At 34.2% G+C, this 144,179-nt stretch overlaps 1 protein-coding gene across 1 annotated transcript; it reads right to left on the bottom strand.

Moving 5' to 3' along the window:
- Positions 1 to 58,051: 58,051 nt before the first annotated feature.
- Positions 58,052 to 138,054, bottom strand: LOC129220735 (formin-2-like). Its single transcript, XM_054855165.1, has 21 exons — positions 136,161 to 138,054; positions 118,585 to 118,760; positions 98,428 to 98,572; positions 97,647 to 97,708; positions 97,036 to 97,546; positions 96,265 to 96,819; positions 95,348 to 95,438; positions 92,314 to 92,452; positions 90,477 to 90,564; positions 90,340 to 90,401; positions 89,019 to 89,098; positions 82,789 to 82,918; positions 78,195 to 78,267; positions 77,389 to 77,462; positions 77,231 to 77,290; positions 74,876 to 74,996; positions 74,177 to 74,269; positions 67,112 to 67,163; positions 60,295 to 60,444; positions 59,246 to 59,333; positions 58,052 to 58,189 (listed from the first exon to the last, which is right to left on the bottom strand). Exons 1-21 carry the CDS (start codon positions 137,587 to 137,589, stop codon positions 58,133 to 58,135), a joined length of 4,236 nt encoding a protein of 1,411 aa, XP_054711140.1. The 5' UTR covers positions 137,590 to 138,054; the 3' UTR covers positions 58,052 to 58,132.
- Positions 138,055 to 144,179: the final 6,125 nt, after the last annotated feature.

Below are 144,179 nucleotides of genomic sequence, written 5' to 3'. Positions count from 1 at the left end.
CTTGGCGCATGTACACAACATTTTTTGCCATAACCTGGTGGGATGTAAACAGCGTTGCACCCGCGCAGGCTACGCTTTTGCCCGCCTGTTTCAAGTTTCACGCGTTCAATGGCGGCCATTGGCTTTAGCCACGGAGTTGTGTATTTAGTCATGATTTAATATTGAATGGTTTTGTATATTTTTTTTTCTTAATTTTTGATAACACTGCAGTACGCTAGGAGTTTTTCTTCAGTTTTATGCCAAAAGGTACAATAACGCAATCAAAATATGAGTAAAACAATAAAAAAAGGGTAAACTGTGGATGTGAATCAAAATAACCCTCATTGTTAAAAAAAATCCGTGCCAACGAACCAATATTTCACGGGTTCCTGTGAAAAAACAAGAAACTTTGCGAAAATTTCCGGAATCACGCTACACGTTCTCACTATTGTACTTCTCACTAGTGGTGTGACATCGCTGATAAAACATCGATGTTTCAAAACAGCAATGCTCAAAATTAAAACATCAATTGTATCAATACATCGTCACAAAAACATCGATGTTTTGAAATATCGATGTTCTAAAACATCGAACCGTTTTAATGTACCGCGTGGCTATAAAATAAGTATCCCTATTCGGAGCAGTCTGTAGCTTACAGGAATGATCCGATTGCAACCAAAATTGGAACACTGACTAAACTTGAAGGGGGAAGAAGGATGGTGCAATAAAAAATTTAGTTGTTACAATCATCGATAGATGGCGCTGCAACCTGTAAAAAAGCGCTAACAGTACAAACATTGTAGTAATCATGAGCAAATTAAAGAAGCAGTCATTTCTGCTAGTAACGTAGATGCCTCTCAGTTTGCCGGATCGCGCTTTGATTTTAAAGCTATTTTACAGCTGCTGTTGAAAACGTCGCGCATCGCCTGGATTGTGTCGTCCAGCTCAATGGTCAAATCGTGCAACCCGAACTTGATCGACATCGCCATGCGCAAGCGTAATATGACTGTAAAACTTTCAAATAAACCATCCCAGCTTTACTTGCTAATTCTTTCTTCCTGTATTACTCATTGCAAATTCAAAAGCGCCACCTGTTGGCAATTTTTTCAACTAAAACTTTTATTACACCATCCTTCTTCCTCCGTCAAAATTAGTAAGTGTTCCAAATTTGGTTGCAATCGGATGATTCCTTCAAGCTACAGACTGCTCCAAATAGAGATACTTATTTTATAACCACCCGGAATATTTCAGCCCAATAAACTCTCAAATATATTTTCAAAAAAAAAAAAAATCACAGTACTCATTATTAATTATGAATATTTTCGGATTGTCAATGAAAAGCCAAGGATAATAATGAAAATTAATCATTAAAATTCCAAATTAAGTAATGCAAAGGGTTAAATAGTTAATACATTTAAAATAAAAAAAATTGAAACACCAATACAATTTAGGGTTGATTGAGGGAAGTGGGGCACTAGGATAAGAGGGGCACCCCTCCAAAACTGAAAGATGGAAAGGGTTTTTTTTTAAATTGATAAAGTCATATTTCATCACAGTGTATGGTTTTGCATATATCTGGATTTCGTGAGATATTTTAAGTCGGAGAACATTGTCAAAAAAAAGTTCTGATTTTTTTTTTTTTTTTTTTTTTTTTTTTTTTGCGACTTCAGGCAACATTTTTCAAAGAAGTGTTTCCAGATCAGTTTTTATTATTTTCTTATGATCAGAAACTTTCGTGCCTAGTTTAAGTGCATATTGCAACAAGAATTTTTGTATAAAATTTTCTTAATAAATGTTTAAGAGGAGCTGCCCCACTGATCCCATATATTTTTGCTATAAGGGGCAAGTGGTCCCCTTAAATAATAAGGGTCCCCTTTCTATGTGGTAAGTGGGTCCCCCATGATAGTGATTATTTTAAAATCCTGATGAAATATTTGTATAAGTGAAATGTAAGACAACTATGATGACCTAGTAGGAATTGATAGTTCAGCTACACAACTACTAAAACTGGTGATTATGTATAAGTGAAAGTTGCATCAAAGAAAACTATTCAGTACAATGTATGTCTAATGTTGGAAGTTGATGATGCAAATTACAAAATAATACTGCTGAATTTGCAAGAGCGAGTAGAAATAGTGACAATTTTTACTGTCCCGTTGCATTGGATTGCAACGATTCCCGTTGATTTTGGAATTGATACTGAGGATGAAGTGATAATAGTATTTCCTTAGCCAACTTTAAACGGACGCAGCCATTTAGTGTTTCCAATTCCTTTTTCAGTTTATAGTTTTGGTTAATTTACCAAAATTGATCTTAATCAACTGTATTACGTTTATTCAACACCCCTTCAGATGTAAAAGTAAAACATGTACTTATAGGCTTTCAATAAATTTTATAAATGTAATGTTTTTATTTTCAAAATTTTCTGTCATGCAGATTTAAGAGGCAGTAAATATCTCATAACTGGATGCATTTACAAAAAAATAATTCATACTAAAAAGTTTCATACTTTATGAAATAAAACCCCCTTACTCCTTTTATAGATATGCTTGATTAAAATTTAAATGAAAGGGGGACGACACACATACCCCTTATTATGGAGTAAGTGGGACACCCATGTGTATTTTTTTTAATATAATCGTTAGGAATATTTAAAGCATTATTTTAGGAAATAATGATAAACTTTTGTTTATTAATAATGTTCAAGTTAGATTTTTTGTTTCAATACTTTTGTATAAGCTTTCAAAAATGAACTGCTCTTAAAAGGGGTCTTACTTACCTCAACCAACCGTAGTTGAAATAATTTCATAATATCTTTTAAATTTTTCCCTGAATAATGCAAAAACTGAAAGTAAGTTATTTAATATTGGGTGAGTGCAAAAGTTCGTGCGGAGTTTGTGAAAGAAAGTCATACAGTGATTAGGCAAGCAAAACTTTTTATTCAATCAATGATATATTCTCCATCGTTGTCTATAATCTTCTTCCAACGTTCTGGCAGCATACGGATGCCCCGATCATAAAAACTGCGTGGTTTAGATTCGAAGAACGAAGACACGACGTTTTGTAAGGCATTCAAAGAGTCAAGTTTTTTTCCATTTAAATGATTTTGCAATGACCGGAATAAGTGATAATCCGATGGTGCGATATCAGGAGAATACGGTGGATGAGTTAGGACACCCCATTTCAGGCTGTTCAGTTTGCGTAGCGTCTGTCTTGAAACGTGTGGTCTAGCGTTATCTTGATGAAAGACTACGCCTTTGCGATTTGACAAACTCGGACGTTTCTGTTTGATTTCTCGGTTCAGATTAGTTAATTGACGACAGTACTTGTCCGAATCAATCGTTTGGCCGGCGGGGAGAAACTCAAAATATATTATACCCTTGCAATCCCACCAAACACAGAGCATCACCTTCATCGGGTGCAAACTGGCCTTTGACATTGCGTCACCATGTTCACCTGCCTGTTTCCATGTGCGTTTGCGCTGAACGTTGTTGTACAGGACCCATTTTTCATCGCCCGTCACTAATCGATCCAAAAACGGCTCGTTTTTGAGCCGCTCGAGTGAAGAGACGGCAGCAGAAATTCGCTGGATTTTGTTGCTCTCGGTCAACAAATGGGGCACCCATATATCGAGCTTTAAATCAAATCCAATTTTTTTTAACGCCGAAAAGCGGTTGATCGGTCAACGTTAAGTGCTGTAGCAACTTCCTCTGTTGAAATTCGCGGAGCATTCTAAACTAAAGAACGCAAAACGTCGTCATCAATGTCGGAAGGTCGACCTGAGCGTGGCTCGTCTTCTAGCTTAAAATCTCCGCTACGAAATTTTGCGAACCATTTTTCCACAGTTCGTTTAGCTGGTGCTTGATCTTGATAAACGTCTTGAATGTTTTTTACGGCTGCTGCAACGTTTATTCCCTTCCGAAACTCGTAAAGCATAACATGCCGTAAATGCACTTTATCAACACTCATTTTAAAAGTAATCTTTCTCGAAGCAGTTTGTATCTGCACAAATTATTTTGATTGGAATGAAAGCTGCACATATCACCTTTCCAACGATCTGACTTACGTAGATAGTGGTATTAATGACAACACGTTACGCCCGTTCTAACGCCATCTATTGCAACTCCGCACAAACTTTTGCATTCACCCAATAATTAATGAAATCAGTTAGAGAACTTCGAAAACTTTTCAAAGTTGATAACATGCAACTACAAAAAAAAAAAAAAAAAAAAGAGAGAGAGAGTGAGAAAAGAGAAGAAGAGAAAAAAGAAATTCGATCCATAATAAATTAGTGTTGTATAATTGTACTAATTACATTCAAAACACAAATTATATTCAAAGATTTTAAATACTTACTAGCTGCGTGTGCCGGCATCGCACGGGCTACTTAAAAATGAAAGAGATGTCCAATTGATGTTTTTGTATTACTCTGACATCAGTTTCTAAAACGCTAAGGAGTAAATAAATACGCATAATGCAAGGTTTGTAAAACACCAGTAGAGCATATTTTTAGGAAAAATCTCTTTAACGTTAATCATAGTTATCAATGATACAAGTTATGAGTATTTTCAGTTAGCACAAAAGATGAAAATATATACATTATCAACTATAATCTGTGCTCACGTTAAAATGAATTACATCTGATAGACTATATCTGAAATATTTATGTACAATTACAATCAGCTTTTTACATAAAATGACACACACTTTTTGGTTGATTACGTGAAATTAAAGCACCAAGACTAAATAAATACCAATAAGCATTAACTTCATGCCAAGTCATCAGATTCCAATTTAGCTTTAGTTAAAATCCTTAAAAACAATCTTTTTTGTTCAACTCTGTTTCACTTAAAGAAATCCAAACAATCTTAATTTATCATGTTCTTTTAACGATACAAAACGTATTTCGAAAATAGAAACAGGAAGGAAAAAGAGAGTTATTACAATTCGAAAACTCATCCATGTGACGGGAAAAAAATCAACAAAATAAACATAATTAGTTGCACATCCTAAATGTACCAAAATATATGAGGCCGGTGAATGATAAACTTACACTACAATCAATAAACAAGCTAAAGAAACAACTTTCATATGCTGAAAAGAGTTACGAACGTTGAATGTAAAAATAAAAAAAAGGACAGACGATAAAATAAAGGCTATGTTCGAATAGAGCAACCAATTTTAAACTAATTTAAAATGAAATTCTAGATGGAAACGTTGTTTTAAAATTTGGACAGCAGCTAAAAAATATCTTTTAAAACAACTATTAGAATTTTACTTGCTCACCCATATGCAAAATGGCAACAGGAAAGAAATAAAAATTCATGTATAACGTTATGTTAATTAACGTTTTAATTAATATCTCCGCTAATTGAAGTCGCACAATTACGAGATGGGTCCTATTGTTTTCTTTGGAAAATTTCAAATTGATCGGTATCTCGTTTGACTCCCGATTCGCAGCGGTTCTCGAGAAGATCGATCTTCAGACAGACAGACGCGAACAGATTTTAATATTATAGTGGATAGCAACTTGAAATTCATACTAAATATATATTTAAGGAAAAAGTATTGTTTTTAAATGAAAGACTTATTTAAAGAGAGGGACAATAACATAGTCTCATATATATCTTAGAGGAAAACTATAATCAAAAAGAAAAACTGATATTTATACGTTTGAGGAAAACTTAAGAAATACTCAATAATCTTTTTAACAGTGCGCTGGAGAAAAAGATTGTTAAACTTTTCTGCGATGTGTCTATTTCTGTAGAAAATCAACAACAGAAAAACTCTCAAATGTAATAAATCTCGAAATAACTAATTAAGAATAATGCTTTCATCCTAACAGTAAACTGTAAACGTATTCACATTTTGAAAATATATTTTTAACTCAAATATACAACATCTACATCGAAAAAACATCGAAAACAAAACATCGATTAAAGAAAAAACATCGATTCTCGGACATCAATGGTAAAAACATCGATGTTTGGAAAGCACCGATGTCGATGTCACCACACTGTAAAGGAAAACATGTTCAGTTACCAGTGTGGAGATATGCCCAGCTTCTAGATTAGATGTTTCTCCTACGGCCCAGACACGACTCTCTCCAGATTGATTGAGCCCCTTGTGAGAGCGAAACGCAATCTCTGTATATTGCAGCTTTGCAAGAAATGCTCCCTGAGCTCCCTGGACTTTGCTTGCAATTCTGCCTGAGCTTCGGTCCTATTTGCTTAAGGAGTTTGCCTGGTAAGTTAGTAAGGTAGGTATGCTAAGTTATATCTATAAAAATTTCTAAATATTTTTGGAATGTTCCTGATATAGAATTTCAGAAACATAACTGCCTTTTATTGGGAATGTTTCTGAATTCTTCAGAAAAAAATCCAGATTAATTTCAGCAAGGTTACTGACTTTTAGCAAGAAAATGTCCAGTTTTTACCAGTGATGTTGCTGTTAGAAATTAGACGCACTAGTTGCCCATTATTTTCCATTACAATTCCTGACTTTATTATTATTATTATTTTTATTTATTTAAAGAGCTGAATGACTGTGAACCGTTGCTAAAAAGACGAATGGACGTATCTCACTTTTAAGCATTTTGCAAGAAACCAATTTAAAGATTTTTACTTTTACTGTATCGCTTGAGAACCACCACCAGTGTGAGGGACTGTAACTTTTTTACTATTTATTGTAGAGATACACCCATTGGTCAAATAATAAAATCGACTTCGGACACTTTATATACACACGTCATAACTTATTTTCGATTTTTTGAGATACGCCCATTCATCTTTTTAGTAACGAAATGTTCTAAAAATTGTAGATTCCTCAAACATCGAAAGTGAGGTTAAGAACCTCAAAAAGCTTCACATTTTCATAGATAGAACTTTTCTTCAACTAAAAATACATCTTTCTCGGAATGAGTTTTTAGTAGGAAATTTCTTCGGCTTAATCAGCTTCATTATCACCTAACTATCAATGCAGTTGCGGAATAGTATCGTAAACTCTGACACCCCTTAAGTCTAGAGTTTATTGAGAACTACAATGCCTGCCGAGATCTTAATCAAAAGAAAATAAATGCGACAATCTTCCGTCTTTGGTCCAAAAGCTTTGTTCTAATCATAATCGTTTGAGATACGAAGAGGCGATAAAATTAGCTGATCGTTTGTGTCTACACTTTGATAGGAACTCAAGGATCATTACGATTAGAAACCCCAGTTAAAATAATGAAAAAGTAGAGAGAAAAACAGGTAACACGTGTCCGGAAACACGCTGTTATTTTTACTAGAATACTCGGATCTGATATTGGATCGACAGGGCCCCATTTTGACTTCAGAGGGCCTGAGGCAAAAAAAAGTGGGGCCCGGTGACATTTTACATGGTAATATTGCCCCCTCCCTTTATACCACTACAACATTTTACACTTTAGTTTAAGAAAGGATATTTTCCTCTTATTAATGAAACGTTGGTAACTTGTACTGATAAGTACACCCTTGTGCGAATGAATGGAATCAAGTTGGGAATTTTTAATTTTCGAATTTTTTAGGTTGTTCAATCTTTGTTCATGACAGCTATTTAGTCTACCAGTTGATTAGGCGCTCAAACGTCACTTTTTTTTTTTCTGTCATAAATATTGTGTTTTGTGTAAGTGTTATAAATTTCTACATATTTTTGCTGTTTTTCTCAATCCGGTCACTTTTTATCTTTTTGTTAGCCATGGATATTTGCCCAGAGAAGAGGCAGGACATTGTGACATTGAATGAAAATCTGATTTCACAACAAAAGAAAAATGATTTATGCTTTGCTAAAAACATGGTTTAGAGATCAAGAATTAATAGAAAAGTGTAAAACTCTAGTTGGCTCTATGCCCAGTAGAGTAAAAATGGTACTGGACAAAAAAAAGGGGGGGGGGGGGAGGGGGTATACTTAGTGCTGATTTTGATTTAATAATTAAATGATTATAAATAAATTTGATTTTGTAAAAAAAATCGTTTGATTCCATTATTTTCACAAGGGTGTAATTGCATTGAAACCAAGTGGTACTACTCGAGGAAGAAACTCAGAGGATTTTAGCACCTTCTAAAGCCAGCGGTCGAATCCATCGATCGCGACCGGCCGGTCTATCTCGAGCCCATTTTCAGTCGGTCATGGCAACATTTTGATTTTTTTTTTGCCAGAGTAGCATTAATAAACTTCATTTTCTGACAAAAAAAGTAAGGCCATCTTCTAAATTTATTTGCAAAAAATTTAAAACTCTCTATAATCGCTAGAAGTACCACAATCTTAATGTTTTCAAAAATATCCCTTTCAGAATAGATTGCAAAATTATAATGAATTTACAGAAAAACTTTGATCTCAATAAACCATGAACGTTTGGTTAAAACATTGTTTTGGTTCGGTTTTTACATTTTTTATTGTTTCAATTATAAAAAAAACTCCACATTTACATTAACGCTAAAAAAGGCTGTCTGAAAAATACTAAAAACTGTATGCCTAGTATCAATTTAAAAATGTTTATTGAAACTTAATTGAAAGCATAATGTCAAAAAAAAAAAAAAATCATACAGGTTTGAATTAGGAACACAAATTTCCTCTCTCTCCTCCCTTCCCCAAGAAATTGAGTATTTACTCTTGGGGAGAGTGTCGTACCTTGGGACGTTTGTACCTCTGGACACTGCTAATTTCTAAGAACCTTCACTACTAAATGGTACCATAGTAAAAATCAGCATCAAATGAGTAAAACTGACGATTTTGTGTGAGAAAAAAAAATTTAATGACTCTTAAGTAAATATTTTCTTCATTTTTAATTCATTTTCTGTCTTTGTATTTGTAAATTTAATCAACTGAATTTTATTTTGTTATAAAAGAGTAGTACTTTAAATATTCTGCTTATGAGAAAATAATGATAGTGCATTCTGTTTGACCATCATTTTGGTTTTTCTTAAACAACGTGGTGATTATACCTTAGGACAACCAAACATTTTTACCTTAAGACACGTTCCAAGGAAAACATATGCATGGTTCTTATTAATGAAGATATGATTAGGATCATGGAACAATGTTCTAATCTTATGTAGTCTTTTAAACACATTTAATGTTGGATCATAATTCATAATTCATAATTAATTATTCATAATTTAATTCATTACCATGGATTTTTTTTTCTGGTGCAAAAGTGGTTCAAGTATACAGTTGTTTCCTGAATCATGAAGACTTTCCCATATTACAACAGGATGTGTCTCAAGATACAATCGGATGTTGTACCTTGGGACAACATCCTTGGAACAGCTTGGAACTTTTTTCTTAAAATGGCTGACAATATTTTATTTTCAAACTGTCTTTAAATTTGATTCAAATAATTGACGTTAAAAATTAAAATATGAAAAGTGTCCCAAGGTACAACACTCTCCCCTACTGTCAAATGGAACAAAAACCATCTTGTATACCATTGTAGTTATCAATATTGAATTACCTACAAACTTTTTTTTTCTTTTGCTAATCAATGAAGATTTTTAAGGCCTATAAAAGTTTTGGGTCGTGTTGGTGGGATTTCAAGTTGCGACCCTAGATTTCGCATTGGCTCTAAATTTCGTTACTCGTGTAAAATTCGCGTTGTAGCCATTTCGCATAAGTCAAATCGTATTCTAACGCGAATCCACTGTTTTTTTTTTCGTAGAAAGAAAAAGTTGCAATTCATAAATAGTCTAAATGACAGAAAAAAGATATAGTAGTAATTACTTTTAACATTTTGATACTTAAATTTCAATTCTCTATTTTGCCTATTACGATGAATATTTTGATAAAAACTCTTTTTATTCAACGAAAAGAAAATTGCGAAATTGGTAGCTAAATATTTTCCTCTTTTTCGCAGAGTAAAGCTTATGATTATAGTTTTACATGTGATCCAGTAAAATAAAAATATAGGTTTAGGTTTCTTTCATTTGTCACCAAACACTTAAAAATCATTTCCACATTTCTTAATTAACTTAATTATGCATTTATTTTGGTAGCAAATCATTTTTGTAAAGCTTTTAGGTTAAAAAAAGCTAAGTGACACATAGAAACCTAGAAGAAGAATAAAAGACATAAGAAGCGATAGCTTTTCTTCTTCATATTCCACAATATGTTTAAAGTAAGAATAATCAAAGGGGCATGTTATACAAATTTGAGACAATAGTTTGAAAACATGCTTCAATTAATTCATTTATTTAAAACTCTTTTTCATGGATATTAGGGGCTACGGGGGAAAATTGCTTTGCCCATAAAAGCGAATTATAGAAAAAGAGTAAGATTTTTAGGATCTTGCACGCATTACTTTGCCAGATTCTAAGTTTATCATTTCAAGATAAGTATTTAACAAACAACGCTTCAGGATAAACATTTCGTGCAAACAAGAAAACAATGTTTCGCGATAAGTGTTTTATGAAAACAACAAATAAATATCATTGAAGACTATGGAGCAATTTTCTGACAGATCAATCACCTTCTTGACCTCACCCATTTCTGATTTCAATAAAGTTTGGCATGGAGGACCTAAAGCTGGGCATTTTGCGGAGGTGTGGCATAACTATTTTCTCTTTAAGATTACATAGAGGGCAAAGAGAGTCCAATGCGGCATTGATGCAGTGAAGGCTTTTTTTTGAAGGCAATCATGTCTAGTAATAAGACAGAAAACTGCCACAGATCGCTTTCTGGGCCTACATGGGCAACATAAGTAATCCTGCCAATTTTTAACTTTCTACTTTAAAAAATCTTTCAAAATATAAACAAAAAAACCCTCAAAATGTGCGGGAAAAAATAAAAAGTGTGTTCTTACAAATGATTAATTTCTCCCCTAGTTCTAGTAGAATAATATATCCAAAACCATTGTAAAGATAAGGAATAGAGTTTATATTTATATATTACAGTAAACACCCGGTTATCCGTGGAATAGGGTGGCACGGTAGCCGCAGCTAAGCGAAAACTACGGATAATCCGAACAATTGGTAAAAAGCGATACTAATGTATACAATAGCTAAAAAATGAGAACAATACTCACACATATATTTAAATTATAACTAAAAACATTGCTATATTTCATCTACTAATATTAAATGTAAAAAGTATATGTAAAAGCTAAAAACGAACAATGATACAATCAGAAGTTTACAAAATATTTAATGGAAGTTAAACAAAAAACAATGTGAAAAGACCGGCGAATAATTCGAACCGCGGATAATCCGACCGCCGATAATCGGGAGCTTAGTGTACAAGGTTTTCTTACGACAAATTCAAGTATCAAGGTCATTCACCGTGCATTTTGGCCTTGAATATCTTAATACACACCCCCACAGAATTTTTTTTTAAAGAAAATATTTCATTGCTCTAGCACTAATTATAGGAAGAACTGTACAATTATTACAGTTACAGCTTTCTCCCACACCAAAAGTTTACAGCTGACTAAGTAAAAAAAAACTACGACCACACACAAACTGAACCTTCTCATACAGTCAATTAACATTTGCATACAATTCTTCCTATGATTGTTTGATTCTGAAAAATTCAAATGGAAGTTCCTTTGGTAAGTCTTGAAATCATTTCTTCGAACTGAGAGTTTAAAAAAGCTTTTAAAAAAAATTCCAAGGTTCAAAACAAGGTTGAAAAACAATGATGAATTAAACAATAATTTAGTGGCTAAAAATACAAATGAAACCATCCTACATTACAAAACATCAATTCTACCGCAGTACAATACCTGGGTGAGACAACTTAGAATGCAAATTCAACCACTTAGAATGATGAATTACGATACGAGAACGAAAAGATGGATGGGCAACAAAGATTAAAGCGATGAAACCGCATTTCAACACACATAGCAATTAGAACTGGAATAACCAAGATCTTTGCAAAGTTCATTTTGTGTGTAGACTTTAAAGAAACTTCAGAAATTGTATGAATTTAAATAATAATTGGCAAAGAACATTATAGCATAATAAAAATCTCATGATTTCTTCACAACCTGAAATATTAATAGTTAAATGCATGTGAAGATTTTAAATGCACAACGTCTCCTATTTGTTGTTTATTGTTTGCTGCAGCCTAAACTATTGCTTAAAATGAAAATGATTTGAAATGCAAAATTACAGTATAAAACTGCTCCTTCGAGTGGAACTTTCACCAACAATGAGCCAATTATGTCGTCAACGATAAAGAAAAAATATATGTGTGTTGAATTCAACTTTTCATACTTATTGTTAGCAACTTGGTTTCTTCTTTTGTGTTCTGCTGTTTCTCTCTCTCTCTCTCTTTTGTGTGTGTGTACTTCATAGGTTTTAGTGGTTTGAGTAGTGAGTTTTTTTTAACTACGAAAATCCCTTCTCAAAGGAAGAATTAACTGTCTTCCCAAAGAAATTCAAAAGGTGCTGCACCAATGAAGTTTTTCTAAGACCAGGACACTCGAAAGAAAGCAACCCTCCTAAAAGATGTCTAAAGGTGCTACACTTGTCGAAATCATTCTTGCACGGAACAGCAGGGAAAATGCCGCCTGCTTGAAGGATTTCAAAAGGTGATCCACCAGTTGAAGTTCTATTTGGGACAGGACACCCAAGGGAAAGCTGTAATCTTAAAGGACTTCAAAAGGTGCTGCAACTAGTCTAACTTAATTTTAGCGCAGAACTTTCCTACCAAAAGGATCTCAATCTCAAAAGGAGCTTTTCGGGTCAGGACATTCGGAGGAAAGCTGCTTTGTTAAAGGACTTCAAAAAGTTCTGAAAGTCGAAAATCATTTTGGGGCAGAACACATAAGGGAAAAATTCCTTCTTAACTACATTAAAAGATGTGTGCCTGTCGAAGTTATATTTGAGGAAACATATCCGAGGGAAAGCTGCCTTTCAAAAGGAGGGCATTTCCACGAAAAAGTGGACATGAGGATAAACATTTCAAAATTGTCCTTCTGCATTAAATAATATGTCAAATTAAAGGTAATAATATGAGGATTATGAAACTATAAAGAATATTTTCATTATAACTACTGTTTTTCGTTTTTTGGGGCTTAAAGTTAGTGCAACATAAAAAACTTTCAGTTTGAAAAAATAGGGTATTTTCATTCTCTCTGAAACAATACTTCAAACAGTAGCATTTTTATTTTGTGTACATTTAGTGTCATTTCTGACCTTTGACTATCTTTTAAAGTACTTAATATTTGCTAAAAATACATTAAAGAACATTTGTAATACAAATATACTTATAAGGTCTGTCTGTCACACCCGTCACAGAAAAGATGCTTAATATAGCATAGCAAATGCAGTATTCCATGAAAAAGCATGAAACTTCATAGAAGTCTAATTATTGTGTATCTGATTAAGTATGACACAAAAAAAATTTGATTAAAAAAAATTAATATGAAAATTTTGGCGTGACCGGTGTGACAAAAGTTTGTGACGGGTGTGATAACACTTGAAACACTTTCTAAATTTCAAAATAATTCCTAAATTTAATAGAACAGTTTACATACTTCTGTTTCACAAAAAATTTAAAGATTAAAAAATAGTAATAAATCCTGAAATTCAAAACATTTGAATTTGGCAAGAATTGTAATTATTTAGTATTTAATTTTTCTTTCATTCTTCATAAATTTTCTGATAAATACAAATTATAAGATTAATTTTATATAGACATAACTGTGCCATAGAATTAAATGTGGTTTACATTTTTAAACTGTAACTTTATCTCATATAACTCTATCTCTTTGTGAGAGTTCTTTTGTGATTCTGATGGTGAAGAGATCAAAGTTTCTTTCCTACAACAGAAGCTGTTTATCTTCAATATTACATCTTTTTACGTCACAGCTCATCAAATACTACAGTCAAAGGCAATGTTGTCATCAAGATGGGACAAATCTATCGCAATAGCAGGCATAAAATCGTTTCACCACTTTCAGGTGTGCGATTCTGCAAATCTTTTCATTGGAAAGACTGCTAAGTCTACATTGAAAAAAGTAGCTGTCACTTCAACTCAAACAGTAGATCTTCCTCCTAGCAGGATCCTACAACCACCTGAGCTTACAATTGGTGATTTTGTTTTGGTTTCACTTACCACTACAGGCAGCAGTACGAAGCACTGCATAAATAAATTTTATTATGCTACTGTTTTGGACATTGACATCACGAAAGAAGAAGTAAGTTTAAAATATATGCAGGCTAGTGGACCCCATTGGATTTGGCCAGAAAAAGAAGATATTTCATCTGAAAAATTTCGGTAATTATTAAAAAAGTTGCTCCACTAGCCTTTGTAACAAGTAGAGGCCATTATAAGTTCTAAAACAATGGTACATATAGGTATAGGATTTAATTTCTTATAAAATGTAAGTATATATTAACTATTGTCAAGCTCACTATTTGTATGTACTCTTCTGTTTGTCTGTACTCTTCTTTAAAAAGTTGCTCCACAAGCCCTTGTAACAAGTACAGGCTACTGAAAGTTCTAAACAGTTGTATGTGTGTTTATATAGGTGTTATTTCCAATAAAATGTAAGTATATGTTAAGTATTGTCCAGTTTAAAAGTTGTGCTGATCACTGTTCTTCAAAAATTTGCTTCTCAAATTCACAACTTGGCACACTATCACAGCCGTCACAAATTCTGTCACACCCGTCACGCCAGAAAAAAAATTCCTATGAGGTAAAAAAGTTTAATTGTGCTATAAATTTTGTGTTTTAAGTTTCATCTGAATCTGATTCAATAGAAAAAAAATGCTACAGAAATGAAACATTAAAAAATTTACAGGAAATTGTACAAATGCAAAGGTAAGTGAAAACTCATGTCCCGAAAACGTCACACCCCGTCACAAAATTTAAATTTTTTTTTTTAAAAATTGAAAACTTCCAAAGTTTCATTTTAGCTTAATTATTTAAGCAAATGCATAGGTTAACATCATTTAAAACTTTGTTGGTGTTTACTAAGTTATTAACTGGGTAAAACTCAGATACAACTCTCAAAAATAGCGTTTCAACGTCACACCCGTCACAATGGAATTGCCCAGGACTGAAAAAAAAAGTGATCAGGCAACTGCGTTAGAATTGACGATTTGTTTGCAACAATCAGGGATACCTATACCCCCAAGATAAATGTCGCACCCCCCTCAAAAAAAATGTACAGTTGAATGATCAGTTAGTTGATTACAGTACAGTTGAAAACCCTCTAAAAAGTTTTATGAAGCAGTCTACGCCATGAATCCTCCCACGCCTGGTAAGCACCCCAGCAACAATCATCTGCACATTAAGTTGTTGAAATTAAAAAAGAAAAACATTTCGCACTACTTTCGAACATTTTGCTGTTGGCAAGTAAAAGGCAGTAACTGCGAATTGTTTTTGCATTTTTGCAATCTATTGTACGTTCATTTTATTAATTGTATAAGTTTGATTATATGGTTTCCGCTGAAAATAAGTATGGAAAAAGCGTCTAGTTACAACATTTTCCTATTGTTGGTATTGAATCCAAAACGCGTTTCTTCAAGTATCTCGAAAACTCATTTCAGCAGATACTGTCGTTTCGTGCTCACGGCGGCACAGTATAAGGTACTTTTAATGATGCTGCACCAGTCGAATGGTGCAGCATCTATCCATTTCTTCACTACGATAAAAGCAAATGTATAGCACACATTGAAAAGATTTGGGGGTTAAATAAGGTTTCAGAGTTCAGAGATTGATGTTTTTCCCTCATGCGGGTATTTCTCACCTGGTAGGTAAAAAAGAAACGGAAGTAGTGTTTTCTTACTACTATTTTCATTTTTCCGCAATCCATAGTGAATTCAAATTTTCAATGAATTAAGTTTATTTGAACGAGCTCTAGGTTTATCTGAATATGATAACTTTAATTATAACCATGTCATGTAGGGGAAAGGTGGCCACATGTGAACATTTTTTTTCTTTTCCAAATTTCTCAAAAAATATTATCAATTTCGCAGAGCAAAAGTGTCCCCATGATTGAATAGTCTTTTCTTTGTTCTCTGGAATTCTTTCAGATTTCTTTTAAGTATTTCTTTACTTTATGGAGTTTCTAAAAATTGTCGCCAATTGTTTACATGTGCCCCATAGTGGTGCACATGTGAACAATCTTGAGGCACATATAAACAAGGTTGAAAACTGCCGTACAAGCATCATATTTTAACAAAAAAACTCTTTAATATAAAGCATATGCGTATATACTAATGAAATTAGACTATTGGTTTGTAACCTATAGTCCCTGTAATTACAATCTGTGTCAGCTTAAATTGTACAGAAACTGTCAATAAGCAAATATTTTTCCGAATTATATAACTCTGCTCACTTTCAAGTTTCGTAGCATGTTTTAATCATTGGATCGACAAAGAAAAAAAAAACTTATAAACTGAACAATAAAAAGAACATTTTATTTTGATTTATTTTGTAAAGTTTATTCTTGTTTTATAGCACGTTTATGCTTCATACAGAATATGATTATGAGTTTTGAAATTTTAAACTTCAAATTTTAGTTAAAGAAAAATATTTTGTCCTTTTTTTTCCTTGTAAGTATTATATAACACTAAATTTTTGGCCAACTATTTAGTAAGAAAACAATTTAAAAAATTTAAAAAATGATGAAATAAATAAATGAATAATTAGTATTAATGTAATAATAAGTAACAATATATTTACAAACGGAAAGCAGCAAAATCATAATTATAAACCATTACACCATTTTTTAACACTTATAATAACTCTACACTAATTTATGTTGCGGAGAGGATATGGGAACTGCTCATATAAGCCCCTACATGTTGTGTTCACAAGTGTCCCGTCATCTACCTTAGAACTAATTTTAAAATAAATCTTAATTTAATTAAAAATCAAACATAGCCATAAATTTACTTGAATGTTCATATAATGGTTTCCAATAATTAAGTTTAGCTTTTGAGTTAGTTTAAATTACGTTTTCACGTGAAAAAGACAGCAATAAAATTGCATATAATACTTGCTAAAACAAAGAAGTTATTACCACAGAAACATGAACCGGCTCATTGCTCTGAAAGTTTGGTCAAGAAATAGAAATGGTACTGCCACTACTTTTCAAGATTTTTCTCTTATCGCTGTCCTAGTAAAATATGCAATGTTCAAGTGTACCCCGTGCTCACATGTGCCCCCTTTCCTTTATATATTTAATGCAGGGTCGTAACCAGGCTTTTGTTTTAAGGAGGTTTTTACTTTTTTGAAATCTATCGGATTAACTAAATTTAATTTCATTTGTGTATTTTATTGTTTTTTGTTTCAATAGGTCAAAAAATAATAAGGAGGTACTGATTTAAGAGCATTAGCAGGAGCAAAGAAAGTAAAAATGACGTATTTAATGAAGGGAAAAATGCGTATGTGTGTACCTTACATAATTTTATCCCTGTTAAATATTCGATGTTTTCTTTTCGACAACTCAAAGGAATAGATGAGCATACTCATATATATGCATTCAAAGTAAAACTTAAACTCATGACATTTATGAGATAGGTTAAATACGGTTTGAAATTTTCAAATTAAAAGAATTTTAATGTTTTCGTTAGCTTAAGGTATTCAAAAATTGAAGAAAACCGCTGTAATGTTTTGTAAAAAAGGATATTCACGATATCCACGATACACATAAATGCTGCTGATAAAGCACTGAGTTTGTTCAATTCTTCAATAGCAGTAATTTCATTTTTCAAATGAAATTCACAAACAATTTAAAAATAAAATAGTGAACACAAGTTTTCCAGCGAAACGTAATACTAATAACAACAAGCACTTTGTAGAAGAGTCTAAAAAAATTCGGAGGGGCTTTGAATCCTAAAAACTCATCCCTGAAATACGGCCCTGATTTAACAATATAAAAAGGAGTGTTGTGAGTCGACATTCCCCCAGTTTATGCTTGCGCTTCTGGACATTTATGCTTGCATCAAGATCTTTACTAATAATAAAGCTGAAAGTCTGGATCTCTGTCTGTGACGAGCATAGCGCCGTTCAGCCGATTTTCATGAAATTTGGCACAAAATTAGTTTGTAGCATGGAGATGTGCACCTCGCAGCGATTTTTCGAAAATTCGATTTTATCCTTTTTCTATTCCAATTTTAAGAACATTTTACCGAGAAATTTATCATAACATGGACGAGCAAATTACCATAATGTGGACAAATTACCATAGACCGTTTATGAACACTGTTTACAGTACAAATTACCCAGAACGTTCAGCCGATTTTCATGAAATTTGGCAAAAAATTAGTTTGTAGCATGGGGATGTGCGTTTTTTCGAAAATTCGATTTCGTTATTTTTCTATTCCCATTTCAAGAACATTTTACCGAGCCAATTACCATAACATGGACGAGCAAACTACCACAATATGACCGAGCAAATTAATATAACAAATTGGCGAGAAATTCATCATCCATATTTGTAAATATTCAGGCGAACCAAATGACGTTTTAATTTTCTATTACGGGCAAAGCCGTGCGAGTACCGCAAGAAATAAATAAATCTGTTGTAGCAAAGATATGAACTATGAAGAATTAGCTAAGTTTATGAATATAAACTAAAATTAATTATTATAAAAATTGAAGGTTTTCTTATGATTTCTTTATATTGTGACTACTTTTACGCAATTCTTATGATGATTTGTTCTTAACACTTTCGAATTTCAAAATATAACCTCCTCTCCTTTTCTTACCTTTAGCTCTATAAAAATATTTTTTCACTTCTCTATTATTCTTCCGTTGAACGCAGTTTTTCTCATCGCTAAGGGGGGGGGGGGAGAGAACATTACGATCTATAAGCTATTCTTTATCTTTATCGGCTATTAAAGCAGTCAGCTATACGCTTATGCAATATTTATAAGAGAATTTTATATTAAAACAAAGCGCTCGATCTAAGGAGAAAAAAAAAAGAACAATCGGTTTTCGGCAAACGCCCTCTAACGGAAAGTGTATTAACAACCTTCTCACAATCACTTATATGGATGGAAACGTTATCGCTCCATCTTAATGCCTATATTATCAGAGCCTGGCACACAATGATTGTTTTCAAACGGAGCCATGCGACCGATAATATCGATACTGTGGAAAGCAAATTACAAGCCGCGGCTCACGTCCATTTGCATAATGTCCCGATGATATCGGGACTGAAAGCTCCTAATCCGGAATTGACGTTGTTTGACAAGCATTAATTACACAAATGCTGGCGCCGCTGGGGTCAAAGGTGAGCAGTCTGATGTTGAGGAGGGAAATTAGGAGGGGAGAAGTTTCCTTTTTTTTTAACTGGAGGCAGCCTCCTAGATCCTGAAACCGAGCTAAGTTTCCGATGGAACAAGGGATCCTCCTTGAGCCGAGATGCAGGAACTCTTCCTCGGTTCCGAAAACGAAATTTTAGACGATCTTTCAAAAATGTCACGAAAAAGAGGGCTCTTCCTTGGAATTTTTTCAAAGTTGTAGTCTTGAAAACGCAGTTGTAGCACATCTCTTAACATTTTTAGTGATAGGGATTGGAACTTTGCTTAAGATGCTTTTCAAAGTTCCAAAAACTCATTTTCAGACGATCTTAGATGATTTATTATGGGGTAAGGGGACTCTTTCCTAGAAAGTTTTTGAAATTGAAGTTCAAAAAAAAAAGAAAAATTAATTTGAACTCTGAAATTTTGAATTCAAATTATGTTTTTCGCAATCACAAGTTGCGACAGGACCCTACTCATTGGTTACAACTCTACTCACTTGTTTCTAGAACACGGCTCCTGTCTCTCCAAGCCTACCTCTCCTCTTGAACGGAGACGTGTGTACTAGTTGTGTATGTGTAGGCTTTTGTGTGTGCGTAGACCTGTGTGTATGAACGTTGGCGTGTGTATGTGTGCAAAGGCGCATGTGTGTATGTGTGTGAGTGCGTATGTGTATGAGCGTGCATGTGTGTGGGACATGGACGCTACAGACCAGGAGCAGCTACCGGAGGACCGAGTCGCGCCTGCAGGTGACGGTGGGGGGGGGGGAAGGCACGGACACCAAAGACGGTCAAATGAGAACAATAAGCAATCGTGATTGCTCAAAAAACAATCATAAGACATTTTTGATGACGTTAAGAAGAGGGATGGGGGTCAGTAAACTCCTCCGAATTTTTTTCCAAAAAATATAATTAATTGTAATAATTTGTACTTATCTTTCGTGATGTTAGGGGACGGAGGTTTGGGAATTTATAAAAGAGTAAGTATCTAAAGTCAATCGCCCCTCCTTGAATATTTTCTGAATCCGCCCATGCTATGGAATTGTTCCAGTATCAAGAGTTATTCGTCAAGTAATAAATTGACTGAGTGGAACGCGATGCAATAGAACGTCAGATGTCAGAAAGATCTATGTGTTTATGGAGTAAATTTGAAATAAAAATGTTTGACACGTGTTTCGAAGTTTCAGGGAGCCCCGTTTTCAGTGCATAGGAGTACAACTACGAAGCAAAAGCAGATCAACGAACATACTGTCCAACTACGGATTGTATGGAATTTTCAAACGCCCAGATAAGACGAATATATCTGAATGAGGGGGAAAAAGTAAAAATGTGATGCGGTTATTCCGCTCATTGGAATGAGAATCTGCATCTGCAAAAGCTGGTATCGCTAAAAAAAAATAGATTCGTCCATTTCGGCTGTAAAACGGATGTTTGTCTTTCCATACAATCCGTGGTCAGACAGTAGACCTCATCCAAATGGATGTTGCTTGCTTGAGTGGAAACAGATAGATTAATTATCGTAGTCCTATTAGACACGTTGAAAATTGCTATTAAAGAAACAAATATTCAAAAATTGATTTTATGCATTAATAATTAAGGAATTTTGCCAGCGTAAATAAAATAAGAGAGTGAATAAACTGGAATTTAACGTGTTTCAGTATGGAGCTAGATAAAGCAAGTATACCTACCTGCGTATAAATTTCAAAAACACTTTTTTAAAATCTCATAATGTCATAATTTCATGGATTTTTTTTTTTTTTTGGTACAAAAGAAGAAGTAAAGATGTCCGTTAAATTTAGTCACCCCTCGACATTTCTGCAAAACATCTGGCTAGTATGTACTGTAAACAAATTTTTTCAAGCACTTCTTCTCATGAACGCGCAGTAGCAAGGAACACTTAAAGCTACACCGAACTTATTTCGAATCCGAAACATGCACATTTTGTACTTGTCTGAGATTTTCATTGTTTTGACTGAACGCTATACAAGAGAAAAATGCTACGTTTATTCGTGCATTTCCCCCAGCACTTAAATTTTTTGAAGTGAAATTGCGCAACTTCCTTGCTTAGGTTAGAGATCTAAACAAGTGGCCAAAGTCTATTGGCTGAAAAATTTGGAATGATAATCATAGTTTAATTCAAATAAATAAGAAGGAAGCGCTTCACTTAGTTTTAACAACAGACATTTTTTTATACCCTTATTCTAAAACAAAAACGCAAAGATTTTTGTTACCAAAACACAGTTATAAATTAACAAAAAGATAAATCATGTGCAAAGTTGACAAACGATGAATAAAAATGTAGCAACAGGATGATTCTTCTAGCATGATGATGATTCCAATTTGCTTTTATTTTTCTTTTATAAAACTTCCACCTCCAGCTCAGTCACTTCCTATGCCGGGCTGATGAGTCTAATAAGCACGAAATTGCATTCCTCGGCTGAAATGACTGAGCTGACGGTGTATTTCATGCATGCAAAAATAATGGACCTGATTTCGAAAAATCATATTTTCGTAACTACTGCATATATTACAATTGAACTGATACATCACTTTAAGTGAACTTATAGCAAGTGTATTTCCTAAAAAAACGTTCAATTATACAAATGTGCAATGTGTGAGCACATTGTACAAAATGTTTAATTTCAATTCAAATACTCAATTTTGGAGCTTTTTTTTTACACGTTAACATCTAATCTGTTATATAGTTTGTTTTGTTATATGTGCAGTAGTTTCGAAAACTTCATTATTTAAAATACACACAATAAATTTTCCACGCAGAGAAAATAACAGGTCTGCGGATTTGGAGGCAAAATGACCGACTCTGCTTCCAAAAATTTTACAGCCTTTGACTCCGACTCCTTCACCCCAAAATCAGTCTGACTCCGACTCCAACAGCACTGGCAGAATTGAACACTGAGGGAAAATTACAGACTCCGAATCTTAGAGTTTTAAACCTTCCTGATTGCCTAACTCCTGGTTGCCAGGCCTGTGCCCAGGATTTCATAAAGGGGGGGAGGGGGTGTTGGCATCAGTATATTTCAGTTTTTGCTTCATTGTCAGGAAAACACAAAAGTATGTTAAATATTTCATTTCTGTTTAATGGTCATAATGAGGGGAATAGCGGCGGGGAGGGAGGAGGGATGGTTCAAATTCCCAGAAGATTAGGTTTTAAGAAATATTACCAATTTAATTATTGCATTTTATACACAATAGAACTTCGTTTTTCCGGCCCCCGTTTATCCGGATTAAATTTGTATAAATTAAAAAACATATATTTACTTAGATAATCATTTAAAATTATGATTGCAAGAACGGAACTATAAATATGCCAAGTACTGTCCAACCACGGATTGTATGGAATTTTCAAACGTTTAAATATGACGAATCTATCTGAATGAGGGGGGGGAAAGTAAAAATTTGATGCAGGTATTCTGCTTATTTGAATGAGACTCTGCTTCTGCAAAAGATGGTATCGCTAAAAAAATAATACATTCGTCCATTTCGGCCGTAAAACGGATGTTTGTCTTTCCATACAATCCGTGATCAGACAGTATTCTGTTTTTTTTTTTTTTTTTTTGAAAAAAGGTTCAACTAAACGTAAAAGTATTTGCGAGAAACAGTACAATGTAGTTTTGTTAGAGTGCATTCTTTTTTGCTGTAGTGCTTATTTTTTAGAATGTGTTTGCTTATTACCCGGATTATCGTATATCCGGATTGCATATGCATATGGTCCCAGTTAGTCCGGATAAACGAGGTTGTACTGTACAGTGTATATGTAAGGAACGGTATAAACCCCATCTCCCAGAAGGTAAATTCTGCCTGCTCTAGTAACCTCAGTCTTTATTTATTTTACTGCTTGTTTCGATTCAAACCTATTGTATGTTTACTATGCAGTATAGGGAAGACCGGGGCTATTATGCGAAGGGGGCTAGTATGCGAATGTTAAATAATTTTCTTTTTTTTTTTTTTATTTGACAGCTCTGAGTGAGCTGTCACGTAACCACGTAGATGTTTCGCTACTGTCAGTGTATTTTCAGTGAAACCTGCCAAACCAAACGTGTTGCACGAGAGAAAGTTGTTTTTTTGCAGTGTTAAGTAATTTTTTTCATCCCTAGTTATTTTCTTATAAAACTTATGATAGTAGATTAATTTACCAAAACTTATTAATATTGAATAGTCCATGCTTCTACGCAACAAATGACGTCTTATTCGGACTATTTTATGAAATCTTTTTTAAACTGGTGTGACTTAATTTCAATACTTCGAGTTGAGGCTAGCAGGCGGACTTTTTTCGGGGTAAGTGTGCGAATTCGCATATTTGCCCCAAGTGGGGTTTTTAAAATCAAAACATTCAAAAATTGAAATTTAAATTCTATAAATTGTCAATTTAATGAAATAATTGCATTAGTTACATTATTCTTGAGCCTATCATTTCTTTTAGACGTGCCACGTATGGTGCATGTATGGTGCATTCCCTAGTGGGTAGACGATAGCTGAAATGTTTCCAGATTTCTTATAAGATTTTGCTAAAAACACTAGATGTTCAAAGAAAAACCTCTGATTCTTTTACTAGACACTTACCTAGACACTCCCACGTCAATAGAAAGGGTTTGATTTTTAACACGCTTTTATTAGCTTCGCCTGTATGTATGCATGTATCTTGTAAAGGAATCTTGCAGCTCAAATTTCGCCCACTTCCTGCGATCGGTTTCTTTTGAAATTTGGCACGCGACCTCAGACCCGATGACAATGCAATATTCTATAATCAAATTAATTAGTTAACTCTTAATTGTTAGTTTCCTCCAATTTTAATCAATATTTTGGCATAAATCCAACAATGTGAAAAAGGAAAAAATTTTAAAAATACATTAAAAAATGCTCGCAAAAATTATTTAAAAATATCTAGAAAAACCTTTAATTTTTCTGCATCATCATCATCATAGTTGGCTCGAGAGCCCAGGGTGGGCCAAGGCCTTCCTTTGGAGAATCTTCCAGGACGTCCTACTTTTTGCCTGGGTATTAAAATTTTTAACTTTGAGAATATCGAAGTCAGATTCAACAGAATCCAACCATCTCATTTTTGGTCGTCCCCTTCCTCGAATTGTCATAGGTTTTGCAGCAAAAACTTTTTTTACTGGGTTTTCTTCGTTCATTCGAGAGACATGGGCCGCCCAGTTCATTCTCCTAATTTTTATGCTTTTTATTATGTCAGGTTCTCTAAACAATCTGTAAATTTCAAAATTGAATCGTCGTCTCCAGACACCGTTCTCATTGATGCCTCCAAAAATGCTTCTTAAAACCTTTCTCTCAAAAATTAATATCTTGTGCTCTCCGGTTTTAGTCAAAGGCCATGTTAGAAACTGAAGTGAAGAGAGGTCCAATTGAATGATAGATGCATAGACTAATAATAAGAGTAGACCGAGCTATGGCAACCCTTTTGCTGTTCATAAACCAAACCATGTGACTGGTGGATATCCTAGCAACAGCGGGCGTTAATCGTAGCAGACGATCAACGCCAACGCGAAATAAAATAAATAGAATTGATGGAACACGGAAGAATGATCTTTTATGGAATCCGATTTGTAAATTTGTTATTCTAAGTTGTAAATATTTTGTTAATATAGTGAGTTTTTCGTTTAGATAGTATTGTGCATTTTCTTTAGTCAATTTCAATAACTCTCTAAGAAATAAAAGATGCAAGCGACCAAGAAGAATCAGCAAACGGTAAGATTTTTACCTACAGTTTCAATTTAAGATACCGATTAGTACATTTTTGCGTTAACGCAAAACGTTTACGCCATTTCGTTCACGCCAACGCTGACAGCTCCAAATGAAATAAAAGTTACCGAAAACTGATCAAAAACTATTACTAATGTCAAAATAATGCATAACTAAAAGAAAAACAGTTCAATCTCTGCACCTGGAATTTTTTTTTTAATGAAAACATATTGTCTTAAAATACATGTCGAGTGTTAAACTATAGATAATGCTGCCATCTAGCAACCATGCTGTTGGGCCGAAACCCCGTAGTGGAGTTCGTGCAATGCGTTGTGTTATGATTTGGTGGACTTTTGGACTGTAGGAATAATAGTTGGATTCATTTTTGCACCATGAAAGTTTATTAAATAAAATAGTACATATACAGTTCTAAACTAAGCTTAGATATTTAGTTAGGAGTTAAATATTTATATTCAAAACATTAAAGATTTCAATAATTAAGTACATCATGATTCTGCTCTCCAAAGGAATTAAACTTTAATCTACTGGTTTAAATTAAGTTGTGGGAAGTGGGAGCTAGTATTGTACGTACCAAGATTTCGGTCCTTTCTCCATTAAGTCATCCAAAGGCGCAGCGCGTTTCTATCATGACTCCGGACAAACGTCTCGGAGAAACGCCGAGCTCTCGAAAGATCGTCTCCTCTACCTTCCAAAACTATCTCTTCTTTTTCTCTCGAAAAATCTTAACTCCTTGTTTTATACAGGGGGATAAAGTTCCCTGATCGGGGCACATTCTCTGGGGATCATAGTTCAACATCTGGAGATCCAGCTTCCAGGAAAACCCTATGCTTTATGGGGTACGGAGTGTCGCAAAGTGTCAGAATGGAATTTTGTTATTCCCAAGTCTTCTATTTTATGGGCTCGAAAATGTCAGAACTTCAGAAGTTATATCCTACAGCTATGACTCGGAAAGGGGGAAAATGTTTGAAATTGTCCGAAAGAAGCTAACCCCCTTTTGACCCACTGCGGGTGTCACAGAAAATTCCAAGTGTCGCTTACTCAAAACAAGCGGAGGGAAACTTTCCCGCCAAAATGTGTTTATTTCTAACTCTCTATTTTATGAGATGCAACTGCTCGGGGGTCTGAACTTATTTCCTGCACGGGAAAAATGTACCGCCGCGCCGCGACAAAAAGGTCAACTCTTCTTAACCTAAAAGACGTTTAAAAATGCGAGGGAGGCTATTTGTAGCGGAATGAAGGTTCAGGGGATAGATATCCCTTTCCAGGCATGTGGGGCAGAAGGTCAAAATCGGCCCCTCGTGCAATGCGTTGTGTTATGATTTGGTGGACTTTTGGACTGTAGGAATAATAGTTGGATTCATTTTTGCACCATGAAAGTTTATTAAATAAAATAGTACATATACAGTTCTAAACTAAGCTTAGATATTTAGTTAGGAGTTAAATATTTATATTCAAAACATTAAAGATTTCAATAATTAAGTACATCATGATTCTGCTCTCCAAAGGAATTAAACTTTAATCTACTGGTTTAAATTAAGTTGTGGGAAGTGGGAGCTAGTATTGTACGTACCAAGATTTCGGTCCTTTCTCCATTAAGTCATCCAAAGGCGCAGCGCGTTTCTATCATGACTCCGGACAAACGTCTCGGAGAAACGCCGAGCTCTCGAAAGATCGTCTCCTCTACCTTCCAAAACTATCTCTTCTTTTTCTCTCGAAAAATCTTAACTCCTTGTTTTATACAGGGGGATAAAGTTCCCTGATCGGGGCACATTCTCTGGGGATCATAGTTCAACATCTGGAGATCCAGCTTCCAGGAAAACCCTATGCTTTATGGGGTACGGAGTGTCGCAAAGTGTCAGAATGGAATTTTGTTATTCCCAAGTCTTCTATTTTATGGGCTCGAAAATGTCAGAACTTCAGAAGTTATATCCTACAGCTATGACTCGGAAAGGGGGAAAATGTTTGAAATTGTCCGAAAGAAGCTAACCCCCTTTTGACCCACTGCGGGTGTCACAGAAAATTCCAAGTGTCGCTTACTCAAAACAAGCGGAGGGAAACTTTCCCGCCAAAATGTGTTTATTTCTAACTCTCTATTTTATGAGATGCAACTGCTCGGGGGTCTGAACTTATTTCCTGCACGGGAAAAATGTACCGCCGCGCCGCGACAAAAAGGTCAACTCTTCTTAACCTAAAAGACGTTTAAAAATGCGAGGGAGGCTATTTGTAGCGGAATGAAGGTTCAGGGGATAGATATCATTTTCCAGGCATGTGGGGCAGAAGGTCAAAATCGGCCCCACAATGCTACCAAAGTCTTCGCCAAGCCCTTCCACTAGTCACATGATACATCTATGAACCAATTTTCTTCATCAGCAAGAATGAGAAAGCTCGGTTTACTCTTATTATTAGTCTATGGATAAATGTGTGCACGAGAAATCGTTAGAACACTGAAAAGTAAAATTAAAATCAGTTGGAGTTTAAAAATGGTGCTGTAATGCACAAAATGTTTTTGGCTCTGTAGTTTTCTGGTAGTTTAGCAAAATAAATGTCTTTTTTATGAAGAAAAGGTGAACTTCTTCGATTCTAGCACCACGCATTGATTTAATGCAGTCCTGATAAAATAACTCATCTTTAGAATTTGAGTTTGTATTCAACATAACTTTGGCGTCCGTGACAGGACGGGTGCTTGGAACTTGTATAAGAAGATGGATTTAACTACATTGAAAGCTCAGAGAAAAGGACTGAGGGCGTCTTTTACCCTCAGTATGAAAAAAATTGAAGCTGAACTTTTGAAGGAAATTACTGGTTCGGATGAACTTTTAATTTTAAGAAATCAGATTTCTGACAAATTCAAGCGGCTAGATGATTGTCAGAGCATAATATCTGAGCTGTTGTTGAAAGATAAAAATGCCGAGGAGGCTTATTATGAAGATTGTGAAGAAGCAGAAAATTATCGGGACAAGTTTATTCAAATTTGCTCTCTGCTTGATTTAAAATTTGAAAATGTTCAGCGTAATGGTAACATTAGTAAGCGCAACTTTAAGCTTCCGACGATAGAACTTAAAAAGTTTAACGGCGAAGCAAGAGAATTTTTAAATTTTTGGAGCCAATTCAAGAAAATCCATGAGGACAAGGGCATTGATAATGAAGATAAAATGCAGTATTTAATTCAATCGATGGAACCTGGTTCGAAGGCAGAAAGATTAGTGCTGAGTTTTCCTGCTACCGGAGAAAATTATAGTAGAGCAATACAGCAGTTAAAGGAAAGATTTGGCCGTGATGATCTACTGGTGCAAGTGTATGTTCGAGATTTATTGAGACTAGTTATGAAAAATGCTGCCACAGGACGGGGGAAGGCTGATCTTCCATCCCTCTATGACGAATTGGAAGGAAAACTTCGTGCGTTGGAAACTCTTGGACGGACCAAAGAGAAGTATGGAGATTTCTTGACACCTTTGGTTGAGAGCTGTCTGCCGGAAGAAATTTTAGTAACATGGGAAAGAAGCCGTAACCATGATTTAACCGAAGATAAGAACTGTCGCACTTTAGAGCAGTTAATGAACTTTCTTCGCCAAGAAGTCAATGGAGAAGAAATGGTTCGCCTAGCAAGAACTGGCTTCGGCACGAACTCAAATTTGCGCAAACGAGAGCCCACAACTGAGAAGGAAAGCGACCTAGCGACAGCTGCAGCGTTAGTAAGTACTGAGAAAAAGGGTAAGCGATTTGAAAGTTGTATTTTTTGTGGAAAAAGTCATCCAAGTAAAAAATGTTTTTGGCTCTGTAGTTTTCTGGTAGTTTAGCAAAATAAATGTCTTTTGTATGAAGAAAAGGTGAACTTCTTCGATTCTAGCACCACGCATTGACAGTCATCCAAGTAAAAGTCAAGCAAAAGTCATCCAAGTAAAAGATGTTTCATTGCAAAAAAGATGACTGTAAATGAAAAACAAAAAATATTGTTAAAAAAGGGCGTTTGTTTTATATGTTTTAATTCAAATCATATTAGTAAATATTGTAATGTAAAAAGAGAGTTAAAATGCAATGGTTGTGGGGAACCGCATTTTTGTGTAATGTGTCCAAAGCTAGAAGACAAAAGTTGTGAGTCTAAAGATGTAGTTTCTAAGTCTGAAAATTCTCTCTCTAACTTTGATAAAACTCAAACTGTATTTTTGCAAACTCTGTGTGTTAGGATTAAATGTAATAATCGAGAAAAAATAATTCGGGCTTTGGCAGATTCTGGTAGTCAAAGTAGTTATGTAAGTCAGAAAGTTTTGTCTGAGCTGAAAGCAACTCCACTTCGTGAAGAAACAGTGATTCACTCGTTATTTGGGGGGAGGGAAACGAACCCAAAACGGCATAAGATATTCACTGTTGAAGTGAGGGGTTTGAAAGGGTCTTTTGCTTGTAGTTTTGAAGCTCTTTCTGAAAGGAAAATTTGTAGTTTTATACCAAAAGTTAGCAATCCTTATATTTTGAATGAATTAAAGGAAAAGAATATTGAAGTTTCTGATTCCCTTTGTAAAATGAAAGAAATTGATCTTTTAATAGGGGCAGATGTTTTAGGAAAATTGCTGACGGGACGTTCAGTAGATTTAGACTCCGGCCTTACTGCCGTAGAAATGAAGCTTGGGTGGACTGTTATGGGTAAGCAAAACACTAATGAGAAAGATAATGTTTTCAAAACATTATCGATGCATGTTAAAAATATTCCTTTGAATGAATTGTGGGAACTTGAAAGTATAGGAATAACAGATCCCACTTGCAATGTTAATAAGAAAGCATGCATAGGAGAACATTTAGCTGAATTTGAGGATAAATTGAAAATTCTTCCTTGTGGAAGATATGAAGTAGAGCTTCCTTGGAAGCATGATTTTTCGAGCTTACCAGATAATAAGGATTTAGCCTGGAAAAGGCACGAAAAAATGATTAGTAAGTCAAAATGTAATAATTTTCTTGAGGATTACCAAAATGTATTCAAAGAATGGGAAAACTTGAATATTATTGAGCGCGTGCCAGATTCGGAATTAGAGAATAAGTGCCACTATCTACCACATAGACCTGTTATAAAAAAAGATAGTAAGACCACAAAAGTTCGGCCTGTTTTTGATGCTTCAGCATCCCAGAGAGGTAAGCCTTCTTTGAATGAATGCTTGTTTAAAGGAATGAACCTCATTGAACTAATACCAGATATTATTGATAGATTCAGGTTGTATCCCATAGGGCTAAGTGCAGACATTGAAAAGGCATTTTTGATGTTATCTATTGCTCCTGAACACAGGGATTTTCTTCGATTTTTTTATCCTTGTGATGAAGGTCCGCTGATTTACAGGCACTGCAGGGCCGTGTTCGGCGTAACGTCGAGCCCTTTTTTGTTGAATATTTCTATTGCTCATCTCTTGGAAAATAGTCCTCCTGAATATAATGAGATTGCACAGAAGTTGAAATGTTCTTTCTTTGTGGACAATTGTGTAACAGGGGTTCATAATACCGAAGAAGAAGCAAAGTTCATCGAACAATCGCAACTTATTATGTCAAAGGGATGTTTTAACTTGCGAGGGTTTGAAAGCAATGTAGTTTGTGAAAATGTTACTAAACATTCAGGGGAAACGTCTGTATTAGGAATTTTATGGAATTTGGATAATGACACTCTAAGGTGTAATATAAATATAGAAGCATTGACATGTGACACAAAAATTACAAAGCGTTTAATTTTATCAACAGTGCAAAAGATTTTTGATCCCATCGGCTTATTAAGCCCTACTACATTGCTTCCTAAACTGATACTGCAAGATGCTTGGAAATTAAAACATTCCTGGGATTTAGAACTACCCCCTGATATTGTAAATACATTTTTGAAATGGTTTAAGGAAATTTCATTGCTAAAAAATGTAACTTTGCCACGATACATGATAACCAATTCTACAACTGAACTGCATGTATTTGTGGATGCTTCTAAAGGAGCTTACGCGGCGTGCGTCTACGTTCGATCAATAGTGGAAAATGAAGTTAAAATATATCTGGTTAGGGCTAAATCTAGAGTAGCTCCACTAAAACCACTGAGTATTCCTCGGTTAGAGCTCATGGCTTGCTGCATAGGTGCTAGACTTTTGAATTCTGTACTAAAAGCACTCGATTTTCCGAATTTTAAAATCTCACTTTGGTCGGATTCAAGTGTTGCTCTTTGGTGGATAAAACGTCAGGAAAATTGGTCAGTTTTTGTTAGTAATAGAGTGAAAGAAATCAGGGAATTGACTCAACCTGAGTTGTGGAAACATGTTTCTGGGAAAATGAATATAGCTGATGTATTGTCACGCGGATGCAGTCCTAGACAATTTCTTGACTCCAAATGGTGGGAAGGACCGACCTGGTTGAAGTTGGCACCAGAAAAGTGGCCACCAAGTGAAGTAGATTGTGAGCCCAAAGAAGTCGACGTGGAAAGAAAGAGAATAAAAATTACCACTATTGATTTGAATCAGGACGCGCCGTTTTGGCCTCCAATAAAGATTTCTAGTTATGAGAAGTTCATAAATGTGTTCGGATGGGTTTTGAGATTTGTAAACAATTGTAGAAAAGCTGATAAATGCAAAGACTCTGAGCTAACTATATCTGAAATTGAAAATTCTGAAAAATGTTTAATTCTTTTAGTGCAAAACTTTTACTTTTCAGAAGAAAAGGTATTAAATGGTATCCATGTTTTTAAAGATCATGACGGCATATTAAAAGTTGTTACTAAGATCACTTGTAGAGAAGATAATAAGTCGTTTTTGAATCCTATTTTGTTGCCAGATAAATGTGAATTGTTGAGACTCTTGATTGAGTCCATTCATCAAAAATATTGTCATGCGGATGTTCTAATGATGTTATGTATCCTGAGGGAAAAATTTTGGATTTTGAAGGCACGTAAAACTGTAAAAAATGTTTTGAATGATTGTGTAAAATGTAAACGTTTTAAAACGAGGTCTTTAATGAGCGAACCACCACCTTTACCACCAGACCGTGTGGCAGATTCAGTTGCGTTCGAAGTGGTTGGAATTGATTTAGCCGGACCACTTTTCCTGAAATCCGGTGAAAAGGTTTGGATCGCCTTGTTTACTTGTGCAGTATATCGCGCAATTCACCTAGAGTTAGTGGGTTCTTTATCTTCTGATGCTTTTTTGTTAGCACTTAGGCGTTTTATAGCTAGACGCGGAAGACCTAGCACTATTTATTCGGACAATGGGACTAACTTTAGGGGTACACTTAATGAATTTTCGAAACTAGATTGGGCTAAAATTTTAAGGGAAACTTCTACACCAAAGATTTTCTGGAAATTTATCCCCCCCACCGCCGCATGGTGGGGAGGCTGGTGGGAGAGGTTGGTTCGTGTTGTTAAAGACTTACTAAAACGAACTCTTGGCAAATCAGTATTGAATCATGATGAGCTGAACACATTAATATGTGATTGTGAATTAGTCATTAATTCAAGGCCTCTAACATATGTGTCGGAAAACCCTCAGGAGTTGATTCCTCTCACACCTGCAATGTTCCTTATTGAAAACCGAAGTTCTGATGTTACAGATATTGATCATGTGGATTTGCAAAGTCTAAGAAGGAGAATAAGATATAGATATAAGCTGTTCAATGATTTAAGACAGCGTTTCAGAAAAGAATATTTAGGCCAATTAATTCAAAAACACAATGAGAAGCCAACCCGAGAGCCAAGAGTTGGCGAAATTGTTTTAATTGGCGACGATAATAAAAAACGCGTGTTTTGGCCTTTGGCGAAAATTATTGAATTGATTCCTGGACGAGATAAAAGGGTTCGCGCTGTTAGGCTCAAAACTCAAAATGGGATTTTTGTTCGTCCAGTGGAACGTGTTTACCCATAGGAGATACGTACTGATGATGAGGCGGTTGCAATTTCCGACAAAGCCATGATTGTGATGGAATCAAATCCTAAGGAAGGTGTTCAGAAGACTTCTGTTGTTAAAAAGTGTTATCCTGATATTGTTCTGGAAAAATATACCAGATCTGGAAGGTGTGTGAAAGTACCAAAAAGACTGGATCTTTTAAATAATGAGTGTTACATGTTTGAGACCCTTCCCAGAGTCTCAAAGGGGGGAGGTATGTTAGAAACTGAAGTGAAGAGAGGTCCAATTGAATGATAGATGTGTGCACGAGAAATCGTTAGAACACTGAAAAATAAAATTAAAATCAGTTGGAGTTTAAAAATGGTGCTGTAATGCACAAAATGTTTTTGGCTCTGTAGTTTTCTGGTAGTTTAGCAAAATAAATGTCTTTTTTATGAAGAAAAGGTGAACTTCTTCGATTCTAGCACCACGCATTGATTTAATGCAGTCCTGATAAAATAACTCATCTTTAGAATTTGAGTTTGTATTCAACAGGCCATGTTTCAGAAGCATAACTTAGAACTGGTCTAATAAGAGTCTTATAAACCAAGATCTTTGTTTTTCTGCATCAGACAAAATTTGTTCCAATGTTCCAAGGTAATTAGAACATGAAATATAATTGTTTTTAACTAATTTCATGTCAAAATTTAGGTGAGCCTTCAATTGGAAATTCATTGCTGATCAGACCATTGTTGAACAAAACTTTTATTCAAATGCATCTCAAATTTTCAAAGTAATATAAATATGATTTCCGAAAACATACATCGATGACTGACAGTAGCTTCCCATCGGGTTGCCATTGTCTTAAGTTTAAGATATTACCTCGCACTCGTTTTATAAATAATTTCGTCGCCGATAATTCTCCAACATAAGACTAAAAAACAGAAAAATAAAATAATAGTTTAAAAACTAAAAAAACACGCTTTCGTAGCAAAATGAACTAAAAAGTGAAAAATAATCTTTGGATGATAGTAGTTGACCAATCACTTAATTTTAATGTAATACAAAAAAGCGTGGGGGGCTTTTTATCAGTTTGAATTTCTTCCATTTGCAAAAATGTAAATAGACAGCACCCCACGCTTTTTGTATTGCATTAAAATTAAGTGATTGGTCAACTACTGTCAGCCAAAGATTATTTTTCACTTTTTAGTTCATTTTGCTACGAAAGCGTGTTTTTTTAGTTTTTAAACTATTATTTTATTGTAAAGAAACTACTACTCTACAAAAACTAATAATAACCCTACTCTCTTTCCCACCACATTGTAACCATAAGTTGCTGCCTCTTGATAAGAGTCCACGTGGACCATGAAAAATTATGTTAATCCCGTCTGTGATTCTTGGATGGTGAATAATCCAGGAAAGCCCATGACGATTTACGACGTACCAACGGTGGTAATAGTTGCTTTTCCACAAGAAGCAAGCTCCATAAATATTATGAATGTTTTCAAAAGAACTAGTATGTTTCCCTGCAAGTCCAACATGTTTCAAGACTGTGACTTCATGCGAAGTTATATCACTGATTTGTCAGACGCCCTATCTCCAGGATCTAAGATGTGAATCTGTTTTTCCCTGCAGAAACTATGTTGGAAGAGAGCAATAAAACTGGATGTACCTGCCCTAGAGCAGGTTCAGTTGCTACTTCTACCAATAATTCAGATTTCGAGTTTCTTACTGAAGATAGCGCTACGTCTCAGCTAAACCCACATACGTCTCTGAGCATTACTCCAGATCATAAACCTTATCTTAAAGATCATAGACCTATAGACCTTATCTTAAAGATCATAGACCTATAAACCTTATCTTAAAGATCATAGACCTATAGACCTTATCCTAGATCCAGACCTTATCCTAAAGCTGGAGAGGGTTAGGTCAAAAAAGGATGGAAACGAAAGAGGTCTATACAGCAATACTCTTCAGTGCTCCGATCAAAAAGGTTCTTCAGAAGGAAATAATCTCAGTAGAAAAACGCAAATCATCACGAAAAGTCAAAAAACATACAAGAAATCTCTCAATCCAAGAAAAAAGGAATATAATTCCAAAAGAAACATAAAAAAGAAAAACGGAGGAAAATAAAATAGTTCATTTCAAATAATGTTTGCATATTTCAGCATTTACTTCTAAAATCAGTAAAGCCTTTTATATGGTGTAACATATCTAATTTTAAAGCAATTACAATACTAATTTCGCTTTTTCTCATTCATTGGTACGTTTTACTTATTTAAAGCATCATTGAGGCTTTATGTGAAATATTCTGCGTCTATTATGAGTTTTTCGGTAGAATTACGGTAATCGGGTCGCGTTGGCGTATTTTCAAAAAAATAGCCAAATTTGGCACCTAAGACTCAATGTAAACAAAGTACTACATTGTAAATAAAGGAAATCATCCAATGGGAATAAACCTAAAGAAAAGCTTTGGATGACTCCAACTGTCACCTTGGTAACTAGAACTGTTTATTAACCATCTCCTTTCTTTGATCATAGCCGTAAGGAAGCAAGAAAAACTGGTATGTTGTGGCCATCACGAAACTTTCTTCTATATTTTTCTTTTTTTTCTGATCCCTCCCCATGCTTGACGAGGAAGCAATATTCCCAACAAAAACAAAATTACACATGAAAAAACTTGACGACCATCCCAATGTCTGCATTATTGCAAAAGCAAAGCAAAGAGCGAAAATTGAAAGTTATTTTAAAAGCCTTGCTTGAATTAATTACAAATATTTTATTTGTTAACAAACATAAGATGGCAACAGTTAAAAATTTTAAATCATTGAGATAATATTTCCGATCATTTCCATACAATTAAAATCACGAGAAATACGCAGACGACAATCTATTACGATTTATCTTTCTAATTGTTGCATTAATAAAGCTATTTTTATTCGCAAAAAAAAAAAAAAAAAAAAAAAATCAACACCTCTTGGAGCGATTGGCGTCAAAATTGAACCAAAGCCTGTTTACGTATGGATTCACATATATTCCAAATTTCAACCAGAACGTAGCATAACTTCTTGAGATAGGGTACTCACAATGGAAAAAAAGAACGGGCGATTGCGCAACCCCCTTTTTAGCTGTTGACACCAAAATAAAATCAGCTCTTACACCCACTAAGGGCTACTTGCCGATAAATTTTTCTTTCATTCCGTTCATTATTTCTTGAGATACAGCAGTCACAATTGACGACCAAAAAACGTTCTATAGCTCAACCCCCGTTTGAGTTATTGACACCAAAATTGAATCAGCACCTGTTCCTGTTAATACCAACATATGGACCAAATTTTGTTTGATTCCGCCAGTAACTTCCTGAGGAATAGCAAGCACGCGTAACTCAAAGAACGTCCCATTGCTCCACCCCCCTTGGAGGAATTCGCGCCAAAAACCAATGGGCACAAGTTCACATAGGGGCACATATGTGTACCAAATTTCGTTCGATTTCATGCAGTAGATTTTGCTGTAGAGCGGCTACAAAAAACTGGTCACACACAGACGTGACACACACACATACACACATACATACACACACACATACATACACACACACAGACAGACAGACATTTTCAAAAAATAGTCGAAATGGACTCAGCACACCACAAAACGTTCGAATCCGTCAAAATTCGAAATTCGAAAATTTGCACGAATCCAATACTTTCTTCTATGTATTAGATATAGAAGAAAGTAAAAAGGTAATAAAACTTTTCCGTTTGTAAGTGATAAAAATATGCAGAAACGTATTATTAAGCCTAATTTTTTTTTTAATAAAATTTTACTGAGCAATCACGATTGCTTATTGCTTTCATTTGACCGTCCTTGATGTTGTGGTTCCTTTTTCAGCTTGGACCAGGGACACCAGCACCACCGCCCATCGGCTTTTGCAGGCGCGGCTCCGAGCACTGCTTCCTGGAATCCGTTTCTCCTGGGCGATGGCGTCCATGTCTACACACACGCACGCTCATACACACGCGCGCGCTCATACACACACGCGCGCTCATACACACACATACACACACTCATACACACTCACACGCTCATACACACAAGCCTTTACACACATACGTACACGCACGCCTACGTGCATACACACAGGTCTACGCACACACACAAGCCTGCACATGCACGCACGCGCGCCTACACATGCACACACGCCTGCACACACACACAACTATACACACGTAACCGCCCAGGAGGAGGGATAGGCTTGGGGGAATTGGAGCTGTTTCTAGAAACAATAGCCCCTATTGAGTAGGGCCCTGTCGCAACTCGCGATTGCGAAAAACATAATTTGAATTCAAAGTTTTAGAATTCAAATTAGAGTTAATTGGGGGGGAAGTGGGTCACAGGTTTTTTGCTTTTCTTTCTTAAAATTAAGTTTGCAGAAAAGACAGGTGAGAGGTAACGTTTTTCAAGATGTTACCATAATCTGCGAGGGAATATAAAGCGCATAAAACGAAATTATTAATGACATAAATGATGTTACACTTTTTATATGTTTGATTTCCTACAAAAATTAAAATGAAACATACATTTTTAGCAAATTTGACAACATTAAAAATTTGATAAAAAACGGCATTAGTCGGAAATAGTTTGTTAAGTAGATTTAATGTTCAATTAAAATTTAAAACGATCCACTAAATAAGTAAATCACATCAAAAGATCCATTCATAGAACGTTATCAAAACTAACTTTTTAATTTAAACTTACTGAATAAGTTATTGCGATATTTAATGAATTAAATTAAAGATGGAACAGTAAAACACAAAGGAAATTACTTACTGCGAACAAATGTCAAAAAAGTATCCAAAGATATGAATAACTAATTTTTAAATCCTTAACTTAAAATAGTGAAAAACATTCCGCGATGTAAAATTTTATAAAATGTTTCCAAGATCTAACTAGATGTTGTGGCCATCACGAAACTTTCTTCTATATTTTTCCTTTTTCTGATCCCTCCCCATGCTTGACGAGGAAGCAATATTCCTAACAAAAACAAAATTACACATGCAAAAACTTGACGACCATCCCAATGTCTGAATTATTGCAAAAGCAAAGCAAAGAGCGAAAATTGAAAGTTATTTTAAAAGCCTTGCTTGAATTAATTACAAATATTTTATTTGTTAACAAACATAAGATGGCAACAGTTAAAAATTTTAAATCATTGAGATAATATTTCCTATCATTTCCATACAATTAAAATCACGAGAAATACGCAGACGACAATCTATTACGATTTATCTTTCTTATTGTTGCATTAATAATAATATTTTTATTCGCAAAAAAAAAAAAAAAAAAAAAAAAAAAAAATCAACACCTCTTGGAGCGATCGGCGTCAAAATCGAACCAAAGCCTGTTTACATATGGATTCACATATATTCCAAATTTCAACCAGAACGTAGCATTATTTCTTGAGATAGGGCACTCAAAATGGAAAAAAAGAACGGGTGATTGCGCTACCCCCTTTTTAGCTGTTGACACAAAAATAAAATCAGTTCTTATACCCACTAAGGGCTACTTGCCGATAAATTTTTCTTTCATTCCGTTCATTATTTCTTGAGATACAGCAGTCACAATTGACGACAAAAAACGTTCTATAGCTCAACCCCCGTTTGAGTTATTGACACCAAAATTGAATCAGCACCTGTTCCTGTTAATACCAACATATGGACCACATTTTGTTTGATTCCGCCAGTTACTTCCTGAGGAATAGCAAGCACGCGTAACTCGAAAAACGTCCCATTGCTCCACCCCCCTTGGAGGAATTCGCGCCAAAGACTAATGGGCACAAGTTCACATAGGGGCACATATGTGTACAAAATTTCGTTCGATTTCATGCAGTAGTTTTTGTTGTAGAGCGGCCACAAAAAACTGGTCACACACAGACGTGACACACATACATACACACACACACACATACATACACACAGACAGACAGACATTTTCCAAAAATGGTCGAAATGGACTCAGCGCACCTCAAAACGTACGAATCCGTCAAAATTCGAAATTCGAAAATTTGCACGAATCCAATACTTTCTTCTATATATTAGATATAGAAGAAAGTAAAAATTGAACAAACACAATATATGTTGCCATTTTTCAAAAAAAAAAAAAAACCTTTGAGAAAATTAAAAATCATATTCTATGGAATTAAAAAAAAAAAAAAAGATTTATAAAACAAATACATTGCTATTTTGTGTAGTGAACTCTGAAATGGTTGATTGGTCAAACGAATATCGAATCAGCTTTGGTGTAGGGTTACCGAAATTGCTCCGTCGCCAAGGTAAGGTAGCGAGTTGCCAGGATGAAATATTTATCGCCGCGACCCGGTTACCGTAATTTTACCAGTTTTTTTTCAATTCGCTAACTTACCCCATACGGCTTGCCAACTTAACCCCGTAACTGGGCAAGTGTGCGAACTCTGCGAAGGTTCACAAAAATTATGTAAAAAGCAGATAAAGCATAGTACTGTCAAAACAAAAATACGACTTTATTGCTGATACCATACAGATTATCCAAGCAATAAAAGAAAAATTTTCTACTTCATTTACAACCTTTAAAAGAAAATAAAGTTCAAAAAGTTCGCCAACTATCCCCGGCCTCCCCTATTGCCACCTGCTATTTGCCACCTAAAATGCACAAAAAAATACCAGTTTGAGATAACAATCATCTTTTTAATAGAAAAAATAAACGTTTTGACCTATTTTTAGCGAATTTCGCTACTGTGAGTGTCTTTTTTTCTTTACTCTCACTTAATTACAAAAGGAATTTGGAGCCACTTTACGATTTATTGTAGTCTCAAAGAGCGAAACAGATCAGCATTGAATTTTTACACAAAAAATGCTGCATTTCAGACAAAAAAACATAATTTGCCGATCATATATGTTTATAGTTTTTCTAAGAAATGTCGGTAAAACACAAGCACCAATTCAAACATACATAGTATTTTTTAAAACTGAAAAATAGCAACTATTAACTAATATATAAGAGAAAATATTTTTAAAAAATACCCGGAAATTTTTTTAAAAATATTTATATTAGTAGCTTATGTGTTCAGCTGCACATTACATGGAACACGGAAGTTTCAGTTTTTGGTGTTAAAACGAATGTTAGAAATCTTTTATTGGTTAATTTTGGTTATGTATCGAAACAATATTACTTCTAGAGCCTGCATTTTTTTTTTCGGAACTGAATTTTTTTTATTTTTGACCAAGTTATAAGGAAAGCAAAAAGTACTGAGCGACTATCTTTGATCCGCCATTTTGGATGGAAGCTCACGTGGGAACTTTGGGGACTTTTAAGGATTTTTTTCTACACATGTTCAGGAACTTACCCTGAAAAATTTAGCTAATTATAAATTTGTGATGCATCGACCCTAATTTCGGCCTAAATTTACTGGGCAAATAGCTTCTTGGATTAAAAAGACTTTTCTATAGGCACATCTTAAAACATTTTGTAAAAAAATATCAATTACGGATTCCATCAAAGAACTAATAGACAAATGGCGGAATTACGTTCCTTTGAGATCGAAATCTGTAAGCAGGGCCGGATTTGGAAGTGTGGAGGCCCCGGGGCAACGAAGGAGTGGAGGTCCCTAAACAGGGTTCAAAAAGATCATCAGTTTTCGAAAATATCCGATACTTTGATATATATCCGAATATTTTGATATATATGTATATATCCGATATTTTCAGTCTATGAAAGTTATGATATTTTGTAAAAATTTTATTGTGGGGGCCCCTTTGTTGTGGAGGCCCGGGGGGCAGTAGCCTCGCCTGCCCTCCCCTAAATCCGGCCCTGCCTGTAATTAAATTGCCGCTCTCTGGTCTCTGACTCTTTTGCCGCTCTGGTCTCAGAAATTCAAATAAGATTAGTCTCCCCCCCCCCTTTTAAATAACTTAAACATTTCTTCGTGTTATGTAGAGAAGTAAATTAAAAAAAGTGAATAGTTAAATTAGTTTTTCTTTGGGGAGGGGGGTTGCCCGGGGCCCCTGAAATAATAAATTCCGCTACTGGTGTAGGCCCATTTCTAAATGATGTTAAGAAAAGGAATAAGGTTCAAATCTGTTTCGGTAACTTTTCGAAACAAAAAGACAATATTTTACGATCTTTGGTGATGTTAGAAGATAGGAAGCCTTCCCCGGGCATTTTGAAAAACTTAAGTTTAAACGACAAGATTATTGTAGACATCTCGGGTAGTGTTAGGGGAAAGAAGAGGTATATCGAGTATCCTCTGGTACAGGAGCGTAGCTAAGGGGGGGGGGCAACCCCCCCCCTAAATGTTTGTCCCCAAAAAAAAGGAGAGAGAGAGTGAAAGAAAGAAAAGAGAAGAGAAAGAAAAGAGAAGAGAAAAAAAGAAGAGAAAAGAAAAAGAAAAGAAAAAAAATCAAAAAAAATTTTCTGAATAACAGTGGTCAAAAATTCACTTCGCTCCCCCCCCCCCCCCCAATGCTATTGAAAATCAGCTCAGTGAGTGACCCTCAAGCGTAAAGATGCCTCACTCCTGACTGTGCTGTAACATTTTTTTGATAATTGAGTGAAATTTCACACTTCGCATTAGAAATGAGATTGATTTGTTAAATCGACGTATATGTAGCCTTTTTTTGTCATAGATTCTGAAAATTGTTAAGTATGTTTAATTTTATGAGCGGCGCAGTGGAAATATTACATACAGTTGAATCTGTATGTTTCGAATTTCACAGGAAGGAAAAAAATCGAGATAAAGAGGTTTTAAGATACGGGGGCTTTAAGAAACTTTATAGAAATTTGGAATATGATGGTGAAAATTTGAAATCAATACTATAGACAACATGGGCTCTTGATCAAAATTCCTCTGTATTAGTTTTGTTAGGTCTTTATACTATTATTACATTATTAAGTGCTTTATTGCCAGTTTAAGGAAACCTTTTGACAGTAAAAGAAACTTTGAGCATATCTTTTTGAAAAAAACGTCTTTTATTCCTTTTTGGTGCCTGATTTTTTCTTTTTCTTGTTTTTTTGATTAATTATTTATCCACTTGAGGTTAGCAATTGCTGCAAATCTTACCTGGCCAATATTCTAGGATCTTCCTTTTTTCTTTACTTGAAAAAATCTTAAACTTTCTTTTCCCTCTTATCATCTTGGTTCTCTTTAAGGAATCATAATTTTAAGAAAGAGAGTGGTCACAGAACAGTACTAAATCAGATAACAGAGCAAAATGGCTTTTAACTTGAATGACCTTTAACCATGAACTTGAAATACTCATCCTTAATGCAACTAATACTCAATCTGTGAATTTCAGCCCTTTACTCTTCCAAGAAAGTGCTCATTCGTGGAACGCATTTCTCCTTTTTTTGCCCCCTCAGCCCTTTCTGTTTCGAGTTGAAGAAAATGCTTTTGCTTGCTGCTTTGAAGATCATTGGGCTTCGAATCCGAAAATGATATCATAGCCGGAATTCGAGACATAAGGTTTTTGTTGGCGTTGTGCTGTCATAGTCAAAACGGCCTTTGCTAACCAGAAAATCCACCGCAATCACATCGATTTGTCGAAAATGTCAGTCAGTATTGACTGCGTATTCTTTTAAAAACGTGCAGTCTGAACTATTTAGAATAGTATATTCTAAGTGAACGTTGTTGTATAATGAAGCGAGCAAAACCGATAACAAGCTTTTTAACCCCCCCCCCCCCAAAAAAAAATGTAAATGACGAAAATGGTTGCTCTAAAAAGAGAATGTTAACGTCCTCTGAAGAAAACGAAGTACAGTCTGCTGAAGCAGCATTAATTCCATCGAACCCTTCTGAAGGAAATTTTATTTTAATTTAAAAGAAAAACTGCATAGCATTACAGGAATAAAATGTTTAAAAACGAAATGAATCTAGACTGTTCAGTACTATTTCTGTTAGCTTGGTTCGCATTAAAAAGTAGAAAATAAACAAGACTTCTGTATATAACACTCGAAAATTGCTGTTGCTCTCTTAAATAGATATTTATGTAAACTCTAAAGCAGGTAATAAAATTAAAAATAAAAACTTGAAAGGAGAACAGATGGTATGCAGCTTTGTGCAAATAACTTTCTACCGCCTATATTTCTTCCCCCTTTTTTAATTCAAATTTTATTAACTGCTTTAGAACTAGCATAAATGTAAATACATATAAAAAGCAACATATAAATATAACGATATGAAAAGTAATTTCATTTTTTGCAGGTTATAATTAAGAAGTCTTTTTTTATTTTATTTCAAAGTGCGATTTTAGTGTGAACCAAGTTAGTAAAAATAGTCTGACTACCGATGAGATTGAAAGTCAAGCATCCAGTTCACAGGCGGAAATGAATCCATCTATTAGCTTTCAGGGATGTCAGCTTTTGTAGATGTGTGTTAGCATCTAAATTAAGCAGTCACACTGAAATGAACCGGAACAGGCTCATCAGATATTTGATTTTCCCCCTGATTTGGATAGACTGGTTTTGACTAGACCTGTTGCTAGAAAGTTTCACTTTAAATTAAATGGAGAAAAAGGAAAAAAAAGTTAGATTTTCGAAAACATTACAAAAAATAAATAAATAAAAAAAATTCTTTGATTTTGTTTTGTTTGACACAAGTATCGAACTTGGGGCACCCCATTCCAAAGTATGTAAAAGTTCACACACACACACACACACATACACACACACACACATATATATATATATATATAAAATAAAAGAAGTAACCCCCCCCCCCGAAAGTCGGGACTAGCTACGCCTCTGCTCTGGTAATCTTTCAAAACTGAAGTTTTAAAAATCGTATTTTAGACGACGATGGTGCTAGGGATGGGGGGGGGGGTCGAAACAATCTCCCAGAATTATTACGAAATTGAAGTTCTAAAACGCAACTTTAGAATACCTCTTTCAACGGAAAAGGAAAGGAATGATTTCGGGAACCTCATGGGCTAAATCTCTGCATTATAGTTGTTTTGATAAAAGTTGTAGCAGCCCCCCCCCCCACACTAACATTTCTAAACCAGATACGTAACAAGAGGCAAGTTAGAAAATCAACCGCCCCCTCCTTGAGAACTTTCTGCATCCACCCTTGTGTCTGAGATTTCCTTTGTTTTGAATAACAAGGGGGGAAACACACACACACACACAAAATGATACTTTTATTTACGTATAACAGAGCTCCACAGCGCTCTTTACAGTACTTGAATTTTTAAATGAAATTTTGCAGCTTCCCTACACATACCAAGAAACTAAAACACGCCGAAAAATGCAAGAGCGGAGAAATGCTGGTTTCTTGGAGCCGGTATTTTTCAAGAAGTTTTTATTTTAATTATTAATATAATTATATAATTACTCCCCGTTATCAACGTCATTTTGCACTCTAGAGAGATAATTTTCAGTCTCGTATCGACCAAAATTAGTTGGTTTTTGATCAAAAAATATCCGGAGATAGTATGATAGTATTTTGGATATCAGCCGTATTTTCAAATTTTTATCATATATAGTGGCCAGAAAGGGAAATCAAATGGTGTAATCAGGGTTGCCAGACGTCCCGGGTTTCAAGGGACAGTCCCGTATTTTGAAAAATTGTCCCGCGTCCCGGGGAACTTCTATACGGGACGGCTAAAGTCCCGTATTCTAGTTTATAACAATATTTTACAAAACGCGACATTATTTTAAAGGGGAAAAAATAAAATAAAACAAAAAATGTGAAGCAAAGAGCAATAAGAAAATTAAAGAACAAAAAATTCATAGACGGCTGACTCTATAGTAGTCTCTAACTAACTCATTGATTGAGCCAGACTGGGATTTAGTCAGTTTCATCATTTTCAACCGACAATATCAACGCTAATTTTGAAACAAAGCGGTCAACATATACCCTACTTAGAAAGCAAAACAAAAATTTACTTATGCCAGGGTGTTTAGCTCATATAGTTAACACTGCATTTCGCTATGCTGCTGATGTTTTAGAAAATGATGTCAAAACTATTATTTAAAAAATTTCTCACATTTTTCTAGATCTGCAGTTAAGCGTAATGAGCCGAAGGAGTTTTTTGAGTTTGCTAACTTAGAGTTTAAAGAGCTAGGTACTAAAGTATATCTCGACGCGATGGCTAAGTTTAGCTCCTGCTGTAGATCGATTCTTTAAATCTTGGCCTGCTCTCATGAATTATTTTATAAGCGAGGGAGAATCCATCCCTAAGCCTCTCAGAAAATTATTGCTTTTAAGTAAAGAAAGTACAGCTACAACATTTGAAACCAATGACGTTCCATTAGTTTTCCATTTTCTTAGTGATGTGTCCCCCGTTTTTGAAGTTGCTCGTAAAAAAACTTAAAAATGAATCGACAGAGGCGTAGCTAGACCCGACTTTCGGGGGGGGGGGTTACTTCTATATATATATATATATATATATATATATATATATATATATATATATATATATATATATATATATATATATATATATATATATATATATATATACATTTTTTTAGTATTAAAATAATAAGAGGGAGGTGAATCTTACATACTTTGGAATGGGGTGCAACAATTCCGATACTTGTGTCAAACAAAACAAAAGCAAAGATTTCTTTTTTTTTTCTTTTTTTTAATGTTCTGGAAAATTCAACTTTTTTTTCTTTTCCCTCCATTTAATTTAAAGTGAAATTTTCTAGCAGCGTCTTGTCAAAACTAGTCTATCCAAATCAAGGTTAAATCACATATCTGATGAGCGTGTGCCGTTCATTTCAGTATGACTGCTTAAATTAGAGGCTAACACACATCTACAAAAGCTGGCATCCCTGAATGCTAATAGATACTTTCATTTCCGCCTGTAAACTGGATGTTTGACTTTCAATCTCATTGGTGGTTAAACTATAAAGACTATTTTTACCCAACTTGGTTTGCACTAAAAGTATGAAATAAAATAAAAAAAAAGACTTCTTGAATTATAACCAGCAAAAAATTAAATTGCTTTTCATATCGTTATATTTATATGTTGCTTTTTATTTATTTACATTTATGCTAATTCTAAAGCAGTTAATAAAATTTGAATAAAAAACGTTAGGGAAGAAATATAGGCGGTAGAAAGTTATTCGCTCAAATGCATACCATCTGTTCTCCATTCAAGTCTTTATTTTTAATTTTATTAGCTGCTTTAGAATTTACATAAATATCTATTTAAGAGAGCAACAGCAATTTTCGAGTATTATAAACAGAAGTCTTTTTTATTTTCTACTTTTTAATGCGAACCAAGCTAACAGAAATAATCTCTGTTACTTATAAATAATCTCTATTATTTCTGTTACTGGGCTCCTTTAGTAGCCTAAGCGGGGATAGTACAATAAACCTGTGGTCTCGGTGCTCGCGCTGGTTTCAAGCGCCCCCCTTTTCACTTCATACTTCAACAGAAATAATCTAGATTCATTTCGTTTTTAAACATTTTATTCATGTAATGCTACGCAGTTTTTCTTTTGAATTAAAATAAAATTACCTTCAGAAGGGTCCGATGGGTCTAATGCTGCTTTGCAGACTGTACTTTTCAGACGAACGTTTTCTTCAGACGACGTTAACTTTCTTTTTAGAGTAATCCTTTTCGTCATTTTAATTTTTTTGTTTGGGTTTAAAAAAGCTTGTTATCGGTTTTGCTCGCTTCATTATGCAACAACTTTCACTTAGAATGTACTATTTTAAACAGACTGTACGTTTCCAAAGGAATACGTAGTAAATACTGGCTGAAAAATCAATGTGATTGCAATGGATACTCTGGTTAGCAAAGGTCGTTTTGACTATGATCTATGACACACACGAGACCAGACCAACAAAAACCTCTATCGTCTCGAATTCCGGTTATGCTATCACTTTCGGTTTCGAAGCCCAATGATCTTTAAAGAAGCAAACAAAAACATTTTCTTCAACTCAGAAACAGAGGAATTGTCTTCAAGAGCTGAGGAGGCAGTGGAAAAAAGGGAGAAATGCGTTCCACGAATAAGCTTTCCAGGAAGATTAACCAAAGGACAGTCGTTTCGCGCACTTTCTTGGAAGAAGAGTAAATGGGTGATATTCACAGGTTTGACATGTAAGATGAACATTTCAAGTTCATGGTTAAAGGTCATTCAAGTTAAAAGCCATTTCGCTCTGTTATCTGGATTAGTACTGTTCTTTGGTTGCTCTCTTTCTTAAAATTGTGATTCCTTAGAAAACCGAAACGATAGGAGTGAAAAGAAAGTATAAGTTTTTTTCAAGTGATGAAAAAAGGAAAACCGTAGAATACTGGCCAAGTTAGATTTGCAACAATTGCTAACCTCAAGAGGATAAATAATGAATCAAAAAAAAAAAAAAAATCAGGGACCAAAAAGCAATAAAAGACTTTCTTGAAAAAGATATGCTTAAAGTTTCTTTTACTGTCAAAATGATTCCTTAAACTCGCAATAAAGCACTTAATAATGTAATAATAGAATAAATACCTAACAAAACTAATAAAGAGGAATTTTAATCAAGAGCCCATATTGTCTTTAGTATCGATTTCAAATTTTCACCATCATATTTCAAACTTCTATAAAAAATTTCTTAAAGCCCCCGTATCTCAAAATCTCTTTATCTCGATTTTTTTTCTTTCATGTGAAATTCGATATATATAGATTCGACTGTATGCAATATTCCCACTGCGCGGCTCATAAAATTAAACATATTTAACAATTTGCAGAATCTATGACAAAGAAAGGCTGCATATAACGTGGATTTAATAAATCAATCTCATTTCTAAAGCGAAGTGTCAAATTTCACTCAATTATCAAAAAATTGTCGCAGCAGAGGGAGGCGTCTTTATGCTTTAGGGTCACACATGGAGCAGATTTTCAATGGCATTGGGGGGGGGGGGGAGCGAAGTGAATTTTTGACCTTTGTTACTCAGAAAAAAGTCGTTTTGATTTTTTTTCTTTTTCTTCTTTTTTTTCTCTCTTCTTTTTCCCTTTTTTTTTTTGAGACTAACGTTTCGGGGGGGACAACCCCCTTAGCTACGCCCCTGTGAATCGCCAACTGCAGCTGATAACTTTATGATACTATGACACATATGGTAAAACAGCTAAAGAGCAGAGTTGAAGATGAAGTTTTATAAATCGTTCGTCAATATAACCTTAAAACATCTAGACCAGTGATTCCCAATCTGGGGGCGATCGCCCCCAAAGGGGCGATCGAACTCTTCTAGGGGGTGATAAATTTCTGGGGGGCGATAGGGGGGCGACCGGTATTCGGATACCTGGTAATGGGAAATTCTTGACCTTTCAAAAACTATATTTATTTAAACAAATCGGTACACAATTCAGAAATATCTTTTTGAATACCTATGTTGTGTAATACCGAACCAAGCATATGGCACATCAAATCAAAGAAAGTCGTTCCCAGAAAATAAGGCATGTATGATTTACAGCTCAATCAAATCTGTTCGGATCAAAAAAAATCCGAAAAGCAAAAAATAATACCTTTTTTTTTATTGCCGTTTTCACGAGGAAGGAAAAAAATCTTGTAAGCACTGTCTGATCGTTGGCGCCAGTATATATTTAACGGCTGAAAAGTTGATGGATATATGTAGGAATGGATTTTTGCATTTACTTATCAGTTGTCATTCAGAATCTTGCAATCAGCGCATGCTGTAAACAGAAAAATGTTGGTTTTGAATCAAAATCACACTGCTCAAAACGAACCCTGGGGAAAAAAAACAATTGCGAAGGGTTGCCTCACTTGACATTGCACCATTTGCTTTTTCTTTGGTCCTATCACTTTTTGACTTGAAAAATCGGCTGATATCCAAAAGGCCCTCCACTTATTTTAATTCAAATCGAACTCATTTTTGACGATCCAAAATTGAAAACTTGCATACTGATAGCAAAAAGAAGGTATTACTTTCATCAACTTTCATCATTGATGAAAATAAAAACTTGTTGCGTGGCTTGAAGCTGTTTAAAAAACCCCATCAGAATTGGAGCAATATGCTTCAAAAAATTCGAAAGAGTTCAATATCCACCTTAAGTCCCCATTAGAATAATGACATCAGTCCCACAAAATTCACACCAGCTTCAACCATTCTGAAATAACATAAAAGGCGACTCTACAAGTGACGATTAGATTAAACGCAACAGCATAAGTCTCTATTCATACAACCAAAATCCTTGATTATCTTCTATTGGCAGTACAAAAGATTTAAAAAAAAAAAAAAAAAGATAAGTAGGAAAAAAAAAAATAATTAAAAGGAAAAATTTTGAAATTCTTTCGTTGCAGGAAAAGTCTCAAACGAAAAGCAAGAATTTTATTTATTCACTATCAAGCAAAAAATCGCAACAGATATTTACTCAGCTGTTTCCTTTCAAGGACTTTTTCCCGCTCATTATCTTAGCTTGTGCACAGACTCCATTCAAAATTATTTTTCATACATAAAATTGCTTAAAAAAATACTTTTCTGGTCAATTTAGGTACTTTTGAATTTCAAGTCCGAAGGAAGAAAATCAACGGGGGGATTTTTCATGGGTTTTTCAACAAACGAACCTAAAATTGAGACGATCCGATAAAATTACTTTAGAGAGAAGGAATTTATTTTGTGCCCTTCCTGGGTACAAAAATTGAAATTTAAACGATTCGGTACTTTTTTGACGTTTGAAAACCCTCTACGACTCTTCCCAGGTACAAAAATATATCCCCACAAAATTTGGCCCAGATCCGACGTATACTGAATTTCTATAACATACAGCCACACATATTCTCAGTTTTATTTATATGGATGACTAATATTTATTAGGCGCATTACTTTACAGGAACTTTTCATGTAATAAAAAGGCTTGTATTTTAGCTTATTATTATTTTATTGTGGCAGGTTATTTTTTATTTAAATGGAACGTTCAGTCTTAATCAATGGCTTTTTTTGTTTGAAAGTGCATTAAAAATACAAAATAATGTATGGTAAAGCCAAATGAATGATTTCTATGTAACTTTGACCAAACAAGGCGGCAATAAAAAAAATAATGGTGAAAAATAATGGTCAAGATTTAAAACCCACCAAATGCAGTACCTATAACCAAAAATTACCACTTTGTTTTCATTATTGTTTGTTCAAAAATTGAAAACTTAACTAGTTCCATCATCTTTTAGCACACTCTACTCATTTTTTATATTTTATTTTATTTATTTATTTATTTTTACGTCAATAAAGCTAGAGGAAACATAAGCAAAATTCCATGTTTTGCTATCATTAAAAATTTTCTTCTCTTCACAATAGTTTGGCCTCACATCATTCCTGCTAAACTCTATTCAACAACACATGAAAAAATAAACTAGAAAACTCCAACCCAAACCAAACCCTATTGCACAATAGCCTGTGAGGGTCAAGGCCTACTGTGCCCAACTCAGTTTACCTGACCAGGGGCTCTGAGGTGCAAGGCAGATGTTCCGATTAGGTGGTCAGTGAAACGCGAAACCCCCAGTGTTTGGTTCCCAAGTACGCTTGGTACTCATTTTATCAACCCACTGAAGGGATGAACGGCTGACTGAGTCAGCCATGCCAAACCCAGGAATAGAACCCAGGCCAGTGGCGTGGGAGTAGGGCCGCGCCGTCCCTATGTGTAAGGTCGTGCGGCCCACGACGGTGCCAGAGTCAAAAAGGCGCCGAGCTCCACCAACCAAAAATATTCCAAATGGGGAGGGGGGGGGGCGAATTTCCAACCAAAAAAATAAAATTAAACTTTTCATTATATTTATAAACTAGTGGTATCCGCACGGCTTTGCCCGTAATAGAAAATTAAAAGCTCTTTTGGTTCTCCTGTATATTTACAAATAAAATATGGTGAATTTTCTCGCCAATTGGATTGTGTCCATGTTACGGTTCCACGTTATGATAATTTCGTAATTTACTCATCTATCTTATGAGAATTTTGTTCTTAAAATTGGAATAGAAAAAGAACCACATCGAATTTTTGAAAAATCGCTTCGAGGTGCACAACCCCATGCTACAAACTAACTTTGTGCCAAATTTCATGAAAATCGGCCGAAAGGTCCAGGCGCTATGTGCGTCACAGAGATCCTGACAGACGGAGAGAGAGAGAGAGAGAGAGATCCGGACAGAGAGACTTTCAGCTTTATTATAAGTAAAGTGGTAGAGGTGAAATTATACTGCTCATTAAAACAAGCAATCCTCCTTGCTGCCTATCCATAAGGGAAAAATATTGCCTTGTTGTGTCTAAATATGCTATTCAAATCTTTTACACTGAAAACACATGATGCTAATTAATGCATACATTAGAATTTTTCTTCATATGTGGAGCCATGAATATTATTTTGGTATGTCTATAATTCCTCAAGGTTGAGCAATGAGATGGGTTCAGCACGGGTTCTAGAACTGAAAATAAGTTTCAGGCTCGGGCTCAAGCTAACATATTCAATCGTCAATCTTCAAACAAATTGAAAGCAAATCAACATTTTCCTACCGTGAGAAAATGAAAGGAACATGTAAATCAGTTCAATCAATGAGAAAATTTAACCAAAAAAAAAAAAAAAAGAATTAACCCTTATTTAAAATATGTTTTTTTTTGCAATTACTATTGCAATATGCCATACAGTAATGCATTTAAAGTGGATCATTTTGAGAAAATTTAGAAACGTCTGTTAATGAAGAACATTTGACAAAACATTTTTCATTAACAGAGAGATTATATCAGACTGTAGAAGGCTCGGTTTTTGATACAATAAAGTTTCCTTCGGGCTCGGATTTTGGTACGAGACAATATCACCCGGGCTCGGTTACAAATTTTCAAGCTCGGGCGGGCCCGGACTCTTAAAAATGAGCCCGAACTTATCTCTATTGAGCATACGAAGCAGCGCAAAAAATTTGCTATTCCCCATTTTGGTTCTTGTGGTGAATAAGTTACATTATAACTCGTGCAATATGTCTTTTTGTGATTTTAATGATTGTTCATGGTAATTCCACTGCATCATCTTATCATACATTAAAAAATAGGGTAAACACATTTGCATGTTGTTTACTTGTGCGTAAAATACATATATTGTAGACAATAATTTAGAATACCTTTTTAGTTCTGAAAAGTAACGACTCTTGACCCTAATTACTCAGTTCTTCCATCCCCGTTTTCTGCACCTATTTGTGTAATAAATTAAAGAAAGAGCTTTGGACAATGTGTTTGTTTTAGATATTGAATTCAATGTCTTTTTAACGATTTCGTACTTTCGAACTATTTGTATTACCGGCAAATTTTACTAGAAAGCTTAGCTCAATGTTTTTCAAAAATATTTCCTATTGATGGGAGGGGGGGGGGACGCGTCTTCGGAAAACAAAGTGATTTTAATAGGGAAAAAAATTATGATGTTGGGGTAAAACTTTCATTTCTTTAAAAAAACAAAAAGACTTTGAGTTTTGCCAGATGGTCAAATCCAGATTTCCCCAATTCCCTTCCAACTTTTCCCCAAAAAGCGATGTTTTCTACCAAAATTCCCCAAATGTAAAAATTATTTTTCCACTAATATTTTCATAAAATGAATCGACTTCCTCTAATATTTCTGTCTCTTGAAAATTTTTTTTCCCTAAATAGCCAAATTTTCTTATAAAATTCCCCAACTTTTTTTTCTTCATTTTCCCTTTTTTTTTTTGTCTTCTTTATCTTTACTAATAATAAAGCTGAAAGTCTCTCTGTCCGGATCTCTTTCTGTCTGTCAGGATCTCTAACGCGCATATAGCGCCAAGACCGTTCGGCTGATTTTCATGAAATTTGGCAAAGAATTAGTTTGTAGCATGGAGGTGTGCACCTTTAAGCGATTTTTTGAAAATTTGATTTTGTTCTTTTTCTATTCCAATTTTAAGAACATTTTCCCGAGCAAAATTATCATAAGATGGACGAGTAAATTACTAAGTTATCATAACGTGGAACCGTAACGTGGGCAAGCCAATTGGCGAGAAATTCATCATGCATTATTTGTAAATATGCAGGGGGACCAAAAGACCTTTTAATTTTCTACTACGCCAGAGCATAAAGGCGTTCAAAAGACATTTGCATGACGCGCCGATCAGGCTTGGCGTGACTCTGCCAGTGATGCACTACCACTGAGCCACTAGGTTTCAAACTAGAAAAATAGTAATACAAAAAAAAAAAAAAGCAATAAAAAGTAGACACAAAATATACATTCTATTATTAAAAGTTGGTTTTGTCCTAAATACATGTTTTGAGCAAAGAAAAACAGTACAATTTCAAGTTAAGAATGAAACATTTATTTTACGCAATAACAATAATAATTAATTTACAAAGTATATCACAAATTTTGGTAAATAAATAAGTGCAAATTATATTAGATAAATGCAATATGCACACCATGTTCTGTAAGATTGAAGTAACCAATAAAAAGAAATTAATACTGCCAATAACTTCATTATTAATCAATGGTCCCTGAGGTTTAATTTGCATAACAAATATAAAATAGCTGCATGATTTCTTAAAATCTAATTTGTGCTTATTAGAAAAGGTGCAAAGTTATGTGATGAGGGTTTCGAATGTAGATATTTTAGTTACTTTATCCCAGCAACTTAAAAAAAAATATTTTAAAATAAATTTGAATTTGAATTTTAAAAACCATATTACTATTTTTTTTTTCAAAAACATATGCTATTTCATTGTAAGTACAAATATTTACTACTTTTTGACTTCAGATGTAAAAATCTGAGTTTTTCTTTTTTTGTGATTTCTTGACGTTAGTTAACGCTTAGAAAAAAAAAAGAGAGAGAGAGACAGGGGACAGGCAAGAGAGAAAATAACCTTAAGTATTTAAGTATTTGACTATCAGAATACAGAGACACATACTTAAAGAAATAAATCAACAAAAGTAGGGAAGTAGAATGTAACAAAAGTATAATATAAGTAGGAAAATTAAGACTGTTTTTCTAGTTAGCATTTGTACTTTTTGATTTAATTACATCAACATTAAAATTTAGAAAACGGTCAGTTTTCTAATTTTAAGTTTTTGAGAACATTGATTGAAGCACATTTCATGGCAGTTCAATCAATAACTTAAAAGGTAAAAATGATTAAAATGTTCATGGTAAATTTAACATGGTTGTACCAAATTGAATTTTTTAAAAAGAATAAAAGAATGAAACATACTCAAAAACACATAATTTTTAAAAATGTTCTAATAAAAATTAAAATTAAAAAAAAATTAGGTGTTGTGAATAAAAGAGCTTTTTAAAAAGATCAAGGCAAAAATCTTAATGCATTATTTAATTTTTTACTTCACAAAACTTTCTGATATAAATCTTTTAGCAAACATTTAAAAATATATATATATATATATATATATATATATATATATATATACACATACGATAGACTGTTTGATCAAATTCCCTATAAAAATAAAAATTCATTTTTATGCAAGCCAAAATTATAAGCAGACATTTCTGTCTAGTGCCTTTGCTTCAAAATCAGACATTTAAAATCTTTTTAACACTGCTTGATAATTAATCAAAGTAAGCTTTTTCAAAATGCATATAAGAACATGCAAAGCAAATATTTTAACATTTTATAACTTCTTTTAACATTTTACAACATTTTTTTTTTACATAAACTAAAACCAACTATAGATATAACATACTCAGTGATGTTCCCATTAATTTTCTGAGGGTATACTCCCAGTAATTCATTACGTACAATATGGGTATGTGATCATATACATAATATGAAAATTTTTGCAGCTTGAGGGTACACCCTACATGTCTAAAATATGTTTGAGAGTATATGGCGTATATGGAGAATACTCTATGGGAACACCATTGAACATACTGTATTATACATTGTACATTTCACTAAATATTAATGTTTAATATTTCTTTTTTTTTTCCAAAAAAAAAAAAAAAATGCAAATTGAAGAGAATTACCAGCTACTCCAAGCAACTAGCAAGCTAAGCACAATACAAACAATTGGACTCATTAATATAATAAATATAAATATGAGCATATTTCATACTTTGAATCATGAACATAACAAATGTTCTATAATTGAATAATTAATTCCTAAAGTAATAAATATTTATCACCCTAAGCTCAAAACTGCCAAAAGGCAAAAAGGTGCTCGTTTTGTCTCTAATTGCATTTGTTTTCTCTCTCACAATGATAAAAAATGTTCTAAATGTATAAAATGACTTTTAAATTGCTAAATGTCAGCATTCTGAAACACAATCGCTAGATAGTCAAATAAATATGCAAATTAATGTTTCATAATATGTTTTTCCCAGTCACTAGCGCAGCCAGAAATATTTTCTGGAGGGTTTTTTTTTTTTTTTTTGGATCAAAAATACCTTCTTAGGTTTTTTTTAAATCAAAAATACCCCCTAAAGGGGATTATTGATTAAAAAAAAAAACCTTCTGAAGAGGATTTTTTGATCAAATATACCTTCTGAAAGTGTTTTTTTTTTTGATCAAAACAGCCCTTTTATATGCATAAACTACTGTATTAGAATTTGCATTTATGTTAAAACCAATGCCTTTGGGGGGTATTTTTACACCCAAAACCCACTTTCGCTGCGCCACTGTTCTTAATATAATCACTTAATGGAAATATATTGAGATTTCAAACAAGTAAAAAATTTACAACAATATAACATGCAATAAAAATAATAACAATAAATCATTGTAAAATATATAAATATTTAACTAAAAAATTAAGTTTTCACAATACATTAAAATTTTATTTGCTAAAACAAATTATTATTCATAACTCGAGACCAAAAAAATTAAAATTTGGCCCCGTAAATGAAAGTTTAAAATATATTTCAAAAAATTAACTATTGCAGTTGAGCTTCATGCTTATTCCTTTCTTGCATTTCCTTTGACGGCCATTATAAAACTAAAGATTTTTCAAGGTAACTCTAGGCATAACTAGAAATTGCCACAACTGCATACAACAATGTCAATTAAGAAAGTGCTTCTAAAAGGAGGCAGTTTAGTTTCTAAAAAATAGAGCTGTAAAGTGTAAAAAATATAAATTTTGTATTTATTTGCATTAAATTTGCTACTTCAAGAGAAGGTCCTAGGATATAAAATGCTTATTATAAAACATCAAAGTTCAACGGTAAAGAATCTAACAAAGGTTCTCTTAAAAAAAAAAAAGAAGTGAAATCAGAACTCTATAGATCTTTGTAACAAAATACTGATTCAGAAATTGTCTTACTTCTTTCCGTCATCCAACAAATATTAGACTTTATATTGCACTATATTGGTTGAATATATTAAATTCCTTTTTCTCAAACAATTCAACACTTACTCCACTTTACCTAAAACTGTACAATTTAAAATTTATTAATGAATTAAATCTTCAAGTAAAAGACCTGCTACTGCACAAAAAGTATTCATTTAACTTGCAAGTACTTGTACTGGTGTATTTTATACACCATTTCATTATTCGGGTCTCTTTTATGGTTTTTATTAAATTTTTTTTCTTTGTTTTAATTGTTTTAAATATAAATTAAAAATTTAAATATGCATCAATCAAATTTTTATTAACAGTACATAGGTTGAGGCTGTAAAGTACACCGCACTAATTGCAAAGTACACCGCACAAGTACTTTAGGGTTAAAAGAAATCTTTGAATATTTTTGTGGATCAAAAAATAAGTAAAGATACTGATAAAACTGAAATAACTCACATAATATTTTTTTCAATAGATGGAAATGAAGAATAGTTAAGCTGTCTTTACTTCCTTGTGAAAAACACAGCAGAAATAACATAATACCAACTTCAACTACAGGTAAAAAGACAAAATAACTGAACCAAAAGATAAGGCTAATAGTGATAATAATACAATTTTTATAAGTATATAAAAAAGGCATGAAATAATTTTTTGAAATTTTCGAAATATTTTAGAATTTACGATTATTTTGATGATGATGTAGAAGTCACAAAATGAATATCTGGAAGGAAAAAAAAGAGGAGGGAGAGGAAAAACATTTATAGCAATGATTTTTCTAGACTTCAAATCCGGCACATCTATTGAGAATATAAATTTTCATTAACACTTTTACATAATTGTACTAAATAGGTTTTTCAGTGATTCAGATTAAAATCACAAAAATAAATAAATAAATAAATTCTAAAAAAAAAAGAGAGAGTGGGGGTGAGGTTTGTTTTCTACAAAAACTATAATTTATGTGAAAGTATTATAAACAAGAAATTCAAAATAACAGTAAAAATTATGAGAACAAAAAAGTATTGTCTCATAACTCATAAATAAAAACCGCATAGGATTCATTGAACAGTAGGATATGCAAGTTTCCCCCCCCCCTCCATCAGGTTTTATATGATGTTAGATATATTGATTTCAGTGTGAGATCAGACCTTTAAGCAAACACAATATACATAATAAGTAACATAAAATAGCAAAATGAAGTTGGTAAAAACTCTGTTGATTTCAAATACAACAGAAAAAACATTTAAAGAAGTTAAAATATTCCTTTAATCAACTATGAACAGTAATTTTCTACAGATATTTGTTAAGAAAATAAGATCTATCACACCAATAAAAAATATTCTTTTATTTACTTGTACACAAGTTTTATAAAAAAAAAAAGTACAAAATGCAAATTTTCATTGAGGAAAAAAAATATCTTCTCACCATATATATATATATATATATATATATATATATATATATATATATATATATATATATATATATATATATATATATATATATATATATATATATATATATATATATATATATATATATATATGTTTTGAAAAAGAATTCCCATTCATTTTGGAGAAAATGTAACAATTTTTGTAATTACTGATTAAAATCCCATACTTAGGATTTTTCATTTTTCAGGAACTATCATATATGAACAGTCATTCACAAACAATTTTTAAATCATTTTCTTTTTTTATAGTAGAAAATAAAAATACAAATGAAACTAATGAATTGATATGTAGGTTTTGAACTGATAAATATTTATTTCCAATGTTTGAAAATTTTGTACTTCTTCAAGCTTGTACTTAAGGCTTAGCAATAAAAAAAATATATGGAATCTAAAACAATTTTGCTTTAATTCACTTCTTGTTGATTTTTCCCTTGCGAAACATAGAGTTCTGTATAAAGATTATCGGTGCATCACATCAAACTTCATAATCTGTTTTCCAAAAATCTGGTTGAAAATAAAAGACATTACTTCAAATTTTTACAAAAAGTACCTATGCAGACTAAGAATTACAAAAATACTAGGGCTTAGTCTAGGTAAAATAATTATACAGCTGATCTTGGTGATATAGGAATGGACAACAAAATGTAGGCACTTCATGATAGGGTATCTACAAGATTATTCTGGAATTTTCAAGATTCTGGAGCTAAATCTTTGAGAATCATTCCTTTCTTAGCTAATTTTGCTTTCTATAAAGAAGAAAAAACAAAGTCATGTATACACATAAAACACAGTAAAAAATAACAAAGGGCCATCAACAAATTTGTATTTAGTAACACAATCAGTTGAGAGATGGTTGGTCAATGGTGGAGCTTATAGTTAGCCAACAGTTGGCAATGTCCGCTTTGGCAACCGTTACCCAACCAACCATTTGCCAACAGAGGTTCAACTATCTGATACAGTGCCAAACAATTTCCCAATGTGGCCCATTGAAAATAATTATAGTTGGCCCAACGATGCCCAGAAACTGTAGGGCCATCGTTTGTTGCCAACCCACCATTCCCCATTGGTTTCTACAGTTGGCCACCGCTGGCCAACCATCTCCCGCAACGAACGTGCTACTTTGGGTACCTCAAAGGCAGACTAATGTAAGCACATTATCACTGCTTTGCAGGAGAGCACAAAAAATGTCTATCTCCTGCATACAAAGGTTCGAGACTCGCGCTCTCATAACAATGGTAAATAAAACTGTAAATAAGTTTTTTTTAAAAAACAGAACTAACGTTGTTATGGCTCGATGCAGAATAGGATTCTACATACAATGCAGTAATAACCTGAACATTGCCATTTTTGGACTTGCATTAGTCTGCCTCTGAGGTACAGGAATGATATCATGTTCTAATGGGGATGGGTCTCCGGAATTGAGACCATGAGAACGGGGTGACAAGAAGTGTGACATCAGGCATTTTTTAAAACAGTATGCTCATGAAAAACAGTGCGATGTGGGGGGGGGGAGACGAAGTGTGACACTTTGTGGCATAAGAGGGAGGGAGGCAAAAATTGAAAAGAAAGTGTAAAACCATTTATGGACAGCCCCAAATATGTTGCTAGAAATACTCTTACAAAATCTAGCTATAAAGTAACAAAAAAAAACCGTAATAGTTGTTTTTCTCACATGCTTCTATATTTTTACACAAAAGAAACTGTTGTCATTGTGCTTTTACTAGGTCTGACGTTGAATTTTTATGTGGGTGGGACAAAGGGTGCATACAATAATTAGAAAGCAAACAAGATATCCTACTTACTAAACCAAAAGGCTTATCTTTGACTTTAACTATACTAGCTCGTTTCTCCTCTTGAATTTCTTGAAGTTTCTTCCTTGCAGCTTCAAGTCTGTAAAACATCATAGTTTTATAAATCAAAAGACTTTCATAGAATATTCTTATTACATAAAATTTTCAGCAATGATTCAGAATGAAAAAACTGATTAATTAAATATTTTAATTTTACACATTAAGTCAAGGTTGTAAACTTTGGGGTTGGGCACAAAAGGTTGTGACTTTAAAAAAATGTTTATTTTGTAACTTTTAATTGCAGGGCCCTCCTAAGAAATGATGCTCCCTACCCTGGAAATGAAACTTCCAGGGGTCCCCCCCCCCCCAAGAGCATGAGCTCCTTCCAAAAGAGAAAATTACCCCACAAAACACCCCCTTCCCAACCAAAAAAATTTCAATGGTGCAGCCTGTGCCAAGACCCTCCATAGCTGAGGCAAACCTAACCTGGCAGCATCATAATGCTATGATTAGGATCTGCATAATCTTCACAATGCTGCCAGGTTAGGTTTGCCCCTACTATAGGTGGCTAACCCTGGTTACCCACAGTTACCTTGAAACCTTAAGAGTCATAAACATCCATAGAACACCAACCAAATCGTTACACAGCTGAATGCTGTGAGATGTTATGCGGAAAAGCATCTCCAAATCTCCGCAAAATATCTGCAAGAACATGGTAGAGAATTCAGCTGTGTTACAAAAGGATACTGTTTCTGCCAATGTTAATAACTCATAAGACTTCAAAGCAGCTGTATATAACAAATATTCAAGTGTAAATAACATAACGTTAAAAGTAATGGGGGGGGGGGATCGCTCACTTCCAGTCTACTCTGCATTATATTTTTAACATTTTAATAAACTATTTAAAAAACAAATAACTTTATAAAATTTAAACTGGCAGCAGCAAAAGCTGACTCTATGGCAGCCTCCCATATTTTGCCGAACGAACCGTATTTTGCTGCGTTCATGCTCCCTTCAAAGGATCATGAGAAGTGGAATTATTATAATGAAACTGAACTCACTCCTCTTTGGCTTTCCGATGAATTTCTTTTTTCCAGATATCTTTGAAATCATTGCAGAATGCTTTCCAGTAACTAAAAAATTCTTGTGTCCACTCTGAAGGGTTCCCTGACTTAGCTTTCCAGCTGAAGAACAACATTATTTCATTGAATCTAGAGAGAAATTAAACAAATATAAATAAAAGAAAAAAACAACTTTTAATGATCTTCTCAAAAACAAATTAATCAGCAAAATAACAATAAATTAAACAATAATCTATATCAGAGTTTCCCAATCAAGGTTCCATGAAACACTAACAGATTCTATGAGAAATCAAGAGCCTTGACTGTGTTACTTGACTTTAAAGTAAAGAAGATTCGATTGACTCAACAAAATTAGGCATATTGAATATAAATAACATAAGTTCTCCATTCAGGTAGAAGGGAATAAATATTCACTTCATCTTGTTGAAGTTTGACTCATCAAAGTTTCACTGTATTTTATATATTTCACCAAAGTCATATATTTTTATTTATTTCTTGTTATAAGATTGGAAATACTTATTCTCTCAAGCATTATACTATTTTTAAAATTCCCTCATGCTACTGCTGTTTGTCAAGCATAGGCGCCCATATGCAAAATTGTAAGGGGGGGGGGGCTCAGATATTTTAACCATGGTTTATCATGATATTTAATTTTCCCCATGAAAACCAATTTCAGAATAGATTAGAGTCATTAAAATTGGACATTTTTAATAACTTATTCATTAATGGCTGGAGAAGAAATCTTTTTACATTTTTGCAAAGAAAAAAAAATACTAAAAACAAGGAAGTTCAAATTTCTAACGGGGGCTCAAGCATCCCCTTGTCCCCCTATATGGGCGACCTTGTTGTCAAGTTCTTTGAAATGTTCCAGAAAGGTGTTTATCAAATTTACCAAAACCAGAAAGTATTTTCCTGCAAAAAGTTTATTTGAAGATAAAAAATAGAGATCTGAGGCAGTTTTAAATCAGAAGAATAAGCTGAATGTTGCAAGACTTTTGAGCAGTTATCCTAGATGTATGAAGTCCTTCAATTGCTTCTTTTGTTTTCTGATCCATTTGTCCAAAACGTTCAGTCAACTTTCACCACACAGCAGGCACTGAGGTTTGCTCTCATTATCTCCTTCAGTTTACAAGAACCTTACTGCACATCAGGGGCGGCATTTCAGCATTTCGTTTGGGAGGTCGAGTTTCTTGAACATGAGTTTCCTCAGAACGGTATAAAATACATATTGGTTAACAAGAACTGATAATTAAATGGTTTTAATGTTAAGAATGATTAGGTTTGTAAAGAACAATTAAAATTTTTTCGACCGAAGCTTTAAATTTATTCTGTTATAAGTTATCTCACAAAATATCTCGGTACTAGTTTTTATTTTTTAGTAAGTTTTAATCTGCTATTTTTGGAGTCAGGAAGAACAGAAAATTTTGTAACTATAGTTAATCAATATCCAATAACTTAATTTATTGCCAGTATAGCTAAAGAGGAAGTTCTTGCTTTGCCTCATTGCGCTTCGAAGGCAATTCTCTAACCTCCTGAGACACGAAAGTCAAAATTGATTGACGTTCAGTTCTCCTACAACTTTCTGGTTGTGTGCGTAGTTTTTTACACCGATGAAGAGGCTCCATTATTGTAGCCTTGAAATAGCTATATGCTGTATTTTCGTGTAAATTTGTGCTTTATTTACGTCGGTTTTTCAATTTAATCACGAAAGTCATCTTTCAAATGACTGACCTGATTGAAACAGTCAAAAAACAATGGAAGCAAGAAAGTTATGTCAAAAAAAGCACATTTCCTTTAGATTCCTCTCTTTAAAATAACCAAGAAACTTTTTAAATAGGCTAGTATTTATTTTGTGTCATTAAAAAGTATAGTCACAATTCACAAAACAAATCCTCTTCCCTCATGCTATTACTTATAAGTGTAATATTTTCTTTTTCGCTTTCTATAACCGACCTACATAATATTGAAGTTAAGACCAATAATAAATATATCTCATTAAATCCTGTCTCTATTTCTTGAGAAACTGAATTGATCAGTTTATTCAAAATATTGATTTAATATTTTGACTAAAACTTCATCTGGGGGGGGGGGGGGTTGTCACCTCTTCCACATTGGCATACATTAAAAACTGTTACGAAAAGTTCTGTCACAAAGTTCCACACCTGGTTCAAGTATGCATTAATGCGAAAATTACTAAGAGTTTCAATTGTCAATCCAAGAATTAAGATTAGCGAATTAAAATTTTTATGATAGAGTGTAGCATTTATCAAAAAAAACGCTCTGCAGTATAAATAAAGTAAACGAAAAATTCAGACAAAGGCATACATATTAAAATGCCATCAATTTTTTTATCAATGAAAAGGTCGCTTTCTAGTAATTCTTCCAAGGGGCTTTTATAACTCTTGAAGACCATCTTGTGTCACTCAGAGATTGTCAAGTAAAGAGCCTCAAGATACATTTGTTGATGTGAAAGTATTTTTTGATGTGAGATGTTTTTCAAAAATAGCATATCTCTACAAAAAGTTTCCATGAAAGCATATGATACACCGAGTTGCTAAAATGTGTTTCTAGTACATGGCATCAATGAACACTTACTAGATGAACATCAAGTTATATTATGAGCATAAAAATTTATGTAAAATGACATGGAATTTACGCGTAAAAATTGCACAGCACTGTACGGGTATCTCATACAAGACGCACCATCATAACATAGATTACTCAATTTTGAAATATTTAACCCATATGAAGAGATTACTTCTTTAGTTAAGGCAAACACTTATCCTCCATCAGTTTTTTCTGTTCTGAAAATTCAGGTAAATGATTTTCTAAGTTATCTAAATTGAATTTTACCATTTTATATTAGTCTTAGTGAAAAATTTGGGGGTGCAACCGCCCCCTCTCGCACCCCCTATTTGCCACCCCTGCTGCACATACCTAAAACTTTGTATATTCAGCGATTCAACCAACATGCTTTTTTTCTTTCTCAAAAGCTTGATTGCATCTTGAACAAGAAAAGGCATTTTATCCAACCTTAAGACTAGTATTTTCTTAAATCTATCGCACAACGCATTTTAAATAAATCCTTTACATGTCCACAATCAAGGATGCGATGCGGACTTGCAAAAATTATTGGGGGGGGGGAAGGGGGCTAGACAACTTCAAGGGTCTACAGAGGTATGTAATCCTATAGGGAATCTCCACTCCCCTCCCACCCCCCAGAAAAAAAAATCAGATTTTTGTACTTTGAAAATGTCAGTTTACATATTTTCTCCATCTGCGATGGTATGAGTGGAAGGAATGGGATTCGGAACTCTCCTTTGAAATTTTTGAAATAGAAACTCCAAAATACAATTCCAGACGATGTTTGGCGATGTTAATGAAAGGAGAGCTTTGGAGGGCTTTTCTTGGAAATGTCTCGAAACATTAGTGTTAAATAAAGCATTTTGAAGCCATCTTTGGTAACGATCAGGTTCAGAGATTTTTCTTCAGTAGTTTTTTGAAACTGAATTTCCAAAGCCACAATTTTAGATGGTCTTCAAAGATGTTAGGTAAAAGGGGGTTATGGGTGCTCCCCCTGGAAAATTTGAAATCTCAGCTTAAAAGCTCAGTTGGCCATTTTTGATGACATTAGGCAAAAGAATGGTATTTGGAGCATTTCCCTAAAATTTTTAGAAATTGAAGTTCTAAAAATACAACTTTAGACCGTCTTCTGGCAATGTTAGAGAGAGGCGAGGTTCTAAGGTTGTTCCCGGAAAATTTTTGAAATTGAAATCCTAGTATACACTCAAGGGCGCCCATATGCAAAATTTTAAGGGGGGGGGAGGGGTTCACAAATTTTCCCCATGGTTTAGCAGAATATTTTCCCCATGGAAACCGATGATTTCAGTACAGATTAGAGATATTAAAATTTGATATTTTTAATAACTTATTCATTAATGGCTGGAAAAGAAATTTTTATACATTCTTGCAAAGAAAAAAGCACTAAAAGCAAGGAAGTTCTCATTTCTAAGGGGAGCTTGAGCACCCACTTGCCTCCTATGTGAGGGCCCTTGTATAGGCTATATTTTATAACGTTAAGGGAAGGAGTGAGGTGTGGAGCCCTATCAAGGAATTTATTCAAAATTGGAAGTGCTAAAAATAATTTTGGACCGCCTTTGATGACCTTAGGTGAGAAATGAAGTTCGGTACTCTCCTCTCGAAATTTTTAGAAACTGAATTTCTTAAAACGCAAATTCATAGTATCTTTGTTGATGTTGTAGGAAGTGGGGCTTTGGGGACTTTCCCACCAGAATTTGATCTTTTTTCCAGTGTAGTTTTACAGGCTGAGGACCAGTCATAAAAGGCAGTAGATATACATTGCTTGAGGCTATAAATTTTGAACCAACTTTTGCCCTTCCCCTACACATTTGACACACTGCGAAGCAGCCATCTTAAATCCTGAAAAGTAAGTTTAGAGGGACGAGAACATCTTTCAGTATATTAACATAGTCTTTGCCTTAATATTTAGAGTTTCATAAAGTCCTGCAAATTTCTCAAAATTGTCAACAATCCTCATTGACACTCGATAAAGCAAAAAGAAACTTGTCTTTACAAAAAACACTCCTCAAGCAAAAGCACTAGCCTTTTCCCCTAAAAAATTCCTCACACAATCACAAATTATTGTGACCCCCCCCCCCCCCCAAGTCAGAAGGAGTTGAGGCTAGTGTTCACTTTGTGTAACTTTCACCTGTACTTCTTTTATAGGATCATCTTCATACAGTACAATAAGAGGGTAAGAAAAATAAGCAACTTGTTTCTTAACTGAATTTTTAAAGTAGCATTTGATAATAACACTCACTGATATAATAATTACAATTTCTGGACAAATGAAAGTGAGAAAAACTTCAATGAGTTCTGGAAGTTTTTGCAAAACCCAAAGACTGCTTTAACTAACTAGTTTCCCACACTTAATCATTTCATTAAAAGTTCTTTAAGTTTTGAACAAAGTATGACTTTTATTTTTTGCAATAAATACACTTCATGATATAGTTGAATAAATTTTAAACAGAAACATAATCAGAAAACAGAAAAAGGTGGGAGTCTGACTGTTGTAGAAAAGCAAAAAAAAAAAAAAATCATTCCCAACAAATCTGTTCAGAATTCAACAAACAAAGAAACTTGCAATAGTGATTTTTTTCTTTCATAAAACATTCCAGAACCGAACATTTCAGCACAGAAAAAAATTTTAAAACCCAGTTTAACTGAATAATTTATCTGCATAATCCAATATGACTGGATAGCTTTTGAAAATATATTTACTAACAAAATGTGTATAAATTGAAAATAAATTATATAAGAACAATTTTCAAGATGTGGCACAAACCTCAACAATTTCATCTGAAACAATTAAATGGATCCTCTTCCATCTCTAAGCAGAGTACCTACTACACTTTACATAATCCGAAAGCAGTATAAAAATCTAGGCGAGAATTGTAAGTTACTTTATAGTATGAAAAGGAAACACAAAACTACTCCCCAAATAACATAGAATAAGTGATCCACTATTACTCGTTAAATATTTTTGAAAAGAAATAGTATATCAAAGGTCCTGACAACAGTTTTCAGGACCGATGGCATTTGTTCAAGCGCGGCCGACGGTACTATAATCAATTTATTCACCATATTTTTAAGCTTGATTAAAAAAATTTACCAATAAAGCACTAGTAAATAAATAAAAGCAAACTGTCTGTCACATAATTAAAAAGATAAGTTGCATGCTTCCAAATTTTGTAACCAGGCCTGGATTTATAAATTTTGGGCCCCTTCCTGCAGCAACAAAATCTGTAGGGCCCCTTCCCAGAGGTCAGCAGTGTATACAGTGACCTCTCACTTATACGCGACCAAAGGGGATAGCGAAATTTTCGCGCGCAAGTGAGATTTGCGCATAAATGAAACACCCCAAAAATAAGATTAAATGCAGTAAGTTATCAACCGTTATAGTAATACTAATAGTACACTACTGATACTAATGAATAAATATGCACATAATTTCCATTTATGCATTGTAATTTAATAAAAATGCAAAATTTAAAGTTATACGTTTTGTCATTTTTTATACACTGTACAGTATGTAAGCGAATTCCACGAAACCTAAAAACTGTCGCGTGATCAGTGTCATAGTCTGTGAGGATACAAAAGATCCTCGATACGCTATGTCAATGCTTTCCGCTTGACCACGACTTTTAGGAACGTCAACCTTTTCGCATGTAACCCGTTCTCCCCTCTCAATGTCAATCACAGACTAACTGCACCTCCAATTGCACACTTGTGCGAAAAAAATGCGTTCTTGGAAACATTTTGAACATTGGAATAAACGTGTGTAAAAGCATTCCAAGAGACATCAAGAAGGGTACAAATCTTCCGATAAGCAAAGCGTGAATTGGCGATTTAACTGAAACTTGAAAAAATTTTATCGCGCATAAGGGAAAGGTGCACTTTAGGTTTCGCGTATAAATGAACAAGAGTTAATATTGTTTTCCTATATCGCTGGCCGGGCCCGTGAGAAAAACGCGCATAAGTGAAAAACGCGTATAACAGAGATCGCGTATAAGCGAGATTCAATTTTTACTGTCAATTTCTTGGACCATTGGGCCCTTAAGGACGTGCCCCCCCCCCTGCATGGTCTCCCAGTAGGCAGATCCAGGCCTGTTTATAATAATCGCTTACTCAATAATGAATTTTTAAAAATATCAAGAAATACCTTATTAAGAAGTAGATACAAAATTTTTACTAAGTTATTCTAAAGATAACTTACTTTAATCTGCACTCCTCCAAATTTTCTTCTTGTTCTTTGTGTTCTGCATAAGCTATAAAAAAGAATAAAAGTTAAGAAATACGTTAAAGACAAACAAATAGAAAAAACAATAAAACATTTTAGAGCCCCTATTTTGGGCTCATGAGTCTGGAATGACCATATAGACTGGGATCTGAAGGGGGTTGAGCACGTAAGGAAAGGTTGACGCAATATTATTTCTGATTATTGTTACAGGCACAATAGTGATTATGAAACCACATGTCCTCACCCCCCTGGGTGGTTGACAACCCCGGGGAAGGGGGGAAAGCAGTGGGAGGAACCGTTTGCCAAAACATTCATAACTTGTGAACTATTTGAGATAAAACACTGAAAAAAGTGGCAATCGATGCAACAAAACAAGGGCTTCATAAAAGCTAAATATGATTACTTCCTATCTTTGTTGGTTTCTGAGTAAAATTTCATTTTTCACAAACAAGCAAAAATTTTGAATAAAATATGCATTGTTTTTTCTTCAAGTATCAAAATTATTTAACTGTTTAGAGGACCAATAAAATCTGAAACATCATTATTCAGTTTCTTTAAAATTTTTTAAGCGTTTAAAAGCTAAATAAAAGGAAGCTCAAAAAGCATTTGCGGTAATTCATGAAAATAACAAGTTTGCGAAATGACCTTGAAGACTCGATTTAAATCGAAGCAAATTTTGTGGCTCTCTTGTTTTAGCGGGGTTTTTTCGCTTTAACATCAAAACAATGTCCTAGTTAAGTAGTTGTTTAATTATTTAACGTATTATAACAGCTTAGTATATGTCACAATGGCACTTTTTCAAAAATTAAAACGTGCAAGTACGAAGCAATAACGGAAAAGGAGTCTTTTTTTCATTGCTTTTAAAGAATTTCTTTTAGACTGCTAGAGTTAGAGCAGGAAGTGATGTAAATAGAATTGTAACTTTCGTTTTACTATTTAATCTTGCTAATGATGCAAGGGTATGTATATTTTACCTAGCAGATATAGCCCCTTAACCTCAAGAATTAAAGGTAGACTTCAGTCAAGGATATTTTTCTGTAAGAATAAAATCAGGAAAACATAATAATGTTATGTCGGGTCATGTTTTGGAGCAGTCCCAAATTAGCTCTTCTAAAGTGCATGTCTAAGGTCTCATTGGAATTCATCGAATGAAAGTGCAATGCAAAACTGGTGTTCATTGTATCCTTTCAAATCTGGCATTTTTCGACCTCAACAAGAATTCTGAGATAAATTCCAAGGTCTTTCTGGTGAGGTTGAAGAGTTTGTGCATTGAGAATTGAGCAGAAAGTGATGTCTAACTTATGACTAAGTTCATAAATGATCATGACCCTTTTGAAGATTTGACGCCTGAGTTATGAATCATAGTGAGTGGGTCTATTGCCACATAAGCAGCATGAAAATTTCAGTAGAACGTTAAAGAAAATGTGAAAAGTCTCTTATCCAGAGAAGTTCTGCAATGACATGTCTTCAATAGTGACTGCAAAACAGCAAAAGCAAACCAAAAAAACATTTACACTGGGAAACGTTAGCTCAAAAGTGATGTTAGAAAATGTGAAAAACATTTCCATACAATAAGCCCTACGCTAGAGCAGGCTCATCAGAGTGGTTTACTGAAGAAAAGCGGGAGGTCGGTTTTTATGAACGTAACTGAAAATGAAACTTCTTACCATAAAACTCTGGAAGAAGTACCCTATTTGAAGAACAAAGTTCAAATTACTGATGGAATGACTCTGGTCCACTATGTCCCAAACTCTACAATCAAATTTAGCAAAGATTTGGCAGATCTCCAAATAAAAAAGAATAATATTTTCTCTCCAATAGTCAAACCAGAGGAGTGGATCTTATATACGGTCGGTACAGCAATGTCGTTTCATAATTTAAAAACCAGAAGTTCAGGAAAGTCTCCTTTGCTCATAAAAATTCATAAGGTACCAAACCAGTGCATAGCCTTTCCTTAAAATAAAAGGAACCTTACATTTCAAAAACCGTCCTGTCCCTGCAAGCAAACAGTTTCTGTGGTCTGATAGCTCTGAATATGAAAATGAATGTTATTTAAAATCTGAGAGTCAAATACTAATAACTTTCTCTGAAATGCTCAAGTCCATCCAGGACAAAGCATGCAACAGAATTTGTTTTGCTGCATATGATTCAGTGCAAAATAGGTAAAAAAGTAACTAATAGTTTATAGATCAGACACTGATGAATTTTTATTGGCAATATCATACTGGCTTTTGTTAAAGTACAGAGGTTGCCATTTCATGTGCTCAGTCGCTGGTATTAGAGAGCTTTAGGGTGGCATCTAGCTTCAGAAGCAGTTACAGAAAAAAACATCTAAAATTTTACAAGCTTTTAACGCATTTTTCGCCTGCGATTTAACAAGTAAAATAGGAACAAAAAAGTATGCTTTCACTAAACCAAAAAAATGAGAAACTGTTTTATGTACTCGAGAGTTATTATTTAAAGAATATCTGAGTGCTTCCAAATTTCAACAATTAAAAGCTGTATATTAAAAAATTGTCAAGAAAAAGGGTATTTCTTGCAATGGCAACCATTACATTAATTTCTTGTAATTTCCATCAGAAGTAAATAATATCAACTCTCTACCATGCTCCTGCAATTCTTTCTGTCAACATGTACGAAGAAGCATTACTGAACTGTACTATTGGATCAATTCCCCTGTACCTTAGTAGAGCCTTTAGATGTAACCAAGTTTGAGTTTTACTTGGATGAAAATGAAACAATAAAGCCACACCTGATGATGCAGTCAATGTTACCAGAAAGTTTAGTTCCATTTGGTGCAGGCAAGAACTGTAAATAATCATCTTGTAAATGTTTTATTAATAATTCATCTTGTGTAAATATTGTGTTTTTAAGGCTAAAGCAAAAACCCATAAACTACAAAATACTCTTAAGAGAACGATTCAACAGAATAATTACAAGTCAACTAAAAAGAGCTAATTAATACTAAGATTTTTAGTATTAATATATCAGAAATTCAGCTTTCAGAATTTCTGATATATTAATACTAAATATCTTAGTCATTTTATGCGTGCATATTGATATTCTACAACTATTTTTTCAAATGCATTATCTTACTAATTTTATTTAATTAGATATATATTATTATTATTATTTATTTATTTATTTATTTATTTTTTTGTAGAAATCTTGTTTATAATTTTACATTTGTTTTGATATAAGCTCAAAGAATCTTCTCATTTTTTATATTTATTTAGTACATATTACTTCTTGTATTATTGTTTGTTGTTGCGTAAATTATATGAAACAATACCCGCTATATTCATTTGTGCAAATCAAAAATATAAATTAATAGAAATAAATTCAAATTATATTTGAGTTGAAACTAATGTAGGCCTGATTTCCCAATTCCTCTCAAATTTAAAGCAGTATATAACAAAATTATTATAAAACTAAAGCCTTAAATGCATACTTTACTATTAGGATAATTTTGTAAACTGAAGAATGGATGGTTCGTCAAAAGGATAGGTCCATTTTTTTCTTTATCATGCTGCCGCTTTATTCAAAGCGCTAACTTAGGAGGTGCTTCCTAATTCTATTTCGCTTTTTAACACGTACGTTGGTAATAATTAAGTCCTTTTAAACAAACTGAATGAGGAAATTTAGTCTTTATTGATTTCTAAACGGTTAAATAATTTTAATAAAGAACTTATCTTTGAAAAAAAAAATTGCGTATTTTATTCAAATTTTTTTTTTCTTGGTTGCAAAAAAAGGAATTTTACTCACAAACCAACAAAGATAGGATTTGAAACATGTTTGGGTTTTTCAAGCCCTTGTTCTGTTGCATCTATTGCCACTTTTTTCAGTGTTTTACCTCCTATGGTTCACGAGTTATGAGTGTTTTATTAAACGGCATCCCCCCACTGTTCCCCCTCCCCTGGGGATGTCTACCACTGAGGGGCAAGACGACATGTGTTTTTATAATCACTATAGTGTAACAATTATCAGAAATCATTTTGCATCAGGTTTTCCATGCATGCTCAAAACACCCCTTCAGATCCTGAACTATACTGTGAATCGTGTTTGAGCTTGCTACTGTCATTTTGTTTTTCAATGTGTTAACAATGCTTAAATAGTTTTGACAAACTGAATAATGCTATTTAGAGTTTCATTTATTTAAAAAATAATTAAACAATTTTTATTTAGAATTTATCTTGATAAAAAAAGTTTGTTTTGTGTACTTCATTCAAAATTTTTGCTTTGCAAAAAATGGAATTTTACTCAGAAACCAACAAAGATAGAACCATAATCATATTTACCTTTTATAAAGCATTTGTTTTGTTGCATCAATTGCCACTTTTTTCAGTGTTTTATCTCAAATAGTTCGCGAGTCATGAGTGTTTTAGCAAACGGCTCCCCCCACTGCTTTCCCCCTCCTGCGGGGTTGTCGACCCCCCAGGGGGCGGTGACATGTGGTTTCATAATCACTGTCGTGCCTGTAACAATAATCAGAAATAATATTGCATCAGCCTTTCCATGCATGCTCAACCTCCTTCAGATCCTGTACTAATAAATCTAAATAACCTCATATAAGAGCTGAGATATCTTCACATTGGCAGCTAAAAATATTTTACTAAATCAACAAAAGGTTCGCAATTTTGCTATAGCTTCACCTCAAAAAAGTGAAGATTAAGCAATTTTGCTATAGCTTCACCTCAAAAAAGCGAAGATTAAGCTATGGTGTGAAGATAGAATTTATCACCAACGGATTTTTGGAACTTAAAAAGAATTAACAGCAATACCAAGCCACATAGTTACAGGATCTAAAGACTGCAGTTTTGCTTTTATTCTGGGCTCATTAGTCTGGAATGGACATAATTGAGAAGCAGTCGAAGAACTTCAATTAACTGTACACAATGGCAGTCAAAATATTTTAACAAATTAGCCAGAGGTCCACAAACTTGCTACAGCATCACCTCCAGAAGAGGGAAATTCGGGTAAGCATGAGTATACATAGTTTATAAATTATTATAATATATATATTATATTATTATACAATAAGAAGCCTGCAGATGTTGTTTACATTGATTTTCAAAAAGCTTTCGATAAGGTACTGCATGTTGCTCTACTTAGAAAATTAGCTAATATAGGAATAGGAGGGAAAAATTTCATTTGGGTAAAAAACTGTCTGACCAGAAGGAAACAAAGGGTAGTTGTAAGGGGAAATTATTCTAATTGGAGTGAGGTTTTAAGCGGGGTTCCTCAAGGATCAGTGTTAAGGCCTGTTTTGTTCATTGTTTTTATGAACGATATTCACAAAAATATTTCTGGGAACATGAATTGTTTTGCTGATGATGTCAAAGTTATGGGGACTGTAGATAATGAAGAACAAGCAAAACAGCTGCAAGAGGATCTAGATCATATTACGGAGTGGGCTGATAAATGGGGTATGGCTGTTAATGTTGGGAAATGTCAAGTGCTACATTTAGGGCATGGAAATAAGTGTACAAGTTATTATTTGCAAGGTTCAGTCATTAGTCAGGCAGACAAAGTTACTGATCTGGGGGTCTTAATAAGTCAGGATTTAAAGTTTAGCCAACAGTGCAGCATTGCTAGTAACAAGGCCAATAAGATGCTTGGGTTTATCAATAGATCTATTTCAAACAAATCTAAAGAAGTTCTTCTGCCCTTATATAGAAGTTTGGTAAGACCTCATTTGGAGTATGCTGTTCAGTTTTGGTCTCCTTATCTTAAGAAAGACATTAATGTATTGGAAAGGGTTCAAAGGCGAGCTACAAGGCTAATAAATGGACTTTCTCACTTAGACTATGATTCCAGGCTTAGAAGGCTAAAAATGTACAGTCTTGAGCAAAGAAGAGACCGAGGGGACATGATTCAGTTGTTTAAATTTATTAAAATGAAAGATGTTATGGGGCTGAAGTTTAGCACTGAAAACAGGACAAGGGGTCATTGTTTTAAGCTATTTAAATCTCAGGCTAACATGGATATTAGGAAAAATTATTATTTTAGTAGGGTAGTGGAACCTTGGAACAGCTTACCGGAAGAGGTGGTAATGAGCAAGGGAGTAGATAGTTTTAAGAGGGCCATTGATCTTCACTGGGGATTGTAAATTGACTAGGACCAGTCTAGCTGGGCCCAGAGCCTGTTGCTGGTCGTCACTTTTGTATTTGTATTTATATATACAATATATTATAAATATTAATATAGGGCGGAGAGAAAGAAAGAAGTAAAACCTCTTCCAGAACCCTTGATTTTGACACATTACCAATACAGTAATATATATACAGATAAGGACTGCTGAGATCAACCCCCCCCCCTCCAGATGGTAAATTATGGATGTGCTAGAGTAGTAATAAGTTGCTCAAAAATTAGAAAACAAAATGATCAATACGTAAACGTAAACATAGAAACATATGTAACTGACAGGGGCGGATTTATGGTCTATTCAAGGGGGTGGCGGTTGAAAACCGTAAAAGCCATCCCCCCAAACCCGTCAGTATTAATTGACTTTTTATTATAATTATCTTGTCTCTTAAATACTAATCCCCCCTATCACCCTCTTGAGTTTATGGTTCCCTTGAACTGCCAAATCACACCTTTATGAGCGATCACCCCCAGGATTAGGAACCACTGTTATAATCATAGCAATGTCTTGTATTATCATACATGCATAGTGTAGTCCTGGAAGAAAAAGATGAAAAGACACATATACAAAAAAAAATTAAGTTCAAAAAAGAAAGAAGAGGGTGGAAAAGAGTTTAGGTTCAAATTAAAAAGTGGATAACACTGTCCATCCTTGACTAACGAACTGTCTAAAATTAATTTAGAGCAAATTTGTGGAATTTACTAGATTAAAAATAGTGTAGTGATTGCTAGTAATTTCTTCAATTCCATACTATTGGTTTCAGAAAATGACGGTCATGGAGGGGGCGGTCGCCCCCACCGCCCCCCTAGTAAATCCGCTCCTGGTAACTGAAACTATATATCAGCTTTACCTAATACAAGAAAAGATAGCACATTAAAAAAAATTAACTTTCTTACCTTTTTTTAAAAATGCATCCATTTTATCTTTAAATGGCTGTTGATGCTCTTCATCAGAGGAGTTCAATACTTTTTCTACTTTTGCTTCACAACCTGGGAAAACATAATAATTATTAAATTCATAAATAAATAACGAAACACAAAATAAAGCAATACACTACAATGAGAAAATAGTATCAATGAATAGAAATGGACTTTAAGAATAAAATAAAAACTTTCTTGCCGAAAAGTAAAAGTTCACAATGCAACTTTAATATGCACAAATTTGTAGGATACAGCATACACGTGATTTGGGGATACAAGGAACACCTTTTTCGATGCAAAAGAAGTGAGCTTATGGATGAAAAGAGATTCGACGAAAGCTTGGTTTTTGGGTTTTGTCAGAAGTTTGTTTTTTTTTCATAAGCTCATATAATCTTTTCACAGTTCATTTATTACTTTTCCAAAGATGAGAAGTTAAATCGAACATACGATATTTATGCCATTGTATGTCACAATACATGTTAAAAAATTTGTGAATTTTCCCTACATTATCCCGAAGAATATATTTGAAATATGTATAATTAACCACATGCACAATTTTTAGTGTAAAAAAATATTGTTTCCAAGTTAGTGCTCTATTTACTACAGTATTTTACAGAAAAAAAATTTACATTTTTATAAATGTATAAATGAAAACTAGGAAACCTTAGAACCTGCCTGTAATCTGTGAATACAGCTTTTTAAGATCATTGGAAATGTCATCAAAATTAACAAGACTTGCTCTCTCTGCATCACTTGGTTCAGGAACAGGCAATTTAGCTTTATCGAAAGACAAATCCTAAACAGAAAAAAATATTGAGGTATATCATTAAAACTTATAAACAGACATGTGCAATAAAGGGTAACATTTCAAATAAAATTTTTAATCACTACAAAATGACACTGCTCCTTAACAAAACTTATCTTAAAGAGTTTCTTTATAGCTATATTAAATAGAGGGGTAAAAAAGAAATTGATTCTAAAAATCTGCATACTCAGGTGATTATTCAGCCAAATTTACCCCAAGCTGTGAAATTAAGGAGCTCTGCATAAATATTCAGAATTTGCTCTCTTCAGTGATTAGACAACATACAATGCTTCCGTTCGCATAGAACTACTGGTTGACTGTTGGTAATCGGTGACTAACCAGTAGGATTCCAATAGAGCTACTAGTTAACTGGTTGCTGCCGAAATCTTACCCCGATACCTTCACCGATAGATCCACAGGTCGACCGCTATTTAAGCTGGTTGATTAGTTGATTGAACCACGTGACATTTTAGACCAATAATAAATACTTTTCACCTTAAAGTTCTTCATCTGTGCAAGTAACCCCTTTAATAACCACAAGCGTTCGATGGAGCATTGATTGGTGAACAGCGGGTTAGTAACCACTGACATCATTAGCTGTCATGAGATCAACTAACTGCGGTCAACTGGTAGCTCTATGCAAACGTAACCATAGATGAAATAAATTGGTGAATTGAAAATTCAAAAGTTCATATATTGTACCGCTTATTTTATCCTAGTTCTCACTTAAAAATAGTCTTTAAATTATAAATCGATATTCCACCACAGTAGTGCAACATTTTTTGAGGGTTTAAGCTATTGTAACTTTGAAGTTTTTGAAAAGTAATGGTTATATTCTCATTAACTAACATTGCAAAAACAAATCAAACTTGGGGGGGGGGGGGGAACAACTTATCTATGGAGTTCTTGTAAAAAAAAGTTTCACCTTCTGACATGCTTTTAAGCTATTTTTAAATATAATGAACAGAAATCAGCATGAAAAACAATTAATTTGGGATAGCAGTCACCCAGGTATATGAAAGTTTGTTAATAAATAACCTGCAGAGGCGGCAACTGGGAATTATAGGTGCAGGGGCAAAAATTTCTTCAGAAAGTCGAAGACTATTTTAGGTTATCTGGAGTGACTGGGGAGTAGGGGGGGGGGCTTCTGATGTTCTGGAATTGTAGTTTTAAAAATGCTGTTTCAGCACAGTTTGTCACCAACATTTGGGAGGGGTGTCCCCTATAAAATTTTTCCTAAAAATAAAGATTCATTAATAATTTTTTTAAAAACGAAGAAGTTTGGCCTATCTTTGGAAATGTATGCATAAGGTAGGCTCTTCCCGAAAGAAAAATCTTATAAAGACACAGATTAAAGTCATCTTTAGCAAACTTAGAGCAAGGGGTTTGGGGTTCTCTCCCAGGAATTTTGGAAAGTTTAAAAGGATTATTTCAGACTTCTGATTTAGGGAGGAACCAAAGAGTTTGGAAGATCTCCCCATTTTTTTTTCTTTGATCATAAGAACTACATCTTGAACTTTCTTTGGGGCTTCAGAAAAATATCTACAGATTTTTTTTTTCTCCGTTTAATTGGAGTCTTAAAAACGGTTTCTTCCTGATTTTTCTCCTCAAACTGGAGTCCTTATAATGCAAATTTAAGTCATCCATAAATTCAAAGGATGGAGGGAGGGAATTGGGCCAATTTCTCCTGGAAAACTTTCAAAATTGATGTTTTAAAACTAAAATTTTAAGCAATACTTCGTAACGTTAATGCTTGGGTCATATCATCCAGAATGTTTTGAAGTTAAAATATTAATGTTTAGGATATCTTTTGTGATTTAAAAAGTGCAGAGCAGTTGCCCCACAACCCCAAGAATCCCCGCCACTGACAACCTGCAAAAGCTAACTACAGTTATAAGATCTGATATGGTTATAAACATCATTTCCATCTTAAAATGATGCAAAATTAATTAATTAATTAATTTACACGAAAGGTGACTAGTTTATAATTTTGATTTAAGTTCTTACAATACAATTTGAAACTATATTTTTAAAATTAGATGCATCTAGACTCACATCGCTTCATAATTTGTATTCTTGTACTTATGAATCAGCTTCTTGCACACTTTTTGTGCAAAATGACCATGGTTTCACTAAACATTATTGGTCTAAATCTGTATCAAGTTTTACAGATTTTCAATCTAAAATCGCAGTAGCAAAAAATGAGAACATGAGAAACCACTTACTTCCTGATAAAGCTTTACATACGTCCTCACAATATAATGAAGAAGTGTCAAAGAATTGTCCTAAGATAAAATAAAAAGATAATAATTAAACTCCAAGCTAAATTCCCGATAATGAATGTCATGAGAAGCACAAAATTTCATTCAAACAAGTGCCTGACCTTGCTTTTGACATCTTTTAATTTAGGAAGAATTTCTAAGCCAAATCCATCAGCTTGTCCTCTGTTTCTATTACCTAAAATGTAAAACACACATGCATTGTGATTAATTGAAATGATTTTCTTTTATACTTAAATATACAGCATTGTTATTATATAGTGTATGTTACTAAAGTAACTAATATAGTGTAGTATTTTTCAAAACTAAATAATATCACATAGTAAACATCACAATTGAAGTAATCTTTTATTCAAAGCATTTCAAAATATTTAATACAAGCAAAGCAAGGTTTTATTGTTCCTTTTAATAAACATCTACATTTTATTAGCACTCAAAAAGATTAATTACTGAAGTGTTGTCACTCAAGAAATTTACTCACAAAATTAACTTGAACAAAGTACAATACAACAGTAAAATAATTTTGAAACTGCACTCTGGTTGACTTTTAACACTAATAAGAAAACTTTTTATGCAAAAGATTTAAAAATCAATATTTTTTGGCAGCGACATGCACAATTACAGATGCTCTTCCATAAGTAGAGAAATTTTCTTCCACGCTGTGATGCAAACAGACAGTAATTGATAATATTCACATAATCAAATGCTACAAGTTTTTAAGTAATGAATTCCTGAATTTACAAGCCAACAGTGATAAAGTACAATAAAAATATGATAGACATTGTTTCGGTTTTTTTTTTAAGCAAAAGAAAAGCTAATAACATGCTGTCTTTATTGATTTCGGCTTTGAAAAAAAGAAAAAAACATGGAATTTCTTTAAAGAGTGGAATAGATTATTACATTTACTTACCCCCATTCATATAATTTCCAAGAGCTAGAATAATGCCAAAAACTTTCTGAATATCAGCATCAGTCATTAGAAACTAGATACAAAAAAGAAAGTGAGTATGCATGCATATAAAAAACATCATATTCAACTGACAATTATAAATAATCCTCTTTGAACATATTTTCATATTGTATAAATTTAAAAAAAAAGCATGCTTTAAATGCTAGAACTACGATACAGGTACTGATAATCTTCCTTTTTGAAACATCTTTTGCAACTGAATCAGCACTACAAACTTCACGAAAAATTCTTATATTAGGTGCTTAATGTGTAGTTAAAATCTATGCCAGTAATTGGGTTATTAGTTTTACTTTTATGAGAAGTTGTCATATACTTTAAAAACGGGAATTATAAAACAATACATACATTCATTCACTACTGTTTTTGTGAAATGTCGATGGTAAGATCTGTTAACGAGTTTTGCCGTGGAAAAAGACACAATCAGAAACATCTCAAGTGGTTGATCCTGTTCAATGGATTAGCCAAATTGATATGAAAAAATTACTCTAAGAATAAGGATATCCTATTCTCCAGGATCAAAATGACAAACTACAGCAGTTTGGCACATATAAAATGTATTACATTAAGTGGGGATAATCTTTTAACTGATTTACCAATAAGCGGGCTCAACTGTATGAGGAATAAATATAATATACAAATACAAATACAAAAGCGACGATCAGCAACAGGCTCTGGGCCCAGCTAGACTGGTCCGAGTCAATTTACAATCCCCAGTGAAGATCAATGGCCCTCTTAAAACTATCTACTCCCTTGCTCATTACCACCTCTTCCGGTAAACTGTTCCAAAGTTCCACTACCCTACTAAAATAATAATATTTCCTAATATCCATGAATATATCCTCGCCTTTGAACCCTTTCCAATACATTAATGTCTTTCTTAAGATAAGGAGACCAAAACTGAACAGCATACTCCAAATGAGGTCTTACCAAACTTCTATATAAGGGCAGAAGAACTTCTTTAGATTTATTTGAAATAGATCTATTGATAAACCCAAGCATCTTATTGGCCTTGTTACTAGCAATGCTGCACTGTTGGCTAAACTTTAAATCCTGACTTATTAAGACCCCCAGATCAGTAACTTTGTCTGCCTGACTAATGACTGAACCTTGCAAATAATAACTTGTACACTTATTTCCATGCCCTAAATGTAGCACTTGACATTTCCCAACATTAACAGCCATACCCCATTTATCAGCCCACTCCGTAATATGATCTAAATCCTCTTGCAGCTGTTTTGCTTGTTCTTCATTATCTACAGTCCCCATAACTTTGACATCATCGGCAAAACAATTCATGTTCCCAGAAATATTTTTGTGAATATCGTTCATAAAAACAATGAACAAAACAGGCCCTAACACTGATCCTTGAGGAACCCCGCTTAAAACCTCACTCCAATTAGAGTAATTTCCCCTTACAACTACCCTTTGTTTCCTTCCGGTCAGCCAGTTTTTTACCCAAATGAAAGTTTTCCCTCCTATTCCTATATCAGCCAGGGTTGGCAGGTTTCTGCCAAAGCGGTAAAAACCACTGGTAGAAACCGGTTAAAACCGGCATGGCAAAAACCCCTTTCTGCCACATTTATGGCAGAAACTCAAAAAATGACATAAATGCAATTCTTGCAATACAATAGAAAATGTATAAGAAAAATAATCAAATATTAACCCAAATACAATTTATTTACAACACTCACTATCACCATTCAAAATCAAATTTTACATTGTTTTCACACTGCAGCAGCCTGTAACAAAATAAAAGTTTTGACGCTGTTTCTAAACCTAAACAATTTCTCAATTTGTTGTGCACAAAGGAGAAATTTGAGAAGATTCTTTCAATCCCAGCATAACTAGCTGGCATTATCCTCAAAGAACAAGCAAGATTCACAAAACTTTCATCTATAGCACATTTTTACAAACTGGACCACTATTTGGTAGCTGGAGTAGTTGTTACAACTTGATTGGAAAAATAGGTTTCGGGAAAAGGGGCCGATTTGTTTTGTAAAGCTATGGTATAAGGTATATAATCTGGGTTAATATTTGTGAGTAAAGTTCGGGCACTTTCTTCTTGATTACATGATAAATCTACTCCCAAATACTTTGGATGGAGCATATAGGCGAGTAAATGATTATCAGTAACTGCTTGATTAAGCTCTTTGAGAATAGCTTTATTCAGTTATATTAAGTGTAAAATGACAAGTTCCTGAATTTTAGAGTTTAATGAAATAAAACAAATCTGTATTTATTTAAATATTTGATATATTACACTTTATATTAAATGCAAACAAAATAATTATAAACAACAAACTGAAAAATTTGTTACTTACAGCATTACAAGGCTAAAACTTCTAACACATAGCAATTTCAACTATGATAAATTTTACTTTGCTTTCGAAATGTCAGTCTTGTTATTTAACATATTTTTAAACTAATTATTAAATAACTATTATATTAAGTTTTTGCAATGACGAAATGGAGTTATATTTTTTATTTTACTTACCTAATTGCTTGTCATTAAGTAATTGCTAAAGCTATTACAAACGTTTTGTAGTTTTTGCCAGTTTCTACCAGTTTCTGCCGGTTTTTACCGGTTATAACCAGTTTCTGCCACTGGCAGGGCAAAAACCAGTTTCTGCCGGCAAAAAGCCAACCCTGATATCAGCTAATTTGCTAAGTAGAGCAACATGCGGTACCTTATCGAAAGCTTTTTCAAAATCAATGTAAACAACATCTACAGGCTTCTTATTGTCCAAAGCCATGGTAACTTTGTCATAGAAATGTAATAAATTAGTTGCACAAGATTTGCCTTTCCTGAAACCGTACTGAAAACTAGTCAATAGATTATTAGTCTCTAGAAAATTTACCATCTTAATTTTTATCAATGTTTCAAAAATTTTGCAAACCACCGAAGTTAGACTCACAGGTCTATAATTTCCCACACTCCCTTTAGACCCTTTCTTGAAGAGCGGTGTAATGTTAGCCAGCTTCCAGTCCTCTGGCACTGTCCCCGAGTTATAAGAAGCATTGAAAATATTTACAATTACATCTGCTAATTCCTCCGCACATTCAACTAAAATTTTTGGATAAATATTATCAGGTCCCGGAGCCTTAGTCTCTTTAATTTTTTTCAAATGAAGTAAAACATCATCCCTGGAAAATACAAAGTCCTCAAGCTGTACTATAGCTTGTGTCTTGTTGGTGTCAACTGTTGAGATACAGTTATCGTTAAAAACACTCGAAAAAAGTTCTTAAGAACATTAGCAATATCACTATCGTCCTGAATTAAAATTCCGTGCTTATCAACCAGTGGCTCAATATGACTATTTCGAACTTTCCCCGAATTAGCGTATGCAAAAAACCTCTTGGGATTCCTGTTTATATTATCTGCCAGTCTTTGCTCCAACTCTCTTTTCTGAATCCGTACCAAATACTTAAATTTACGCCTTGCCTTACAATATTGGAGCCTATCTGCACTGTGACCAGTTTCTCTAAACCTATGAAAAGCAGCTTGCTTGTAATTTAGAGCGTCTTTAGTTTCCCTGGAGAACCACATTGGTCAAATTTTAGTGTTGACACCCTTTCTCCTAAAAGAAACATGATCCCCAACCGTTTTCGCTAGCTTTTCCTTAAACTCTGCCCACTGAAGATTCATATCGCTATTGTCCAATCCAGAAGAAAAAACTGCTTTCAAACTCTGCCTAAGTGCCACAAAATCAGTAGATATGTTACGTATACAAATACCGCAAAGTATATGTTACATAAATTGCAAAAAAATATTAAAGCAAATAATATTCAGACTACAGTAATTTCTACAAAAATAAAATACATTGGTAAAGTTGTGTACATGGAAGAATAACAATGCAGCATGCTATACAAAAAAAATTTCAATAATCTTTCCCAATATACAATATAATTAATACATAACAAGGAAGGCCAACCAGCAAATGATTTCTAATTCCTCTCAAAAAGTTGTAGGATGGCTGTCTTACTTCGTGTTAATGTTAAACTCCTTTTCAAAAAAAAAAAAAAAAAAAAGAAAGAAAGAAAAGAGCAAAGAATAAACATTATTCTGCATGAGAGATTCACATACTATTTTTTTTTTTTTTTCAAAATTACCTTTGTTGATCAGGGACTGATTTATGGAAGAGCATTCAGGGCATGTCTCAGGGCCCCAAGACCTATAAACAGGCCCTTGTTGTTGACATATACTTTCAACAACCTTACAATAGAAGAGAAAACTTCTTACTGATTTACTTCTCTGAGTAGGTATAATAATTTTTGTGAGTTTTTTAAATGTGTCATTTAATAAATATACTGCAAAATCGAATTGAAAAAAAAAAAACTTTCCTATTTTTTCTCCCATAAACAAACAAAAACTTTTAAAGGCGGATCACTAAATCTTGTTAACACATGACAGAAATTGGCCACCCTTGACCCATAACAAAAAAAAAATATATAAAAAAGGATTTCAAAAAATGTCAATGAAATGGCAAAAACAATTCAAAGTATTTTCCAGAATTAATATTGAGTTCATACTGACCTCACAAGTTAGTTTCAAATTATTCAATCTGTTTTCTATTAATGATATTGCTTCTGTAAAGGCAGAGGTGAACATGATGCAAGACACTCGATCAGCGTATTCGGGAATTTGGGCTAAGTCGTAGAGGAATCTAAATAAATTAAAAAAATTTCAGTTAATAAGACATTGAACATTTAGCCAGTGTTTTAAAAGTACTATAGCAAATAAAATACATGGTTGACCATTCTTTAAGTAGTTTTACCTAATTATTGGGAAATTGCAAATCAACAGCTTCGCAGCTGAAAGAAGTAATGAACAAACTGAAACTGTTCCATACTAACAATTCTGCTTCTTTAATGTGATACACAAGCTGACAATTAAATAACAATCTGCAACTCAATTGCTAACATACAGCCTAATAATCAACTACTTACAGCTACCGTGAATAAAGTCTTACTAATGTCAGATGAAATGATTAACTGAAAGTAGTGCCTTGCTTTTCTGGCAGGGCCACCGAGAGTCAGTGCCTCTTAATAGTTTGGTCGCTGGACTCCCATTCCCCCAAAAAAGATAAAAATTTTACACTACTCTGATCAGGGGCGGATTTGGAAGTGTGGATGCTCCGGAGCAACGAAGAAGTGGAGGCCCCTAATCAGGGTTCGAAAAGATCATCATATTTTCTAAAATATCCCATACTTTGATATACAGGGTGCGGAGAAAGTTCCCACAATTTTATTAGATATTTCAATAGGCTGTAACTAACACATAATTCAACAAATCAACAAGTTAAAGCAATAAAAACTCTTTATTGAAACAATAATAATAACGTTAAACAAAAAAATTATAACAATTGTTTAAACTTGGCTCCTTGGGCTTCAATACATTTACGGAACCGCAGTCTAAAATTGCCGATGATGCTCGCGCATGCATCCAACGTTATCTCATTCCAGGCACACCTCAGAGCCGTTTTGAGCATGTCGACCGTGGCGTATCGTTCCCGAGATTTTTTCCTCTAAGATTGACCACACCGAGTAATCCATCGGATTGAGGTCCGGTGAGTTAGGGAGCCAAACATCCTTGCCCCAAAAACCTGAGAACAGATCTTCGCAGATGGCAATCGTCGATCGGCCGAATGCGCAGGAGCCCAGAATTGTTGGAGTGTGAATCCATCTTGACCAAAATGTTCTGTTGCCCATGGCCTCAGTACATCGCATAGAACCCGCTGCTGATAGCTCGCAGCATTAATTTTGACGTTTCTGTCAATGAAAACAAGCCGTGTCTTCCCAGTGGCACAAATGCCAGCCCAGACCATTACGGAGGCATAGAAAGTGATTGTGTTCGATGATTTTTGCAGCAGGTCGGTCTTTTTCTGACCCTTCTTAAGCAGTTGGCGATGATTTTGACCGTTATGTGTGAGCTCGATGGTGAAGGTCTTCTCATCGGTAAAGAGAACTTTCGAAAGGCGAGCACCAGTGGTCAAGTGAAGCATCCGCGAGCTTTTATCAATCTTTTCTGCTTCATTATGTCATTGAGGAAGTGGAGGCGATTGATCTTGTAAGAACGAAGTCCCAACTTGTTTTTCACGATGGTTCGGACGCTTTTTTCACTGATCTCCAGTTCTTTGGCCATCTTTTGCACTGAGAGCTCTGGATTGCGACAGATGCGACAGCGGATCTTCTGCACATTCGCTGGAGTTGATGCAGTGGTTGGACGACCACTCCGTGGATGGTCGGCAGTCCCTTCAGTCTCCTTGTAGCATTTCACAGCGTCATAGACTGTTTTACTCTTGAATCCAGTCGTTCGAATAATATCGGCTGTTTACATTCCCTTCTTGTGTAATTCAACGACAGTAACACGCTCATTTTCACGATTCATAGCTCACTAACTCAATGAACTAACTAAGAACAAATGATTAAACCTCAAATACTTTTAATGCCAATAAACAATATGTGCCAAATAAATCGCCAACAAACGATTTTAACGCCAAAAAAACGTTTTAAACAAAATTGTGGGAACTTTCTCCGCACCCTGTATATCCAAATATTTTGATATATATATGTACATCCGATATTTTTGACCCGTGAAAGTTAGGATGTTTTGTAAAAATTTTATTGTGTACACCTTTGTTGCGGAAGCCCCGCCTGCCCTCCCCTAAATCCGGCCCTGACTCTGATTCCAAGCCAGGCCCCCCATAAGCGCTCATATAGGGGGGGGGGGGCAAGTGGGAGCACAAGCCTCCTCTTAGAAATTAGAACTTCCTTGCTTTTAGTACTTTTCCTTGCAAAAATGTAAAAACATTTCTTCTCCATTTATTAATGAATAATTTATTAAAAATGTTAAATTTTAATAACTCTAATCTCTACTGAAATTGGTTTCCATGGGGAAAATAATCCTGCTAAACCATGAGGCAAATATCTGAGCCCTCCCCCCCCCCTTAAAATTTTGTGTATGGCCGCCCATGAGTCCCGCTTAAGGCTGGCTGCTAGCTCCCTACTAGGCTAAGATTGCCTCTCCTTGGCCCTGTTATTCGAACTAGAGTGCCTTGAGAACAGAGTGGCGACAACAGCGGTGTTTTTTCCCCCCGGACAAGCGCGGCCGCAACTTTCGTCCAGATTCGAGGAGAGAAAATTTTGACCGTTTGGCGATTTGCCACCAAGTGTGAATCGTTATCGCGGTTTTGGCAGCAGACGTGACTTCAGTTTCTGAAGCATTTCGCAGAAGCTACTGAGTTTCTTTCCATTCTTTCTTTTCACTTATCCGCCAAAAACAAATACATACATAAGATTTCTAAGAAAAACGAATTGAAAATGATAAACGACATTATCATTTTCTTTACATATTATGTGTGCGTGAATGAAAACCAAGTAAATGACAAATTTTAAACTTTCACAAGAGAAACGAATCAGAGAAGATCATTACTTTAAAAATTTAAAAAAACCCGACTGAGTCGCAACTGTAGAATCAAGAGGGAAAATTGAAAATCCTTTTAAAAGCCTTATATTATTAAAAATCAATGTCAAGTATATTATTTGCTATTGAATAGAAACTGGCAACATATTAAAATATCATTTTAAATCATTGCTTTTAATTTCCTTGTCGGCCAACAATGAATTCGTTTATCAATCGCGTGAATAAAGGCTCAGTCGTTATTAATATATGCTTTTAAAAAACGTTATAATTCGAATTCTATGAAATATGGAAGTTCCAAACACATTCTATCAGACGCGGAAAAAAAATCTCTTTATTTTGGTATTAAATTTAAAAAAATTTAACTATGTTTTCACTGCAAAAATTGCGAAGAAACTTTTAGAAGGGTTTAATTAATATCTTCGTTAAGTAATGTCATCCAAAGATGCAGCCTAGCTAAGAACACTCGATCAGCTCTCCTATCGTACAATTTTTTTTTCAAAATCCGTCCATCCGTTTAGTCGCTAGAGTGCCACAGACAGACACACAGATACAGACACGTCAAACTTATAACCCCCTTCCATTGTTGTTCCAAAAAAAAAAAAAAAAAAGCTATGATAATTGTTTTTCAATGAGAAAAAATTCAAAAAATAAATAATTAATTTTTATTGCTTATTGTAACGTGCAATAAAAAAAAGTTCCTCTTGAAGCAAATTAGGAAACACAATATATCTATAGCTGGGCAGTTCAAGGCAAATCACCCGATTCAAGATCGAGATCGAGACTTTTGCACTATCTTACTCAACATTTAAACTCTATTTAGAAGTACAAGAAGAATTATAAGCGAAGATTTCAATGAACTAATTTTTATTCTATAAGCTCATAAATGGCAATCCAATCGAGTAATAAAAATTATCAGAAAAGAAAATTTTCTAACTCGTCTCTTGTGATTAAATTCCCTTTCCCTCCCAGGTACAGATACATGCATAGGTACGAATAAGTTTAATTAATTTCTGCTATATCCAATTTTTACGAAAATAAGAATTGAAAAGATCAAAACAAACTGTTAGCTATAGATAACTGAAATGTATAGTTTCTCACTTTATAAATGCAAACAAATTCTAAACAAAATAAACAATTCACTTCTAATGGTTATCGCAACGTATATTTAAAATAAAAAAACTTTTATCCTCGAAGAAATTAGAAAAAAAATAATAAATAAATAAAAAGTATATCGTCAACTGAATGCTACAACTAGGTAACTGCAAATTTGCGTAAAGTTGAATGTTTTACGAAGGGTTGGTTTAATGATAAATTAATTTCGTGAAAAGGTACTAATTCCTTGAGTTTTTTTCGAAACAGTATGAAAAATACTGAGTTGAATTTGCGTACTTTAAGATATACCCCACACTATGAATATGAATGATTTAAATTAATTTTAAACTTATTTAATTTTGAACATTCACACTGTGAGTTATTGGAATTGAGTTTCACATCCCCCCCCCTTTATGGTTTCTGTGTGTAAACAATAAAAATGTGCACCAGTTTCAATTTTCTCTATAATGAATCATAAATAATAAGCAGCTTCATAGAATAAACTTTAATAACATAATTTCCATATAATAACTAATATATATTTCTTTTTCTTACGAACAAGATGCATTTTATTCTCAGATAATTATTTCATTTGAGTAAAAATATTACGGGATGAAACCCATTTACAAGCAAAACTAACTTCTAAAACCCGAAAATCAAACGCTCCTGAAACGGAGAATGGTTGCCGCAACGTTAGGGAAGCCAAAAAGCCCGCCAACGCTATCGGAATCCAAAATCCCCAGATAAATGCTCTATAATTAAATCAATTTCTCGCTTAGAGTTCCAAAAATGATAAAAACTGATAGCCCCTACATTTATGCACTTGAGACATAAGGTGAAATGTCAGTACAAAACTGATTATTCACAAAAAAAGCATTTTTCTGAGACCCATCCAATCTTCCTATGTTAAGTCTACGAGACTTTCGTCAAGATACCCTCCGGCGGACAGAGGCGCTTCCCCGCTTCTCAGGGGGGGTGTGCTTGTCGTCACTCTGATCATTCAAGGCACTCTAATTCGAACTAACTGGGACCGAAGACCAGTCTGGAAAATTGAAATTCTGGATAATAGGGATAAAAGTAAAACATATTCTTAAATAGGTAGGCTTACCGTTTATTACAATAAAAAACAAAGTTTTGTAACAAAATTACATAAACTTGTTTACAAGATATTAAAAAAGTAAAGAAATAATATATTTCTTATCAAAGAATTTATCCACTGTCTTCGGTTTCAAATACATGAGGCATTTGAATGAAGGATGGTCATACAAGAGCTTCATCATTAATAGTTCAGCTCGTGTGGTGTCACGCTGATGCTCCAAGTATGCCATAGTTTACCACAATTTATTGTACAATCTATGCAAGAGGTTTAAGTTTAGTCAAAATAAAAAGCAAATGTTTCGCTTACATAGATCGCTTTTTGTTAAAAAGGTGTGAGTCAACACTGTTCGCATGTTGACTTACAGCCTTTCAAAAATAACTGATTCACTTATAGTTATTCTTTCTAAATTATAATTTCAAATCAATATTCAAGGGTGCTTGTTCCCCTTCAAGAGCAGTGGCATACCTTCCTCCATACCCCCAAATAGCACTAAGATCATTCAAGAATGGGAGCTTCTCACAAGAGACAGAAAAATATGCCTGAAAACACACCACTAAAAATTTCAATGCTGCAGTCGGAAGAAAATTTGGCATTTGTTGCATCTCTAGATAAAAATGAGCAGATGTTTGAGTTTTTCTAGTATGATTTTCTATGACGTAGTTGCATTACATCATTTCGTACTTCGATGATTGAAAATAATTGTGGGAGCTCTCAGCTTTTGTTTATTTTTGCTTAACATAATGGGCAAAGTCACATGGTTTCCAATTTAAAAGTTCTAGAACAGAAATAAATTATGTAGCTATAGACATTCAAATGTCTTAAGAAAAAAAAACTACAACATGATTAAAACTGATATTTTTGAGTTGCAATGATTTCATAAATAATTCTTGAATTTTGTAAAATATAAAAGGTCTACTATAATCTTTCCCTAGCATGACATGTAGCACCAGATTTGTTTTTTCATTTTGATAGTTCAACTTTTATATAAAGAGATATTAACAAACATGAAGTTTGTTACACTTCAACAGAGGATATTCACAAAACTATAAATGCATAAAAAACATCGGAAACTTAGTGACTCATTTGAGCATTTTAGAATATGGAAATACACTGCTTCTATAGTTATATAAAATTGATATTTTTGACATACTGTTCAGGCTTGTCTAAAGGAATGTCATTCTTCTTATCCAGGTGAGATTTAATGAGCTGCAACTCTTCAGCATTTGGGCGCTGAAAGAGAAAAATCAAAAAATAATATTTTTTTATTGACAGTACTTAATCAACATCATTTAAAAAAATTCTGATTCTTAGTTCTGTAACTCAAGTTCAAAATTTAAGCTACTAGGTGATTGTAATTAAAGCTACCTTGTTTAGACCGACAGAGAACTTGATCTAATAGACATAAATCATTGAAATTTGGTATACACATTAAATGGACCACGAAGAAAAGAAACTTGTAAAAAGAAAAAATTATTTTAAATTTTTATCAGCAAGTTAGATAGATGTGTATGAAGAAAAAAACAACAATATTAGAACACAAAAATTTACAATATTACAGAATTTGTTCAATGAGCTTTCCTTTTGCTTCATTCACAAGTTCAAAATCTGTTACATCCTTTTTACATCCCAAAGCTCACACTTTTTTGCATTAAAAAAGGGTTCCTTGAAAGATCGAAACCTGTGTCTGCAATCAATTCTTAACTTATGCATCATGAATATTGTAGTTACCCTGTTGTATAAACATATTTATTCATTCTGTATGTTATACCACATTCAACAGCAGTCCAACAGGTTTCTCTACCAATCGCAGCAACCTAGCGATGAGAATTTTAAGTGATTAAGAAGCCAAGGTGATCTCACTCGGCAGTAAAAATATGAACCAGTATTTTCTTATTGCAAATTTCTCTTTATTCAAGTTCAAATAACCGGTGCACAAAACATATAAACAGAGTTTCAAAAAAATATGCCAATTAGCAAGAGCTCTACATAGGTCTAAGCAGGATAATTTTAATTATTATCATCCTGATTATTTCTTTTCTTAATCCCTAAAGATTAAAAAGTGAATTCACTGTTCAAGTAATGCTGATGTCACCAACAATGAAACACGAGCCACTGCATGATAATTTGATAATATTTTTTGGTAATGTTTGACATGCACGGAGATGCCTTATTTTGACAAGGCTGAAATGGATCCGGTAACTTAAACTGCTTTACTGGTAAGACTCATTTTAGGAGAATGAAGAAATGAAAAAGTGGTCAAAAATGAATACTGTAAATATCTACTTGAGTTTAGGATTAAAGCTTAGCTTAGAGTTTAGGATTAAAGATTAGAGCTTAGGTCCCAGTGAATTAAATCCACTGGCGTTAGGGTTAAAGTTTTCAACTATCAAAAAATATCATCAAACAGGCAATTGCTTCATTCAAACGTAGAAATTTTTTTCTATTTTATGTAAAAATTTCTGTCTACTTACAATTTCATAAATCGCTTGCAGAGCATCCAGATCAAGAGATGAAGTATCAAAATTGTACACAGCTAAAGGGAAAACAAGCAGTTTTTAGTATTTTCTCACACATATTTCAGTTTTAAGCCTTAGAAAACACTATTTACCATTCTCAACGTCAGATATTTCTATCCGAAGACTTGATATGAGTATTCCAACATTCTGTGAACGTTTTTGGTCTAAAAGCTTAGCTACCTGAAACAAAAAGTGATAGTTAGTACACAAAAAACGACGTGCCAGCAACACAGTACCAGATTACTTGAGCAGGAGCCAGTAGCAAATGCTATCAAGAAACCCTAGTTTTTATATGCCAATTAACGGTAGCAAACTGAGTTTGAAATATTGGGTTGGCAGGAGGGAAGGGCAAGGCAATCCTGAGGTAAAGAAAGGTACAGAGGACGGAGGTTATGCGATGAGTTTGACGAACCAATCGCTCTCACTCTCTCTTTATGTATCTCTGTGTAGTAGAGAGAGAGAGAGAACAAAGTTTTAACTTCTTAGAACGGGATTATTACAAAAAAAAAAAAATTCCTTTTTTGCAAGAGAATTTTTTCTACTTATAATGCAGACTACTTCTGCTTTATGAGTAATTCCTGAAAAAGCACATTCAGAGAGTTAACTCCACAGAAAGATATTTTAAAACAGCATTGCCATAAGAGGTAAAACAAGATATTAATTTTAGCTATTTAAACATTAAAACAATTTATGAACTAAAAATGTGAATAATAAAAAGAAAAAACAACTAAGCATCTAGCCCCTTGACATTTATTTGAATTTTGACGACTTGAATTCAAGTTATGTTTTTCGCAACCACAAATTGCGATAAGATCCCACTTGTTGGGTTTTCTGTTTTCATAAATGGAAGAAATTTGCAGTTGCCATATTATAACTGGTGATTTTTTAGATTAGGTTAATCAGAGAATGTATGCAAAAAGAGAAATAGTAATTAGGATTCTGTTAGAAAGATATGGTTGTTATGGCCAATTTGCATCTCAGCACTTATTGTAAAGACTATATTTATAGGGTATACAATTATGGTATTTTTATTTCTTATCAATTTTAAATGACAGGAAATTAGTGATCAGGCAACTTTGAATTTAGACGGAATTTTGTTATTTCATTTCATCTTTTTCGATGTTTTCCTGAAAAACTGGGTTTTTCATTAGAAATCCCTGTTTTTTTTAATGCAAAATCCACTTGAGTTTAACCTCGAGGACAAAAATGAATGAATTCAAAGTGCAGACAACTACATCTCCGTCACTGAATATTAAAAAAAAAAAAAAAAAAAAAAAAACAAGCTGCATTTATTCTTGTTGTCATGGTAATCTGAAAAATAAAAGGAACATCAACTTTGGTCATGTGAGGTTAATAAGCAGTTCATGATTGTTCAATAATACTAATAATAATAGCAATAACAATAAAACACCAAAAAAAAAAAAAAATTACAAAATACTACAATAATGAATGAAGACATGAAAAGGATTTGTGACTGGATTAAAGTGACTTTCTTCATGTTATTGAGCATTATTTTTTCATATGAAATTAGCATTTGCTCCAACAATTTCATAAAAATATTTTAGTGTAGTTCTTTATTTTTGACATTCATAATGAATAACAAGAGTTAAACCATTAATTTATTTCAATAATCATTTTAATAAAAATATACACTATTAAATAATAAGTAAATCTACATCAGACAAGTATATTAAAATACTGCAATGAAATTGATAGAGTATGGTACGGTTACTTTATGATGTTTAAAAACGCAACAGAAAAATTAAAACACAAAGCTATGCAACTATAATACATTATATCCCTATTCTAAGACAGATAAGACAGAATTTAAGAATATGTTTTGAAACATTACACAATTTAAAATTGAACAGACATTTTAATTTTTTTTAAATTGAAATCAAATGTCATATGAAGGAAACTTTTTCTTACTTCTTTCGATTTGTCTTTGGTGGTTTTGTTCTTAGATGGTGGTTTTTTCTCTTTAGTTTGTCGTGAAAAGAGCTCAGCAAATTCATCTATATCACCAGGAACAGTTTCTTCTAGTTTCTGCCATAGACAGTTTTTACTTCTGACAGAAGAAAAAATAATATTCATGATAAGGAAACAATTCACATTAAAACGTGCACAGAATTATGACAACTTATTTGTTGTTCATTTTTAACATTTTACTTCTTATGAGACCATGTTTTAAAATACCTTCTTAATTTGTTTCTTTCTCTTGAGTTTACACTTTTCAGCTACATATTGATTATAACTTACCCTCTTTTTCAAAAGTAAAACAGACAAGTATAAATATGGAAACAAATAATTTAATTAAAAATATTTTCACTTTCCTTATACTAAAAATCCGTTAAATGACATTATTAAAAGACAAATACAGTACATATTTTTACAGACAAAAAGACAGCACATATTTTTATAGTATATGCGTTTGTTGTAGTTACTCTCAATAATTTATAAGTTAAGTTATGGAAATTAAAGTTAAATCTTGCATTTATTTACATTAATGACAAGTTCAAGAATTTTAATAAGTACATATCCTGCAATGCAGAAGAATCAAATGATTACATTATTTTATTCCATGCCTCACAGCAAAAACTTTTTTTTTTTAAATAACCACTTGTTTTGTATAGAAATAGTTTGTTAGAAAACCAATGTTGTGTAGTAAATTACAAAGTGTATTATATACATGCATTTTAGGGTCAAAGGAGCCCTTTATCAATCTGATCTTTCTTTATTGTGACTGATGCATAGGGTTTGGAAGCTCAAAACATTTTTACATTGAAAAAAGCATTCCTTATATTCAGTAAATTCACAGTGTGTTTTACGTAAAGCATTCCTTGTTTGTTCCCCCTGACATATAGTTCGCTTTTTTTTATTTTTTGTATTACTTTGATTTTCCCATAAATTCAAAAATATTGTCCTCAAAAACTATAGTTAGTGAGTATCACAAACATTATAAAAAACAACCTTTGGATAAATTTTTTCTGACCAAATAACTTAACCCTTTCTCATGGCAGGCACTTTAGGGACAAAGTACATCATAAATATGCATTTAAGCTTTCACATAAAAGGAAATGTATGAATTCATATTATTTTTTAAATCAAAACCCCTACAAATTTGGTATTGTACTAAGAAAAAAATATGTTTTGCTAAAACAGGATAGTAGGGCTGAAAAATAGGAAAATTTCACAGGTTCAACATTTGACTGATTCAACAATTCACTGTTTTAAGTGAAAAACCATCATAAATAAAGCACAAATTTTGAAGAAAATGCAGCATATAACTATTTCAAGGCGACTGAAAGTCGCGAGAGAACACTCAGTTCTCTCGTAACTTTTGGTTATGTTGGTGAGCTTTTTGCACCATTGTAGCCTTGAAATAGCTATATGTTGTATTTTCTTCAAAATTTGTGCTTTGTTTACATTGGGTTTCACTTTAATCACATTGCAGCACATAGCTTATATGATAATTTTTCATTCAACAATTCACTGGTTCTAACAATTTCACTGGTTCAACAATTGTACCAGCACCATAGGGAAAAGGCTAATTAAAATAAAAGCATTTTCCTGCGTATAATCCACAGATTATTTGTTAAAAAGGTGTAAAATTAATGAGGTGAGGATTATACGCTGCTGCGGGTTATCTGTGTGTGTGTTTTTTCTCAACACCAACGCATTGAATTTCAATATTTACAGCAGGATTCGCTGAAACCGTCATTTTGCCTATATGTTGTTTATTTTACTATAGCCCGGCTTCGCACGGTCTACCTCGAAAATAAAAGTTATGTCAAGCGACGCATGTTCAACAATCATGCTTCAATTAGACAAAAAAGTAAAATTTTCCCTCAAAATAATCATTCTTAAATGAAAAAAACTACAAATCAAAAACTAACGAATAAACTAAACACAAGCTACTAAAATCCTTAAAAAAAAAGAAAGAAAGAAAGAAAGGAGATAAATCGCCAAATAATAATCAAAAGGGGAAATTTTTACCTCAAAACAAAAACAAAACTTTATTTAGTCATAACCAAGAGAAAAAATTGCAACCTTCTGAACGGTAATTTAAAATGAGACTGAGCAAACAATAGTTTTCCGATATGAAAATATAATTCCATTAGCTTAAAAGTGCTTTTTAATTTTTTCCCGGTGATTTTACAGTCTCTTTTTCTTTTAAATTCGAAGAATGTGATAAACTCTATAAGTATTTTTTGCGGGCCTTCGAATGACGCCAAAATTGAACTGTTCGAATAACTATTTCGGGTAGAAAGAGCCATTTAACGTCATTTTTGGGTCCTTAAATTAAAATTCCAACTGTTTGGTTCTTTTTTGTGTTCGAAAGCCCCCCTTGGAAGCCCCAGTACCTCCCTGCCAAATTTGGTCGAGATCCGACGAAAACTGTGGATTTGTATAGAGAACATACACACACACATTCTTTGTTTTATTTATACAGATAGCTTACGCGATTCAGGCTAAGTAAAATAAACAACATACAGTAAAGGAAGAAGCTTTCATTTGCACAATATTAGACCATTTGCCCCTTCCTTGACTCTTTGTTTTCAAGTAACCAGAATACTACAACGACAATTTAGAGAAGAAACCATTATTTTTTCGATTATTTTTTATATTAATTTTGAATATACCTTATGAGTTATTACTTCTTCACGTTTTTAATTTAGTTGCTAAAATTGTATGTTAAACAAAACTTCATTTTTTTTTTTTTTTTTTTTGCTTTATATTAGACAAAGTTTTTTTTTCTTCAGGTAGATTTTAGGACCTGCGGATTATACGCCACCAAGGATAATATACAGGAAAATACTACATTCATCATCGTTTCAAAGGTAGCTTTTTGCAACTCCTTTACTTTTCCTTCAATAAAATTACATATTAGAGAGAAATTATCGCTAGTAAAATTCTGTTTGTGTTTTGACAAATTATGAAAATTTAATTTCTAGCTACTCACTCAGGAACAGGCTCTACAGGTTCTTGCACCTGAATTCGAGTCCAATACAGAGGCTTCATTGGAACTTTTGGGCTTACAGGTGGTTTTCGAGCTGAGAAAATTTTCGTTTTAAATTCAGAGAATAATATTCAATAAGATCATTTAGCTTTAAGAACCAAAACAAGAAAACAAACATTTGGTGCTATTTTAAATGTATAACTGATTTAAAAACATTCATTATCAAAGCCACAGCGAGTAAATGATGATTCTACCTAAGATGCCATGGATCTTTAAAATAGTTATCATTAAAGTAACAAAAAATAAATACAGCAGAATATTTAGACGAGTTGGCAAAATAACTTAAAAACACTAGTTGATCATAACATAATACCGTTCAAACACTAAATTAATATATAAAAAAATAAAGCTAAATAATTGAAAAAAAATATTAACTAAGAGAATAATTATTTGGTAATTTATTTTCTCATTTTATTATTTTAATAATTTGTTCTTGTGGATTGTCGTTAAGCCTTAACAACAATCCACAAGACAATTCAAATTGTATTTTTACTAACTAAACTTTGATAAAATTGAATTTGCCCTCCATCATGAAAAAACAAAGAAGTCATATACTTCAGACTTAGATTACAGCTTTCAGAACGATTTTACGTGCAAAAAACCCATGGGGTAAATATTTTTGCAGTTTGTAGTTTACAGGTTAAAAAAAATTGGTCGATAGTATTAGGGTTTTTATGCAAAATGACTTATCAATAATTTCTTATTTGCATAAATCTTGAAAACAAATTAGTTGAATGAATGTCTGAAAGCAATTTGTATGCTAGAATGTTTTTAAAAACTAGGTCATCTTTCAGATATCCAATCAATCAGTTGTGAAGTGGATAACTACACAAAAACTAACAAAACAATTTCATTCTTACCTGTTTGGTATGCACCATACCAACCTCCAGGAGGAGGTGGAGGTAAAGGTGATGGAGAAATAGGAACATTGCTTGATGGAGACCTTCCACTTGTTTGAAGAGACATTCCAGGTGGAGGAGGTGGAGGAGGAGGCTGTGAACTACCAAAACCTGGTAGAGGTGGGGGAGGAGGAGGAAGAAAATTTACACCACATGGAGGTGGTGGTGGAGGACGAGGACTTCCACCACATGGTGGAGGAAGAGGAGGAGGAGGTGGAATACCACCACATGGTGGTGGTGGAGGAGGAGGTGGTGGTGGAATACCAGCTATAGGTGGAAGTGGTGGAGGAGGTCTTATACCAGATAATATTGGAGGCTGTACAGAAAAAAGTGATGATGGTGGTGGTGGAGGAGGAGGTGGTGGTGGTATTGAATTGGATGAAATTGGAGGTAGAGTGGGTATTCCTTGACTCAGTGTTGGAGGTAATATTGCACTAGGAAATGTATTAGGTGGTGGTGGTGGAGGAGGAGGAGGAGGAATTGGGGATGAATTTTGAAAGGGTACATCTGAAAATTAAAAAAAAAAAGTCATTTGTTTAGAGAGAAAGCATATTAGTTGGTAATGATACATAATTATTGCAAATTTTAAAATAAATGAAAAATAATGAAATTTACTTTAAAAAATTTTAAGTAACAAAAAGTCTTGATTTAATTTGATTCAAATCTTTTTAAAAAAGCGAAAAAAAAACTCACTCATTTCTAATGGTGGTGGTGGAGGCGGAGGAGGTGGCGGTGGAATAGAAGAACCAGAAACCGCCTCAGGAGTGGGCGTGAGGCTGCTGTCTGACAGCATAGGCTTAACAACTGCTTGAGTTGAGCTACTATTTTCTGCTGATGACTGTGGAAGTGGTGATACAGTTTGAACAAGAGGTTTAACAGATTTTTGGCTGAGAGCATATAGCAACTCTTTGACTGGAGATGAAGCAGTGTCTATGAGTTCTGGAGCATCTGTTTGCACTGATGCTGAGTTTAAGTAGAAGGGTTCAGTTTGGCAATAACGTGAACGAGGTATTAATGTTTCTGATATCTGAGTTGTTGAAGATAGGAATGATTTAATATCACAAGAAGGAGACAAAGGGCTTGCGTCCAAATCTCTTTTGGCTTTTCTGGTAAGTTCTTCGATAGCTGCAAGGGTTTGGTACTTATCAACTTCCCGTTCAAGTCGTGCAACTTTCTTCTCATACTCATTCATCTTTGAGGCTTGCTCACCTCTTAGATTGAAAAGAGCAATCTCTCTTTCTTTCTGAAAAATATTTTAAATTTTTTTTTTCTCAGTACAGCATTTGACTAAAAATGATGAAATATATCTGCATGTTGAATTCCATTCAAAAACATACTTTTACCTGGATTCTATCAACTGCTTCTCGGTGGTCTTTCTTCACATTCATCAACATGGCTTGGATTTCTGGAATTAGAGAAGACATTCAATAAAGTTTTTCAGCAACTAAAATTGAAATTACAAAAGTGAATATCAGCAACAGATGCAGGACGCAGCTAAGGTGGTTATAATCAATTTATCAATCCCCAATGAAGATCAAGAGCCCTTTTAAATGGTTCATCCAATTGTAAGTAAACTATTCCAAATGCCAACAACTCTATATCTGCAGCGGCGGATTTGCCTTTTGACGCAAGTATCGCAATTGCAAGGGACCCCCACCACCATCGGGGCCGTGAAGGGGATTAAAAAATGCATATGCTAAATGTTATACTTAAATCCGTAACTGGCGATAGGGCTCCCAAAAATGCATTGCAACAGGTCTCCGAACCTGTAAATCTGCCACTGTATAACTGATATGTTAGTGTGTAAAATGTGTAAATGAAAAAAAAAAGTGTGTAAATGTAATGTTCGTCTCTTTTTTTTTCTTTTTTCTAGTTCTATCCAAATGCTGTAGAATCTGAAGATGAGGACAGTACAAAAGTATGAAGTTTTCCTCACTTGGACCCAACTTCTTAACATATATGAACCACATGGATTTATAATTGCGTAGTAACTATGTTGCACTGAATGTAGAAGAAATATTAATCTATGTTTAAAATAGCATAAATACAATATCCAGAAATATCACAAATTATAGTGTTTCTGAAGATACAAATATTCAAAACGGTTATTTAAAAAAGTGTTACCAGCTTCAGTGTAGAGTTGATTCGACCTGTGCTCTGGTACTTCATGAATAGTTGGACTAGGCCAAACAGTTGGGGAAAGTTTACCAGGTGGAGGGGCACTGGAAGTTTGAGGTTCAGAATGTGTCCAGTAATACATCAGGTCAGGCTAGAGATAAAGATTTCACCAATGAAAAACTTGACATAAGAAGCTGGGGAGAAATTTCTAAAAGTAACTTAATTTTTTGGTACTGCAAGAAAGTTTTAAAAATTTACAGAGTTTACTAAGAATTAAAAAAAAACATGAACTAATAAAATTTAATTCACATTTCAATTGTGCAATGAAAATGAAGTATCTGAACAGAGCAACAAAAAGAAGTTTCTTAGCTCAAGGCCAATTCTATGAGCTCTGAAAGCTTGAGTAGTGTTTACTAATGATAGCAATATACTCCCCCTCAAACTTAAAAGAACCAAATAAGATTTGTAGTATTGCCAACTTTTTTATTTATACTCACTGGGGGGGGGGGGCGGACGTTTCCACTAAGGCGTAAGCAATGAAATACTTTTGAATCAATCCAGCAATTTCTTAGGCAAGAATTAACCAACAGTTTACAATAAATATTAAAATTATTGTCATCAGAAGCAGGAATTTTTGGACAAGACCAATATGAAATGATGTATTAGGACTATAGAATCACTCAAAAATTTCGCTTGAAATATTGACTACATTTACGCATTGTTACACTGATTATAAAGACCTAAAATCGCTAATCCTTAGCAGAAACGGCTGCATAATTTGCATCAATCGTTAAAAAAAACCTAGTAATTTCTGGTAGAAACGGCGCAACTGCGTAATCGCCGCACCCCCAAAAAAGTGTGTCCAAAAAAACTTAAATGTTCAGAATCGCTGTATCACCCCACTTAAAAACGATGATTAACTCGTCCATGGCGTATCAGAGTAGAAAATACCCACTAAAAACCATATTTAAAAAAAGAATTTACAGTATATGCTTGTGCATGGCTCTATCCCCAACTGAAAAAAAAAATAAATAAAAAATGAAGAACAAAATTTCTTGTTTAAATTGATTCCCTATTTTTTGAAAAAAGTTTGGATTTTTGGAGGAAATTACTAAGGTGACTCCTTCTTTGCATTCAAGTTCACTATTTTTACCATTATAACTCAACTTCGATAAGTTGAAATGCATGGAAAATATTGCACTATCTGATCTTAAATATATTTCAAATTTTAAGGACAATGATTTAATTGCGGACTTGAAAGCGTATCGCTTACTGTTTGACCAACGATGAGATGGAAACGCAAACATTCGGTTTACAGACGAACACGGACAAATCTATCAGTTTGTAGGGATGTCAGCTTTCCTTTCTCGGATCTCAAAATTAAGCAGTCTCATTGATATGAACAAAACACTTGTATCAAATTTTTCCTTTTCCTCCTCATTCAGTTAAACTGTATTAATTGGCAGCTTGCCAATTCCGCAGCAAACGTACGCAACGTCACAACAACGCACAGTGGTTCAAAACGACAAAAAAAAAAACGGAAAAAATTCAATAACTTTGAATATTCTTAAAAAATGCTTTGGAAAATAGTTAAAATTGTTGCATGGTAATATTTATCTTCATGCTTGCTGATTGTGTTCACTGCGAAACCCCGATTTTACGTCCTTCGAATCTACGTTTCCCCCACATTTTACGTTTTTTATCATCAGGTCCCAGTTTTTCTGTACACTACTAATATTAATTTAACACGGATGGAAAGTTTGTTATTTATGAATTTCCCACATTTTACGTTTTCCCTAGGCAGTTAAAAAAAAGAGAAAAAAATGTTTTAAAATTAAGAAAAGTGTTTCCCTCTGTGCACTTTTAAACATAATCCACTCTGTTGAAAGTTAATCCATGGAACCAGAAACGCTTCTGCTCCATCCGTAGCTGACCTTATGGACTGAAGATGAACAAGAAGAATAGGAAACACAACTTGTCTCGTCTTTCAATATTGCATTTACGAGCTTAATAATAGTGAAAGACTATTTTCTTTATCATAAAGAGCAGGAAAAAACTTTGCAAAGTGTTCCAATCCTGGAAGATGCTGTATTTACAAATTGCTGTATTTACAGCAATCGCTGTAAAGCAATTGCTGATGCAAATTGCTGATATAGTCAGTAATAATGACTCATTATTACTGATGATTTTCACCCTAAACGCCCGGATTTGTTACTTAATGTGTTGGAATGATCTAAACTGGTGTGCACAAAAATGTTCTTTTCGTAAAATATTGCATTTTTACATTTCATAAGCGTCATCGTAGCAACCGTTATTACTATTTTTGTTTCCTTATCTGATTTTTGCTTTATATACATTTCTCGTATCTTACGTTTTCCCATATTTTATGTTTTTGGATTTGAATCGACGTTTTCCCACATTTTATGTATTATGTTTGATTCAGGCCTCTGAGAAACGTGAAATCAGGGTTTCTCTGTAGTTCATATTCATTTCTGTTTTTAGTGAAAAATATAAATTAAATAAGTCGTATGCCGCACGCAAGATTTATTTATTGCAATTGATACATTCGAACAATATTTTCCAGCAATGTTGACAAACTGAGAACAGCTTTATACTAGAATGATTTCGGAAAAGAAATAAGAAATTTCAAACGTTTAATGATTTTCTAATTTCATTGTTTTATAAACAGAATGGTTATTTAAATTTTATATAGAATTCTGTACGAGTTTTAAGAATTTCTTTCTCATATGTATCTTCTTTAAAGCCAAACGGTTCCGAAAATTGTTATTAGAATGATGCGCCACATTAAGCCATAACAACGTAAATCTGTTTAAAAAAATCCTCTGTATTCATTGATGAATGCTTCAAAAGCCCCAACTTTCGGAAACAGTAAACAAACGTTTTTAGGCTCTCCTGCAAAGTAATGAAACTGTGACATACGTTAGTCTAGAGGATGTCAAATTTGATGACCAATTTCTTTGATAAAAAAGCAATTTTCCCCCGTTACACCGTTACGAGTTATTTTCTAACTTACTAAATTGGTATTCGTAAATAGCGAAGATCAAACAAAAACATCTGCCACGACTGCAGTCACAGGTGGTCGCAGCTAAAATGTTGTTGTTTATTTACAGGAAGGATTAAAATATTGATATATGTAAATTTTAGCCCACCGGAAGCCGCCGATAAAAGTATATTCCACAATACTTTTCATTATATTTTGAAGAAAATAATGTTTTTTTATTTTAGGTAGTTTTCAATTTTGATGAATTTTTAACTTTTAACTACGATGTAATATGCATCCGATAAGTGTTAAAAACCAATCAGAAATGACTTATTAAATTTTAGTCCTCCATATTGAACGAATGAATTAAAACTGAAGCATAAGTCGTACGTCCGAAAAAAGTTAAAACATAATTGTTCAACAATCTCGGCTTTTTTTTTTTTTTTTTTGTAAAAAAGATTTTTTTTTTTTTTTTTTCAAAAAACTCTTATGGAGTAAGTTACTACAACTGAAGGGCTAAGTAATTATGGCATGAAATATTTCTTATCTTAAAACTTAAAAAATGGCTATTTTTTCCGCCCTTGAACCACTGTGCAACGTAACCGTTAACATATTTGCGTATGCCGCAATGGGAGAACGTAGCGAGACATCTACTAGGGATGCGATTGAAGTATCTAGTGTAGACCACAACGCACGCGCGGACTTCAACTTTAGTTTGTTTAGTTTTTTCAAATTTTCAATCATAATTTGAATTTCTATAATTAAAATTTAAAATAGAAGAATATATTGTATTTCTATCGATGCCCAAAGTTTTATTCCAATCGGTGATTCACACTTGGGTAGGGTTACTTGTTAGTGTCTCTAACTTTCATTGAAGTGAATGAAGACATTTTCTTTTAATAAGGCCATCGCGAGGTCAAAAATTTGGAAGGAGGTCGCTTGTGGCATGTGGCAGGCACTCATTTTTGTTTTTTTTTTTTCAAACGTACAGACAGCAAGAAAGAGAGTCCAGATTTTTGCTTGGAGAGAGTCATTCAGGGTTCGAAAATATCATGATATTTTCGAAAATATCCGATATTTTGATATATATCGGATATTTTGATATCAATCCGATATTTTCAATCGGCACAAATTAAAGTTTTCAAAATTGTAAATGCATCCTCAAATCACCCTTTCTTTTCTTATATTGTTATTACAATAATATTTCGACAAAATTAACGTTTCATTCATTATATATATTTAATATTTCATTTAACATTTTTATGAATTTTAATGGAGTTAATTTAGTATTATCTGTTTTACTTATTTTTCTTCTGTTAGCTAGTTTTACACAGTTATATGATTCAGAAACATAAAATATGCATTAATCGGTGCACAGTCAAAAGACATTTTTTTCTTTTCTGACCAATGTTTAATATTTAATCAAGCACTTTTAATATGAATTAAAATTGTTACATTACTAATAATTTTATGGATATAAAATAAAAAAAGAATATTATATTAATTTGTTACATTAATGATGTATTAATGCATCATAAAAATACAGTACAATATTTTTGGTTATTTTTAATAATAAAGGTCAATAATTATGATTAATATCATTTTTATATTGAAAATACCGTGGTTGAAAAAATAACCATCAAAAATGTCAAAAAATCACGATATTTTCAAAATAAATATCGGATATATATCGGCGAACCCTGCTGTCAATACTAGCATACAGGCAATCAAATTAAGAGAATGGCGTGCTATAAGCGGAGAAGGAGGATTAGCTATTTGAATTGACAGTCGTAAGCACAATATTCGCGGAGATACTTCCCCGTAAAATTTTCGAAATTGTAGTTCTAAAATTGCAGTTTACACGATCTCTGGCGATGTTCGGAGGAAGAGAGGTTCAGACACTTTTACGAATGCTTCAAGCGCAGACTCTCTCTGCCTTTGAAATTTCTTACAAGAAGTCCTAAAACTGAACTTTTAGACGATTTTAACGATAGGGGAGGAGACAGGGAAGATCGGGGATGCTCTCTAATTTTTAGAAAATGAAAATGAAATGCCCGAAATAAGCTCAGTTTTTGACAATTTTTGTTGAAAAGAAAAAATGGGGTTTAGGCGATCTTTCGCCGGAAATTTTTTGAATTTGAGGTTCTAAAAACGCAATCATAGGCCATTTTGTAAACGTAGATTCGGAGCCTCTAACACGAATTTTTTTTTCGGAATTGAAGTTCCAAAATATTAAATTTTAGACGAGTTTTAGTGATGTGGGGACAGAGACGATTGGGGTACTCCTAAGGAAGTTTTTCAAAATTTGAAGTCCGAAATAGTAGGTTATCTTTTATGACAAAACCCTCACCTGGAACTTTTTTGTCCTAAAAGCAAAGTTTTATACGATCTTTAACTCTGTGAAGGGGGGGGGGGCAGTCGGCATTCCCTGGAATATTTATCGAAATCCTAAAAATCCATTTCTTAGCTATTTTTGATGAAATAAGGGGACAAGATGGGGTTCGGATGGGGGGGGGAGTGAATTCGGGACCCTTTCACAGAGGCATGACACCATCATTCCAGATATTTCAAGTTTTACATTTTGTTTTTGTAGCCGGAAAAAAAAAAATTCAAGAAGGTAAGTTGGGAAGTTAGATCAACAAAAAAACTGTTGTGCAGTTCAAGTTCTACATTAAAACCTTTGTCAAATGTTGAACACAATTTGGAACTATGTAAGGAAAAGTAACAATATTTATGAAGACTTAGTAATGGATTACGCTTGCAACAGTCATACACTTCTCATCTACGTTGACAGTATGTATAAAAATGAAAACCCATGACTTCCAAAACTGATGTAAATATCTCTTTCTAAGAAAAGACTTTTGGAATACAATTAATTGAAAGGCCTGGTATTTTCAGTCCCACTTTCAAAGAGTAATCAATTAAAGCGTACAGGACTAATCGTTACCAAACTTGGCAATATGAAGTTCTTTTCGGCAAAAAAGAAAGAAAAGAAGCTCAAAAGTCAGGGGCGCCAATAAGTGATGGCACACCCCTCTTAATTACAACTGAGTATCCCTAACGAACCCCCCCCCCCCCCCCCCCAACTTTTTACTAAAATAACTCTTTAAAATTTCAGTGTTGCCGTATGTGTCATGACGTCCCCCCCCCCCCTTTTCCCAATCTTTCCAGGACACTCGAGTAAAAACGGTAACGGTATGGTAAAGTAACGCTGCAATATTGTTAAACAAAATGAGGCATGGAAATATCGGTTTGAAATGTCTTTAGCAAATTCATTTAGACCAGCAATTCAAAATGAAACTTTTCGCTACAAAGAAGGACGTTTATTTTATATTTTTATTTATTTATTTAACTTTTTATTCTTTCAAAGAAAAGTACTCAGTCAGATGACTTTTCTAAGATTAGCTTTGTGCTGCCTTATTTGTTCCGTTGCGGCTTTCCGTTTCGTCAAAGTGATTTTACATACCCCCTTAGCCATCATTGAAAAAATAATCTCTCAAATCTCAAACAAATCATTTTAATCGAAAAAAAATCATTTTATTTTTCACCAAATGCCATCCAAAACTTTTAACGACAAATCATTTCCACCGATTGGAACTTTCTTTTTATTTTCACAGCTCAACTGATAAAGGAAAGTTAAGAACATTAAATAAACTTTTCAATCTTGACAATGAACTTTCCAACTATCAGAAGTGCAATAAACTTTCAAGCAGAAAACTATTAAACTCTAAAATCAATAGCAAAGGCGAGCAACTCAGTAACGGGTCAACACTTTCGAGCTTTTTGGATCATTTCAATTGTAATTCAAGCGAAGATTTTCTCAGCGTTCTTTAGCAACATGAAGAGTGTTTTTTCGAACTGCGGCTGAGCAAAACAAATTAAGAGCGATTATTTTCTTTTCCATCGAAATTCTACTCGTGAGTCAAGAAATAAATTTTCAAAAAGTTTTTAATTACTGATGTAAATGCCTTCGCTTTTAACAATCTTTTGCCCTCTGATGTACAAATTTTCAATTCCGGATCGTGAAAAATCAATTTTTTTCGGAGCAACATGTCTGGAGATGATACTTTAATAATTTCAATCTAGATTTTAATAATTTTAATGAAATTATTAAAATTTTGTCACGATGTGAATTGTTGGCATGATGAAACAGTTCGGATAAGTGGACTTAGGAAGCCTCAAGTACAGCTTATTTTGGGCATTTTACCGATTGCTGTAACTTCCACTACTTTCAATTGATTTTTTGTCATTAATTAATCTGTATTGTCTATCTTCTCTAAAGAACATTTACCAAATGCACATTCGTTCATGTAACATAACAATGGCGCACGCCATCACTAAATATTGTTACAAATTCTGTAAATAGTAATTATTGTAGTAACGTAACCTGTAAATTGTTTCCCGTAATGAATATACAACCCCTTTTCATTCGGCTGAAGTATACGACCCCCTATTTCTTTTCTTTTCATTGATAAAATTTGATAACGGTCTACGCATTTCGAGAAGCTGTAAGAATGTTGTGGAAACTTTTTCGATGTTTATAAAAAGCGTCCCGCGTGATAAAAAGTTTAGTTTCGATTGAGAATTTGTACTGAGAGTGTATTAGCTCTGTTTATAGCGAGGCATTTCGCTGTGTTGTTTTCGTATTTGGAAGTAAATACGTGTGTAACCGTTAAGTTTACGGTGTTGAGTGATATTTGCTTAATTGCTGATGATTAATTTAGCAGTTGTTAACGATTTCTCCTGTACATAGTGTAAATAAAGCTCCTGTGTTTTTATCAAGAACTGTGTCTTCATTTCAAGAAAGTGGAAGTCGCACCGAATCTGTTACAATTGGCGCCCAACGTGGGGCTACTTCAGGACTTTCTTGCAGTAAGTGTGACTTTGGACATTTTTTCATAAAGACTTTTTAAATTTGGACTTTATTTTTATGGTGATTACTCGCGCAATGGATGAACAATTAAAACAACTTCTTGATGCAATCAACTCGGTGAAGAGTGATATGGCGGCTAATCAAGAACAATTAAAAAATGATATGGCGGCTAATCAAGAACAATTGAAAAATGAATTGGCGGCTAATCAAGAACAATGGAAAAGTGATTTAATGGTGCTGAAAAATGATTTAGCTTCTAAACAAGAGGAAATTAAAAACGACCTTACTTCGGTAAAGACTGTGATGGAAAATAAATTTAATGAGATAGAGCATCGAGTTGATGCTTTTGATGAAAAATTTGAAACAGTAGAAAACCGTATCGCAACAGTTGAGAATCATGTGGATGAGAAAATTAAAAACATGGAAAGGAGATTGGTGACCGCGGAAAGCAGCTCTGTACAGTTTGGCGCTCCCACATCGATTACTCGACCGTCCATTAAACTTGCAACATTTGATGGGAAAACTTCGTGGCAGGTTTACAAAACTCAATTCATGATAGTGGCGGAAGCGAACGGATGGGACTCTGTTACCAAGGCCTGTCATCTTGCAGCATCCCTGAGAGGTGACGCAGCGGACATTCTCCAGACCCTTCCGGACAGCCAGCGCCTGAATTTCGCCGCCCTCACATCTGCGTTGGAGCTTCGCTTCGGTGAGAAGTGCCAGAAAGATTTCAGCCGACTCCAGTTGAAGTCCCGTTTCCAGAAAACCGGGGAAACCCTGCAAGAGCTAGCGGCGGATGTCGAGAGACTGTCGCATCTTGCTTTTTGCGACTGCCCTGCGGATGTTCGAGACAAACAGGCACTCAACTACTTCATCGACGGAGTTCGGAATCCTGAGATCCAGAAGGCCCTCCGAATGCGAATGTAAACGACTTGAAATCCGCTTTAATATATACGATGAGATACGAGGCCGCCCAAGAAGCAACACGTGTGGATCGCCATCTAATCCGGACTCAGGAAGCTGATGAGTCTGATTCCAGGTCGTCCCATCTCGCTGAACTTGAGAGACAACTCGGTGACTTGGCAAGACATCTGAACAGCATAACAGCCCAAAAGAAACAAGAGCAGAAGTGCTGGAAATGCGGTAGTGAAGGGCACCTGCGAAGGAGTTGTCCTGCTCGCCAAGCTACGCGAGGAAAAGAAATCACCTACACCAGAGCTCTGCAGATTTCCTCTACTAGTAGTGGCAGTTATGGACTTTTCATTTACGCCCATGTAAATAGGAATCCTTGCAAACTGATTGTCGACAATGGAGCCAATGTGACAATCGTTAGGACAGATGTTTGGATTGAAACTGTTGTGGACATCGCCACGCGTAAGTCTCCAGACTGTGACAGGTGACAAAATTGAGATTGAGGGTAAAGTGGACTTGGAAATAGTGTTTGGGAATGCCACCTACCATCATACGGCATTCGTTGCGGATATCACGGACCCCTTCATTCTCGGATTGGACTTTTTAAAGAAATACGACTTCACCCTTGACTTCAAGACTAATGAACTGCACTCGATGAGAGAAGACATAGCCATCTTCAACGTTAAAAATGATGTAAAATCCGCTCATCAAATAATAGCCCAAACAGATTTATCGATTCCCTCAAGGTCAGAATCATTAATACCTGGCTCCATTGAAGAAAGCAATAGTTTTCGATTTGGACTCATTGAATACCCTAACCTAAGCAATAGCCTAAAAGGAGTGCTGGTAGCATCTACGCTTGTGGACCTTTCTAAGGATGTAATTCCTGTGAGAGTCGCCAACGTGAGTGAAAGGCCAAGGAATATCCGAAAAGGTGAAGTGTTGGCAACTTGTACTCCAGTAAACTGCATCATTAGAAGAATCAATTCCCCCGAGACTGTGTCTTCTGAGTCCTTGACATCGAAGTTAATTGGGAGTGCGTCATTATCGAAAGATCAAAGAACTGCTGCGGAACAATTGGTGGACGACTTCAAGCATCTGTTTTCATCTACATCGGAGGATGTTGGCCGTACGAATTTAACGCAGCATAGGAATTAACACTGGAGAACACCACCCTATTAAACAGCATCCAAGACGACTACCGTTCGCTAAGAAGGAAGAGGTTGAAACCCTCCTGAAAGAGATGAAGGAGAATGATGTAATCGAACCTTCATCCAGTCCTTGGGCCTCTCCCATCGTCTTGGACCGAAAGAAAGATGGCTCCACCAGATTCTGTGTCGATTACCGACGGCTGAATGAAATCACCAAGAAAGACAGTTACCCTCTTCCACGGATAGACGACACCTTGGACACTCTTTCCGGACACAAGTGGTTTTCGACCCTGGACTTGAAGAGCGGCTACTGGCAGGTTGAGATACACCCTGATGACCGAAAGAAGACAGCGTTTACAACTGGACAAGGCTTATGGCAGTTTAAAGTGATGTCCTTCGGCCTCTGCAATGCACCAGTTACGTTCGAGCGTCTTATGGAGACAGTGTTAAGAAGGCTTTCCTACGAATCCTGTCTGGTCTACTTAGACGATATCATCATCGTGGGACGCAGTTTCGAAGAACATCTGGCAAATCTTAGGAAGGTGCTGCAAAAGCTTAAGGAAGTTAATCTGAAGTTAAGCCCGTCCAAATGTAATTTGTTCCGCCGGAAAGTGAACTACCTTGGTTTCTGAGGGTGTACAAACCGATCCAGAAAAGGTATCCGCGGTCAAGAGTTGGAGTCGTTCCGAAAACATCCATCAGCTGCGAAGTTTCCTGGGGCTCTGCACGTACTACAGGAAGTTTGTGAAGGGTTTTTCCAACATTGCACGACCTTTGCATAAGCTGACGGAGAGCAAGCAAAAGTTTGAATGGTCCAAAGAATGCGAAGATGCATTTCTACGACTGAAGGAGCCTTTAACATCAACGCCTATCCTCAGCCTGAAAAATCCTTCATCCTGGACACTGATGCGAGCAACGAGGGCATCGGAGCTGTTTTATCCCAAGAAATTGACGGCAATAAACATGTCATCGCTTACTGGAGCAAATGCTTATCAAAGTCGGAGCGAAATTACTACGTCACCAGAAAGGAGTTACTGGCCATAGTGAAAGCTGTAGAACACTTCCATCATTACCTCTACGGCCGAAAATTTCTGCTTCGGACAGATCATGCCTCGTTAACTTGGCTTTTGAACTTCAAGAATCCAGAAGGCCAGATAGCCAGGTGGATACAGCGGCTCCAGGAATATGACATGGAGATCAAGCACCGAAAAGTGTTGTCTCACGGTCATGCTGACGCTTTATCAAGGAGACCCTGTCCTGAGAACTGCAATTATTGTTCCCGAATCGAGAAACAGTATGGAACTACTAGCCCTACTGCCTATCAGGTGACAGTGACTCCAACATCATCAGAACCTGATCCATGGAGTGACGACCAAGTTCGAAAAGATCAACTTGAAGACCCCGACATAAAACCAATTTTGGAGTTCATGGAAAGTGACAGTCGGCGACCTAGCTGGCAGGACGTTTCCATCTTCAGTCCTGCAACAAAAAGATACTGGGCTTTATGGCACTCGCTCCATTTACGGAACGGTGTGCTACACCGAAAATGGGAATCTGATGACGGCAAAGCATCTAGGTGGCAGTTACTACTTCCCCGATCAAGGATTTCAGATGTTCTGAAAGAAATACATAGTAGTGCGACTGGAGGACATTTTGGTGTGTTGAAAATCCTCAATAAAGTTCGGGAGCGCTTCTTCTGGAGCAAGGCGAAGGATGACGTGGAGAAGTGGTGCCATTCTTGTGACGCCTGTTCTGCTCGTAAAGGACCGAAGAAAAGAAGCAGAGGGAAGCTACATCTGTACAACGTTGGAGCTCCTTTCGAACGAATTGGGATCGACATCTTGGGTCCTCTACCAAGAACTGCTGATGGGAACAAATACATTCTTGTTTCCATCGACTACTTCACCAAATGGCCGGAAGCATATCCCATTCCAGATCAAGAAGCTACCACCGTAGCAGAGACTCTAGTCCAACATTGGATCTCGAGATATGGAACACCTTTGCAGATTCATTCCGATCAAGGGAGGAATTTCATCTCTGCTGTGTTTAAGGGCCTATGTCAAATTTTCGGAATTGAGAAAACTAGGACAACACCACTACACCCACAATCGGACGGCATGGTGGAGAGATTTAACCGCACAATCCTGAATAATCTCTCGCTTATGGTATCCAGAAATCAACAGGATTGGGACAAGAAGCTACCTTTGTTCCTGTTGGCCTACCGCAGTGCTGTCCACGAGACTACCGGATTTGCCCCATCTCAGATGCTCTTCGGACGAGAGCTTCGGCTACCTTGTGATCTCGTCTTCGGTCGTCCTCCGGATGCGACTGCATCGCCTGAGGAAGTACATCCAGGATCTCCAGGCCCGGTTGGAAGACGTTCATAACTTCGCACGAGAGCAAATCAACATCGCGGCGGAGAAGATGAAGACCCGATACGACACAAGGTCTACTGGACATGAATTCAACGAAGGCGACAAGGTTTGGTTATGGAATCCCATCCGACGGAAAGGTCTCTCACCCAAATTGCAGTCGCATTGGGATGACCCTACAAAGTCCTTAACCGACTAAATGACGTCGTAGTGAGGATCCAAAAATCACCTAATGCAAAACCTAGGGTTGTACATTATGATCGGTTAGCCCCATACTATGGCCATAGTTCATGAGTATTACGTAAACAACCATGGTTGATAACATAAAAGTTGTAGATAATATTTTTTGCTTTTAATGTTTAGTAATATTTCTTGTTATTATTGTGTTTCCTATGCATTATTGGTTATTATTTAATGTGTGTATTTGTGAACTTGTGATAGAAGTTTGCACCCTTTCTGGGGATTGTACTGCCCGGGACGTGCAATCCTTAGGAAGGGGGCAATGTTACAAATTCTGTAAATAATAATTATTGTAGTAACGTAACCTGTAAATTGTTTCCCGTAATGAATATACAACCCCTTTTCATTCGGCTGAAGTATACGACCCCCTATTTCTTTTCTTTTCATTGATAAAATTTGATAACGGTCTACGCATTTCGAGAAGCTGTAAGAATGTTGTGGAAACTTTTTCGATGTTTATAAAAAGCGTCCCGCGTGATAAAAAGTTTAGTTTCGATTGAGAATTTGTACTGAGAGTGTATTAGCTCTGTTTATAGCGAGGCATTTCGCTGTGTTGTTTTCGTATTTGGAAGTAAATACGTGTGTAACCGTTAAGTTTACGGTGTTGAGTGATATTTGCTTCATTGCTGATGATTAATTTAGCAGTTGTTAACGATTTCTCCTGTACATAGTGTAAATAAAGCTCCCGTGTTTTTATCAAGAACTGTGTCTTCATTTCAAGAAGTGGAAGTCGCACCGAATCTGTTACAATATATTGAAATCTGATGGATAACTTCCATTGGTTGCTAGATAACGTGAAAATATGTCAGAAATACAAGGGTGCCAACTTAGGAGGGGGAGGGGGGGGTCGTGGCGCAGACTGCGCCGTTGAAATTTTTAGGGGGGGGGTTGAGGGGTATTTTCCTCAGTTTAGGGGAGCTTCCTATTTGGGGGGGGGTGAGCCATTGCCCTTAGGGCGGTGGGCACCCCTGAGAAACATAATGAGTTCAATATTTTTCAGTTCTTGATTACGCCGCTATTACGCTGTATGAAAATAGAAAGATCCGGATGTAAGCAAGATTTTACGTTTCTGCCTTCGGTTTCTGTCGATTTTCTGCAAATGTGCAGCGTGCCCCTAAGTCAGAAAAAGCAGGTTCCCAGTGTAATCAAGAAAAATTATCCGATATTTTTCTGAAGACAAAACTTATAAAGCTGAATAGGTGCAATCGAGAGAATTATAGCCAAGGAATCATCTAACATTCAAATTAGAATCTAATTTCGCTAAACATATTTATTAATTACCTGCAATGGCGCAGACAAGGGAGGGCTCAGAAGGTCTGGGCCAAATCCATCGCCCTTTAGTTTTTTTTTTTTTTTTTTTGATCGAATATAATCCTATGTATGTAGTACGTAAAATAATTCCAAGCAAAGATAACAATAATTTTAGATTTGATATGTAAAAAAATAAAATTTATTTTCTCTCTTTCTACCCCTACATAATCAAACTGTATGTGAATATAAGTTGATCTATAATGATGATTTTGCTTTTATTTTTTAACTATGAGAAAAGTAAATACACTTAATTAAAATACCAGAAAGCACAAGATTAAGTATTTGTTTTTCATAAATTTATTTTATTAACTAAAGCTATTCAATATTTTTTTAAAATGTTTTTCGTTCTCAGCAATCGATAAAACCAAAAGAATATGTTTGGATGCGGGTTGAAGTATGATATTAGAATGGTGGACCTTCGATCCTGCCCCCCCCCCCCCCTTGAGAAATTCCTGTGTGCGCCACTGATGACCTCCTGCATAACAAATGTTTGCCATATTGAGTGTCAGGAGCTTATTTTATTTTTAGCAGTGTCACATGACTAAAAACGCCCGGCCACCGCAAGCACCAATTCAGACTGCGGCATTTCTTTTGATATTGAAGTGCCTTTTGAAATACACGATAAATCGTCGAACAATGTTTGTTTTTTCTTTGCCGCTTGTAAAGAAAATATCGGAAAAAACAATATTAGATAGGTTTTATAAATATTTATGCAACATTTTTAAAGGCAATTTTAAAGCAGAACAACGCAGTGTAAACAAATGTGAGAAAATAATTTTTTAACCATCTTCCTTTTCACTAATTATACCGCTTGAAGTTACATTAATCTAATGTTTCTGTATATACGTATGTTTATTCATTTTTCCATCGGAGAAACAATTAACTACGTAATTGACTGCGTAGTGTTTTAAACAGTTATGGGCGAAAATTCGCTTCGTGCATTAAACAAACTAGTTTTTTTTTTTTTAATTAACAACTTCATTTGAAAATTGCACATTATTACTGCTTACGTGAGTTTGTAGAATTGAAACAACATTGCATAAAGAACTATTTAACCAATGATGAAAGCTTAGCACTTGATGAATGTGGAAAAATCAACAAATTGTCATAAAATAATCATTGGTTACATAAACACTTTTCTCCCTCAAAACTATTAGGAATAATAAGAGTTATTCTACGGATCAAAGTCAGACTGTTAAATATTATGCATGTAAAAAAGTTTTAGTGTGTTAAAAACTGCAACACTTCATTTATGTGTCATTAAAAATTAAAATGCAAAAATATCCATTAATGAGTAAAATTAATCAACGTGTATCGCAGTAAAAATAAAGGAAATAAAAAGAGTTTAAAACTCAGCAAACAGCAGTTTCGACGCTATTAAAAGCAAGCCTCTTCATCAGTGCATGAAAGGGAAATGGTTCACGAAGTCCGAACTAAAGGTCAACTCTTAGATTTGTCCGTTAGTTAACTTTATAAAGTAAAATTAACTGCCATTTTGGTAGATCATACATTTGAGCATCGATTTAGCAACTTCTGCTGACTTAACAGTAATAAGTTTCAATTCTTCTGTTGCATCAAGTTAACTTGTAATGCTGCTTTGCCTTAGTTTGACACTTTTCCTTTTCTCCACACATTCCTCTGTTTTCTGTAAAGCTTTATGATGCATCATTGTTTAGTGAATTGAAATAAATATTAGGGATGTGCCGATAGATAATTGACAAATTAATCGGCAGAGCCGATAAATTATCATAATGATTATTTTTTATACTACTAACTTCATCATATTTTTTCTCGAATATTTTTCGTTTTTAGAAATAGCTAATAGTTGTTTCTGAGAGACGATTAACTTTTCTCACCTTACTTAATTTTCCTAAACTAATTTCAAAATTTCATCCAATTTTTTGAGCCAATTTTCATGATACTGGTAATAAAATTACATTATATTAACCTACACATGAAATTTAAAAATATTAAGGGATAGCTTGAGGCCAGCGGGCTAATTTAGGAGCACATTTAATTATTTTTTTTAGTTATTAGTAGCAATTTAATCCAAGACTTTTAGTCTTCATAAAAAATTATAAGGTCATCTAAAAACACTGTGCTAAAGGAGAAAAGTATCGACATAAACTGTAAAATGCATAATGTAATCACATGTACATTTAGAAGGAACAAAATCACTGGAAAAAAATGTGTCACCAAAAGCTAGGGTGAAGGTATCATATATATAAACTTAGGAAATGATCCTTTAATATTTCATTCAGTTTTACGCACTTTCTGAGCGATTAAACTTTTGTTTCTCCTCTCTACACTTTCATACTACATGTTATAGGAATGTTTACAGAAAATTACAGTTATTTGTAGTTAAAAAATGTATTCAAAATGGTTTCTTGTTGAAGGAAATGCTTAAAAAAAATATATTGGAAAATATTTTTTCCGCTGATGAATCGGGAAAATTTTGGCCTATTGATCAGTACTGCCGATTAATCGGTTGCATCGCTAGTAAACAACATATATGATTACTTTCTCAAACTAATTAAAGAATTGGAAGTATATCCTTTAATGATAAATTTACTTTACACAGCTGAGTTGCTGTGAGACACAACTTCCCAAGGACATACTTTGGACTTGAAATCTTAATAATAAAAGTCGTTTTCACTGTTTTATTCATGAAATAAATGAATAACGCTATTATTTGTATTCAGTTTTTAGATTGAGGTTGTATTAATTCTGAGCATGAGTAGAAGATATGTTTCCGCAGTTTTAGCAGCCGTAAATGGTGCTGCTTCGTTCTTGAAACTGTAGCTTTGAGTTTCTATCAGTGAGATAATAATAGTTATTGGAAATTTTTGGATGAAAACTAAGAAACGTAAAACTCTCTACACTTCCCAGGTTTTTGAAGACAATTTTGGAATCCCTTGCATGCGCCTCCCCCTCCCCGTTTTTTTTTTTTTTTTTTTTTTTTGAATAATGTACTCTTTATGTGGTTTCTACTTTTCCAGGTTTCCCAGTGGCGTAACAGCGCTATTTACGTTCTCGGCACTGAACGTATGGCTATTCAAGTTATTCCAAGTATGCATGACACTTCAAGTTATTCCAAATACACATGACTAATCCAAGTTGTTCCAAGTACGCCTGACAGTTCAAGTTATTCCAAGTACGCATGACTATTTCAAGTTATTCCAAGTACGCATGACTATTTCAAGTTATTCCAAATACGCATGGCTATTTCAAGTTATTCCAAGTACGCATGACTATTTCAAGTTATTCCAAGTAAGTACGCATGAGTAATTCGAGTTATTCCAAGTACGCAGGTTTCCAGCAAGAGTGCTCTGCATCGAAGAAATATCACGAGAAAAACTATCTGACACAGTATAGCTGCTGTCTTTAGCTATTAAATACAAAACGACCAAAGAAATATTAGTAAAATGTTTAACTTCGTACGATAAATTCAAGTACTTCGCACATAATAACATCGTAAAAATTGCACTAGTAGCAATTAGAATTGCAGACTCATGTTTGAAGCTTAAAAATAACTTCTTTTTAAATGTAAAAAAAAATGAGAATATGGACTGACCCAAGGCAATCGGCAAAATTCTTTTGTGGAATATCTTTTGACCAATTAAATTCCCCCCCCCCTCGAAAAAGAAGTTCTTTGTTACCCTGAAAAAACGAACCTTTAATTCCAATTGCGATTCGTGCAACTTTAGAGCTGCTCTGTAACCAATACATCTTTGCACTTTACAATTGGAATTCATCGTTTACTGCCCGAATAACAGGCATTCATAGCTTAGATATTCACTGGAATATGTAAGCCTCAAATCAATTAATTCATCAGCCAACTTTAAATTTCACTAAACTATTGAACATTGTCAGAAGAAAATTCATACAGTGAGAAAATAGTTAATATATTTTTGTTAACTATCTAGTTACGCAAGAAATTATCCTTAAAAACAGTGGAGGCTCGAGCCTTGAAAAAATGAGGGGGCCACATCAGGGGTTCACTCGTACCCCCCCCCCCCCCACACACACATGGTTTTTGAAGAAAAAAAATTAATAATTTTTAATATTTAAACTTTCTTAAAATAATTATTTGTGTTAAATAAAAAAAAATTCATTTTAAACACAGGACAAGCTACAAAATGCATCAAGAAAATTATTCATCTCACGTTTATATTCAGTAAGCTTTCCAGCGCTGCAATACACCTCCCTTGCAGCCCGCGGATAATACGATGCAAAAAAAAATGAAGTTTTGATTTAATATACAATTTTAGTAACAAAATTAAAACTTGAAGAAGAAAAAACTTTTAAGGTATATTCAAAACTTATATAAAAAAAATTTATAACAGGGCTTCCCGAACTTTATATAGCCAACGGACCCCTTTCATAGACCAATGTTAGTAAATTGTAGTATAGATACTGGCAGTTTGTAATTAATTGAACATTATTAAATTAACTGTGACTAATTACAGGGGAACATCACTATTTAATGAAGCCGTTGGTAAATAGTTTTACAATGCTTCACTTCATTTAAAAATTCTGGAGTACAAAAATGAAATTGATCAGACAGAATTCAATTCGTAACAAAGTATTCAAAATTGAGCATCAAATTAATGGGGAAAATGAGGTTATTTTAGATGGTACAATTTTATAATATAGGGATACCCTTTTGACTGCTTTAGTTGAAAACCCAAGTTCAGAATCTTGACAGCTTCGATACTTAACGCTGCAAATATTCGAACACTTTAAACACGTTTAGTAAACACTTTTTGAACTCCCCGCATTTTAGAGCCCTCTGAAGCACACTTTTTGGAGCAGTTTTAAAAACATTTCACGAGAACACTTTTCAGAGAACTTACTTGGTTCAGCACACTTTTTTTTTAACACTTTTTATGTTTTGGAACGCTTTTGGAAACATTTTTTAAGCACTGACACAACTTTTTTAGAATACTTCGACATTTTTAGGACCCTTTTTTACAGCACTCATTAAACACGCCTTTGATTATACCAATCAGCAATCTTGTGAGGCAGCTACCAACCGGCACCGAGAAATGCACGGCGTTCGATCATGGAAAGTCATCATTTTTGCCAACATTCTTGACACCAATCGACAATGGTTCTTTGCAATAAAACTTCTAGTAGTGTCATAGAGAGATTCTATTGATTGGAAGTTTAAAAAAGCTGTTGAGATTATATTTGTACAAAAGAAAGCAATGATTTCACAATTGAACCGAAATGTGCCCCTAATCCTGATTTCAAATTCCCCAGCTTAAATTTAACAAATATCCAATGGGACGATTCGGAAAGATTCGGAGCACATTTCAGTACAATTTCTTTTCAGCGGAGCACATTCTGAACTCATTTTAATGTACATTCAGGTAATTGGAACACTTTTTTTCTGAATTAAAGCGTTCCAATGTGTAAGGGTAAAAACGGTACTGCTTTTCTGGTTCCCTATCTCATAGAACTGGTTACGACTAAGTATTCAAGCATTTCTGATTAGCGTCTAACACTGAAAAATTTATGAAGTCACTCTTTCTCGATTAAGAAGTGCTCAAAAGACAACTTCATGCTTCGAAGATAAAAATTCTGGTTTTCAGAAGTAAAAGCATTAATAAAATATCATTTAGCGTTTCTAAAACATTTTTTCCCCCAAGTTTTCGGCGGACCCTCAAGGGGTTCGCGGACCACAGTTTGAGAAGCCCTGATCTAAAAAATAATGATTTCTCTAAATTGTCATTATAGTACGCTAATTACTTGAAGACGAGGAGTCAAGAAAGGAGCAAACGGTCAATAATCTTGAGCAAATAAAGGTTTCTTCCTTTACTGTATGCCGTTTATTTTACATAACTCAATCGCGTAAGAAGAGCATTCAAGCTCTGTAAAATAAACAACATGCAGGCAGGGCACTCGGGGAAATCCTGCTATAAATATTGAGGTTCGATGCGTTGGTGTTGAGGGGAAACACACACACACACACACAGAGATAATCTGCGGCAGTGTATAATCCGGAACCTCATTAATTTTACACTTTTTTAATGGATAATCCGCGGATACGCAGGAAAGTACAGTTCAAACCTTTTTTTTTTTATTAATTTCAAGCACGTACGCACGAAAAAAAAAGGAAAATAAATAAAAAGTTATAAATTATTGTCTGAAAAAAGCGAGGGGGTCCAGGCCCCCTCCAGCCCCTTCCACGAGCCGCCACAGCTTAAAAATAACCACAGAACGGTAATTGCATTACAATTATCCAAATGAAGCACAAAAATTAACTCAATCGTAAAATTAAAAAATCAATCTTCTTACTCTGAATAAATTGGCTAAAGGTGCATTTTCATCTTCAATCTGCCTTAAAACGCCAGCAGCTAATAGGTTGGTGCAGAATTGAGCGGCCAAGATTTTCAGATCCTGCTTAGATAGCAGGAATCGTAGATAGTGGTCATCAGGGAAAGCCGAGCACAGCCAGTGAATCAGCATTTGGCCTGGAAGAGACAACAGTTGAAGTTATACTAAGTTCTGTGCATATCATTGATGGCCTAAAGCTCTGAATCGTAGAATATAGCGACACGTCCGCCATCTTGGGGCTAAACGATGCTTTTTTACTATGTCTTCTATGGTGAAAGTAGCGTGTTTTGCTTCTTGATTAAGTATAGTCCCAAGATGGCGAACGTTTAAGCTACGACCTAGGGCTTTTTGGATGGACAAAACATTTTCTTCATTTGAAGGCACAGAGTGGCTCTGATAAGTTAAGTCATTACTTTGACAGCGTTTACCTTTCTTGAGAGTAATAGGGAAAGGTAATGGGGTCGTTTCCGAAATTTTAAAAGTATTTTTTTCTGAAAGAGCATGCTTGAAAACATAGGATTTAACCACTTTTTAAATAATTTAACAAAGTTTAATATTTTTCAACAATTATTTTAAACGGTACAATTTCATTGTTCACGCTTTAGCACATGATATCACAAGTGATGAAATGCGATTCACTGATGCCATTAGCACAGAGCGCAATATTCAATTCGCATCTTTACTCACGTGTACTGGCAACGATTTGGTTGATAGCAAGCGTAGAGTGCAATACTTAATTCGCTTTTTGATTATCATAACGTGGAAACGCGGTAGACAGCAAGCGTAAGAATTCAGCGCGCTAGTGCAGATGCGCCAAAGTACATCCTTTGTGACGTCATAACGACCACGCCTTATTTTCAAAATCGGATCTTAAAAAAATTAATTAAAAATTAAACTTTGGAAAAATAAAAGTCTTTTCTCGTTCCGTGTTTTATTATTTTTTGCTTATTCTATCAATTTCAGTGACTAAAAGTAGAATTTTCGATTGAAGGAAACAACCCCACTGGCGCTGACTACTTTCGTTAGCTTCGCAAAGTTATTCAACTCAAATCTGTGCCAATAAGGCGCCTCTTTTCACTGAACTCCCTAAAAAGAAGTAAGCACTGTCAAGGACATTTTTTTTAAAAAGTAAACTGCATTGGCATTAGAATATTTGAACCGATAATAGACGTAATTTCACTTTCGAAACATTTGTGGCAGTGAATTTTTCGAGTTTTGTGGATTTTAGAAATGTCTCACAATTTTAATATTGATATGACAAGATTGCTTTAAACTATGGTTTACTGTCGACAACTCAAAATACTAAGTTCCCCAGAGTTATAGAAAATAATGAAACAAAATTGTTAAAATCAAGATCTCGTCTGTCGAAGATTTGAATAAATTTATTCAGGATGAGGAGTATAAGATACTAGTTTTTTAAACTACACTTGATTAAAAAAATGCTAGAAAATATTTTAAATGTGAAACAAAAATGGACGATTAATAAATAATTTGTTGACTCCATAGGTATCAAAAAGTACACTTATATCGCGTAGAAGAGTTATAGAATCCAATGAGTTTACTTTCAAAACGGATTATATCCAGTTTTATACTTTTTTGGCAAAACGAAAAAAAAAAAACGTTTTACGCACAAACACTAACTGTTAGAATTTCGAATTTCTCACTATATTTTGGTAGAATAACAAGTGACTATTGCCATAGTAATTTTTCCTCAATTTTACCCCAGACCAAAATTGCTAATTTTATTTTGGATATATTCCTTTTTGGTGTAAAACAGTGGATATCTCTGGAGTAAAAGAAAACTTGATTTCCTTTGCTAACAATCAGTCATAAAGTCAAATTTTACATACCCAGTTGCTCCCAGAGAGTGTAGTATTAGACACAAAGCACAAAATTATGTCTCTCAATTCATCCAAAAAGAAAAATCTCAAGTCGAAACATTAAAATCTGTCCCCCCCCCCCCCGATCAAATTCAGTTTGTTCAAATTTTCTCAATTAATGAAAACAGAAGCTACAAGAGCTTAGTGAGAAGTCTTAGGCTCGACTTAATTCAAGCCCGGAGCTAAAAAGCAGCTAACATAAAGTAACTTCCGATCATCCACGGAATATGGCACGGTAACCGCGGATGAGCGAATTCGCGGCAAATCCACAAATTAGAACGATGACGATGCTAGTGTATGCAATGGGTTAAGATCCACAACACTCGCATGCATTTAAATTACAGCTAACACGATAACAGAGTATGTAAAAAATGCATATAAAAGTTAAAAACTTATCGTTCATTATTGCAAATCGTTTACACACATATGCTAGTATGGCCCCTATACTATCTGAGTCGCCTCATCAGCTTTTTGGATCAGCCATTTTGGATCGGAGCGGGTATTAGAGTGGTTGTCTTTTCTGGCAAGTTATCGTGTTCGTGTTTGGTGATTTTTCACTGCGAGCAATTTTTAGCGGCATGTTAATTGTTTATTAAATAAAATATCATTTTTGGCCAATTTGGCAAAATCCGAAACCTTATTCTGGTAACCTTAGCTCCGCAATAATGAAAAATCCGATCCAAAATGGCTAAATTTAAGCTGATGCGTCGGCCTCTGTAAACAGATTTATTGCAACAGATCAAACTACGTTATACCAAAACGACAGAGGAAGAGAGGAGATTTTTTTCAAGATTAGTCGTGGCGCTTGTTCACGCGCGTATTTAGTGCAGATTTCAGTATGTAGGGTAGATCTAAAAATCAGCAGTGTAGATCTGAAGCAATAAGTAGTGTGTATCTGAAGCAATTAGTGTGTATCTGAAGCAATTAGTGTATATCTGAAGCAATTAGTGTAGATCTGAAGCAATAGGTAGTGTAGATCTGAAACAGTAAGTAGTGTAGATCAGAAACAGTCAGTAGTGTAGATCTGAAACAGTCAGTAGTTTAGATCTGAAGCAGAAAGTAGTGTAGATCTGAAGCAAAAAGTAGTGTAGTCCTGAAGCAATAAGTAGCGTAGATCTGAAGCAATAAGTAGTGTAGATCTGAAGCAATAAGTAGTGTAGATCTGAAGCAATAAGTAGTGTAGATCTGAAGCAATAAGTAGTGTAGATCTGAAGCAATAAGTAGTGTAGATCTGAAGCAATAAGTAGTGTAGATCTGAAGCAATAAGTAGCAATAAGAAGCGTAGATCTGAAGCAGCATCAAACTAAAAATAAGGTTGTTTCGACAAGCTAGATTTTGGTGACTTTCGAAGGTTTGATGTCATTGGAAGGGGGGGGGGATGAAAGAAACAGGAATATACTACGATTTTGAAATCAATTTCTCAAACGTATAAAACTGCCGTTTTACAATGCTCAGGAGCCCTTTAGCACCTACAGATGTGCAAGTTTGGTACAAGTTAGTATGGAATAAGGGAAAGGGGCAAGGTGTTTTTTTTTTTTTTAAAATATTTTGGTTAGGCGTATTTCTATCAAGTTCTTTTTGTCTTCGTGTGGGAGCGGGATTGTGTTCTAAATATGAGCTCTTCACTTAAATTCTATTTTCTACCGGAGGGTGAGGGGGATTTTCTTTTTGTTTGAAATGAAACTCGTATTCCGTTTCTTATCCGATTCTTGCGAACAGACGGTTTACATCTTTGTGAATCAAACAACATTGTGAGGCAATCTTCGGGGGCTTGGTAAGCACCAGCGAGCGGGGGGTAATTCCCCCAAGTTTTTGTAAGAAAATATAACCAGTAAATTACATTTAAAATTGTTTTTAAAAAAAATTACTTTTTCAAACTTTCCAAAAAAAAAAAAGAAAAAAAAACGGACAAAAATTTTTTTTTTCCCCGCTGCCCCAAAATTTCGAAATTTTGCATCTCTACTCCCCAAACCGTCTCAAAAAAAGCGGAGGGGGGAGAAAAGAACATGTACAGCAATATGATTGCAATCACTGGATTCAGCATCACGAAATCAATAAGAATCGTCAATTAATTTCAACAGGAAGAAAATGCTGCAGATCAGCATTAATCAATGCTATCAACGAAGGTTTCAATAGAAGAAAAAACTGTTTTCATATTCTGAAAATTTATGAAACAAAGCTTGTTTAATGCTTCGAAAGAAGAAGCCTTTTTTTCTGCAGTCAATCCAGTCTTCTAATCAAATTTTGCCGATTTAAAGCTACAAACAATAATGCGAATTGAAGGAAAGACGAAATCAAGTAATGATGTACGTTACATTAATGCTGCTATCTATCTGCACCAGTACAGTCATTTGAGGTTAATGAAAAGCAATTATAGAAAGAGGAAGGCTAATGACGGAAGGAAGACATCACTGGGGTTCATAAAAAGTAGCGTCATTAAAAGCACTTGAACTATTTTAAAGAAATTCCACATTGTATGGCAAGCTAAAAAAAAAAGATCATTATAATCATCGGAATTATGTATTTATCAACTGAATTAAAATGGCTGCATTATTTCAGTTCTCACAACTCAGAAAAGTAGCATGAAAACAGTTAGAAAAATAATAAGTTTTCATTTTGCTTTTTCGATATAAATTGCTTGTCTACCGTGTACAACTGAAAATAAAACGCTATCATGATGTTTTTTTATAGGTTCTTCTAAAGTAAGCCCCACCACTCAGGGGCGTGCACAGGGGAGAGAAAAGACACTTATTGGCCCGGGCCTGAGCCTGAAGTGACCCGAGATTTTTTTAATGAGGGGTGAAATATATGTAGGGAAGTAGGGGTAAATAATATGGAGGGGGGCAACGTAAAAGTAATTTGTGACGGGCCCCAAAATTTCTATGCATGCACCTGTCACCACTAAAATAATTCCCAGATCATCATTTAAAAGAACGCCTTATGACACAACAGAGAAAACGAGCTGATGTGTGCATCACATGACTTCCTTTTACTCAAATTTTAATGTCATTTTCCCATTATTGGCAATTTTAATGTGATTCAATAGTTTACTCTCTAAATATCACCATCAATGGCCAAATTGAAACCAAATTTTAAAAAAAAAATCGCCAAATTTGTCGTCAACTTGGTGATCAAAAGACTGGCAATATATCGCCAAATGTCCGCCAAATTATAACACCAATTGAGTATACATTGGAATTAACAATAATTTCCCCCCAAAAAGGGGCAAAAGATCCTTTTAAAAACACCGGAATGCAATCAAAATGGGAGGTGCACAACTAGACCCCACTAGGAGTCTACGTACCAAATTTCAACTTTCTAGGACGTACTGTTCTTGAATTATGCGACATACATACGCACATACATACATACGTACATAAGGACGTCACGAGAAAAGTCGTTGTAATTAACTCGGGGAATGTCAAAACGGATACTTCGGGTTTTTATACGTTCTTAGGCACTTATCCGCGTGTGGTCGGGTTGAAAAAAAAAACTCAACATTCATTCGGGGGTGAGCAAAATGGAAATTAAGGCTGAATTTTGAGTGAAAATTTTTTTGCGAATACTATACTTCCTTTTTTGTAAAAGGAAGTAAAAAATAATAAATTTTGATGCTCAGATGAAATGAATGCAAAAAGAAAGAGGAACAGGTACAGTACTAGAGGAATGGAATTGTGAAACACTTAAGGATTAAAAGACTGACAGCTATCTGCAAAGAGCAGAAGTTAGTGCTTTGGCTACGAACGGTTCGAAACTGGATATCAGAGAAAATGTTAAGTAAAGGCGAAGACATGCAATAGCGGATTATTGCAGATTTTGATTTTGGAAGGGATCGTGATTAAAAATTGACTAAAGTTAGTACTTGAACCCAAATAAATGTGTGTTTTGAACACGGACAAATATATCAATTATTGTGCATCCAAAAAGAGAGAGAGAGAGAGAGATTCTGAAAGTAAGCTCTAGCCAGGGGCGCCCCAATGTAAGGTCACTGTGACATCCCAAAAAATTTCTAATTCGACAAATTTTATTGATGATTCAGCAAATTTGGAGACAAAATTGCAACATTGAAGTTTTTCGCCTTTATAAATTTTAAAAATTAGTCTTTAATTATGCCTAATGTTTCCTCTCATCAGACGCAAAAAATGTATCTGTGTGTGCATGCTTATATTTACCATTCGGAAAAATATAGGCCACTATATATAAATATAGTGGCCTTATCTATGTAGTGGCCTTAGTAGTTAACATAACTTGCGTACTGTCATGTAAACGATAATGATCAATAAGGAACCATCATAAAAATTCCATAAAGAAGAAAAAAAATTCAAACTGTAACTAATTATACAATCCTTTGTCACTGAAGTGACGTTTTTACTATAGCCCTTTATTGTTCTTGAAAAGTGAACGATATTCTTTGCAGTTAAACATATTTCTTGTTCCTCTTCAATGATAACTAAGTTTCAAATATCCTTCGGCTAGCTGTGGAAACATTGAAAAATTCAAAGAAACGAACCAATTTTTCGTTACAACCATTTTTGTGAAGATAAAGTTTTCAGAAACATCTCAAATAATTTAATTTTAAAACTTACAGTTATGTGTACAAATTAGTTTTAATTTCATGCATCAAATTATAATGCGAGATGTCATAAGGTTGCAAAGTATTCTACAAGAAATGTTTCAAGTAAACTAAGATTTAAAATCCAGTTACTGATTACAAAATCAGCAACACACAAATTTTTTTGAAAAAATCAATTTCTGAGTTTAAAAAAAAAACCTAAGCTAAAGCAAAATCCCGACAAATTACTTTAAAATTGGCTGGTATGTTTTTAAAATACATCGACGTTGAAGGTAAAAATAGTGACAACATAGTTCACACACGTGTGTCGAAACTTCAAGGAACCATGTCCATAATTTCAAAGTTTTTCGAAGGGGGGGAGGGCAAAGGGTTTTTAAATTAAGGAAAATAGCACCTAATGACATGCCAAATGCACATTTACGTTTTGTTTTTGAAATTCGGGGGGGGGGCAATGAACCCCCTCCCCCACCTGATCGCCCAAATGACGGGCCTGCAAGGAACCACGTTTTAAACGTAAATATATGCTTTTCTGGACGGAAAAACTTTTAGTTGCTACTGGTGCGATTACCGTTGATTTGTTATACTTTATTTCAGCACAAAAGAAAATGGCTATTGCAAAAATGATACGTTTAAAATGTTTGTTAATGAAAAAGCCCCCGCAGTAAAACTTTCCACTTCAGAAATAATCGAGGAAAGAACTAAACACCTTACCTTCCACTACAGAAGCTTCCATCATACCTTCTATTAACAGATGTTTACATCATTCCTTCTATTTCAGATTATTTCATAATTGTATGAAAATCAATGTTTTTAAATTAAATTACAGCAGCACTCGATCGCAGTTTAAAAATCAGATAAAACCAGCGACCTTCGGGTTCTGCCGTCACGGCAACAAGAAAAAGAAACGATAAGATAGAAAATTCTGCTATTTAAATATCTAGAATTACCTCGATACATTGAAAGAAGTAACACGGAGTTTTCCGGGAACAATTAAAGCTAGTAATGTTTTTGTTGGCAACGGGGCAGATTAATTGCTGTAAACTAGGGTCATTGAAAATCCAATTCACGTGTCTTTCACGTCTGATGCGATTGTTTGTTTTTGGTAGTATTGAAATATGTCTTTATAAGCATTGCGATTTTTTACTCTTAAATTACTGTAAACTGTTGTACATTTTTAAAGGATTTTTCTTGCGCAATTTTGTGCATATATTGTTTTACTTGTTTGTTAAACTTATAATTGATTAGCACCATTTAATATTCCAGTAGAATATTATTATCAAGATAAATTGGAATCCCAACCGAACTAGGACACCAATATTCAAAAAAGCTATTAAAAGGAAAAAATTTTTAAAGTCCAAATTCTTAATGTATTTCTTATTACGTATAATTTTTTTTGAAGAAATGATTTCGCAAAATTTTATTGCATTAAAAGTGAAAGGATAAATTTAAGCATGTAAAAATTTGTGCTGTTGTATGAATCACGAAAGCTAAAAAAAGTCCGGATAAGGGCGATAAGGGTGCACCTTTCCGCACCTGCTGTGCTGCCGCCGTGTGAAGACAAGGAGCAGTATTTGCAAAAATGAGGTTTTTAAATAGTATTTGAAGAAAAGCGTTCTTAATGTGATGCTCCTGAAGGTTTTTAGTCTTACAATCACCTTGTAAAATTCTTGGAAAAATGAAATGTTAACATTAAAACTTGCACCATATAATATGCAGTCTGTAATTCTTAAGTTGTACTTTCAAAATGCTACGAAAATTTTTAAATTGAGGATATTAAAACATTTTATAATGAAACATCGCTAAGAATGAAAAGCTTCAACAGGCAAAGATATTCATTCGCTTGAGCGAACATCCTATATTAGTTGACATCTACATATCAAAATAAAGTACTTTCTCTATTTTTGCTTTATTTATATGGCTGTTTTATTTTTCTTCATACATGTCATTAGATGTCATTTGAGCCTAAATGCAGGGGTACCCCCCTGGGGGAGGGGATCATGGCGCAGAATGCGCCATTGAAATTTTTAGGGGGGTATTTTTTGCTTTTTAGGGTGGGGCTCTTGTTTTTGGGGGGGAGGGCCTTCGCGATATTTAGGAGGTGCGCCCTTGCTCTTGGGGAGGGGGCACCCCTGCTAAATGAATAGTTATTATTTTTCAAATAACATTTCTCCATTGGAGGGGGGGGAGAGGCATGGCACTAACATGAAGCGAAGATGAAAGGAATTGAAAACAAGCCTAGAGCTGATATTCTTTAACTATTTTGAACCAAAATGGCGGATAGATCGGCCTGAGTACATGTAGGGGCACACACAGACAAACACGCACTAGTTCAAATAGTATGCTAACAATATGTCCTTCATTTTGCCGAACATAGATCTTAAAATGTTCAATTTCGTAAACTTCGAACTTTAATAGGGTTCAAAGTTCAAGAATGACCAATAGGTCAAATATGACTCATCACATTTGGGGGCCTGTATCAACGACTTTGTGTTCCCTTTATCTAACATAAACACTTTTTAGGAGACCCCTCGCAATTGCGACATGGTAAATCTGCCACTGTCCCTACTTTTGTCAAATTTGGGCTTAAAATGTTCAGTTATGAACCTTTTAGGTCCTTAATTTTGTTAACTTTGGGGTTTAAAAGCTTTCAGTTACGAGGAACAGATCCTTAATTTTTATTAATCTTTTATCTTGAAACTATTCCACGAAAAAATGAGGGTAAACTCAAAATGCAACAACGCCGACTTAGCAAAGACTTAATTATCTGCAGATTCCAGAAATGTGTACTGTTTTATAATTGGCGCCTTTATTTTAAGTAAATCAGAGCTTTTAACTTCGTTCGTTGGAATGCACTGCATCGATTTTTTGAAATACTAGCTGCATCGCCCGGCTTTGCACGGTCTACCTCGAAAATAAAAGTTAGGTCAAGTGACGCATGTTCAACAATCAGGCTTCAATTACAGAAAAAAAAAATGCTGTTAAATTTCTTGTCTTAATAATTCTTAAAGAAAAAAAAAACGGCAAATCAAGAATTCCCGAATAAAGGAAACGCCACCCTCCATAAATACAACTAAAATCCTTGATTATCTTTTACAGCCTTGGTGTTTATTAAATTCGAAGGAAGTAAATCAATTTCAGGGGTATATTTCGCGGGCTTTCGAATGGCGCTGAAGTCGAACTGGTCGGATAATTATTTCGGACAGAAAGAGCCATTTAATGCCACTTCCGGGTCCTAAAATTAAAATTCGAAAGGTTCGGTTCTTTTTTCGCGTTCCAAAACCCCCGCTGCTTTCCTTTTTCGGGTGCCTAAGTACCTCCCTGCCAAATTTGGTCGAGATCCGATGAAAACTGTGGATTTGTATCGGGAACATACATACACATATACACACATATTCTTTGTTTTATTTATATAGATTAAAAATGCGCACCCTATCTTATTCTTTATTTGAGAGTGCAAATATTATTATTAATGCAAAAGAATTAAATGAAAAAAAATGGCATTTTTTTACTATGAAGTCATTCGCATAAAAATAATACAAAAAAAACAATTTTGATCTCTGACATTTTTATACGTCTTTTCAAGTATCGATTTAAATAACAAATGAAAATAAAATATAAATTAGTCAATATTTTAAATCTTTGTTGCGTAGTTACAATCATACTACGTGCTTTGAAAACTTTTTCAAAACTAATCTACTATTCTGTAATCATTATGGCTTTAGGGATATGTATTGAATGAGAAAAATATCGATTAACATATTGAAAGGGTGAAATTATGCACGCCATAATATTATGAACGTATTTTGCACTGAAAAGCATACTTGTCATAGAAAAGATAAAATAAGTTTTTTCCCCCCTTTTATTTTTTATTATTTATTTATTTATTTTGAATTAAAACATGGATGATGTGCTGAGAGGCAAATACTGTTCAGGAATAGATGAATATCCAATCGAGGTGAACTTTTGTTACTTAAACATAAGTGAATTTTTCACTCTTTGAGGTGGGAGGGACCAATTTAATAAACTTTTTATTACATACAAAATTTTATACGAACGATCGAATATGAGATCGTATTTAAGGAAAAACTTTTGAATTGATTAAAAATGCAAAAGTCGCTTGAAAAAGTAATCATTCGCTTTCAAATGAGGCTGTGAAAAGCAGGGATGCAAGTGGACCTTTTGAAATTTTGAGTAAAATGGCTGCAAAGTTCAAGCCCTGGAAGGATTTCATTAATTTTTTTCTTTTTTTTTTCCCCTAAATCATGCTGTATAACAGCACCTACCTGGGATACTAGTTTTCTTGCTAGCGTTTCTTGCCCTCAAACAAATGAAAGTGTCTTCTACCATTTGCAATACTAGAATCTCTAATTCTATTAATTTTGGCACATACAGCCCAGGGTAACGGCACCAGTCACAGACATACATAAGACATCGCTCTCAGGTTAACTTAAATTTCTGAGACTTTTAATGTATTTAGTCTTTTTACGCTATTTTTCTCTCATGTAACTACATCTCATCTAACGTTCAGCTGCTTCTGGATCCTCTGATTAATTTATTTCTATTTTTATTTGCTCAATGGGGTCGTTTCCAAAATTTTAAAAGTATTTTTTTCTGAAAGAACACGCTTAAAAATTTAGGATCTAACTATTTTTTAAATCATTTGTTTAAGTTTAATATTTAAAAAAAATACTTAAATCAGTGTGCTTTCATAGTTTACATTTCTTGCCGATGACATCACAAATGATGAAATGCCATTTTGTTTTGCCATTCACAGAGCAAAGTATTTAATTCGTATCTTCACTTACGTGTATTGGCAACGATATGGTTGATAGCAAGCATAGAGCGCAATTTTAATTCGCTTCTTGATTATCATAACGTGAAAACGCGGTACAAAGATGCGGCAAAAAGCATCATTTGTGACGTCATAAAGACCACGCCTTGTTTAAAAAATCGGACAGTTTAAAAAATTAATTAAAAAATGAATGCTGGGAAAATGAAAGAATTTTCTGGGTCCATGTTATTTATTTATTTATTTATTTAATTATTTTTGCTTATTTTATCGATTGCAGTGAACTACTTTTGACTGAAGGTAAAACCCCATTTCGAAAAAAAGGTCCGACCCCCAGTAACAGACAGCGAGAAATCTGATGACACCCAGCAACAGACAGGATGAGGAAAGGATGAGCAATAGAGAAAATTCACCTTTTCTCTTCAAAATGTGCAAAAGTTCTTAAAATTTCCGTGCACGCCCTTGCATCTCTTTATCGCACCATCTCTTCTAACAACAAAAAAAAAGGGCTTACTCTTAAATATTTTTATTCGAAAATTTCAACCAAACAACAAAAAAGGTACATTCAGAGCACTAAGATTCTATTACACTGAATAAGTAAACACTTGCACAAGTTTCCGACGTTTAAAAAAATTATATTGTGACTAACTTTACAACTTAACTAACATTTAAAATCATCAGTTGTCATCCCCGTTCAGAAATTAAAATAACCACTTGGTATAAATTGCTACCTATTTTAATTACTTTCTCTTACGCCATCGGAGAAAAGCTCAATAATCGTTACCAGCGTACAAGTGAATAAAATACTGTGAGAGAATAAGATACCAATTTAATTACTTCAGATCTAAAAGATAAAATATTTTGAATGTATGTGCGATATCCAGGCCCGGATCAAACATTTTCGGTCCCCTACAACAAAATCTGCAGGCTCCCCCCCCCCCCCAGAGGCCAACAGTGTATATGTGCAAGGTTAATAAGTCTTAGTGCCCCCCCCCCCTCCTGCAACTGGGGTTCGCAGATCCAGACCTGGCGATATCGATGAAAAAACGTCGATATTTGAAGACGTCGATGTTCAAAAACAAAACATCAATGGTATCGATACATTGACTCCAAAATATCGATATTTTTAAAACATTGAACTTTTCAATACATATTCCTGAAAAAATAACTCTAATAACTTTTAATGCTAGACTGAATACTCAGCCTGTATTTATTATAATTGTGAACTAAGATTTTTGAACTGTCAAAGAAAAGTTAGTAATAATAATGATGATTATCGTTTCAAATTTAAAAAAAAGAAGAAGAAAGACTTTATCTGTATATTTAAAATAAAAAACCGAAACATGAATACAAATTAATAGAAATAACTCTGTAATTTTTATAGCAACTTGAAATACATACTACAAGAACGCAAGAAGGGGAACATGGGGCAAAGTGAAATAGCGCGGCAAAGTGAAATCGTGAAATATTTCCTCTGCTTTTAACTGATGGGGCAAAGTGAAATAGTTAGTTTCATTTACTCACTCAATCATTTTTAACATAAATCATGTACGTTTTCATTTATTAATTAATTCATTTGCATTTCTTCATTTAGTGGTTCACTTATTGACTCATTCATTCCCTTATTTTCTTATTCATTCTTTCTTTTACTCGCTCATTTATTTTTCTTCGTATATTAATTGATTTAGTAATTTAATTATTTGTTTATTGTTTTATTACCTTTTCATTATTCATTCAAACTTTTATTTACTGATTCTTTCGATCAAAAATATGTTTTATAATCAAATAGAAAATATTTCATTAGAAAAATATTTTATTTTTTACTTTACCCAATAAGAAAAAAAGTGAACATTTTCCAATTTTTTTTTGAAGACCCCAATTTACAGCCAAAAATAAAAAAAATACTGTTTCAACGCAATTTTTATTGTAAAATACAATGTTCTTTCTTTATATACTGTAATTTTCAAAACTAATTTCCGATTTGTTCATTTTAAAAAAAAACTCAGTCATCTTAACCATTTCACTTTGCCCCACATTCCCCTACATATTTTATGTAAATTATATATATATATATATATATATATATATATATATTTATATATATATATATATATATATATATATATATATATATATTTAATCAACAACTTTTTGAAAGCGGAATTATAATATAGGTCCATAATAGATCTTAGGGAGAAACTATAATAACTGAGTGTATATTTGGAGAAAGCTCTATAGTAACCAAGGCTGCGGGGTCGGAAAGAAAATGACCGACTCCGACTTATCTCCGATTCAAAGGCAAATAACATTATTAAACCCCTGCCCAGCGGACACCCCTCTATTGCGGACAAAAAAAAAATTTCCCGTTAGTGTCCACATTAGAGGGGTTTTGTACTGATTTTATTTCTTACTTTTTAGTGAGATATAGTCTTTAGATTTAAAAAACAAATATATTTTATCAGATCTTTTGGATTCGCGCTAACACTTATTTGAATTTACCGAACACCCTCAGAATTTTCCTCCCGAGCTACGGGCCCCAACTTGCTCTTGCTCAAGAGATTCATTCCTTTTACTATTTTATAGATCGAAGTAAAAAATGTATTATGATTTTTATTTGAAAGTGATTACTTAGGAATTGTTAGGCAACAAAACCGTTTGCTGACAGTTGCTATTAGTTAAAGAAAGCAAACTAGGGGACGGCGTAGGTAGCTGTTACAGAAGGTTCGATAAACAATCTAGCCGGGTTGTTGCCAATGACAGTTATTTTCTTATCAGTAGGTCTTTATTCATGTAAACGAACTAATTGGTAGTCAGTTTTTTTTTTTTTTTTTTTTTTTAATGCAAGGATAGTCAGTGAAAATTAAAGAAAAAAAGAAGCTTGGTGTCGGAGTCGGCATGTTTTCTAATGAAACCGACTCCTTCACCCCAAAATCATTCCGACTCTAACTCCACAGCCCTGTTAGTAACACTCAATATTCTAGTCAACAGTGATAGAAAAACGAAGTTGAAACTTTTCTGCAGTAAAAGGATGCTTTTATAGGCAACCAACTATACAAAACTCTTTCACGGGGCCTGGTTACTGAATAGTCCAGCTAGGCCATGGCCTAGGACCAGGGGCGTGCACGGGGGGAGGGGAGAGAGAAGGGACACCTGTTGATCCAGGCCCGAGCCTGAAGGGGGCCCATATTTCTAAAACTAGGCTTGAAATACAGGGGAAACAATACAGAGGGGACCGACGGCAAGGGCGCCCATATAGGGGATCAAGGGGGGCTCAAGCTCCCCGCCCCCTTTGAAATGAGAGTTTTCTTGCTTTTAGTGCTTTTTTCATTGCAAAAATGTATAAAAATTTATTTTCCACCCATTAATGAATAAGTTATTAAAAATATCAAATTTTAATATCTCTAATCTGTACTGAAATCGGTTTCCACGGGGAAAATATTCTGCTAAGCCATGGGGAAAATTTTTGAGCCCTCCCCCCCCCCCTTAAAATTTTGCCTATGTTCGCCCTTGGCCGACGGGCTCCAAAATTTCTGTGCACGCCCCTGCCTAGGACAACTGCTTTTTAGAGGCCCCCAAATGGGAACGGTCGTTTCAGCCAAAGGCTAAAATTGTATAAGGTTTGACTGCAAGGGAGCCTCGAAAAGTGTTTGTCCTTGGGTCTGCCGATATCGTAATCGAACCCTGCTCTTTCTCTGCTTTCTGACTTGAGAAATTAATGCAGAAGGTAGTGGTGCGACATCGATGCTCAAAACTAAAATATCGATAGTATCGATACATCGAGCCAAAAACATCGAAGTTCTGAAACATCGAACTTTTTAATGTATATTTCTGCATAATAAAATCTAAAAAATGTTTTAATGCCAGAACTAAATACGTTGCAAGGAATTTATTAATTAAGATGTTTGAACTGTCAAAGAAAAGCTAATAATAATAGTGATAATTATCAATCCTTAGCATTCCAAATTAAGTAATGCAAAGGGAGAAATAATTTACACAATTAAAAATTGAAATAATGAAATTAATTGGAATAATTTCGTATTATCTTTTACGTTTCCACTTGAATAATATGAAAACTCAAAGTAAGTTATTTAATATTTAATGTGAATCAATTAGAGAAATTGGTAAACAATTTTCAAAGTTGGTAACATGCACACATAAAAAAGAAAAAAAGAAGAAGAAAGAAAGCGAAGAAGAGAAAAAGAATAAATACAGATTAAACAATTGCTCCAGTTTACTTTCTTACATCGGAATTATATGGAATTATATTTAAAACTTAATACTAAGTACATATTTAAAGTAAAATTATACTTTTTTAAATCAATGATTTAACGATAGCGGGAAACAATAATATAGGTTCATTTACAACTTTGAGGAAAACTATAATTAAAAATGTGTGTTTGAATTTGTCAAAAACTTTCAAAACACTCAATGTTCTTTTTAACAGTGTGTGCGCTAGAAAAAAAAAGATTGTTAACTTTTCTGCAGAATAATTCTACTTCTATATATAGACCTAACAATTGAAAACACGATATATATCCGATATTTATTTTGAAAATGTCATGATATTTTGATATTTCCGATATTTATTTTTCCAATTACGGTATTTTCAATGCAAAAATCAAATTAATCATAGCATCATTGTTCATTTTTCATTAAAAATAACCAAAAAGTTATGTACTATATTTTTATGATGTATTAATACATCATTAATATAACAAAGTAATATAATATTGTATTTTTTATATTCATAAAATTATTAGTAATGTAACAGTTTTAATTCATATTAAAAGTGCCTAATTAAATTTTAAACATTGGTCAGAAAAAAAAAGAAAATGTCTTATGATTGTGCACCGACTAATGCATATTTTTTGTTTCTGCATCTTAAAAGTAGCTGACAGAAGAAAAATGAATAAAACAGCTAATGCTAAATTAACACCATTAAAATTGATAAAAATGTTAAATGAAATATTAGATATAAATAACATAAGAAACCTTAATTTTAAGTCTACATATTGTAATAACAATATAAGAAATTAAGAGTGATTTGAGAATGTATTTATTATTTTGAAGACTTTAATTTAAGCTGGTTGAAATTATCGGATATATATCAAAATATCGGATTTTTCGAAAAAATAAAATATCATGATATTTTCGAACTCTGGCAATAAGTAATTAATAATAAAGCTTTCGTCATAACTGTAAACTGTACACATTCAATTTTTTTAAGGATATTGGTGGGGGGTTGGGTTAAAGATTAATTCAAATGCAAAAAAAAAAAAAAAAAAAAAAAAACATCGACATTAAAAAAAAAAAAAAAAAAAAAAAATCTAACGCAAAACATCTGGTTTTTGCTGTTTTTCTATTGCCCCCTGGGTACTTTGCTCACTGTAAAAAGTCGAAATGACGGGCCTGTCCAGATGGTTTATGATTATCCTAAATGCGTGTATTAATGTTACTTAATTTCTTTCTAATAATTTTATAATACTTGCGTGATAGCAATGCCAATTTTAAAATAAGGTTTTATATTTCTATACTCACACCTAACTGTTGAGTCAATTCAAACAGTAATTTCCGAAAGCATCAAATTCCGTTTTATTTGTATGTCAAGGGGTTAAAGGCGGAGTTATTTTTCCTTTCTCCGTGTTTGAAAGGTCTTTAACAATGTAGGCTATTTCACTAAAAGCATCGCCTTATTATACCTACGCAACTCCCTACATAAAGAGGAAATAGCTTGAGTTCAACAAATTCCACCTTTTTTTCGTACAACTAGCTCGTCTTTTGAGTGTATTATTTGTTTGACAATCAAGGGAATTCAACTGAAAACGTAATTTTCTCCAAAAACTGATACCTTCAGTCTTGACGATAGTATTTATTAAGCATAGGCATGTAATGCTAAACTTCAAAATTAATTCCAACGCTGCTTTTTGTTTTATATACTGGAAAAAAATTGAAAAGGATACTACTAATAATAGAATAAAACTATTAAAGAAACAACAACAGACCTTTTGTATATGTGGTTAGTTAAACACACCGTAACAATAATGTGAAAAAAGTTCTTCGCATGAGCAAAATCTAAATGGATTTTTTTTAATACTAAAATTGAAAGAAATAAACTGACATTTCTAGCCGAAATTTAAAAAATTAATATTCATTTAACTATGCATTTTTGAAGTTGTTTCTCCTTTTCAGAAAACTGAAATTGTATGCAGTGGTTCTGAGAGAACTAAGTATGAAGAATTGTCGTACAGACTTAAATTATGTCATAAAAGAAGAAAATATGTGAAAAATGTCTTACCTTCAAACTTTTCATACAGGCTAAAATCCAATTTTTCGGGCACAAACTTCGGCCTATTCACTTTGGAATCGATAGTCGCTTTATCCAATGTCAACGAGGCAACTTTTCTTAGAACATTTCCATCTAAGGGAGGAACATCACCGTAAGAAGAATGTCTTCGTGAAGGCGAGGAATGATGTTGTTCCACATTGTTCCCATACAGATTCGCTGGTCTCAAACATTCCTCGGAGCCGGATATGACCGCTTTTCCATTCGGTACGCCCCCCGATGTAGGAGGAGGACCCGCGAACTTGTGGGGAGGCAGAACAACTTTCCGATGTTGAGTCAACGTGAAAGGAAGTGTTGATGGAGGACCGCTAGCGTCCAAAGAGCCCCGCTGTCTGTGTGGGAAATTGCTCAAGTCATGGATGTCCATACTGCTGCTGGAGGAACTGGTGCTCAGTTCGCGGCCACCACTACTGTAAGAAGATGATTCTGTTTCGGTGTGACTGCGGTATCGAGCCTCATAAACAGTAGGGAACCCCATGTTCGAAAAATGGGATTCCAAAAGCGTGTCGGGTGTTCCAGGTAGGGACTGTGAGGTAGCTCCTGGCCTTCTGAGGACACTGGTCATGACATCTTGCTTATTTTCGTCGCAGAAAACCGTGATATCACTCAAGCTGCCAGGAGAAGCGTCTTGAAGAGTGGCAGTACCATCGTCCAGGAGTTGGGAATCACTTTCCAAAACCGAGTCGTCTTCGTTACCTTCCACAGGTGTTGGCAAGTGGCTATGCGTATCCACATAAACAGAACTTGACATTGAACTCCCGGGACTCGGGGTTGATTCGATGATTGCCACTTCGGCGGAGGACCTTCGTTTCTTTTGCGAACAGACATCGAAATCTGTCTGCGGTTTCTTCGAAGCCGCATTCTTGTGCTTCGGTTCTCCTTTCCCGAAGCGGAACTTGGCAGCTCCTGTTTTCGAATCGCCATCCTTGGACGACCCCTTCGTCTTCTTGTCACCGGGTTGACTGCTGAGATTCCCCATGCTGTTGGGAGTCGAATTCACGTGCTCGTCAGCTTCACCATCGCTGCAGACCCACTCCGGCCTCCCGAAATTCCCAACATCGTAAACATTGCCATCATCGGGGGAGCATTCCTCGCCGTTTCGGGGACACTCGTAGTAGTATTCCCCGGGATCGATTTTCCCGAAACATTTTCCGGAGTCGAATCCATTGTGAGCGCGGGTGGGGGCTCCGTGTGAGTATGTGGGGCCCGCGCCGTTGCCAAGGGAACGGGGCACGGCGCACGCGCCTTGGTTGCCGCGGGAAGCCATGCTGCTAGGGGCAGACTGCGCGGCTGCGAATTCTTCGTCCTGGACAGTGGGCAACTCGTGACGCCAGAACAGCCATCCGTTGAATTCGTCGCAGCTCTGGCCCCTGCTCGCCATTGGAGCTCAGTTAAAAGCCCTTCTTGGAGATTTGCGGGCCACTACCCATCCATATCGCCGGTTGTGATGCGAGTTTTTTGCGGCGGAGAAGAAAATAACTTCCGTGCACTTTTGTGGAAAATAAAATGTCCTTTGTCACATAAAATTTGACATTTAGTCACGTCCGAAAGCTGTCGAAAATGTCACAAATACCGTTCAGCAGCGGGAGAATATTCAATACAAAGAATACGCATTATGCAGTCATAAAGTAAAAATTTCATCGCTTTATATCCAGCTTTGCGTATATTTTAAATACTTTGTAGCTTTCATGAATAAGACAGTTGATAACTTTGGACATGAATCACGGCTTTTGTGCATGAATGATTTAAAATATTCACCAAATACTGCAGTGACTTAGGGGCATTATAAAGTTTTACCTTTCTGCTTTATTTTCAACTTTTTTGCAATTTAAAATACATCAGTAGCTGCTGACATTTTTCGTTTCTCACATAAAAAATCATCTTAAAATATTTTTCAGCTTGTGGTCATTCTTCATAATTAATTTTAATTATCAACAATATAAATAGGTACATATTTTTTTTCTTGCGTGTATAAATATTTTTCACATCTTCATCATTCCCTAAATAGTTAATTTTGATTATTCAGTTCCATAGAGAAAACTATCCTGCATGTAAAAATACGTTATTTTCATCATGCCATATACGCATTAGTTTGCATTATTTTGTGAAAAGAAGAAAATTATCTGCATGTGCCAATATATTCCACAGCTTTATTCTTTAAACAACTAGTTTTAATTATTCGGTGATTAAAAAAAGATTCCTCTCGTGTGAATATTTCTCACATCTTCATCCTTTTTAAACAATTATTTGATAAAAAGCAGAAGCGTTCCTGCATGTGTATCGATATTTCTCATATCTTCATCATTCTTTAAAGAACTAGCTTTAATCATTCAGAAATACAAAAGAATTTTTCCTGCATGTAAGCCTTAAATACCCCTTTTTTTTCATACAATAAAATTTTATAGTGGTGAATATTTCTGCCATAAATAATCTATTAGAAAATATTTCATACATATAACATTTTCAAAACAGCTCGTATTAATTCTGCAGTAGAACTTCATTACGTTAATTATATACACATTCAAAATATTTCGCAATTATTCTGAAAAAAATATTTAATGGTTAAGAAAGTGATCTATTCTTTTCACACATGACTGCTTCCAAAATATTTTATATAATGATCGTTCTTTTAACAGCTTAAGTGAAAATTTGATAGTAAAATGTTAGTATTTGTTTTTTCCTCCCACCTCCTTAGTTACTTTGAGGCACAGAAAAATAAACCATTTTCATCTACTTGAACACGACATACATAGTATTTTTATGCAGCATATTTGTGTATTTTTTCCAATACCTATTAAACATGCAACATTATTATTTAGCTTTGAATAAAGTACTATAAAGGAAAGTTTTTCCCAAAATCTTGGGTGAGATTTACATCACGGAATGACTAACATTTGAGGTTCTTTCAGATTTCTTTTCTTCAAATATTGAGAGTTTTCCTGCAAAAAAACAAAAGATATAAAAATCAGTTTTAAAATGTATACATATACAGATTTTATTTTTAATTATTTGATTTTAACTTTGAAAAATATATTTTTTTTTCTATCGTTGATCACTGGTGGGAATTTAAAGATCTACATAAGTGTGAAAAACATATGCTAAACTAATGATTAATAATCTAATTAAGATTTTAAGACGTTATTAGCATATTTTTGAATTATTTGTTAAAATCTAATTAGTTCATTTACAATTCTGGTTGAAAATTGTTGCTGATATATTTCCCGTCTCAATAAAAGTGATAAAGAGGATTTTCTCTCTTCTTTTTTTTTTTCTCTCAGTATGGATGGATAAAAATTCCAAGATTTTTTTATTTAAAATTTTACCTTTTGAAAACCCATCACAAAATTACCCTCAACACAAAATCTCTGATTGAGGCAAGAAACATCCACGATATTGTACAGAGTATAATGGTATCAGATTGTAACGGTACACGGTAAAAAAAATCCGGAAACGTTTCTGAGTATATCGTGCAGCTGCGGTTCATGAAATTTTCAAAAACGTTTCTGAGTATTTCGGAATTCTCTTTCTATAATGTCCAAAAACGTGTCTGAGTATTTCGGAATTCTCTTTCTATAATGTCCAAAAACGTGTCTGAGTATTTCGGAATCCTCTTTCAATGTTTCTGAGTATTTTGGAATACTCTTTCTGTAACTTTCAGAAACGTTTCTGAGTATTTCGGAATCCTCTTTCCGTAATTTCCAGAAATGTTTCTGAGTATTCTGTGCAGCTGTGGTTCATGAAAGTTTCGAAAACGTTTCCGAGTATTTCGGAATTCTCCAAACAATTTTCAAAAACGTTTCCGAGAATTTCGGAATCCTTTTTCCGTGATTTTTTCTAAAATATAATTCTTTACTATAGTATTGCATACCATATCAGTTTCAATTCTTTCATATATAAGAGCAATGAAACAAGCAATTTTAGAATCATTCGTGGATTTTTTTTTTTTTTTCTGAATTTCTAATGACAAATAGCATGGTTAACAGCATAACATATGCAAATTTATAATTTTTTGAAAATTTCTGAAATAATATAGTAGTTTCATTCCTAATCACAAAATCGTCAGGGGAGGGGAGGGGGGTGCTTTCTCAAAAGTGGGATTGTTTGTTAAATAATCTTAAACTTCAGTTTTTCTCTCAATATTTTCAAGACAAAATTATCAACATATTGTATTTTTAATGCAGAACTTAAAAACATATCTTGTATCAAACTTGATAGCTTTTATTTTTGAATAAAATTTGACAGAACTTACCTACCCTTCGCGTTCCGGAATTCGTTCACCTCAAGTCAAATTCTCTGACGTACAAAGTGTACCGAAAAGTACCAACAGAGAAATTAGTGAGGTAAACTAATGTCAAGGAATTTTTTATTGTCAACCACATTTAACAAAATGAATAAGCACATGAATTAATTGCATAACTATGTTGCTTACTAATAGATAACTGGGTCATTTTCTAATGGTATAAATATTTTTTAAATGAATGAATAAATTATAATAAAAAAAGATAAATAATACTGGCACATTTTTTGTGAAGCATATTACAATACTAGAAAACATTTGCATTACCACATTTTTAATGAATTAAACAATTGATTTTTTTTTCTTTTTGAACCAAAATGTATGTACATCCAAGAATTTCGAAATAATTTTTCTGTGATTGCTTCTCAAATATAAATCTTTTTTCTTTGGCGTAATTAATCAGTTTCAGTTGGTTACAACAAATAGTACACCGCGCACATAGGTATGTAGGATAACTTTAGATTAATTCGATAAACCCAAAAACAGTTACAATTGGAGCCTCATCAAATGCAAATCAACAAAAATATAAATGTATGTAACAACATGTTTTAAAATATTCATTAATACTTACAAGTGAACATGAGCGGAAGAAAATCTAAGTACCTCCATTACAACTAAATACGTAATCCAAAGGGTTTCGTTTCATTAAGTATAAACGTGTTGAAACTATTCACGCTTGAACACACAATATATATCTAATTATAGTAGCACTGGAAATTGTAGAGAAGCAAATGGTTATTAACTAACTTAATAGCTGCGTACATCGTCTAAAAAATCAAGGGCAGTCCAAAATGCAAAGGCGTAAAATTAGTTTCGACACATTTTGCTACTCTCTAGACAAGAAATAACAAGCAATCCAATGCTAAACAGTTGCTGACTGCAGCAACCATAGATAAGAAAAAAATATTTCCGACTCATTGGCGCTCGTGTTGGAAGGATGAAATACGTTTCGAAGCGTTGCGTCATCACTTCCGCTTCTAGATCTCTTGAAATAACAAAAAGCTTTCTGAATAATGAGGAGTTCGCTATTGGATGAAGGATTCCTACTATTTCGGAAATGTTTCCGATATATCGAGAAACGTTTCCGAAATTTGTTACAGTGTATATTAATTATTTCTTTTGTTAGTAAAATTCTGACTCTGACACAATATATTATTATCAAAACCAGCTCAATTCATTTTTTTTTCAGGAAAAATATATATGCAGTGGCGTCGCTACGGAGAGGGGGGTGCAGTTTTCCCCGGGTGTCACCAGTCTGTGGGGTAACACCCAAAGCTGAATTGCAAGTTTTGGAATAAAGATAAAATGCAGTTTTCAGATTACAAATTTGAAAATTTTCGCAGGGGAAAGCCCCCGGACCCGCTCTTTCCCACCCCACATTATGGAGTGAATATTATTCGTTATTCGTTACTATACTAAGGGTTAGGTTCATATGGTCAATACTTAGATCTAGTAGTGACTTCCTCTTACACAAAAAAACTGGATCCTATTATCTCTTTGTGTTTGAGATACATTTGGAATAATTAAGGTACCATCAATTTCATACACCCCTTTACTTTTTTGACCTCTCGACGACCTGCACATTTGCGTATATAGTAAGTTATGCAGTCGGATCCCGATTTAACGAATTCATCGGGACCAAAACTTTTATGTGTTAAATCGGTGTTATTCGTAATATCCGGGTGCGAAATTTTTTTTAAAAAAATGCACTTACTTCATCTAAAAGCCCTAATAAGCAACTGCGCAAAAATATCCGTAATTAGAAAGCGTACACTTTTTATTCAGCATTCTGCCACTTATTACACACTACTTAATTTGAAATTTTGATGTATTGAGTAATAGATTTTGACAATTTGTTTGATACTTGACTCCAAACTTCGACTTTATGTAGAAAAGAAAATACTGTGTCATTTACAGTCTGCTGCATGAGATATGTTTTTACAATTTCCATTCCAAGTAAAGCATTAGAAAAAGTAACAGTTTTAATTAGAGTTTCATCATCGCTTTCTGCAACAGACTGGCTATTCATTGGCTTCCCATTCGCCCGTCAAATTGCTGATTCCAAGAAAAGTCTTATTCTGCTTCGCACAAGATGGATAGATCATTTGGAAAACAATCCAATATTTCCTAACTCAAATCAACAACAAAAAAAAAAAAATGTTTTTCGGATGTTAAAATAATTTGTTAATTCGGGGTTTATTATTCGTTAAATAGGGGTTTTTGTCTTCATTTTAATAGCCCGTCATTTGTTTTACCAGTCTTCATTTTACCCGTCATTTGACATGAACATGTCAAATGACGGGGAAAAAGAGAAGTTCGCTAAAATGCGAAATTCGTAAAATAAAGTTTGTTAAATTTGGGGTCCGACTGTATAAAAAGCGTTCATAGGTTTTATTTGTCTTTTGAACATTAGCCTACTTAAAATTCCGCTGTAACACAAATGTAGTTGCTTCCAAAAACAGTAAGAATTTCATGCTGGCATAGAATATCAGAGGCTTTTTTTTGGCGAGGGTGGGGGGGTGTTTGGGTTGGCGGGGGGGGGGGGGGTGACACCACAAATTACTGCCCCATACATGCTTGATACGTCATAAATATACTCAGCCGTTCATCCCCCCAGTGGGTCGATAAAATCAGTACCAAGTGTGCTTGGGAACTAAACCCTGGGGGTTCCGCGTTAGGCGGACCACCTAAGAGGGACATCTGCCTAGCCCCTAGAGCCCTTGGTCAGGAAGACTGAGATGGGCCCAGTAGGCCCTGGCCCAGGTGTTGGTTTGGTATCTTCTCGTTTTCAACTTTGCATTAATCTGTAATAATTAGTTTATGAAACAAAAAAAAAGAAAGAATAAAGTACGGGGGGGGGGGGGAATGTGTGTCGTAAAGACACATGACAGAAGTAAACCTTTTATCTTTCCTTCTATTTTACATTCTGAACATTTACTTCGCCCACGTTTTCTCTCACACCACGTTCTTGTTCTTTCTGCCTCTTACTTATGCATATTCACAACAAAACTGTTTATTTTAATGAAAAAATGATTATAAACAACGAGGAAACTAAATATCCAAAATTTCCTCTTTTTAATTGTTTCCAAAAAATGGAAAATAACAGTAATTATAGTGCTAATTTTGTTAATAAAAGTTCACAAACGAATTTCAAGGATGAATTTAGACAGTGTGGATTGCGCTTTTATACTGATGACTTGCTTTGAATAAACGAAATCTGCATTATTTGAAAAGTTCAAAATGAACAAAAGCCACATATCAGCCAGCTTAAGTTCAGCCTTGGAATAATTTGTCAAGTTTATTAATAAAACTAACTCCATTCGCAACTCCAACAAACTATAAGGGGCACTGCAGTCACCGTATAATGGCGGATAAAAAAGGTAAAACAAATGCATGCCGCAGCGTAGAAAAAACTAATAAGCCTAGTAATTTTGTTGGTATGTATAATATTTTTGTTTCATTAAGGGACAAAACAATTTCTGTTGCTGAAAGCAATCTAAGACACATCGAATGCGTTGATAAATACTCATAACAAACTGCCTATGTTTACCAACAGACAAACATGGAACGCAATGTGTTACCTCTTACTTTAATTTTGTAAATCACCGCAAGGTAGCGTATTCGAGCGCTGGAGTTGCGAACAGTAATAATAATATTTTTCAGCTTCTGTCAAC

This window comes from Uloborus diversus, chromosome 4 (assembly GCF_026930045.1).
Source record: "Uloborus diversus isolate 005 chromosome 4, Udiv.v.3.1, whole genome shotgun sequence".
Taxonomy (NCBI): domain Eukaryota; kingdom Metazoa; phylum Arthropoda; class Arachnida; order Araneae; family Uloboridae; genus Uloborus; species Uloborus diversus.
This window is presented reverse-complemented; position numbering and strand designations above follow the sequence as displayed.

Excerpts from the sequence above, each read along its gene's own strand:
- LOC129220735 (XM_054855165.1), bottom strand. The coding sequence starts at position 137,589 with ATGGCGAGCAGGGGCCAGAGCTGCGACGAATTCAACGGATGGCTGTTC. Across the intron at positions 92,453-95,347 it reads CCTGTAGAGCCTGTTCCTGA|AAGTAAAAACTGTCTATGGC; the intron begins GTGAGTAGCTAG and ends TTCTTCTGTCAG. Across the intron at positions 74,270-74,875 it reads GCTGTATTCACAGATTACAG|GTTGTGAAGCAAAAGTAGAA; the intron begins GCAGGTTCTAAG and ends ATGTTTTCCCAG.